The sequence below is a fragment of the Poecilia reticulata genome, chromosome 11, assembly GCF_904066995.2.
Source record: "Poecilia reticulata chromosome 11, P_reticulata-male-v2, whole genome shotgun sequence".
Classification (NCBI taxonomy): domain Eukaryota; kingdom Metazoa; phylum Chordata; class Actinopteri; order Cyprinodontiformes; family Poeciliidae; genus Poecilia; species Poecilia reticulata.
The window spans coordinates 26,365,030-26,509,208 of record NC_088840.1 but is presented as its reverse complement, the minus strand read 5'-3'; the positions used below and the strand labels follow the sequence as shown (position 1 = coordinate 26,509,208).

The 144,179-nt window shown below is 41.4% G+C and overlaps 4 protein-coding genes and 9 long non-coding RNA genes across 16 annotated transcripts; 8 read left to right on the top strand and 5 right to left on the bottom strand.

The window, feature by feature from the left end:
• The first annotated feature begins 15,259 nt into the window (after positions 1 to 15,259).
• On the top strand, positions 15,260 to 19,629 carry LOC145553864 (uncharacterized). The gene is made up of 4 exons (XR_014089906.1): positions 15,260 to 16,312; positions 18,724 to 18,986; positions 19,224 to 19,472; positions 19,559 to 19,629. It is a non-coding gene; the product is annotated as an uncharacterized LOC145553864 (long non-coding RNA).
• Positions 19,630 to 37,098: 17,469 nt separating this feature from the next.
• Positions 37,099 to 38,705, top strand: LOC145553825 (uncharacterized). Its single transcript, XM_081612829.1, has 2 exons — positions 37,099 to 37,475; positions 37,620 to 38,705. Exon 2 carries the CDS (start codon positions 37,827 to 37,829, stop codon positions 38,574 to 38,576), a length of 750 nt encoding a protein of 249 aa, XP_081468955.1. The 5' UTR covers positions 37,099 to 37,475; positions 37,620 to 37,826; the 3' UTR covers positions 38,577 to 38,705.
• Positions 38,706 to 44,408: 5,703 nt separating this feature from the next.
• On the top strand, positions 44,409 to 46,199 carry LOC145553826 (uncharacterized). Its single transcript, XM_081612832.1, has 4 exons — positions 44,409 to 44,926; positions 45,087 to 45,323; positions 45,398 to 45,502; positions 45,606 to 46,199. The coding sequence occupies exons 2-4, from the start codon at positions 45,315 to 45,317 to the stop codon at positions 45,906 to 45,908; spliced, it is 417 nt and encodes a 138-aa protein (XP_081468958.1). The 5' UTR covers positions 44,409 to 44,926; positions 45,087 to 45,314; the 3' UTR covers positions 45,909 to 46,199.
• A 1,035-nt stretch (positions 46,200 to 47,234) lies between these two features.
• Positions 47,235 to 53,199, bottom strand: LOC145553827 (uncharacterized). 2 transcript variants are annotated; one of them, XR_014089872.1, is made up of 4 exons: positions 53,163 to 53,199; positions 49,676 to 49,938; positions 49,186 to 49,434; positions 47,235 to 49,099 (listed from the first exon to the last, which is right to left on the bottom strand). It is a non-coding gene; the product is annotated as an uncharacterized LOC145553827 (long non-coding RNA). The 2 variants fall into 2 exon arrangements; XR_014089871.1 differs by having other exon boundaries at positions 47,235 to 49,434.
• A 4,896-nt stretch (positions 53,200 to 58,095) lies between these two features.
• Positions 58,096 to 61,203, top strand: LOC145553620 (uncharacterized). Its single transcript, XR_014089679.1, has 2 exons — positions 58,096 to 60,122; positions 60,267 to 61,203. It is a non-coding gene; the product is annotated as an uncharacterized LOC145553620 (long non-coding RNA).
• LOC145553621 (uncharacterized) lies at positions 61,127 to 119,133 on the bottom strand. Its single transcript, XR_014089680.1, has 2 exons — positions 117,661 to 119,133; positions 61,127 to 61,487 (listed from the first exon to the last, which is right to left on the bottom strand). It is a non-coding gene; the product is annotated as an uncharacterized LOC145553621 (long non-coding RNA).
• On the top strand, positions 77,449 to 79,882 carry LOC145553619 (uncharacterized). Its single transcript, XR_014089678.1, has 3 exons — positions 77,449 to 78,565; positions 78,640 to 78,744; positions 78,848 to 79,882. It is a non-coding gene; the product is annotated as an uncharacterized LOC145553619 (long non-coding RNA).
• Positions 82,125 to 82,662, top strand: LOC145553618 (uncharacterized). Its single transcript, XR_014089677.1, has 2 exons — positions 82,125 to 82,327; positions 82,450 to 82,662. It is a non-coding gene; the product is annotated as an uncharacterized LOC145553618 (long non-coding RNA).
• LOC145553617 (uncharacterized) lies at positions 82,460 to 85,727 on the bottom strand. Its single transcript, XR_014089676.1, has 4 exons — positions 85,349 to 85,727; positions 83,143 to 83,405; positions 82,655 to 82,903; positions 82,460 to 82,568 (listed from the first exon to the last, which is right to left on the bottom strand). It is a non-coding gene; the product is annotated as an uncharacterized LOC145553617 (long non-coding RNA).
• Positions 90,542 to 97,130, bottom strand: LOC103461452 (uncharacterized). Of its 2 annotated transcripts, XM_081612938.1 has the most exons (6): positions 96,879 to 97,130; positions 93,263 to 93,494; positions 92,192 to 93,078; positions 91,985 to 92,045; positions 91,317 to 91,470; positions 90,542 to 90,935 (listed from the first exon to the last, which is right to left on the bottom strand). In XM_081612938.1, exons 2-6 carry the CDS (start codon positions 93,453 to 93,455, stop codon positions 90,803 to 90,805), a joined length of 1,428 nt encoding a protein of 475 aa, XP_081469064.1. In that variant the 5' UTR covers positions 93,456 to 93,494; positions 96,879 to 97,130; the 3' UTR covers positions 90,542 to 90,802. The 2 variants fall into 2 exon arrangements, with proteins under 2 accessions (XP_081469064.1, XP_081469063.1); XM_081612937.1 differs by lacking the exon at positions 96,879 to 97,130 and having other exon boundaries at positions 93,263 to 93,708.
• On the top strand, positions 100,562 to 103,465 carry LOC145553785 (uncharacterized). The gene is made up of 4 exons (XM_081612769.1): positions 100,562 to 101,379; positions 101,540 to 101,776; positions 101,856 to 101,960; positions 102,064 to 103,465. Exons 2-4 carry the CDS (start codon positions 101,768 to 101,770, stop codon positions 102,364 to 102,366), a joined length of 417 nt encoding a protein of 138 aa, XP_081468895.1. The 5' UTR covers positions 100,562 to 101,379; positions 101,540 to 101,767; the 3' UTR covers positions 102,367 to 103,465.
• A 1,970-nt stretch (positions 119,134 to 121,103) lies between the features above and the next one.
• Positions 121,104 to 124,983, top strand: LOC145553865 (uncharacterized). 2 transcript variants are annotated; one of them, XR_014089908.1, is made up of 4 exons: positions 121,106 to 121,629; positions 124,037 to 124,299; positions 124,538 to 124,786; positions 124,873 to 124,983. It is a non-coding gene; the product is annotated as an uncharacterized LOC145553865 (long non-coding RNA). The 2 variants fall into 2 exon arrangements; XR_014089907.1 differs by having other exon boundaries at positions 121,104 to 121,629; positions 124,037 to 124,786.
• On the bottom strand, positions 124,781 to 125,598 carry LOC145553866 (uncharacterized). The gene is made up of 2 exons (XR_014089909.1): positions 125,113 to 125,598; positions 124,781 to 124,991 (listed from the first exon to the last, which is right to left on the bottom strand). It is a non-coding gene; the product is annotated as an uncharacterized LOC145553866 (long non-coding RNA).
• Positions 125,599 to 144,179: the final 18,581 nt, after the last annotated feature.

Below are 144,179 nucleotides of genomic sequence, written 5' to 3'. Positions count from 1 at the left end.
GGCCTGCCCTGGTAACTGGGTGATGGTCCTCCTTGGAAGCTGGGTGATGGTCTTCCTTGGGAGTTGGATGGTGGCCTTACATTGGTTTTGTTGGTCGGTTTCACTGGCTGACTCGCCTCCTTTTTCCTTTTTTCCTCGTAGTACTGCTGCTCCAGGTCGAATCCTTTCACGGCCACATCCATCTGGGCGATTGTGGTGCCTCTAATCGGCATCTTTACAAACACTATTTCTCCCCTTCGGCCTCTTGTCACGTCACGCAGCACTTTCACATACTTTGCTGGGGGGATGGTGTACTTGAGTGTGTGCCAGAGGGGTTCCAACCGACTCCCTTTGTCGAGCCGCCCCCTGGCTCTTTTCACTTGAGATTCTTCGTCATCCACATCCTCCAGCACCAACCGCTCGTAGTTACTCTGGGCGGATTCTGATCCAACCATCGGATCCACAGTCACACTAGTCAGCCATAGCTTCTTGGCCCCCTCATGGGTGGTGGTAGACAATACTGTTGGCCAGACGTCCTTCAAATATTCCTCATTACTTTCGTTCCCATTCTTTCTTCTGATCACCAGTCTGAGGTTCTTGAGCTCAGCATAGGCGTCCTGGCCGGCACCAGTAGCAACCGGTGGAGTCGGCTCCCTCCCAGGAGCCACAGGGCTCCGTGGCGACAGCCTTGCTGAGGCTTCTGGTGGCTCTTCCTCGTCGGCGGACACCTCATCCAGCCTTTGCTGAGTCTCTCGGGAATGCTTAAAGGCGGCCTTCTTTAGACGCCTCAGCATTACGTCGTGCATGATTCCAATGTAGTTCATCCTGAAGTTGGAAGTCAGGGAATTGTACACCGCCAGCGTGGAACGGGAGGGCGCCATCAGAATATTGGCCCACTCTCCCACGGTCGCCTCGACCCCGAGGGTAACTCGGTCTTCCAGGCGGCCGGACCATTCTGGTGGTACCTGATAGTCGGTTTGGCCGACCTCCGGTACATACGCCCGTCTCCCATCTTTGGCTTGAACCGGGCCCCAGGTTACGTCTCTCGCCAGTCTTTCGGAGGTTCTTTCGATGTCATACACCTCCACTTCATTCTTCTTTCCTCGATGTTGGCCCGTTCGGAGTGGTTTGTAATTAGCCAGGGGGAGTCTTGGGTCGGAAAAAGCGCTCTCATGCTCGCTTTCTCCCCCCTCCTCCGCACGGTCCTCGCCCTCCTGCTGCCCTTGCTCCTCTTCTGGGTCGCTGATGTCGCTAAACTGCGACTGTCGAAGGGGTGTATTCCAGGGGCCATTCAGCGGCTGAATCTTTGCTGGTCTCGTAACTCCGTCTTCAGCGTCCACCTGGGGTCCCTTCTTTAGCTTGTCCACATCATGGTTTTGTTGTCCTTCGTCTTCCGGTTCAATCGAGAGCTTCCGGATGTATTCTGCTGCCCTGTCTGCCGGTTCGACTGGATATGCTCTCAATCTTACTTTCGCCGTCTTGATGACTTTAGCTGGCCCAACCGGAGTATCATCCGGGAGGTCATTTCCCTGGACCCCCCAGGGGTGGTCGTTGGTTTCTGGAGGTTGGCGTTCGGCGCGGTACTGCCTCTCCGTCTCTGCAGCCCTCCGCACGCCTTGCTCGGTCTGAAGTTGGTGTAGGTAGGGGTCAACTACTACCACCACCTCACGCATAGTGAAGAGGTGGCCAGTAGTTGTGACTATGGACATTACCCCTCTCTCCGCGACCGACTGGGCAGTGTCTCCCTGCAGATCCGGTGACCTTAGTCCCTGCACGCTCACCACCACCCTTCTCATGTGTCGGTTATGGGCGGTTATAAGTCCCCGCTCCAAGCCGTGCCACATCTTCTTCCGGTAATCTTCGAGGTTATCTCCTTTCTTATAAGCGTCAATAGGGACCAGGATAATCTCCCCATAGGTCAGGTTGTAGCCATTTAATGTGACTACCTCCCTATCCGTCATCCTACTGTCCGCAGCTCTCAGTCGGTGCAGATCCTTCTGGTAATCGTCCCCAGCCTGGAGTTTAAGTTCTGACCTGAACTTTCGGTTGTGGACTTTGTATTTTTTATCCGTGAATACGATCAACCCGTCGCCTTCGATCCCCCAGGGTTCTCCGATGAGTTGATACACCTTGAGCCCAGTCTGCATTTTGATGTTGAGTGCTTTTTTTGGCAGTGGGGGCAGTTCTCGGGCCCTTCTCCGGGTGTTTGATTTCTGAGTCCTTTTCTTGGGGCTATAAGTTCCTCTTTTGCCCTTGTCCGCGTCGCTCTCCTCGTTGTCCGAGCTGTTTCCCGATGGCGGCGGCGGAGAAGCTGGTGCCTTTCTCTCCGTGCTGTGGGCCTGCGGCAGGGGCTTGTCTTTCGGTTCACTCCAGAGGGACCATTCCTTTATCACTTTATCCCACTGCTCCGCCTCGGGGTCCCGAGCCAGTGTTCCACTTGGGATTCCCTGGCCCGACGGCCCAGGGGATTTGTCCTGGATCTCCTCAGCGTCGTGGTTCCACGTCAGATCTATCAGGGGAGGCACCGGCTGAGGTGACGGGTTTCGGCTATCCTGCCGGGACGGAGGTTCGGCCACCTCCGAGTCCACAAGGTCCCGGGTTTGGTACTCTTCTCTCTTTTCTTGTATAATCCAATTTCCTCCAAGACTTCTGCGCACTCGGTGTAGCGGGGCGTTTGTCGGGCCAAATGGTCCACCAGGATCCCATCCACACCGGCAGTTAACGCCGCCAGCTTTACTATGCCGTCGTACTTCTTAGACGGGCTGTCCATTATCCGTAGTTGGCCGTCAGGCCACTCTTTCAGAAGGTCGGCGAACCACTCTAGCCATTCTTCAACCTCCGTCTTTTTGGCGATCTTCACTGGGCACCGGGCGATCACCAGCCGGTGATTTTCCCTGAGCTGGGGGCAGAAGTAGATCGGTCGGTACTCCAATGTCACTTCCATCAGGGTCCGCGACCCCTTTGGGTTTCCTGCAAGATGGGCCTGGTCGAGCATCTGCTGTTTTGGCATCGTCCAGGTCTCGTACCCGTCGCCCAGCAGTATCAGCCTCACTGGAAGTTGCCGTGACCAACTTTGGGAGAGGCGAAGTCGTTCTTCCCTCTCGGTTCTGTCGGGGCTGGTATCCAGCTCCATGTCCGATGTTGGTGGGAGCCCTGATGCTTCGGTTGCAGCATCCATGGTTGTCTTTGTCTCCGAGTCGCCTATCCCCCAAAGCCTCTCAGGGTACCTCAGAGCAGGGATGGGTCTAGGCTAGGTTGGCTACTGGCTTCCCTCCTGGATATAGCTATTCAGCCTCAGTGGAAGCTTCTCCCTCGCCTGCACGCTGTACAGTTACTGCAAGGGTCGCGACTGATAAGCCTCATCAGTCGCTCCCAACTCTATTTCCTAAGAGCTGGTCTCCCAAGTGAGCTATTCAGACCCTCTCGTCTGTTTTTACTGACTTGGTCAAAGTAGGGCCCTCCTACTCATTAGGGTGGGGCCCACCCAGGGACGCCATGTCTGTTACTACCCAATAGTAAGTCCCGCCCACTCCTCACAACTCTTCGGACTCACTACTGCCCAGTTCTCTGTCTAACAGGTCCGGAAAATCCCCAGAAACTCGGGTCTTACCCTAGCGATAGTTTGTGGAGAATAATCTGTTTAAACTGGGGTCGGAAAGGACTCGTCTAGCTCTGACTACCTTCGGTCCAGAAGTTATGACCTTTTACAGTTGAGGGGCAATCCGCTGAGTAGCCCTCACAGCGACATAACCCCTACAACCACTCCTGTTAACGGTAGCTCCTTTCCTAAAATAACGGCACTTGTTAACGGCTAGATTAAATTTAGTGACTTAGACTTAAGTCCCAAGGTCATTATTTTAACACTCACCAGAGGAAAACACAAAGCCACCCTGTCTCTAGCATCATGTATGTTAACTTTACTATATTTAGGAGAACCAACAATAATCAAGACTGACACAATTAAACTCACTGCTCACAATTCTCATTAGAATTTTTAGAATTATAATTTTATTAAGCAAGCTTTAGCAGGGGCATACAACAACAAATTAATTTCCAAGAGTTATAAAAGAAGCAAAAATATAATGAAATCAACCAGGATTAATCACCTCCTTTCCTTGTTCTCATTCCTAACCTGTTTTACTAAATTCACTGAGCGAGGCTTTGGGGGAAGCAGGTCAACTCATACCCGATGATTCTTGATCTCAGCAGCTGTAATCTTTCGGTGTCCTTGGTCAGAGTCTTTGTCCAGCCGGAGCAAAGTCCTCTTTACTGAAGAGAAGCGGAGAGAAGGCTCACGCTTTCCTTGAACGTGCAGATTCTTTGTCTTTAAAAGACCTCCGTCTCTTTTCCAAGTCAGCTGCACCGGGGTTGAGAGCGTTGAGTAGAGGCAGAGGATTCGGTCGGATCTGGAACCAGGGGTGTTGGCTGGTGGAACTCGTCCCTTTTAGGCAGCGTGAAGTCATGGAGTAGTTTCCCTTGGTCCCTCGGTGTAATCCTCCGCTGATCTTTAGGCAGCTTCCTCTGCTGACTCCCTTTCTGCGCTGCGAACGAAGAACCCTCGTTCTGTCCCGTACATTGGTATTTATGTGCTGTGTTTCCATGGAACCTGCCTATCGCAATATGTCATGCGAGGCAGGGCTGCCTGTGGAAAGTACCGGGCTCTTTCTTAAGTTTCCAATGACTCATCCCTGCCTACTCGCTTCATCGGGGCAGTTCCCTTTTTCCGTCGACCATCTGTTTCCAATTCTGCCGCACCCTTGCTTTCCTTCCCCATTTGGTGACTCACCCCTCGCCTTTTGCTCAGTGAGAAGTATTCTTTTCCCCTACCACAGTATCCATGGTTTTTAATAATGCCTACTGATTTTATATAATCATGTTATTTGTTAGTTGATTCAAAAGTATAACCTCCAGCCTTTCATAATGTAAACTATTATCATTCACTTGATTATAAGTACAGAACATCAACTGATTAGGAGTACAGAGTATACATTATTATAACATTTACTTAATCAGAAGTACAGAATACATGTTTTGATCATACATTACAGACACTTCTTTATTGGCCTGTGTATTGTCACTTTATAATCACTTATCACTTATAATCATCATTTAATCATTATTTGGTATACTGTTATTTCCCAGGCCTTTATTCCATTTTTCTGCGTATACCTGGACAGATCTCACACCCATACCAGATTCCTCGACAGTTTATTTGAATCCATTTCAAATCTTAGGAAAATTACTCTTCAGAAAATTACTGAACCAAATTGTGGGTTTACTGCACATATTGTCAACCAAATATTCAATTCTTTCACTGAGGTGTAAACACCCTGTTTAAATTAAATCCAACTGTTATAGTTAGCAATGAAAGAAATGTGGGCTGAATGATTTGAGTGGGTTTCTTGGGAGTTTCTGTACCGAAACACTTAAACAGTGTTTCAATACAGAAACGGGGAGATGCATGGAATTAATCTAATCTACAAATTGTGAGTTAATCTGATCTATTGAGAAATTTTTCAGTTTTGGGCTTCAGCAAAATATAAAAGAGGTTAAATCAAAATTCACAAATGTTTTAACTATTCGAATGAGTTTCCAAAGTAATACTGAATATTCTGAATTGTATACATTAAAATTAACAATGATGTCACGTGTCAAATAGATTTCTACAAAATAGAGTTGTTTAAAACAGGGAATAAATTGTTTGCTTCTCTCTGGCTATAACTCAAAATAATCTGTTTAACCAAGTCATGCAGAAAGGTCTAACCTGAAAATTATATAATTTAATAAATCTAGTTGTATCAAATTTCTCCCCAAAACTGCCAAAAACATTGATAAATATGATAAACACTACAAAAGAGGGTAATACAGATAAATAAATATATAATAGAAGGGTTACAAAAAAACCAATCATTTAGAATTTAAAAACATGAAGTCAGTTAAATATGGAGTGACGGGGTTAACTTTATGCTTGTAAAAAAAAAAAACAGGCTAATTACATGAGGTTTTAAAATGAGAAGAAAAATACAAAGATTCAAAGTAAATTGGTCTAAATTGGGATTTACAAATGAGCAATTATGGAACTGCTTAAAGCGGGTCAAACAGATTGACAGAATTAAGCTAAAGATCTAGTGCAATATGTAACTATTGATTCAAGGTCTGTCTAAAATGTCTAAACATTTCTCATAATCATAATTTACAGTTTTTGGTTTGAGACAAAACAGGGTTATCTTTTATGACATGAATGGAATATATTACAAAAGATCTTAAATTAACACGTATCATTACCTTTTCACACTATTGACAATATGTTACAAGCCTTTAGTATAGCGGGTTACTTCTTATTGTTAAATGAGGACTATATGACTGAATTTAATTAAAATAACAAAAGCAAAAGATTTATAGAGGGTTTAAATTTTCTGGTAAAGTTTCTATTAGGGATAATTCATATATACATTTCAAATGATATTCCTTTGCTAAAGCATGACTGTGGGCAGTTTTGCACATTCATTTCATAATCTGATCCTTTACATGATTTTTTGTTTGGTTTCTGATTTTGTCTGATCCTATGAATATGTCTACACTTAAAACAAGCAAAACTATTTTTGAAGGTTAAAATGTGTTACTTAATTTAAACATTTCTTTAACTATTATTAAGAGGAGAACTTAAATAACAGATGCTATTGATATATTGATCCTCTATTGGCTTAGTATCTTAAAAAAAACCTGATCTTCAGCTTCAAGGAGCAGCCTTTTAAAAAATAGAAAGAAAAACATTATGATGATGCACAATCTGAAAGAATCGTCCTCCTTGCTCTCCTCATCACCTGTGGATTCTGCTGCTCCCTGCCTGAGGTCCTTGGCTGTTCAGTGCATCACCTCCAACATAGAGAAGAGCAGCGGTACCAATAGAACCCCACCTGCCTATCAGATGGTTTCCCAGAACCAAAAGACGACCGTGGAACTTCAGCTTTCCAGAGCTTAAGGGCAGTACTAGTATCTAGTGACGAAAATATATGCTTTCCTTCACTTTAAATTTCTTTATATAATCCATTGATTTCCCTTTTTTTGTGTTTTTTGTGTTGCAGAATGAAGTCCAATCCTTTCTGGGTGTGCCGGGATGTGAGACTGTGGGCACCTTCCACGATTGGTGGACCAGTTTACAGCTGAAACGCCACTGAAGCCTCGCGGGCCTGTCAGGGTTTCCCATCGAGCTGCGCCGGCTCAACATCTGGACACACGCAGAAACTGATTTGACGTTGATAGGTCTCGCTATAGAGAGACTGATATGATTAAATTTTATTACTATTATTACATTTTACTTAGAAAGCATCTTTACTTGTTTCCTCATCATAGTTCATTCATACCAGTATATTTTGACTGTGCTGCCTTGATCCTGATTTATTGGTTTGCTGTTTAGAATTAGTTGTATGTTCTGTGCCTTTCCATATTCATTACTTCTAAGCTTTTCTTGCCATTTCATTTAACATTGCATCCTTTCTGTGGTTCATTAACTTTTAAATATTACCTTAAAATTTCAAACAAGTTTGGTTTAACGTACTAATAGATCGTTTTACGCATTATTCCTTATTGCTTCATTGACATTAAAGGATAGTATCTTAACATTTCTAATTTTACATTTTATTAACGTTTCAGTAATATCTACCTTTTATTCATTTTACCTTTTATTAAATTTGGTTCCTGTTTTAGTTCTCAACTTTTAAAACATATATTAATCTAACATTTTGTTGACTTTTTGCATGTTGCATAACACTTTGAGTTTGCATTTTAGTAACTCACTCATTTACATTTTATTCATTTGAAAATATTAACCCCAAAAAAATATTTTCGGATTTTGCTTTTTTACAGTTCTTTAACCTTCTATGGCATAGCATTGACCTGAGCTAATATAAAACAAAAAACAAATCTGGTTTAAAATTAAATGAAAAAATAATTTACGGTCCGAAATTAAGATGTGTAGCGTATGCCACGCGTCACGATCGAGGGCGGGGGGGTTAAAAATCCCCCCTCCCCCAAAGCCATAATGGCTCCTCCGCTCTTCAGAGGTCGACGTGCGCAGGGCCAAAACATCCCCCATGGTTGGCCTCTCACACACACACACCCACATCAGTTCACCCCACAAACACACCCTTTGGAAAATAACCAAAGGTTTCCATATGGCTAAACATGCTCCCTCACGGCCCCGGGACCCTCCCCTAACGACCCCGTAGAACCCCACGAGCCCAAATCCCCACTTGACGGGACCCGAGAAACACCATGACACCTCATGGCCGAAATAAACCCCAATGGCTGAACCCAAAACCTCCCAGCAGCCCCACGCCGAAATCCAGATCGTCAAAGACAAGAGCGCCACTCGGTGGATTTTGCATGTTACTACACATGCCACCGCATGGCTCAAAACGCTCCCTCATTCCCCGTTCAAATGCCACGAAATGGCTGTTGACTCCCCCGAACCCCAAGGAGCATTTGCCGCCATTGCGTGGCATTTTACATTGAGTCGCCAAACAATCTTGCACCGACCCCATCAGCAAAGTGGTCCAGTAGCCCGACTCCCTCCCACCCGGCAGGCAGTGGCGGAGCCAGAGGGGGGGCCAGTGCCCCCCCTGTCATCTGATTGGCCCCCCAGTGGCCCCCCCAGATGATTGACATGTAACAGCACCAGGTCATTCCTGCACATTATTTGGAATCATTCTAAGCCAACCTAATATCTAAAGAAGAAAAACAATAATAAATATATCAAAAGAAAATGTATAAAACTTTATATAAGTCCATGTGATGACATTAATAAATAGATTTTTATCAGGCGCGATACCAGCCTCCTTTATACTCATAACAACAAGCTGATATTCTTCTCCTGGATGTTTCAGTTGCTGCGCTGTGGTGCAACTCAAAGGCTAAAGCGCTTCATACCTGGTGGTTGTAAAACACCAATAAGTTATTTATTGATCCTCCGCAAAAAAGAGAAAAAACCGAAGAGGGGCCGACAATGTTCGTAGTTTGGAGCAGAGGTGGCGCTGGAGTTTTTTTCGTTGTCCGTCAAAGAAAAAAAAAATTTATTTGCAATTTGTAGTCATCAAACGAAACATTTATTATTTCTCTGCTAGAACGTTTTTGAAATCAGGTAACATTTCACTAAATGACGTGATTAGAAGACGACAGAACTCTGATCGTTTCCTGATCCCGCATCACTTCCCTCTGCGGGAGAAAAACTCAGCAGAAGCGGATCAGCTGCGCTAGGAGCTCCAAAGTCTCTGGTCCGTTAAATCGTCCAGATCAGAGATGATCCTCTGACTGATGTTGTTCTTAGTCTGATTAATAATGAGCTCCACGATGTTCTCTGTGCGTAAAGTTGAAACTGTCTGCGCACCAAGTGGTCAGCTGATCACAGTCTGGACAGAAACCAGCGAACTGCTCTCTGTTCTCATCAAGATGAGGTCAGGAGGGAATCTGACATATTAACTAGGCTAAGTTTTTACTGCTTTTGTTTTTAAAACATCATTAACGTAAGCAGTGTAACTGTATATTGTATATTTGGCGTTTGTCATCTCATGTGTGATTAATTGGAGCATTTACGTGCATTTATTGCCCAGCGCTCTGCGCTTGTTTCTGCCTAACGGATCTGCACTTTAATTTCTTTCCTCTCTCAACAGTCAGCTGTTATTCCTCTACATAAACTACAATAAGTAGATCACATTCTCTTTAGGTTTTCTCTGTGTGCTCCAAACTCATTAAATGTAAACTCATCAGAAGCCCGAACCACCATCAGGCAAATAATTCTGGTGCGACCCGAAATATTGTTACCCGTCAAATTACCTGTCCAATCAGAGCTTCCTAACCAAGGTGTCCATAACTCTTCAACACGCTGTCAGCTCCCGGTCAGAAAGACGCATTTAGTTCAGTGTCCATGAGATGATATTCAGAAAGGATCTTTAATTTGATTGATTTTAGTTTCCTCTGCGATCAACTCTGCGTATCATGTCTCCATGTGCGCCAGTCAAAGGTGTTAATTATAACATGTCAAATGAAAGAGGGGCTTAAAAACTAACCAAATATTCAGTTATTTTTTTAAATTATATACATGTGCACACACACATTTAAAATGTTGTCCCCCAGAGGTAGTCCTGGCCCCCCAACTTTAAAAGTCTAGCTCCGCCACTGCCGGCAGGGAGTCCCCGGTTCGAGGTACACATGCTCAGAGCAGAGAACCCTTCATGTACAAAAAAAAAAGTCTTGGAAAGGAAGGAAGGCACTTAGTTTACTTTGAGACTTTTGGCAGACAGCCGTACACGAGCACCGACGCCTGCTGGGACATTGCCGCGATTTCCACAGCACGAAACAAGGCCGATGTGTCCCCACCACAGACCTGCTGGGAGAGGAATGCCACTTACCCAACACGACACAATGCTACAGGTTTGTTGCCATTTTAAATGATAGAGTTTTGATTTTGACACATTTTTTTATTTATAAATAAAGTGCAAAAAAAGGACATGGTAAGTACATGTATTAACAAAAACACAAAAAGACTCAAAATAATAAAAGTGCAAAAAGGAAATGCAAGTACTTGTATGAAAAATAAAACGCACAAAGACTCGATGGACTATAATAACGTGCAAAATATTAAAGAAAATAACGTGCAAAACGTAAAAAAAAAAAAAAAAAAAAAAAAAGACTTCAAACCTAATAAGTGGAATAGAAAAAAAAGGGCAGAGGAAATTCACATGATAAAAAAAACAAAAACAAAAAACAAATGGTTACAAAAGCCACTCGTACAAAGTTCAAGGAAGTTCTACTTCCTTAAAGTAGAACTTCAAGTTGCTCGTCCGCCTCCTCTACCGTCTACCGTCGTCATCGACGCTGGACAAAAAAGTTCTAACGGACTGCAGTCATCGGACAGGAGGGGACATGAGTTTTGCGGCAGGTCCCTCCTGGACGGCGGGCTCTGAAGCAGAGGCAGGGCCCTCCTGGACGGCGGGCTCTGAAGCAGAGGCAGGTCCCTCCTGGACGGCGGGCTCTGAAGCAGAGGCAGGTCCCTCCTGGACGGCGGGCTCTGAAGCAGAGGAAGGTCCCTCCTGGACGGCGGGCTCTGAAGCAGAGGAAGGTCCCTCCTGGACCTATGGCTCTGTGGGTACCTCCCATGGCTCCAAGCTCTCAGTCCCTGGTGGTAGTTTCTGAACCACTTCTGGTATTGACTCGTTTCCTTCTGGTAGTCTGGCTGCCATTCTTCGCTGGGAGACGGCCGCCAACAGGGAGAGGCGAGTCCTGCGGGGACCATTCCCCAGCAGGACCCTTCGCTCCCTAATGGCTGCCGTCTCCCAGCGCTCACACCCGCTGGGATACCGCCTCCATCAGAGAGCGGCGGGTCCTGCCGGGACCATTCCCCAGCAGGACCCACCGCTCCCGGACGTCAGCCACTCAACCAGCGGGGAATGGCAGCCAGACTACCGGAACGGAAGGAGTCAATACCAGAAGCAGGTCAGTCCTGCAGGAAAGGAGAACACAGGTAGGTCATTGAATGTGGTCATCGATTTTTACATACCTGCTCCAAGATTCTGATCCACCGCTTGAAGTTGTGGTTCAAGTCCTTCAGCTGCATAGTGGGCCAACTTGAATCCACAAGTCTCACCTGGGAGTGGGCTTTGAGGGGAGGTGGATGTCAAGTCGGGATGCGGCATAGCCGCACCCCTCTACGGAACAAGGCTGTTCCCTGATGTTAACGCGCCCTGTCCCGTAGTTTACTGGAATCCTCTCCAAGTTCTTAACACGAATCTGTCAATGACAAAATAAAATTAATTCTTAATTAACAGACATACAAGTATTTGTTAAGCATAACAGTTATGCGTCACATCCAGGGTAGCTTGCTACCAAGTGAGCAGCAGGCGGGCTAGCTGGCGCTAGCCAGCACGGTAGCGCCCATCTTCCAGCAGGGGCCGCTGCTGGGAGATGGGCGCTACCGTGCTGGCTAGCGCCAGCTAGCGCTCGTTCTACCAAGCTACACTGAAGAAGACGGTTAAAATTTCCAAGACTTTCTGCTTACATTAACTGAGCAATTACATGGATAAGCATCTCACAATTAAATAAAATTCAAACTAATCGGCAAGTATCATATGTAACCGTGTAGAAACACCTGTTGGCTCCACCGTAGCTTGCTACCACGTGAGCAGCTAGCTAGCGTGCTAGCCAGCACACGTGGTTGCAAGCTATGTGGAGCAAACAGGTGTTTCCACACGGTTACGAATTCGAAGGTTTTCTGCTGTCAAAGTTACATTAACTCACCCATTGAATGGTAAAGTTGCACATTAAACCTGCTTCTATTCTAAACATCACATCACATTTTACATTAAATAAAAACTTACCCTTTTTGTGAGTATATTTGTGGTGCCGCGACTCTGTTCTGCTGTCTGTCTGCTCTGAGGAACTCCTGCTCCTCTCCCACCTGTTTTCAATTAACAGCTAATTTAATTGGACACAGGTGCGTGTGACGCAGGAAGTGGGAAGGACTTCACCTTCTCTCGGAGACTTCACAAGACTGATAAAGAAATACAGTAGGAAGTGATCATTATCCTATAATTATAAGGGTAGGAATAATTGGAAATTAGTATAAAAAGAGTGGGGAGAGATTAAACTTTAATAAGGCAGATTGGAGTAAGTTTAGATATTTGAGTGAAATGTATTTAGAAAAGGTAGATTTTAATATGCATATAAATAAAGTAAATGCAAGTATCTCAAAAATAATAATGGAAGTGTAACCAAAGAACAGAATTTACTCGGGTTCAGACAGCAGTTTACTATCAACCAGTTTATTTATTACAAATTACTGGACTGAAACACATCCAACTTTGTTTCAACACTTTGTCATAGTTTTCCTGGAAAACCCACAAAGAGAAAAGAAAAACAAAACATTTAGGTCACAAGGAATCCTTTCAGGGTCCTTGGTAATAAATTGAATTAAAAGAAGCTGGACAGCAAAACAAAAAACTTCATATAGAGCTCTATATTTGTGTGCAGAGACTGGCACGTCTCTGCTCCGCAGCAGCTCTGAAACTCTAAAGCCCGGGAGTTTCCCTAGTAACTAAGAGCAGTCAGCTCCATTTTAAAACAACACTTAAGATTTTTTATCAGGACTATAACTCCATAAAATAATAAGCACCTCATGAACATAGATGAAAATGAAATATTTCATTTAACACGACAAACTCGACAGTCATTTTAAGTCACAATACCCACGGAAAAACAGGAGTTTGGTTTCTAAAACATTACAGAATTAGCGACGACTTAGTACATAAAATTAGAACACATACGACATTACAAATCTCCTCGGAAAGCTCTGAAACTCTAAAGCCCGGGAGTTTCCCTAGTAACTGCAGTCGGAATGCTGCCGTAAAGTGATGTCGTACCTTGCTCTTAAAGGGACACTACCCATAAAGTAAAAACAATACAGAAAAGCAAATAACACAGAACAAACAAATAAAATACAGCTTGCTTCCCCCCCCCCCGGACATTCCCGCTCAATTCCTGAATATTCCTGACTCAATGGACAGCAATGGCGCATCATGTGTGACTTACGATAAATCACATAATGTCCAGTCCAGTAACATATACATCTATCAATGCTGCTGCCTCCCGCTCTGTCCTTCTCTCGCACTTCCCGCTACTTAGCAGTGGGTGTCAGGTTACATTGTGTTGCATTCAATGTTGTCGGGGAAAAAAGAGTTTCATGCGCTTAATGTCCGATTTATCATAACTATTTATTAAATTCATTGTCGCTAGCTGGGGTGGCAACAGGGGTGGCGAGGCTCTCGTTTGGGGTGGCAACTGCCACCCCTGTTGCCACCCGCTAGATCCGCCCCTGCAGGTAGCCAATCAGGAAGCGCGGTGACGTAAGAACAGAGGGGGATCCCTAACAGCGGACATATCGACATATCGCGCAACTGAGAGTCCGGTGGATATCGGAGATATGTGGAAATGTTTATTATTATATGTAAAGGTCCTTATTATATATGTTTATGTTTATTCAGTTAAAAATGTTAACTATGAAAAAACAGTCACCTCCAAATCATAGTGCAGCAAATAGAGCGGCTGCTCCCGTCGTCTTTTATCCACCGCCTTTTCTTTTTGTTACGTCTTTTATCTCTTAAAATGACTCCACAAACTGTCACTATTGCTTCTACATCGTCATCCGTGTTTGGTTATTCTAAATCCCCGTATGCTATGTTGGGAGTTTTGTGGATTTTCTTCTGGAATCGGGATGTTTGTGACTGGAATCGGTTCGTGTGGTGTGTTGCTCCTGCCATGTGGCTGGAGACAAGAACCGATCGAACCTATAGTATTTTTATCAGCTCTGTGGTCACAGAGGTTTGGAGAATCGGCCGACAATCATAGGCGTAGGAAGCGGGTGAGGGGGGGGACGGGGGGGACATGTCCCCCGAAATATTGGAGAGAGACAGAGACACATTCGTCCCCCCCAATAATTTCACCGCAGTTGCGAAGAATTTTAAAATCTTCCACTCGCATGCTTTTATTTTGAAGGCGCACAACAGGGCATTCAGCAGAGCGCTTGCTCCCCCTCCCCGCTCTGAACGGCTCAGAGTAAAGGCAGCAGCAGACGGAGTCAGAAACTCCGTTTGAATCAAGTAAACTGTCTGTCAGGAATGTTGCCATGAATATCGCTCGTTTATAACATCTTGTTGTCAGTTTACTTTTATATATAGAACTAAATCTTTTTGGTTAAGCGGTTTTAATTCTGGAATAGTCACATGTTCAAAATGTTACTGCTTAAAAGTTAGCTAGTTTAGTCACAATGATTTAGAATGAGACTGAAACAGCAGCAAAATTAGCCTTTTTATTATTTAAAGTGAGCAACACCTGATCATACTCGACCACTTAACATGTATTTATATTGTATTATATTATATTATTTAGATATTTAGGAGAACAGCAGAGCTAGAATGATGTTGAAGAAAGCTGATGAAGCTCTGGCGAGGTCTTCATCTAGTTTATTGAAATATGTATTAACTGTTTTTAATTTTTAAATAAACTAAACTATTTTATTATGAGAGGAGCAGGTCAGGGAAGACATAGGAGAGCCAGGTGGAGTTTCAGAGTGTGAAGATATAAAAATTATATTAATTACAATAAAACCAGAAAGGAGAACAGATGAAGGCTGATGTCAGGTTGATTTCTTTCAATGTTTCAATATTTTGTTTTCATTATTTCCACACTATAAGGGTAATGGTTAGGAGACGATAAGAAAAGTGCTGGAGGAGAGGTTTAAAAATTAATTTGTGAACATTTTTGCTACACAGTAAATAGAGTTGAGATGTATAATAATGTACATCTGAAAATGAAGTTGTTTAAATTCTCATTCTGTATGATCATACTTTTTATCTTTAGTTCACATTCTGACACTGTACATTACTGTAGTGTCTGTTGTAAATCCATGAATCCCTGCAGGAACATCAGGCTGCAGAGAGTCAGAGGGAGGCAGAGACAGAAACACGTATCCGTAGATATTTTAGTTAAATGTTTGCGGCTGAAAATGACAGGAAAAAAAACATTTTGGTTTTTTGAATCAGTGCTTTTATGGATCATGTTTGGTAAGTTACTGAATGCAGAGCTGGAAAGTGAGACTGAGTTAACAGTGAGGAGCTAAAGGTCTGTTAGACGTGAAAAGTATCATTTTAATTTATTTTGTAGATCAAACTGTTGCACTGATGTAGAGAGATGTTCAAGAAGAACAAAACTTGTTTTTTAGATTTTATTTTTGTTGGTCAAACTGATGTATTGAGTTTAAAACTGTCGAGTCCTATTTTAGCTGTTTTCTACTTTGGTTTTAGAAAGAGGTAGAACCAGTTCAGTTACCAGTCAATTTATATCAATGCATTTTGACCAATAATCAAATGTCTTTTGACCAATAAGATATATCAGAATCCGGTAGCCTGTCTGTGCTACCAGAGTATTTATCTTTCTAGTTGTGAGGAACATTCTAAAGCAGGGTGTCAAACTCCAGTCCTCGAGGGCCGGTGTGTCCTGCAACTTTTAGAAGTGCCTCTGCTGCACCACACCTGAATAGAATAATTAGGTCATTAGCAAGGCTCTGGAGAACTGAGGAGGTAATTAAGCCTACGACTACGGCGGGTAGACACAGCTGTGCTGTGAGTGGACCAGAGTGGGGAAATGGTGAAAGAGACGGGAGTTCTGAAACATCGAATAGTGAAAGGATGAGTTCAAAAAGAGGAAATTCTTCAGCAACGGCAGGTGGAGAAAAGAAGGGAAGAGTAGTGAAAAGCTGGGATGAGTCTGAAGAGGAAATGGAGAGGTAAGTGAGAGAGTTCAAAGTGATTGTTAGAGTTAATGAGGAGATCAGTCCAGTTAAACTTTCTATGAGAGGCTCCAAGGGACAAAACCTACAAACTCTCTTTCACTGTGCGGTTTATGTTTGATTCATGTTTCTCTCCTGCGGCTTTAAAAATGTAAAACTTTGTGTTGATTTGCTAAAGGAAATCATATATCTGAAAATAAATTAATATGTGGGTAAAAAAATTCTGTAAACCACAAATGTTCTACCTTTATCAAAATTGCTGACATTTGACATGCAAAAAATCTTTCGGATTACATAAGCAATAATTCTTTCACTTCAGGATGACGCAGGGACACCTATAAGACCAATTTTAACTGAGGTTGTACGTATGTGCTTTACAGGATTTTTTTGCCTACACAATATATAAAAAAATTTCAGATACATAATGTTGTTTTGCAAATTAATTAACACAAAGTTTTAGCCTCTTATAGCCGCCGGAGAGAAACTTGACGTGTGAATCAAATATTAACCGGAAATCCACTTTTATTTTGAAAAGAGAGCGCCATAACTTGTGCTGTCGCGCACATTAAAATCAAGTGCAGGCTGGCTTTACTGCCATTTCCGAAGTGGCGGCTAGCTTTTTCCCACTGATAGATGGGGTTTCTGATGCTGGCTGTCGGCTTCAAAACTCTTCTGATATTGCTGACATTACTGTAGGAGCGCTAACGATGTCATTCTGTGAGTCGCTGCCGCTCAGCTATTTTCCTGTCCGCGAAAACCCGCCTACTCTGCCTGGGGTCCAATCAGAAACTGAAATTTTAAGTTGACTTCCGTTGCAATCAAACGATAGTGAATGAAAGAGAGTTTGTAGGTTTTGTCCCTTGGGGCCTCTCATAACTCTCCACTATTCTGAAGAATCAAGTGGGGGATATCACTAATGCAAAAGTACTAAGAGATGGAAACTTAATGGTAAGTTGTAATACAGAGGAACAAAAAGACAGAGCATGTAGGATGAGAGAAATGGGAAAATATAGAGTGTGGTACAAGAAGGAAGTAAATGGAGGAAGGGAGTGATTTGGGGGATCCCAGTGGAGGTGTCAGATGAGGAAATCAAATCAAATCTCAAAGGAGGAAAAATAAAAAAATGTAAGAAGGCTTCAGACCTTTAAAAATGGAGAAAAAACCAACAGTGAAAGTATCCTGATAGAGTTTGATGAAGAAAAACTCCCAGAAAAAGTCTATTTAGGATATTTGTCCTACAATGTAAGAGAGTATGTCCCACGACCAATTAGATGTTTTAAATGTCAAATAGTTTTGGATGGATTATAAACGATGAGATAAGTAAGATGGGAATAAATCATTATTTAATTAGTCCTGTGGTGAGTATTCCCGATACTCCATCTTGGTTAAGTGGAAAACCTGAATTTGATTTAAGCTTATTGGAAAAAGGCAGACAAATAGAAAAAAAAGAGGTGGAAAGGTATATAAATAAAGAATATGCTGAGTATTTACAAGTATATACAGATGCTTATGAAAAATAAAAGAATAACAGACAGATTGACAGTTTATACAGGTGAGCTAATGGCTATATTAATGCCTCTAGAATAGAGTGAGGAAACGAGAAAAAGAGAAATATTGATTTGTTCAGATTCAAGTAGTGCATTAATAAGTATTTTAGAACAGAATTCAGAAACGAGACAAGATATCATATTGAATATTAATTAATTTTTAGAATTAAAAAATATGGGTCCAGGGTTAAGTTAATTTGGATTCCTGCTCATATTGGAATAGTAGGATGAGTTGGCGGATAAATTTGCTAAGAGTGCAACAAAAAGGGATAGTGTTGAGGTAAATATCAAAATAAGCAGAAATGAGGTCAAAAGTAAGTAGCATTTAGCTGTGCGTCACAGCTAAATGCTACCGGTCGATGAGGAAAACAGCAGATCCTCACACCCTCAGCATAAATATAGCTGTGGACAAGATCACTGACACCTATTGTTCTTGCAAGGCTGGATAAGTCGGACATTCATGGTTTTGAGGGTTCGAATGTGCCTAGGACTTTCACACTGTACTGTTTTTTTTTTTATTAATAAATCTGAAACGGTACTTGATTTTAAACTTTAATCTACTTTATTTAAACCAGTAGTTCCCTAGTCTGGTCCTCATGTACCCCTCCACTGCATGTTTTAAGTGTCCTGCTTGCAAACCGCTTACTTAAATGATTAAAAGGCTTCTGCAGCACTTGTTGGGAACCACTGGTTTAGACTGTTATTTCTCTCTTTTTCTTCTGTGGCATGTTGGCCTTTTCCTTTGGTACAAATATGGATTATCCAGTCCGATCAACCAGAAGTTCCAGGAAATTCTTTGAGATAACAAAGAAATGACTGTGTATATATCTGTACCAATTTTTTTATTTCTTATTTTTTAAGGAGACCCGGTGTGACTACAGAGGTTTTCCTGGATGGGAGGCAGTTGACAGCTTGGCAGAGAACCTTTTGAGCCCCAACAGAACAATAACTGCATTGTCAACAACAGAGGTAGAAAATGTCTTGCAGCTGTATTCTAACCTGCATGCTATGGACAAGCAGCCCCCCAAATACACCTTAAAAAACAAGAAGAGCACGTTACCAGGACCATGGAGGGCTTCCCGGAAACAAAGTGGCTCTGCACCTGGTCAGCAAGCAGCTGAAAGGTAACCTGTCTGATATTTGACACAATGGATAACTTGTTTGCATATTCACTCATGGAAGCCAAATAAATTTTTTTTCTCAGCGTTGTACAGTTTTAAGCTTAGGAGATTAATGTGGGTTTGCTGAGCTCATCAAAATGAGAAGTACTTTTCTACTGCACTTCATTGCTGCTCCAATCAAATCAGTGTTGATGAACTTTAGTGTTTTTCTACTCTTTCAATGACCCGTTTGTCACACAGACTCTTCATGGCCAGGCTGCCCAGAAACCTGTGACTCAGAGTGTCTGAGTGCATTTGCCTTAAGCTGTTGAAAGAATATCGGCAAGCAAGAAACCGGCCAAAAGACACCAAGGGGAAGGTTTTACCCATCCCGCAGTCTATTGTTCAAACATACTGCTACATTAAACAACTGCTTGAGGACTCCCAGCCCATACAGGACGAGACCAACTTGTTGTTAGTCACCATCAACAATACCACTGTGTGTGCTTGGTAAGAAGTCCTTTATTTTCAACAGATATTGCACTTTAAAGATGGCTCGACTTTGAAAGGAAACAATTTCTGTTTTTATCTTTCAGGCTACATGAGCGGCAGAAGAGAACAGAAAGGGACTCTCTTCTCCAAGGTGTGAAACTTCCTCCGAAGGTGTCCGTGGCTGACGCCTCCTTCCCAGAAGCGAGACGGCTCCCCTCCATTCCTGTGGAACACGGACATAAAAGCATGGAGTTTAAGGAACCTGAAAACAGTGAAGGCGAGGCACTGATCAGTCAACGGGTTGGTGGAAAAGCTGGCTTCACACAGCATTATCCTCCATCATACCAGGAAGGACACTTTTCACAGGCCCCAGTTCCTGCCAGCTTCTTGTATCCACAGACTGATCAGCCACCATCATCTGCTTGGTCCCACTGTGAGCAGAACCAGGTGCCACAAGCGCCATCCACTTCTTTGGGTTTCTGCTACGGTCCACCAGCTCCAGTTTTGACCTCATTTGGACAAGGACAATTCCTACCCAAACAACAGTCAAAAACATAACGTTAATTATGTAAATATTAAATATTTAGCACAGATAGGATTTAAATATAATTACTAGATCATGTCAAATCTTTTTTCACGTTCCTGTCGATCCAAACAAACATGCAGTCAGTTTCTAGAGTTTCTGACTCAGAACCTTTCATTCAGTGTAATGTAGCTCAAGTGCGTCGATGTCCCAGGTGGTCATCAAGGGCACAGCAGGAGTCGCGGCACGGAGGACCGCCAGGCGCATGATTGTGACGCGCCTCTTAACGCCTTGAATATAGTCACTAAGGAGCGACCTGGCCACCTCCGAGTGGAACTTGGAGGAGAGGTGGACACCTTTCAGTGTAATGTAGCTGAAGTGTGTCGATGTCCCAGGTGGTAATCAACGGCACAGCAGGAGTCGCGGCACTGAGGACAGCCAGGCGCATGATTGTGACGCGCCTTTTGACGCCTTGAATATAGTCACTAAGGAGCGACCTGGCCACCTCCGAGTGGAACTTGGAGGAGAGGTGGATGTCAAGTTGGGATGCGGCATAGCTGCACCCCTCTACAGGACAGGGCTGTCCCCTGATGTTAACGCGCCCTGACCCGTAGTTGACGAGGATCCGCCTCTCCAAGTTCTCAACACCATGGTCCGTTTTTAGATGCCCAGCCAGTTTTGGTGTAAGGCGATGGCATAAGGGGCATCTTGGAGACATTCTTGAAAAAGAATTTGATCAATCAATGACAAATGAAATTAATTTTTAATTGACAGAATTGTTTAATGTAGCCATTCTTGTACAGCAGCTGGATCAGGTTCTATTATCCCCTGTGCAGATATACTTCAAATATGTCACAGAAGTCTGAAAGAATTTGCATTTAGAAGGGGACAGTTTGAGACCAAAATTAGCAATGCGTTGGAGGACCCTCATTAACCCTTTTGGTGAGTATATTTGTGGTGCCGCGACTCTGTTCTGCTGTCTGTGTCTGAGGAACTCCTGTCTCCCACCCCTCTACGGGACAGGGCTGTCCCCTGATGTTAACGCGCCCTGACCCGTAGTTGACGAGGATCCGCCTCTCCTCCAAGTTCTCAACACCATGAGCCGTTTTTAGATGGCGAGCCAGTTTTGATGCAAGGTGTTTGCAGATGGGGCATCTTGGAGAATTAAGTTTTGAATGAAAAGTAGTTTGAACATGAATATTGTATAGTATCAAAAGAAAATCTACAAAACAATTACCACTTTGCATTAAAATCCAAACAGTCAAAAACATAACGTTAATTATGTAAATATTAAATATTTAGCACAGATAGGATTTAAATATAATTACTAGATCATGTCAAATCTTTTTTCACGTTCCTGTCGATCCAAACAAACATGCAGTCAGTTTCTAGAGTTTCACTCAGAACCTTTAAGTGTAATGTAGCTCAAGTCTGTCGATGTCCCAAGTCGTCATCAACGGCACAGCAGGAGTCGCGGCACGGAGGACCGCCAGGCGCATGATGGTTACCTCTTAATGCCTTGAATAACGTCACTGAGGAGCGCACTGGCCAACTCGGAGTGGAACTTGGAGGAGAGGTGGATGTCAAGCCGGGATGCGGCATAGCTGCACCCCTCTACAGGACAGGGCTGTCCCCTGATGTTAACTCGCCCTGACCCGTAGTTGACGAGGATCCTCCTGTCCAAGTTCTCCACACCATGAGTTGCCTTCAGGTGAAGAGCCAGTTTCGAGGTGCAGTTGAAGCAGATGGGGCAACTAAAAGACATTCTTGAAAAAGAATTTGAAAAAGAATTTCATTCAGTGTAATGTACCTGAAGTGTGTCGATGTCCCACGTGGTGATCAACGGGACAGCAGGAGTCGCGGCACGGAGGACCGCCAGGCGCATGATTGTGACGCGCCTTTTGACGCCTTGAATATAGTCACTAAGGAGCGACCTGGCCACCTCCGAGTGGAACTTGGAGGAGAGGTGGACGTCAAGTCGGGATGCGGCATAGCCGCACCCCTCTACGGGACAGGGCTGTCCCCTGATGTTAACTCGCCCTGTCCCGTAGTTGACGAGGATCCGCCTCTCCTCCAAGTTCCTGACACCATGAGCCGTTTTCAGATGCCCAGCCAGTTTGGGTGTAAGGTGATGACACAACGGGCATCTATAGGGAGACATTGTTGAAAAAAAATTTGACCAATCAATGACAAATGAAATCAATTTTTAATTGACAGAATTGTTTAATGTAGCCATTCTTTTACAGCAGCTGGATCAGGTTCTATTATCCCCTGTGCAGATATACTTCAAATACTTCACAGAAGTCTGAAAGAATTTGCATTTAGAAGGGGACAGTTTGAGACCAAAATTAGCAATGCGTTGGAGGACCCTCATTAACCTCACCTCATGTTCTTCAACCCAGCTTGAAAATATATCATCTAAGAAGGCAACAACCTCCAACAATTTTTAATTGTTATCAACAAACATACTGTAAGTATTTGTTAAGCATAACAGTTATGTGTCACATCCAGGGTAGCTTGCTACCAACCGAGCAGCTGGCGGGCTACCCTGGATGTGCTAGCCAGCCCACTTGGTAGCAAGCTATCGTGGAGCAAACAGGTGTTTCCACAGTTACAAATTCGAAGGTTTTCTGCTTTCAAAGTTACATTAACTCGCCCATTGAAAGGTTGAGGAAGGGGAAGAGTGAGGCCGATCCCAGAGTCGTGAGTTCGATCCTACCAGTCGCCATACTATGTTTTAGTGAAAAGATTTCGCACAATCAATGTTTAAGTGTTATGAAGTAATGACTGTTTGTTTGTTTTTTTGTATCTTGAACATTTTAAATGCTTTTTTGTACAGATGGTGTAGTACTGTAAAGTAAAACACAACACTTTGTAATAAAAGGCTTTCGTTTTAAAACTGATGAATTCCTTAATTTTTTTTATTCTACCAATATAGTCAAATTGATGTTAAATTATACTGTATGCTATATACAGTATATTTTAATGTCCGTAATCATACCCAGTGCTTATTTTCATTTTCACAGCTAAACAATGACTGAAACTAAAATATTCTTTCAAGTGTCTTTCCTTAAGTACTTTTTGAGTGAAGTGAATAATTTTTTTCTAGTGTATGCTTAAAATTATGACCAATAATTCAGAATTGGAAGCAGCTAACATTTACTCACAGTAAAAGACCATAGACCTTATCGATTTCAAAGAACCAAATATTTATTCATCAACAATTAAGACGGTGAATTAAACATTTTTAGTTAGTCCAAAAACATTGTAGCATTTGGATGCAACACATTTCCATTGAAGTCTCTCATTTCTTTCTTAAACCAAGAAATGTGTGGTTTGCTGAAGGACTTGAAACCTTTTACACTATGGTTTGTTGAATTACTTGGTGTACACAATGACATCAATCAACCTAAAACAAAATAAATATCACTCTGTGAACTAAATAAAAACTATATGAAACAGTTTGTGAAGTTATTTAAAGTAAAGAAAACATTTATTTTTTTCTTTTTAATTTGTTCCAGTCACTGCTGGAACAAATTCAGCTCACTGGGAGGTGAAAGTGAGACTTTCATTAGAGGGACAGTAAATTTGCCCCCTATATTGGCTGTGTCCTGTTTCAGCTATTCTAAACTGCCCACATTTTTTGCATGTGTTGTGCAAAATTTGCACGTCAGTTTTCAAGGTTCTCTACCAGGTTGAGCAGGGGCCACAGCAGAGTCCAGAGCAGGGGCCACAGCATAAGCATGTGGAGGAGGGGTGGAGAGGCTCCACAAACTCTGTTGCTGTTGGGTAGTGAGGATAACGGATCCCTGTGGTGCCACTGGAGTAATTGCCACTAGCTGAGGCCTTTTGGGTGGGGCAGGGAGAAGCTGCTGCTGTCCTGATGGATTTGTCCCATCAGTGAATTGTAGCTTTTTTTTTGACTGCCCCACAGTGTTGGATGGTAGCCTGTACGAATGCAGTGGCCCTGAATGTGGTACGCCGTAATGCGGACGTATATTTGCAGGCAGAAGTGGGTCAGCAGCAACAGAAAAGCGGCTGGGAAGGTTTAACCCTTGAAGTACCACAGCGGTTTCTTGCCTTTTGACCCTTCTGTTATGCCACTGAACCAGGGTGGTGTAGCTCACATCCACTAGCTGCAGGTTTGTCTGCCCCATCACAGCTCCATTTGCCAGAACGAGCTGCCTGATCTTCCTTTACTCTTGAAGGATTAAATCCCACCTGGAGACTGTGCCTGCCCCTCTTTTCTTTGGACTACGACGGATATTGCACAGCCGGACAAAGATGGTCTCCACCAGGCGGCAGCTGTCTGGCCATTGGGCAGATGGGGCTGGAGTGGTTAAAGCATGCCTCTTCACACTCTCAACCCCAGGAGTAAATTCCTGCCTCTTCTTGGGGGACCAAAACCTCCCAATGTTCAATTTCTCTTGATGCCTTGCAGCAAATACCACCCTCTGTTTATCAAACTCCAGCAGGTTCTGCCACAGAGCAACAATGCAGGAAACTCATCAGTCTGAAAATAAATAGATATTGATTGAAGCTATTCAATTTTATATAACCAATTGTTAATTTAGTAAGAGCTTCTATATGGAAATCCCGATCAATGAATCATAATTTGTATTGACACACGGAGCATAAAATCAGCCAAGAAAATCATTCAGACTTTACTTATTTTATTCACTTTCAGCGCTGAAAGGAGACGCTTTTACCATTACATCCGAGAAGAGTTTCTAAAAAAGTCTGTGCAGCGTCTGAGGAGGAAGAGGAGGGTAGCTGATAATATGGACTGAAGACACTCCCTGAAATCACACCATGTCTCTGTGGCCTGGGAAAACGTTTCTTTTTCGTGAGATATGGACTTTAGTGTCTAACAGAGTCAAACATGTAACTCTTTACTACGGGCCTTTGTCTAACAGCGTGTGACTCTTTCTCGACCTTGGTGAAGCGTCTCAACACGACTCAATGTAAAATGCCACGCCATGGCGGAAATGCTCCTTAGGGCAAATTTACTGTCCCTCTAATGAAAGTCTCACTGGGAGGTGAGACTTTCACCTCCCAGTGAGCTGAATGTGTTCCAGCTAATTAAAAGAAAAAAATAAATGTTTTCTTTAATTTAAATAACTTCACAAACTCCCTGCGACAGACTGGCGACCTGTCCAGGGTGTACCCCGCCTCTCGCCCGAAACGTTGGCTGGAGATGGGCACCAGCACCCCTCCCGACCCCACTGAGGGAAAAAGGGTGCAAGAAAATGGATGGATGGATGGACTTCACAAACTGTTTCATATAGTTTTTTATTTAGTTCACAGAGTGATATTTATTTTGTTTTGGGTTGATGTCATTGTGTACACCAAGTAATTCAAATAACCATAGTGTAAAAGGTTTTAAGTTCTTCAGCAAACCACACATTAGGGTTCGGGGGAGTCAACAGCCATTTCGTGGCATTTGAACGGGGAAAGAGGGAGCGTTTTGAGCCATGCGGTGGCATGTGTAGTAACATGCAAAATCCACCGAGTGGAGCTCTTGTCTTACTTTTTGACGATCTGGATTTCGGTGTGGGGCTGCTGGGAGGTTTTGGGTTCAGCCATTGGGGTTTATTTCGGCCATGAGGTGTCATGGTGTTTCCCGGGTCCCGTCAAGTGGGGATTTGGGCTCGGTGGGCTCGTGGGGTTCTACGGGGTCGTTAGGGGAGGGTCCTGGGGCCGTGAGGGAGCCATATGGAAACCTTTGGTTATTTCCCAGGGGGTGTTTTTGTGGGGTGATCTTGCGCGTGGGGGTGTGTGTGTGTGAGAGGCCAACCATGGGGGATGTTTTGGCTCTGCGCACGTCGACCTCCAAAGAGCGGAGGAACTGCACTACCGGAGCACAGTGGTGAAAAACGATAGCGCTTTTATTTTTATTTATTTATTTATTTATTTTTCCTGTTGCGGCTCAATTCCACACCCACACGCTGAAGAAGTACCCGTGGTGCTTTTTGCGGCACGCACATGCCAAGAGCAGTAGCAGTACCAACGCTGCTTTTTGCGGTACACGACCACACAGTGGATGCTGTGGTTTAGCGGAGGATGCGGGTAGCTTCGCCGACGCAACCCTGGTATTATTGGGAAGACCCCCCCACCGAACACCAAGAATGCGTGGCTGCTGCGATCCATTGCAATTGTGTCGGGTGGAGGGGCAACCCACCTCAAACCACATGGCTGCAACAAATCCGCTGCAAGCGGGGGCCACACATGGCTGCAATCCATTGCGATGCGGGGCACCTTAAAAGACAAGACTACTGGAGCCACAAGTGGGTCACCTTTGCTCATAGCGCCGCTAGCAGCTGATAGAAAGCGATTTGGAGCAGCGAGGAGCATCATCACCACCAGCAGCTTCCTCTCCACGTCAGAAAATCACCAAACTATAGAAGCCGTCCGTCCGTGCTGGGGGGATGGAGAAAAAAAATGACCCGTTGCTTGTGTAACCCACCTTCCCTTTAACCTCTGGGATCCTCATGTGTATTTCTGGGTTTCCACTATTCTGCTGCTCACTGTTGGTTGTGGCGTCGGTTGTTAATAAAACAATCTAAAATCTCCAACTCGACTATCACTGAACAAGACTATTCTCCCTTTGCTCTTGGACTCCTTTTGAACTACAATTGGTTTTGAAGTATCACTGATTATTATTTCTTTGATTGGTTTATTTGTTTTTTCCTTCTTTGTTTCTTTTGAACAATTTATGTTTGTTTAGTTGTTGCTGTTATTATTATTATTGTCACTATCATTATTTCCACTGCAATAAATGGCAATATAAATAAACCTCTTTGCATCAGCTGCATCAATTATCCACCCAATCATGACTCCATGCCGTACCTTCTTCTGATTCTACAAAGTGGTCAACACTAAATCTTGCAGTCAGACCTGCGCATTTAAATAGAGCGTTACACATGGATGGATGGATGGATGGATGGATGGATGGATGGATGGATGGATGGATGGATGGATGGATGGATGGATGGATGGATGGATGGATGGATGGATGGATGGATGGATGGAGAAGGCTCCATTTCGCAGTGGCAAAATGGATGGAGGCTAAAAAGCCACCAAGCTGCAGGAGACACGTGGAATAAATTGCTGCCGCCGAATGGGATGACGCTCTTAGCTGTTCCTGACCAATAAATGAGCCTGTAAGTGAGCCGCAAAGCTACATGAGCCACGTTGTGATTGACAATAAGCAGCCAGCTGGCGTCCTTCCTTCCTTCGACCTAATCGAGACCCTCTCTGCTGGACATACGGAATAATTCTGGGGTGCTTCCGAATGTCCGCCTTAACAGGGGCACCAGCGATGAGGAGGGGTCCGGCCGGTTAGCGGGAATGTCCGGGGGGGGAAGCAAGCTGTATTTTATTTGTTTGTTCTGTGTTATTTGCTTTCTGTATTGTTTTTACTTTATGGGTAGTGTCCCTTTAAGAGCAAGGTATGACATCCCTTTACGGCAGCGTTCCGACTGCAGTTACTAGGGAAACTCCCGGGCTTTAGAGTTCCAGAGCTTTCAGAGGAGATTTGTAGTGTCGTATGTGTTCTAATTTTATGTACGAAGTCGTCGCTAATTCTGTAATGTTTAGAAACCAAACTCCTGTTTTTCCGTGGGTATTGTGAGTTAAAATGACTGTCGAGTTTGTGGTGTTAAATGAAATATTTCATTTTCATCTATGTTCATGAGGTGCTTATTATTTTATGGAGTTATAGTCCTGATAAAAATCTTAAGTGTTGTTTTAAAATGGAGCTGACTGCTCTTAGTTACTAGGGAAACTCCCGGGCTTTAGAGTTTCAGAGCTGCTGCGGAGCAGAGACGTGCCAGTCTCTGCACACAAATATAGAGCTCTATATGAAGATTTTGTTTTTTTTTGCTGGCCAGCTTATTTAATTTAATTCAATTTTTACCAAGGACCCTGAAAGGATTCCTTATGACCTAAATGTTTTGTTTTTCTTTCTCTTTGTGGGTTTTCCAGGAAAACTATGACAAAGTGTTGAAACAAAGTTGGATGTGTTTCAGTCCAGTAATTTGTAATAAATAAGCTGGTTGATAGTAAACTGCTGTCTGAACCCGAGTAAATTCTGTTCTTGGTTACATCCAAAGTAATAGAGAAAATTTGGCGCCCGAACAGGGACTTGAAAGGCATTCATCTCGTCTCTAATATGGTTGAACAAACCATATTTTCCAGGATAACATCTGAGTAAAAAAAAAAAATGGAGCTTTGTGAAATATATGACTTTGACCCTGAGTGCATTGTCATTCTTAAGGGTGTCCCAGCTACAACTAAACTGGGTGATGTAAAAAGGGCCTTTTCAGCGCTTGATGTTATCAAAGTGCAATTCATTGACAGTCTCCCTGATTCCATTCTGTGCCAGTTTGCCGAAGGTATTACTCCTATGTTGTTGGACTGTGAGTACTCAGTTGTTGATTCAGTATGGGAGGTTGTACAGATCGATGATTACTGTTCCCCTAAATGTGAGTCATTCTGTCAGGAAGTAATACCTCTTGCACGTGCCATTGGTAACATGACAATGAGTTTTCAGGAACAAGTTCACGAGTTGGCCCTAACGTATAAAATGGACCCTGCTACAATAAGTCAGGTAGCTGCAAGTCGCATTTGTGGAAAACATGATGAAAAAAAACTTGTATCATCAACTCCAGTATCTGCACTCAAAACCCAGCCGGTCACCCATTCAAGACCAGCTGTCGCAGATGATGAGAATCATACATCAAATCATACACAGGCAGCAAACGAGACTATATTAATCAGCCCTCTGCCTGCTGAGGTCCAAAAAGTTATAGTAGAACATATTGTAAAACATGACTCACCAGTGCACCAGCCTCCTCCAAGAGAATTAAAGCTTTTCTCTGGCAACTCTCCAAAACCTCCAACAGAAGTAGATTTTAGCATATGGCGGCTTCGAGCTAAGCAAGTGATAAATGACATTAGCCTGTCAGAAGGGCAGCAACGTCGTATGATACTTGATAGCTTACTTACCCCTGCTTTAAATGTGGCTCTTTTCATTGGAGCTCAAGCCACACCAAGTGCTTATCTTCAAGAATTAGAGAAAGCATATGGTAATGTTACAGGAGGGGAGGAGCTGTATATTCAGTTTCTAGAGACACATCAGAACAGTGGGGAGAAGGCATCTGACTACCTCCGTCGACTTCAAACTCTGCTGCAGGAAGTTGTAGAAAGCAGTGGTGTGGCTAAGCAGAACTTTGACTCTCAGTTATTAAAGCAGTTCCTCCGAGGCTGTTGGGATGATTCCTTAATAACTGCACTGCATCTGAAAGAGTCAGATTATAGCCCAAATACCATTTTGACGTTTTCAAAACTACTGTTCAAAATAAGAACATATGAAAAAGAGAGCCATTTAAAGGAAATGAGAAGGAAGCGACATATGGGGGCAAGCTCAACCAAAGTCCATACCAGGACTCATTTCACTAGTGACGCTTCAGAGCCCTCTAGCAACACTTTTCCTCTAGGACCAGATGTCCATTCTAGAGAACAACTGGAAGAGAAGACCAGGCAGTTGGAAGCTGAACTTCAGAGAAACTTGCCTGTTAAGCACCCTCATCCTTCCAAAGAAGAGAAACATACGGAAGCTTCACCAAAGAACTAAAGGCAGTCCTGCAACTTCAGCAGCCCCAGCAACTTCAGCAGGAAATCTTACAAAAGTTGGAAAGTTTTGTTATAACTGTGGAGACGACGCTCATTTATTGCCACAATGCACCAATCCAACCAATGCTGTCCTGGTGCAACAGAGACTGTGTGTGAAACATCATACCAGGCAGAATCAACTCACACTAAACCCACAACACAAAACGTCTTTGTCAAACATGGCTTTAAACAAGTAAGGGCTCCTGCTATGGAACAGGCAGGGGCCCAAAGTCAAACTAGTTCCCTTGTTTTGAATCAGAGTATTACTGAGCCATCCCATGTAACAGAACTCTCTCAGATCCCCGTTGGACTGGTGAGGAAACCCTGCGACAGTGAAGCATGGTTGGATGGAGCTCAGTGCAAATGTATTATTGACACTGGGTCACAGGTGACCATAATATCTCAGTCATTTTACTCTCATTACCTTTCCCACCGACAGTTATTCTCTATTAAAGGGGCACTCGACATTGAAGGAGCAGTGGGGCAAAAGGTCCCTTATGTGGGATATGTAGAGGTGGAGGTTCAGTTCCCAAAAGATGCATGTGGGACAGGCCAAGGCTATCAAATCTTAGCTTTAGTCAGTCCAGACCAGGCCTACAACAACGAGTACCCTCTCCTTGTTGGTACAAATGTTTTGTGTCTAATGACACGAGATTGCAGGAAGAGAGGTGGGTCAAAATTTTAGAAACTTTGCCCATTCAGGCCAATTGGGTAATGGCTTATGCCAAGTGTCGTGAATTGACAGATTTTCAAACAAAGAGTGCAAAAGTTCTCCGTGTCACACTCAGCAGCAAAGTACCTGTACACCTAAAGAGTGGTGAGTTATACACTTTAAAGGGTATCTGCCATTCTAAGCAGGAAAAGGGTGAGTTGCAAGCTCTGGTGGGTGGTGCAGAGGAAGCCCCTATACCAGGAGGCTTAATAGTTTATGACCAGATTGTGGAAGTAAAGTCTGAATCCCACAATAAATTCCGCCTAGCGGTTAAAAACATTTCAGAACATGACATAACTTTGTATCCAAAAACTCTCATTGCTGATTGCTCTCCCATTGACTGGGTTGTGCCTATCACATCCAGCAAACCAAACATTTTATCAGATGCTGAAGTTCCCCAGGCACATTCCTTTTTGATAGCTAGTGATGTAAAAGTAGCACCAACAACTGAAACTCTCAATCTTGACTTTAGTGACAGCCCAATACCACCCCAATTAAAAGAACACATACAACGTAGAATCAACACTGAAGCTGCTAGTGCTTTTTCTAGGCATGATCTAGATGTTGGTATCATTGAAGGTGTCTCTCACCATATTGAGCTAGAACCACATGTGCCGTTCAAAGAGAGGACAAGACGTGTCTCACCTGCAGACTTCAATGACTTGAAACGGCATCTTCAAGATCTTCTGGCTGTGGGTGTGATAGAAGAATCTCATAGTCCTTATGCCTCTCCTGTTGTTCTAGTCCATAAAAAGAATGGAGAGTTGCGAATGGTGGTGGATTACCACAGACTGAACAATTTAACTAAGAAAGACGCTTACCCATTACCTCGGATAGAGGAGACATTTTCCCTGTTGTCAGGTTCAAAGTGGTTCACCGTGCTGGATCTTAAGAGTGGGTATTATCAGCTGGATGTTGAACCTGCAGATCGACCAAAGACAGCGTTTACTACGCCCTTTGGTACCTGGCAGTTCCGCAGAATGCCACAAGGTTTAACTAACTCCCCAGCCACATTTCAACGAACTATGGAGAAAGTGATGGAAGGAATTAACCTCCAGGAGGTTGTTGCCTTCTTAGATGATATCATATTTTCAAGCTCGGTTGAAGAACATGAGGTGAGGTCCAACGCATTGCTAATTTTGGTCTCAAACTGTCCCCTTCTAAATGCAAATTCTTTCAGACTTCTGTGAAGTATTTGGGGCATGTGATATCTGCACAGGGGATAGAACCTGATCCAGAAAAGGTAGCTGCTGTAAAAGAATGGCCTCGACCTCAAACAGTTAAGGAGCTGCGGTCTTTCTTAGGTTTCACTGGCTATTACCGACGCTTTGTTAGGGATTATGCCAAAGTGGTTAGACCTCTGAATGATTTGTTGAAAGGAGACTGGAGCCCTAGGCATAAAAATTCCAGCTATTGGCCCCGCAAACAGTCACATCCACTTGGGGACAGATGGGCCCCTATGTGTCAGACTGCATTTGAGCTCATCATTGAAAAGCTAACATCAGCTCCTGTGCTTGCTTTTTCCAACTGGCTTCTCCCTTATCTGCTTCATACAGATGCTAGCTTGACAGGTTTAGGCGCAGCTCTTTATCAGGTTCAGGATGGTCAGATCAGAGTGATAGCTTATGCGAGTCGTGGTCTCTCTAAGAGTGAAAGAAATTATCCTGTGCACAAGTTAAGAGTTTCTCGCACTTAAATGGGCGGTCAGTGAGAAGTTCCACGACTATTTGTATGGGGCTAGTTTCAAAGTACTGACAGATAATAATCCTCTAACGTACGTGTTGACCAGTGTTAAGCTTGATGCCACAAGCCATAAGTGGCTTGCAGCACTGTCACTGTACAACTTTGACATTCATTACAAGTCCGGTCAACACAATGCTGATGCTGACGGGCTCTCCAGGAGGCCCCACGAGCCACCTCAAGATGATGATGAGTCTCAAGAGATAGACAGGAGAATCACGACCCTATTGGATCGTGCCAGCCCATCCTCTGATGAGTTTAAGGTTTTGGATAGAGACGTAGTGAACAGCTTGTACATGTGCCTTGGTGTGACCGATGTTGCAGATGCAGGGGATAGGCAGGGAATGGATAGCGAGATACCTGCAGTTGAGCCACTTTTGTGCGATGAAGGTGTTGTCCCAGAGGACCTGGAAGACCCAGTCTTAGGGCCAGGTCTCTCTGCATTGCCTGAAATGTCTAGAAAGGACTGGTATCATTTGCAGAGAAGGGATCATTCTTTGGCTAGAGTTATCCATCTTCTAGAAAATGAACCTGATACTATGACACTAAACATGGTTGAGGAGTCAGAAGTATCTTTACTTCTGCGTGAGGTCAAAACTAGTTTTGGTAGAAGGAGTACTGTACCGTAAAGTTTGCAACCAAAGAGGTCAAGCTTTTAATCAGCTTGTGCTGCCTAGCAGCCACAGAGAAAGAGCTTTTGAAGGTGTCCATACAGAGACAGGGCACATGGGCATAGAAAGAACTCTCGAGCTTGCTAGAGCAAGATTTTTCTGGCCAAAAATGGCTAAGTATATCGAGGCAATGTGTAAAATCTGTGAAAGGTGTGTGAGAAGAAAGGCAAGGGTGCAGAGAGCATCTAAATTAGTAAACATCAAAGTCAGTGGTCCTCTTGAACTTGTTTGCATGGATTTTTTATCTTTAGAACCCGACTCCAAAGACACTCGAAATATTTTGGTGATAACAGATCACTAAACCAAAAATGCCCAGGCATATCCAACCAGAGATCAGACTGCAAAAACTGTTGCTACAGTGTTGTGGGGGAACTTCATCAGTCACTATGGTTTTCCCCGGAGGCTGCATAGTGATCAGGGAGCCTGCTTTGAGTCTGAAGTTGTGACACTACTCTGCAAACTTGCTGGAATTTCCAAATCTCGAACTACACCCTACCATCCAAGAGGCAATCGAGTAGAAAGATTTAACAGAACTCTGATCGATCTTTTGGGGACACTGGAGGACAAAAAGGAAAGAAGAATGGAGAAAATATGTCAGGCCCCTGGTGCACACCAGGAATGATGTGACTGGAGAAGCTCCTTTTCTTTTTATGTTTGGCAGAGAACCACGTCTCCCCATGGACATTTGTTTCGGCATCAGCCCTCAAGGTTACAACCACAAAACGCATTCACAGTATGTGAGAGACCTAAAGAAAAGACTTAAACATGCTTATGAGTTGGCCTCCAAAAATGCAGAGAAGAGAATGTTGCTGAACAAAACGCGCTGGGATGCCAAAGTGACTGCCATGCCTTTGGAAATAGGTGACATAGTTCTTATAAGGAATCTGAGTCTAAGAAAGAAACACAAGATTTCTGACAAGTGGGAAGCCATTGTTCATATTGTTGTCAAACAGCCTGACGAAAGTATCCCAGTCTATGTTGTCACGCCGGAGGATGGAGAGGGCAGAGAGAGGGTTCTGCATCGAGACATGCTTCTCCCCTGCGGATTCCTACCAGCAGCTTGGAGACCAGATGTTGGAGACGGAGTGGCCCCGAATCCCCTGCTTCACTCTTCAGCGACAAATTAGGAGGACGAATGTGTGATCAACATGTCTAATGTGGTAGAGAATACAGATCAGGAACCACAGGGGGAGGTCGCAGGAACTTCTTTGCAAAGTATGCCACAGTCACAAAATACCCTGAATCCTGATGCTTCTGAGTTCATTTCAGGACAAACAGATTTGGCAGGGTCAGTGGCTGAAGTTAGTCCACGTTCAAGATCCCAAAGACGGCGAGTTCAACCAGCCTACCTTAGTGACTATCAGGTCGGCTCTAAAGTTCATTATCAACCACACAGTTCATGTTCACCGACACAGCAGACACTGGTTTGTAGTTTTTTGGTGTCCTTGCAACAACAACTTGCAGGGTTAGTTCAGTCGCTGACTACTGGTAGTGACGAGGACGTCACATTTTAAGTGGGGGAGGATGTAACCCAGCTGTATTTTATTTGTTTGTTCTGTGTTATTTGATTTTCTGTATTGTTTTTACTTTATGGGTAGTGTCCCTTTAAGAGCAAGGTATGACATCACTTTACGGCAGCGTTCCGACTGCAGTTACTAGGGAAACTCCCGGGCTTTAGCGTTTCAGAGCTGCTGCGGAGCTGCCCTTCTGCATAGCCTTGACTTTTTTATGCCTGATATATGATGTTTTCCTGCTAGTGCATTATTGTGGCCGATATTGGGGAAGGGAACACTGGGAAGGTGCTCCTGTGCCTGCGGAGGAAGAGAGAGAGGCTGCGGGGTTTCTGTGTCTGTGGACGTCGGCTGCCATCGTCATTCTGGGTCGCCATCCCAGCCAGGACAACCTCTTTCATCGTTTCGTACGCATCAGACACGCACACAAATATAGAGCTCTATATGAAGTTTTTTTTTTTTTGCTGGCGAGCTTCTTTTAATTTAATTTATTACCAAGGACCCTGAAAGGATTCCTTATGACCTAAATGTTTTGTTTTTCTTTTCTCTTTGTGGGTTTTCCAGGAAAACTATGACAAAGTGTTGAAACAAAGTTGGATGTGTTTCAGTCCAGTAATTTGTAATAAATAAAGTGGTTGATAGTAAACTGCTGTCTGAACCCGAGTAAATTCTGTTCTTTGGTTACACTTCATTATTATTTTTGAGATACTTGCATTTACTTTATTTATATGCATATTAAAATCTACCTTTTCTAAATACATTTCACTCAAATATCTAAACTTACTCCAATCTGCCTTATTAAAGTTTAATCTCTCCCCACTCTTTTTATACTCATTTCCAATTATTCCTACCCTTATAATTATAGGATAATGATCACTTCCTACTGTATTTCTTTATCAGTCTTGTGAAGTCTCCGAGAGAAGGTGAAGTCCTTCCCACTTCCTGCGTCACACGCACCTGTGTCCAATTAAATTAGCTGTTAATTGAAAAGAGGTGGGAGAGGAGCAGGAGTTCCTCAGACACAGACAGACAGCAGAACAGAGTCGCGGCACCACAAATATACTCACCAAAAGAGTAAGTTTTTATTTAATGTAAAATGTGATGTTTGGAATAGAAGCAGGTTTAATGTGCAACTTTACCATTCAATGGGTGAGTTAATGTAACTTTGAAAGCAGAAAACTTTCGAATTCGTAACTGTGTGAAAACACCTGTTTGCTCCACGATAGCTTGCTACCAAGTGGGCTGGTTAGCACATCCAGGGTAGCCCGCCAGCTGCTCACTTGGTAGCAAGCTACCCTGGATGTGACACATAACTGTTATGCTTAACAAATACTTACAGTATGTTTGTTGATAACAATTAAAAATTGTTGGAGGTTGTTGCCTTCTTAGATGATATTTTCAAGCTCGGTTGAAGAACATGAGGTGAGGTTAATGAGGGTCCTCCAACGCATTGCTAATTTTGGTCTCAAACTGTCCCCTTCTAAATGCAAATTCTTTCAGACTTCTGTGAAGTATTTGAAGTATATCTGCACAGGGGATAATAGAACCTGATCCAGCTGCTGTAAAAGAATGGCTACATTAAACAATTCTGTCAATTAAAAATTGATTTCATTTGTCATTGATTGATCAAATTTTTTTTTCAAGAATGTCTCCCTATAGGTGCCCATTGTGCCATCATCGCACTCAAAAACTGGCTCAGCACCTGATGGCGGCTCATGGTGTTGGGAACTTGGAGGAGGAGGATCATCGTCAACTATGGGACAGGGCGAGTAAACGTAAGGGGACAGCCCTGTCCCGTAGAGGGGTGTGGCTATGCCGCATCTCGCCTTGACGTCCACCTCTCCTCCAAGTTCCACTCGGAGGTGGCCAGGTCGCTGAGTGACGTTATTCAAGGCGTCAAGAGGCAAGTCACAATCATGCGCCTGGCTGTCCTCCGTGCCGCGACTCCTGCTGTCCCGTTGCTGACGACCTGGGACATCGACGACACACTTGAGGTACATTACACTGAATGAAAGGTTCTGAGTGAAACTCTAGAAACTGACTGCATGTTTGTTTGGATTGACAGGAACGTGAAAAAAGATTTGACATGATCTAGTAATTATATTTAAATCCTATCTGTGCTAAATATTTAATATTTACATAATTAACGTTATGTTTTTGACTGTTTGGATTTTAATGCAAAGTGGTAATTGTTTTGTAGATTTTCTTTTGATACTATACAATATTCATGTTCTTCAAACTACTTTTCATTCAAAACTTAATTCCTGTCGACATGTGTCAAGTTTATTTTAAACTAGAAATGAAAAATAAACAAGTTAATATTGTAGTAGTTGGATTATCTGTGTGCTTAGATTTCTAACACTTAGATGTGTGGCTCTCCTTCATCTTCCACACCTTGACTCCTCTTGTTTTTTGTGTCTTTCTTGTAAGATTTTAGTCGCCTTTCTTCTGCCAGCTAACCAGCAGCTGACTCTTTCTTTTCTCTTTTGTGAGTTCTCTATTTTGACCGGTTTTTTGTCCTCTGTCTTCAGCAGAGTATGTCCCAGCTGGCAGTCATGTCATCGAGGAGCGTTCTCACCAGCAGCAGCTCTGAGAATTCCCTGGACATGTCTCCTCTTCAGGTTTGTGATAAAGACTCTTCCTACATCTCAGTTTGATTCTGTCAGAAGCTGTAGAGAAAATACACTGCTCAAAAAAATAAAGGGAACACTTAAACAACACAATGTAAATCAAACTTCTGTGAAATCAAACTGTCCACTTAGGAAGCAACACTGATTGACCCGACGAGGGTCTCTGTTAATCGGTGTTGCTTCCTAAGTGGACAGTTTGATTTCACAGAAGTATGACTTACTTGGAGTTGTATTGTGGTGGTCCCTTTATTTTTTTTGAGCAGTATACTTTTTCAGTTTTTTCATAAGTTTGTGTGCAGTTTGTTCATGAACCAGAATATGTTGAGAAAAGTCGAGCTCATACCACTTCCCCATGCTGGAGATTTTTAGTTTAATAGTAATAATAAATAAAATTACACAGGGGACATCAAGACCCAACAGTAGAGTCAGACGGTAATAAAATTAATCTGGTTGTGTGTTATTGTCCTGCAAACTTTGCTTTAATTCTACTTTTTTCTATTTAATCATTTAATCACATTTAATCACTTGACATCCACCTCCCCTCAAAGCCCACTCCCAGGTGAGACTTGTGGATTCAAGTTGGCCCACTATGCAGCTGAAGGACTTGAACCACAACTTCAAGCGGTGGATCAGAATCTTGGAGCAGGTATGTAAAAATCGATGACCACATTCAATGACCTACCTGTGTTCTCCTTTCCTGCAGGACTGACCTGCTTCTGGTATTGACTCCTTCCCTTCCGGTAGTCTGGCTGCCATTCCCCGCTGGTTGAGTGGCTGACGTCCGGGAGCGGTGGGTCCTGCTGGGGAATGGTCCCGGCAGGACCCGCCGCTCCCTGATGGAGGCGGTATCCCAGCGGGCGTGAGCGCTGGGAGACGGCAGCCATTGGGGAGCGAAGGGTCCTGCTGGGGAATGGTCCCCGCAGAACCCGCCTCTCCCTGTTGGCGGCCGTCTCCCAGCGAAGAATGGCAGCCAGACTACCAGAAGGGAACGAGTCAATACCAGAAGTGGTTCAGAAACTACCACCAGGGACTGAGAGCTTGGAGCCATGGGAGGTACCCACAGAGCCATCGGTCCAGGAGGGACCTGCCTCTGCTCCAGAGCCCGCCGTCCAGGAGGGACCTTCCTCTGCTCCAGAGCCCGCCGTCCAGGAGGGACCTGCCTCTGCTCCAGAGCCCGCCGTCCAGGAGGGACCTTCCTCTGCTCCAGAGCCCGCCGTCCAGGAGGGACCTTCCTCTGCTCCAGAGCCCGCCGTCCAGGAGGGACCTTCCTCTGCTCCAGAGCCCGCCGTCCAGGAGGGACCTTCCTCTGCTCCAGAGCCCGCCGTCCAGGAGGGACCTGCCTCTGCTTCAGAGCCCGCCGTCCAGGAGGGACCTTCCTCTGCTCCAGAGCCCGCCGTCTAGGAGGGACCTTCCTCTGCTCCAGAGCCCGCCGTCCAGGAGGGACCTTCCTCTGCTCCAGAGCCCGCCGTCCAGGAGGGACCTGCCTCTGCTTCAGAGCCCGCCGTCCAGGAGGGACCTGCCTCTGCTCCAGAGCCCGCCGTCCAGGAGGGACCTGCCGCAAAACTCATGTCCCCTCCTCCTGTCCGATGACTGCAGTCCGTTAGAACTTTTTTTGTCCAGCGTCGACGACGACGGTAGAGGAGGCGGACGAGCAACTTGAAGTTCTACTTTAAGGAAGTAGAACTTCCTTGAACTTTGTACGAGTGGCTTTTGTAACCATTTGTTTTTTTTTGTCATGTGAATTTCCCCTGCACTTTTTTTTTTCTATTCCACTTATTAGGTTTGAAGTCTTTTTTTTTACGTTTTTGCACCTTATTTTCTTTAATATTTTGCACTTTATTATAGTCCATCGAGTCTTTGTGTTTTATTTTTTCATACAAGTACTTGCATTTCCTTTTTTGCACTTGTATTTTGAGTCTTTGTGTTTTTTTTAATACATGTACTTACCATGTCCTTTTTTTTGCACTTTATTTATAAATAAAAAAATGTGTCAAAATCAAAACTCTATCATTTAAAATGGCAACAATCCGGGAGCATTGTGTCGTGTTGGGTAAGTGCCTTCCTTCCTTTCCAAGACTTTTTTTTTTGTACATGAAGGGTTCTCTGCTCTGAGCATGCCGACCTCGAACCGGGGACTCCCTGCCGGCAGTGGCGGAGCTAGACTTTTAAAGTTGGGGGGGGCCAGGACTACCTCTGGGGGGGCAACATTTTAAATGTGTGTGTGCACATATATATAATTTAAAAAAATAACAACTGAATATTTGGTTAGTTTTTAAGCCCCTCTGTCATTTGACATGTTATAATTAACACCTTTGACTGGCGCACATGGAGACATGATACGCAGAGTTGATCGCAGAGGAAACTAAAATCAATCAAATTAAAGATCCTTTCTGAATATCATCTCATGGACACTGAACTAAATGCGTCTTTCTGACCGGGAGCTGACAGCGTGTTGAAGAGTTATGGACACCTTGGTTAGGAAGCTCTGATTGGACAGGTAATTTGACGGGTAACAATATTTCGGGTCGCACCAGAATTATTTGCCTGATGGTGGTTCGGGCTTCTGATGAGTTTACATTTAATGAGTTTGGAGCACACAGAGAAAACCTAAAGAGAATGTGATCTACTTATTGTAGTTTATGTAGAGGAATAACAGCTGACTGTTGAGAGAGGAAAGAAATTAAAGTGCAGATCCGTTAGGCAGAAACAAGCGCAGAGCGCTGGGCAATAAATGCACGTAAATGCTCCAATTAATCCCACATGAGATGACAAACGCCAAATATACAATATATAGTTACACTGCTTACGTTAATGGTGTTTTAAAAACAAAAGCAGTAAAAACTTAACCTAGTTAATATGCCAGATTCCCTCCTCACCCTCATCTTGATGAGAACAGAGAGCAGTTCGCTGGTTTCTGTCCAGACTGTGATCAGCTGACCACTTGGTGCGCAGACAGTTTCAACTTTACGCACAGAGAACATCGTGGAGCTCATTATTAATCAGACTAAGAACAACATCAGTCAGAGGATCATCTCTGATCTGGACGATTTAACGGACCAGAGACTTTGGAGCTCCTAGCGCAGCTGATCCGCTTCTGCTGGTTTTTCTCCCGCAGAGGGAAGTGATGCGGGATCAGGAAACGATCAGAGTTCTGCCGTCTTCTAATCACGTCATTTTGTGAAATGTTACCTGATTTCAAAAACGTTCTAGCAGAGAAATAATAAATGTTTCGTTTGATGACTACAAATTGCAAATAAAATTTTTTTTTCTTTGACAGACAACAAAAAACTCCAGCGCCACCTCTGCTCCAAACTACGAACATTGTCGGCCCCTCTTCGGTTTTTTCTCTTTTTTGCGGAGGATCAATAAATAACTTATTGGTGTTTTACAACCACCAGGTATGAAGCGCTTTAGCCTTTGAGTTGCACCACAGCGCAGCATAACTGAAACACCCAGGAGAAGAATATCAGCTTGTTGTTATGAGTATAAAGGAGGCTGGTATCGCGCCTGATAAAAATCTATTTATTTATGTCATCACATGGACTTATATAAAGTTTTATACATTTCTTTTGATATATTTATTATTGTTTTTCTTCTTTATATAATAGGCTGGCTTAGAATGATTACAAATAACGTGCAGGAATAACCTGGTGCTGTTACATGTCAATCATCTGGGGGGGCCACTGGGGGGCCAATCAGATGACAGGGGGGCATTGGCCCCCCTCTGGCTACTGGACCACTTTGCTGATGGGGTCGGTGCAAGATTGTTTGGCGACTCAATGTAAAATGCCACGCAATGGCGGCAAATGCTCCTTGGGGTTCGGGGAGTCAACAGCCATTTCGTGGCATTTGAACGGGAATGAGGGAGCGTTTTGAGCCATGCGGTGGCATGTGTAGTAACATGCAAAATCCACCGAGTGGCGCTCTTGTCTTTGACGATCTGGATTTCGGCGTGGGCTGCGCGGAGGTTTTGGGTTCAGCCATTGGGGTTTATTTCGGCCATGAGGTGTCATGGTGTTTCCCGGGTCCCGTCAAGTGGGGATTTGGGCTCGTGGGGTTCTACGGGGTCGTTAGGGAGCATGTTTAGCCATATGGAAACCTTTGGTTATTTTCCAAAGGGTGTGTTTGTGGGGTGAACTGATGCGGGTGGGTGGGGGTGTGTGTGAGAGGCCAACCATGGGGGATGTTTTGGCCCTGCGCACGTCGACCTCCGAAGAGCGGAGGAGCCATTATGGCTTTGGGGGAGGGGGGGGATTTTAACCCCCGCCCTCGATCGTGACGCGTGGCATACGCTACACATCTTAATTTCGGACCGTAAATTATTTCATTTTGGATTTTTTAATTTAATTTTAAACCAGATTTGTTTTTTGTTTTATATTAGCTCAGGTCAATGCTATGCCATAGAAGGTTAAAGAACTGTAAAAAAGCAAAATCCGAAAATGTTTTTTTTTGGGTTAATATTTTCAAATGAATAAAATGTAAATGAGTGAGTTACTAAAATGCAAACTCAAAGTGTTATGCAACATGCAAAAAGTCAACAAAATGTTAGATTAATATATGTTTTAAAAGTTAAGAACTAAAACAGGAACCAAATTTAATAAAAGGTAAAATGAATAAAAGGTAGATATTACTGAAACGTTAATAAAATGTAAAATTAGAAATGTTAAGATACTATCCTTTAATGTCAATGAAGCAATAAGGAATAATGCGTAAAACGATCTATTAGTACGTTAAACCAAACTTGTTTGAAATTTTAAGGTAATATTTAAAAGTTAATGAACCACAGAAAGGATGCAATGTTAAATGAAATGGCAAGAAAAGCTTAGAAGTAATGAATATGGAAAGGCACAGAACATACAACTAATTCTAAACAGCAAACCAATAAATCAGGATCAAGGCAGCACAGTCAAAATATACTGGTATGAATGAACTATGATGAGGAAACAAGTAAAGATGCTTTCTAAGTAAAATGTAATAATAGTAATAAAATTTAATCATATCAGTCTCTCTATAGCGAGACCTATCAACGTCAAATCAGTTTCTGCGTGTGTCCAGATGTTGAGCCGGCGCAGCTCGATGGGAAACCCTGACAGGCCCGCGAGGCTTCAGTGGCGTTTCAGCTGTAAACTGGTCCACCAATCGTGGAAGGTGCCCACAGTCTCACATCCCGGCACACCCAGAAAGGATTGGACTTCATTCTGCAACACAAAAAACACAACAAAAGGGAAATCAATGGATTATATAAAGAAATTTAAAGTGAAGGAAAGCATCTATTTTCGTCACTAGATACTAGTACTGCCCTTAAACTCTGGAAAGCTGAAGTTCCACGGTCGTCTTTTGGTTCTGGGAAACCATCTGATAGGCAGGTGGGGTTCTATTGGTACCGCTGCTCTTCTCTATGTTGGAGGTGATGCACTGAACAGCCAAGGACCTCAGGCAGGGAGCAGCAGAATCCACAGGTGATGAGGAGAGCAAGGAGGACGATTCTTTCAGATTGTGCATCTTCATAATGTTTTTTCTTTTTTTTTAAAAAAAAGGCTGCTCCTTGTAGCTGAAGATCAGGGTTTTTTTTTAATATACTAAGCCAATAGAGCATCAATATATCAATAGCATCTGTTATTTAAGTTCTCCTCTTAATAATAGTTAAAGAAATGCTTAAATTAAGTAACACATTTTAACCTTCAAAAATAGCTTTGCTTGTTTTAAGTGTAGCCATATTCATAGGATCAGACAAACCAAACAAAAAATCATGTAAAGGATCAGATTATGAAATGAATGTGCAAAACTGCCCACAGTCATGCTTTAGCAAAGGAATATCATTTGAAATGTAAGCGAAGCTCTCGATTTACCGGTCGATCTACGTTCCCACCCTCATCTATGGTCATGAGCTTTGGGTCATGACCGAAAGAACGAGATCACGGGTACAAGCGGCCGAAATGGGTTTCCTCCGCAGGGTGGCTGGGCTCTCCCTTAGAGATAGGGTGAGAAGCTCGGTCATCCGGGAGGGACTCAGAGTAGAGCCGCTGCTCCTCCACGTCGAGAGGAGCCAGTTGAGGTGGCTCGGGCATCTGGTAAGGATGCCTCCTGGACGCCTCCCTGGTGAGGTGTTCCGGGCACGTCCCACCGGGAGGAGGCCTCGGGGAAGACCCAGGACACGCTGGAGGGATTACGTCTCTCGGCTGGCCTGGGAACGCCTTGGGATTCCCCCGGAGGAGCTGGAAGAAGTGGCTGGGGAGGGAAGTCTGGGCCTCCCTTCTGAAGCTGCTGCCCCCGCGACCCGACCCCGGATAAGCGGAAGAAAATGGATGGATGGATGGATGGATGGATGGATAAGTATATGAATTATCCCTAATAGAAACTTTACCAGAAAATTTAAACCCTCTATAAATCTTTTGCTTTTGTTATTTTAATTAAATTCAGTCATATAGTCCTCATTTAACAATAAGAAGTAACCCGCTATACTAAAGGCTTGTAACATATTGTCAATAGTGTGAAAAGGTAATGATACGTGTTAATTTAAGATCTTTTGTAATATATTCCATTCATGTCATAAAAGATAACCCTGTTTTGTCTCAAACCAAAAACTGTAAATTATGATTATGAGAAATGTTTAGACATTTTAGACAGACCTTGAATCAATAGTTACATATTGCACTAGATCTTTAGCTTAATTCTGTCAATCTGTTTGACCCGCTTTAAGCAGTTCCATAATTGCTCATTTGTAAATCCCAATTTAGACCAATTTACTTTGAATCTTTGTATTTTTCTTCTCATTTTAAAACCTCATGTAATTAGCCTGTTTTTTTTTTTTACAAGCATAAAGTTAACCCTGTCACTCCATATTTAACTGACTTCATGGTTTTAAATCCCAAAAGATTGGTTCTTTTGAAACCCTTCTATAAAATATTTATTTAACCGTATTACCCTCTTTTGTAGTGTTTATCATATTTATCAATGTTTTTGGCAGTTTTGGGGAGAAATTTGATACAACTAGATTTATTAAATTATATAATTTTCAGGTTAGACCTTTCTGCATGACTTGGTTAAACAGATTATTTTGAGTTATAGCCAGAGAGAAGCAAACAATTTATTCCCTGTTTTAAACAACTCTATTTTGTAGAAATCTATTTGACACATGACATCATTGTTAATTTTAATGTATACAATTCAGAATATTCAGTATTACTTTGGAAACTCATTCGAATAGTTAAAACATTTGTGAATTTTGATTTAACCTCTTTTATATTTTGCTGAAGCCCAAAACTGAAAAATTTCTCAATAGATCAGATTAACTCACAATTTGTAGATTAGATTAATTCCATGCATCTCCCCGTTTCTGTATTGAAACACTGTTTAAGTGTTTCAATACAGAAACTCCCAAGAAACCCACTCAAATCATTTAGCCCACATTTCTTTCATTGCTAACTATAACAGTTGGATTTAATTTGAACAGGGTGTTTACACCTCAGTGAAAGAATTGAATATTTGGTTGACAATATGTGCAGTAAACCCATCATTTGGTTCAGTAATTTTCTGAAGAGTAATTTTCCTAAGATTTGAAATGGATTCAAATAAACTTAAATCAAAACTTGAGATACTAGTCCTGCTGCATGATGTGGTAAATGACATCAAGAGGGAGGTGACCCTCAGGCGGTTGGCAGCGCTACGGGCATCGAACCCTCATGTTCCTTTGGTGACGACCTGGGACCGGGAAGCCCTGGATCAGGAGGTGACCGGCCCGGGACCCTCGAGCTTCTCCTCGAGACCTTTGTGTTCAATGGACCTTAAGCTTGGTAAGGTCCATTACACTGAATGAAAGGTTCTGAGTCAGAAACTCTAGAAACTGACTGCATGTTTGTTTGGACCCAGCCAGCTGCCTCCAGGCTGGAATAGATGGAATCAGGACCGGGGTTCTGCAGCTGTGACCAATAAACCATCGTCTCTTCTGACATATGCTGGAGACATGACTCGGTCCATAAATCAGAACAGCTTGAAGGTGCTGGGACGAGGGTAAGTCCCACAATTTAAGCCTCCTTCAAAGTACACAGGTATTACAAAATGAAATATGTGAAGGAAAAACAGTTTTAGATGAACTATAGTATTAAAAAAAATCACTAATATGTAACATGTTTTGGACTGTTTTACTATCAATGTGTTTGATTTTCCATAGGTGAGCTACTGGGCGTTGACTACCTTCTAAGTCAAACAGGAAAGCCACTGAAACTCAGAACAGACAGATGTTCTGCTGGAAGGTGTGGAGGCAAATGTAGCGGAGGAAGATGAAGGCTTTGTGGACGAGGAAGCTTGGGACTTTCTAGTATCGGAGCTAGACGATGAGACCCTTTTCTCTGCTACATCACAGCTCGAATCCTCCACCCAGCCTGGCATTGCTGTGCCTATGTCAGAGGTGGGCATTCTTAGTAAGCTGTAGAATTGAAGAAAAATAAAAAATAACTTCAACATTTTTTGTTGTTTTCTCAGGGTTTAGATGAGGTCGGTGTACCAGGCCTGGGCAAAGTTGACAGCTTGGCTGAGTATCTGGTGGAGCTAAGGAGCAAAACCTCACTGGTGCTGACCAACCAGGAGGTGAGTCACATGCGTTGTTGCTTGCTGCAGACATGCACACACCTTTCACCTCACTTGCATATTGCTGTGTCCTCATGTATAATTGTTTTATTTTCCTGTTTAGGTGAGCTGCATTGTTGCTCTGTGGCAGAACCTGCTGGAGTTTGATGAACAGAGGGTGGTATTTGCTGCAAGGCATCAAGAGAAATTGAACATTGGGAGGTTTTGGTCCCCCAAGAAGAGGCAGGAATTTACTCCTGGGGTTGAGAGTGTGAAGAGGCATGCTTTAACCACTCCATCTGCCCAATGGCCAGACTGCTGCCGCCTGGTGGAGACCATCTTTGTCCGGCTGTGCAATATCCGTCGTAGTCCAAAGAAAAGAGGGGCAGGCACAGTCTCCAGGTGGGATTTAATCCTTCAAGAGTAAAGGAAGATCAGGCAGCTCGTTCTGGCAAATGGAGCCGTGATGGGGCAGACAAACCTGCAGCTAGTGGATGTGAGCTACACCACCCTGGTTCAGTGGCATAACAGAAGGGTCAAAAGGCAAGAAACCGCTGTGGTACTTCAAGGGTTAAACCTTCCCAGCCGCTTTTCTGTTGCTGCTGACCCACTTCTGCCTGCAAATATACGTCCGCATTACGGCGTACCACATTCAGGGCCACTGCATTCGTACAGGCTACCATCCAACACTGTGGGGCAGTCAAAATAAAAAAAGAAAGCTACAATTCACTGATGGGACAAATCCATCAGGACAGCGGCAGCTTCTCCCTGCCCCACCCAAAAGGCCTCAGCTAGTGGCAATTACTCCAGTGGCACCACAGGGATCCGTTATCCTCACTACCCAACAGCAACAGAGTTTGTGGAGCCTCTCCACCCCTCCTCCACATGCTTATGCTGTGGCCCCTGCTCTGGACTCTGCTGTGGCCCCTGCTCTGGACTCTGCTGTGGCCCCTGCTCAACCTGGTAGAGAACCTCGAAAACTGACGCACAAAGTTTTGCACAACACATGCAAAAAATGTGGGCAGTTTAGAATAGCTGAAACAGGACACAGCCAATATAGGGGGCAAATTTACTGTCCCTCTAATGAAAGTCTCACTTTCACCTCCCAGTGAGCTGAATTTGTTCCAGCAGTGACTGGAACAAATTAAAAAGAAAAAAATAAATGTTTTCTTTACTTTAAATAACTTCACAAACTGTTTCATATAGTTTTTATTTAGTTCACAGAGTGATATTTATTTTGTTTTGGGTTGATTGATGTCATTGTGTACACCAAGTAATTCAACAAACCATAGTGTAAAAGGTTTCAAGTCCTTCAGCAAACCACACATTTCTTGGTTTAAGAAAGAAATGGGAGACTTCAATGGAAATGTGTTGCATCCAAATGCTACAATGTTTTTGGACTAACTAAAAATGTTTAATTCACCGTCTTAATTGTTGATGAATAAATATTTGGTTCTTTGAAATCGATGAGGTCTATGGTCTTTTACTGTGAGTAAATGTTAGCTGCTTCCAATTCTGAATTATTGGTAATAATTTTAAGCATACACTAGAAAAAAAATATTCACTTCACTCAAAAAGTACTTAAGGAAAGACACTTGAAAGAATATTTTAGTTTCAGTCATTGTTTAGCTGTGAAAAATGAAAATAAGCACTGGGTATGATTACGGACATTAAAATATACTGTATATAGCATACAGTATAATTTAACATCAATTTGACTATATTGGTAGAATAAAAAAAATTAAGGAATTCATCAGTTTTAAAACGAAAGCCTTTTATTACAAAGTGTTGTGTTTTACTTTACAGTACTACACCATCTGTACAAAAAAGCATTTAAAATGTTTTCAAGATACAAAAAAAACAAACAAACAGTCATTACTTCATAACACTTAAACATTGATTGTGCGAAATCTTTTCACTAAAACATAGTATGGCGACTGGTAGGATCGAACTCACGACTCTGGGATCGGCCTCACTCTTCCCCTTCCTCAACCATTCAATGGGTGAGTTAATGTAACTTTGAAAGCAGAAAACCTTCGAATTTGTAACTGTGGAAACACCTGTTTGCTCCACGATAGCTTGCTACCAAGTGGGCTGGTTAGCACATCCAGGGTAGCCCGCCAGCTGCTCGGTTGGTAGCAAGCTACCCTGGATGTGACACATAACTGTTATGCTTAACAAATACTTACAGTATGTTTGTTAACAATTAAAAATTGTTGGAGGTTGTTGCCTTCTTAGATGATATATTTTCAAGCTGGGTTGAAGAACATGAGGTGAGGTTAATGAGGGTCCTCCAACGCATTGCTAATTTTGGTCTCAAACTGTCCCCTTCTAAATGCAAATTCTTTCAGACTTCTGTGAAGTATATCTGCACAGGGGATAATAGAACCTGATCCAGCTGCTGTAAAAGAATGGCTACATTAAACAATTCTGTCAATTAAAAATTGATTTCATTTGTCATTGATTGATCAAATTCTTTTTCAAGAATGTCTCCAAGATGCCCCATCTGCCAACACCGAACATCAAAACTGGCGGGGCATCTAAGGATGGAGCATGGTGTCAGGAACTTGGAGGAGAGGCGGATCCTTGTCAACTACGGGTCAGGGCGAGTTAACATCAGGGGACAGCCCTGTCCCGTAGAGGGGTGCGGCTATGCCGCATCCCGACTTGACGTCCACCTCTCCTCCAAGTACCACTCGGAGGTGGCCAGGTCGCTCCTTAGTGACGTGCTTCAAAACGTTAAGAGGTAACCATCATGCGCCTGGCGGTCCTCCGTGCCGCGACTCCTGCTGTGCCGTTGATGACGACCTGGGACATCGACGACACACTTGAGCTACATTACACTGAAAGGTGTCCACCTCTCCTCCAAGTACCACTCGGAGGTGGCCAGGTCGCTCCTTAGTGACTATATTCAAGGCGTCCAAAGGCGCGTCACAATCATGCGCCTGGCGGTCCTCCGTGCCGCGACTCCTGCTGTGCCGTTGCTGACCACCTGGGACATCGAAGCACTTGAGCTACATTACACTGAATGAAAGGTTCCGAGTCAGAAACTCTAGAAACTGACTGCATGTTTGTTTGGATTGACAGGAACGTGAAAAAAGACTTGACATGATCTAGTAATTATATTTAAATCCTATCTGTGCTAAATATTTACATAATTAACGTTATGTTTTTGACTGTTGTTTGGGTAGGAATTGTCCTTGTCCAAATGAGGTCAAAACTGGAGCTGGTGGACCGTAGCAGAAACCCAAAGAAGTGGATGGCGCTTGTGGCACCTGGTTCTGCTCACAGTGGGACCAAGCAGATGATGGTGGCTGATCAGTCTGTGGATACAAGAAGCTGGCAGGAACTGGGGCCTGTGAAAAGTGTCCTTCCTGGTATGATGGAGGATAATGCTGTGTGAAGCCAGCTTTTCCACCAACCCGTTGACTGATCAGTGCCTCGCCTTCACCGTTTTCAGGTTCCTTAAACTCCATGCTTTTATGTCCGTGTTCCACAGGAATGGAGGGGAGCCGTCTCGCTTCTGGGAAGGAGGCGTCAGCCACGGACACCTTCGGAGGAAGTTTCACACCTTGGAGAAGAGAGTCCCTGTCTGTTCTCTTCTGCCGCTCATGTAGCCTGAAAGATAAAAACAGAAATTGTTTCCTTTCAAAGTCAAGCCATCTTTAAAGTGCAATATCTGTTGAAAATAAAGGACTTCTTACCAAGCACACACAGTGGTATTGTTGATGGTGACTAACAACAAGTTGGTCTCGTCCTGTATGGGCTGGGGGTCCTCAAGCAGTTGTTTAATGTGGCAGTATGTTTGAACAATAGACTGCGGGATGGGTAAAACCTTCCCCTTGGTGTCTTTTGGCCGGTTTCTTGCTTGCTGATATTCTTTCAACAGCTTAAGGCAAATGCACTCAGACACTCTGAGTCACAGGTCTCTGGGCAGCCTGGCCATGAAGAGTCTGTGTGACAAACGGGTCATTGAAATAGTAGAAAAACACTAAAGTTCATCAACACTGATTTGATTGGAGCAGCAATGAAGTGCAGTAGAAAAGTACTTCTCATTTTGATGAGCTCAGCAAACCCACATTAATCTCCTAAGCTTAAAACTTTACAACGCTGAGAAAAAAAAAAAATGTATTTGGCTTCCATGAGTGAATATGCAAACAAGTTATCCATTGTGTCAAAAATCAGACAGGTTACCTTTCAGCTGCTTGCTGACCAGGTGCAGAGCCACTTTGTTTCCGGGAAGCCCTCCATGGTCCTGGTAACGTGCTCTTCTTGTTTTTTAAGGTGTATTTGGGGGGCTGCTTGTCCATAGCATGCAGGTTAGAATACAGCTGCAAGACATTTTCTACCTCTGTTGTTGACAATGCAGTTATTGTTCTGTTGGGGCTCAAAAGGTTCTCTGCCAAGCTGTCAACTGCCTCCCATCCAGGAAAACCTCTGTAGTCACACCGGGTCTCCTTAAAAAATAAGAAATAAAAAAATTGGTACAGATATATACACAGTCATTTCTTTGTTATCTCCAAGAATTTCCTGGAACTTCTGGTTGATCGGACTGGATAATCCATATTTGTACCAAAGGAAAAGGCCAACATGCCACAGAAGAAAAAGAGAGAAATAACAGTCTAAACCAGTGGGTCCCAACAAGTGCTGCAGAAGCCTTTTAATCATTTAAGTAAGCTGTTTGCAAGCAGGACACTTAAAACATGCAGTGGAGGGGTACATGAGGACCAGACTAGGGAACTACTGGTTTAAATAAAGTAGATTAAAGTTTAAAATCAAGTACCGTTTCAGATTTATTAATTAAAAAAAACAGTACAGTGTGAAAGTCCTAGGCACATTCGAACCCTCAAAACCATGAAAGTCCGACTTATCCAGCCTTGCAAGAACAATAGGTGTCAGTGATCTTGTCCACAGCTATATTTATGCTGAGGGTGTGAGGATCTGCTATTTTCCTCATCGACCGGTAGCATTTAGCTGTGACGCACAATGTTGGAGGCATCGCGTGGCCAAAACTCCTTGATGTCGTTCAAAAAAGATGACATGAACTTGTTGGTTCCCCTGTCCATTGTCGTGGCTGATATTTTGCGAACATGTGGCAGAAATGCTACACTAATCGACTCAGAAATTCTCTGCAGAGAGTCAGTCGAAACGAAAAATGCCATAGAAGCTTCTTCTTCTTCTTCTTGTATTATGGCGGTTGGCAAACAACTTATAGGTGCATTACAGCCACCTTCCAGACTGGAGTATAGATTAGATGGCCTATCGCTATAATCTTCCCATAATATCAGACTTCCTAAGAAAACCAAAAATGCTGTCAAATGCTACATCCCCAGACGATCTTTGCAGCAAATTTTTAATATCTAAATCATTTTTATTTCTATTTAACTCTCCAACACCTCTCTTTCCAGACTATACTTATTACATTCTAGAAAAATATGCTGCTCCGTTTCCGACTCTCCACAATAACTACACAAACCAGTACTGTGTTTATTAATTATTTTCAGAGTACTATTGAGCCCCGTATGCCCAAACCTTAATCTGGATATAATATCCTCTTTTTATTCCTATTACTTTCCCTACATTCCCCTACTTTTTTTTTAATGCTATAATAAAATCTTGCCTTTTCTTCTCTATCCCATAGTTCCTGCCATTTCTTTTTAATATATATTTTACTTATACTTTTGACCTCATTTCTGTTTATTTTGATATTTACCTCAACACTATCCCTTTTTGTTGCACTCTTAGCAAATTTATCCGCCAACTCATCCTACTATTCCAATATGAGCAGGAATCCAAATTAACTTAACCCTGGACCCATATTTTTTAATTCTAAAAATTAATTAATATTCAATATGATATCTTGTCTCGTTTCTGAATTCTGTTCTAAAATACTTATTAATGCACTACTTGAATCTGAACAAATCAATATTTCTCTTTTTTTCTCGTTTCCTCACTCTATTCTAGAGGCATTAATATAGCCATTAGCTCACCTGTATAAACTGTCAATCTGTCTGTTATTCTTTTATTTTTCATAATATGCAAGTCCGGAATTATAAATGCTATTCCAATTTTTTCATTTATTATTTTAGAAGCATCTGTATATACTTGTAAATACTCAGCATATTCTTTATTTTTATACCTTTCCACCTCTTTTTTTTCTATTTGTCTGCCTTTTTCCAATAAGCTTAAATCAAATTCAGGTTTTCCACTTAACCAAGATGGAGTATCGGGAATACTCACCACAGGACTAATTAAATAATGATTTATTCCCATCTTACTTATCTCATCGTTTATAATCCATCCAAAACTATTTGACATTTAAAACATCTAATTGGTCGTGGGACATACTCTCTTACATTGTAGGACAAATATCCTAAATAGACTTTTTCTGGGAGTTTTTCTTCATCAAACTCTATCAGGATACTTTCACTGTTGGTTTTTTCTCCATTTTTAAAGGTCTGAAGCCTTCTTACATTTTTTATTTTTCCTCCTTTGAGATTTGATTTGATTTCCTCATCTGACACCTCCACTGGGATCCCCCAAATCACTCCCTTCCTCCATTTACTTCCTTCTTGTACCACACTCTATATTTTCCCATTTCTCTCATCCTACATGCTCTGTCTTTTTGTTCCTCTGTATTACAACTTACCATTAAGTTTCCATCTCTTAGTACTTTTGCATTAGTGATATCCCCCACTTGATTCTTCAGAATCGTGGAAAGTTATGAGAGGCCCCAAGGGACAAAACCTACAAACTCTCTTTCATTCACTATCAAACTCTCTTTCATTCACTATCAAACTCTCTTTCATTCACTATCAAACTCTCTTTCATTCACTATCAAACTCTCTTTCATTCACTATCGTTTGATTGCAACGGAAGTTAACTTAAAATTTCAGTTTCTGATTGGACCCCAGGCAGAGTAGGCGGGTTTTCGCGGACAGGAAAATAGCTGAGCGGCAGCGACTCACAGAATGACATCGTTAGCGCTCCTACAGTAATGTCAGCAATATCAGAAGAGTTTTGAAGCCGACAGCCAGCATCAGAAACCCCATCTATCAGTGGGAAAAAGCTAGCCGCCACTTCGGAAATGGCAGTAAAGCCAGCCTGCACTTGATTTTAATGTGCGCGACAGCACAAGTTATGGCGCTCTCTTTTCAAAATAAAAGTGGATTTCCGGTTAATATTTGATTCACACGTCAAGTTTCTCTCCGGCGGCTATAAGAGGCTAAAACTTTGTGTTAATTTGCAAAACGACATTATCAGAATTTTTTTATATATATTGTGTAGGCAAAAAAATCCTGTAAAGCACATACGTACAACCTCAGTTAAAATTGGTCTTATAGGTGTCCCTGCGTCATCCTGAAGTGAAAGAATTATTGCTTATGTAATCCGAAAGATTTTTTGCATGTCAAATGTCAGCAATTTTGATAAAGGTAGAACATTTGTGGTTTACAGAATTTTTTTACCCACATATTAATTTATTTTCAGATATATGATTTCCTTTAGCAAATCAACACAAAGTTTTACATTTTTAAAGCCGCAGGAGAGAAACATGAATCAAACATAAACCGCACAGTGAAAGAGAGTTTGTAGGTTTTGTCCCTTGGAGCCTCTCATAGAAAGTTTAACTGGACTGATCTCTTCATTAACTCCAACAATCACTTTGAACTCTCTCACTTACCTCTCCATTTCCTCTTCAGACTCATCCCAGCTTTCACTACTCTTCCCTTCTTTTCTCCACCTGCCGTCGCTGAAGAATTTCCTCTTTTTGAACTCATCCTTTCACTATTCGATGTTTCAGAACTCCCGTCTCTTTCACCATTTCCCCACTCTGGTCCACTCACAGCACAGCTGTGTCTACCCGCCGTAGTCTTCGTCCAAAGTTCGTTCACCAGTCCTCGGGATTTCCCGATAGAGTCTTGAACATTCCCCCGACGCCGACTTCCAGAAGTCCGAGGTATTCTTAACTCTTTATCTTCATCTTCTCCTTTTTCAGTTCTTGATTTCAACTTTTAACCATCAATCAGCTACTTAGATTCCACCTGCTCAGACGGAACCTCCCACCTTCCTCCATAGAAGCTATTAGCTCTGCGAGGCTGTTAATGTGAGACATGAAGTCACGTGGGACTTTCGAGGGGCGTTTCTGGGCGGAGCTTGGTAAGGTCCATTTCACTGAATGAAAGGTTCTGAGTCAGAAACTCTAGAACAGTGTTTCTCAACCCTGGTCCTCAATGCCCCTGCTCTGCATGTTTTAGATGTGCCTCTATTCCAGAACAGCTGATTCAAATGATTGCATGACCATCAAGTGGTGCAGAAGCCTGTTAATCACCCAGAGATACAATTCAGGTGTGTGGCAGAAGGGAAATACCTAAGACATGCAGGACAGGGGGGCGCTGAGGACCAGGGTTGAGAAACACTGCTCTAGAAACTGACTGCATGTTTGTTTGGATTGACAGGAACGTGAAAAAAGATTTGACATGATCTAGTAATTATATTTAAATCCTATCTGTGCTAAATATTTAATATTTACATAATTAACGTTATGTTGTTTTTGACTATTTTTTATTTAGTTCACAGAGTGATATTTATTTTGTTTTGGGTTGATTGATGTCATTGTGTACACCAAGTAATTCAACAAACCATAGTGTAAAAGGTTTCAAGTCCTTCAGCAAACCACACATTTCTTGGTTTAAGAAAGAAATGGGAGACTTCAATGGAAATGTGTTGCATCCAAATGCTACAATGTTTTTGGACTAACTAAAAATGTTTAATTCACCGTCTTAATTGTTGATGAATAAATATTTGGTTCTTTGAAATCGATGAGGTCTATGGTCTTTTACTGTGAGTAAATGTTAGCTGCTTCCAATTCTGAATTATTGGTAATAATTTTAAGCATACACTAGAAAAAACACTTCACTAAAAAAGTACTTAAGGAAAGACACTTTAAATAATATTTTGGTTTCAGTCATTGTTTAGCTGTGAAAAATGAAAATAAGCACTGGGTATGATTACGGACATTAAAATATACTGTATCAAGTATATAGCATACAGTATAATTTAACACATCAATTTGACTATATTGGTAGAATAAAGAAAAATTAAGGAATTCATCAATAAAGTTTTAAAAGGAAAGCCTTTTATGACAAAAAGTGTTGTTTTAGTTTACAGTACTACACTATCTGTACAAAAAAGCATTTAAAATGTTTTCAAGATACAAAAAAACCAAACAGTCATTACTTCATAACACTTAAACATTGATTGTGCGAAATCTTTTCACTAAAACATAGTATGGCGACTGGTAGGATCGAACTCACGACTCTGGGATCGGCCTCACTCTTCCCCTTTCTTCTTCCCCCACCCCCTTCTTTCCCCTTCCTTCCTTTCCTCCCCCCCAAGCAGACTATTGTTCCCCAGCTTTAGCTCAGACTAAATCACACTTTGCCACATCACCTACTGTTCGTACGTCTTGTGAAGTCTTCTTCTTCTTGGTTTTTATTGGCGGTAGGCAACAAACTCAGTAGCATTACCGCCACTTACTGGTATGGAGTGTGGTTCGTGATGATCCATATACACTCTCACACACACACCTACTTATATAACTTTACTTTTATATAGCTTATATACCTCTCTTCATTGTTCTTTGCACATTCACAACCATCTTACTCTACTCAGATTCTATGAAATATCTTTGTTTTTTTAAGAAACCGAATAATTATTTGAATATGTCTACTCCCCAAATCCCTCCTCAAAAATCTGATAAATTAAACCTTTCTTTAATACCTACACACTCTCTCAACATGCATCTTCTCTCATCTTCATATTTACAACGCTCTAAAATAACATGCTCTGTTGTTTCAAAATTCTCACAATAATCACACTTTCCAGTTTTATGCTTTCGTATTTTAAAAAGTGAATAATTAAGCCCTGTATGTCCAAACCTTAACCTTGTTATTATTCTTTCCTCCTTCCTGTTTCTTCTACACTTCCTTTTCCTTCCTACAAACGTTTGAATTTTATAAAAACCATCTTCCTGTTAAACCTTCATCCCACCTTCTCTGCCATATTTTCATCAGCTCCTCATGGATTTGACTTTTCCCTTCAGATTTACTTGTCCTAACAGTAAAACTAATAGAATTATGTATTGCCTTCTTTGCCGTTTTATCAGCCCTCTCGTTACCTACTACCCCTATATGTGCTGGAACCCATACAAAAACAACTAATAACCCCATATTTTGTATTCTAAATAGAGTATGATATATTTCTAATAAGATGTCCATCCTACAATCCGTATTGTTATATTTTATGCTTATCAAAGCCAAGCTTGAATCGGAGCAAATTATTGCTTGCAGTGGTTTTACATCCTCTATCCATTGTAATGCTAATAGTATAGCTAATATTTCTCCTGTATAAATTGATAACCCATCCGTAATTCGCTTCCCTATTTTCAAATTGAATTCTGGGATTGCAAATGCTATTCCTATTTTTCCGGCTATTTTTGATGCATCTGTGTAAATTTGGACGTGTCGATAATACTGATTTAAATGTGATTGTGCTGAATATCTATCTACAACATTTGATTGGTCTTGTTTCTTTACCATTAATGATATATCTACTATTGTTTCTGGTAGAATCCAGGGTGATATAATTGATATTGGATCTGTTTACTAATTTCTAAAACATTCATTTTAAATTCCTTTACGTCCTTTTCAATTTTCCATCCATAACTTCTTATGTCTTTCTTTTCCTTTTCCCAACATGACTTTAACATTTCCCGAGTTGGATGATCACATTTATTACCCAATGTGGAAGTCAGCAGAAAAAGACGAAAAAGATTTGAGTCTTGTTTAATTCTCAATGTCTTCCAACATAAAACCAAAAATGGAATGAACCACAACCGTTGGTCACTTCACACCTCACCTTCTCTCCTTCAAAATAAAAGCATACATTCTGGTGTGAAATATATACATTGTATCCGCCACACCATCAAATTTAACCAATAATTAATTCCTAGTTTAGTTCTCCTTAGATCAAATGGCATTTCTCCCGTTTCTATTTCTAAGGCTGCTATAGGTGTTGTTTTGAATGCTCCAGTACACAATCTTAATGTTTGATGTTGAATATTGTCTAATTTATCCAGATGAGTTTTATCTGCTGAACTGTAAACTAAACAACCAAAATCAAAGTCAGATCTTACCATTCCTGTATAAATATGTTTTGGCGATTGTCTGTCTGCCCCCCATTCACTACCAGCCAAACACCTTAATATATTCAACTTTCTCTTACATTTATCAACAATCTTTTGAATGTGAATATTCCATTTTAATTTTTCATCAAACCACAAACCTAAAAATTTTATACTCTTTACCTGCTCTATTTTTTGATTATATAATTTTAATTCTATTACTGTTTGTTTTTATTATGAGAAAATATAATTACTTTTGTTTTATCCACTGAGAATTTAAATCCCCATTTCAGAGCCCACACCTCTATATCAATAATGACCTTTTGTAATTTCTTTACTATAAACTCAACATTTTTTCCTCTTTTCCAAAGTGCTCCATCATCTGCAAAGAGTGAACAACCCATGTCCTTTCCAATGTTTTTGAATACGTCATTTATCATAACCGAAAACAATAATGGACTTATAATACTAACCTGTGGCGTTTCATTTTCCACTACATATTTATCTGAAACTACTTCTCCAATTCTTACCTGTAATTCCCTGTTTGTTAAAAAGTCTTTAATCCATTCATATATTTTTCCTTTAATCCCCAATTTGTGTAACTTAATTAATAACCCCTTTACCCACATCATATTATATGCTTTTTCAATATCGAAAAATACTGCCTCTACACTTTCTTTGTTTACTTGAGCTCTTCTAACTTCATGCTCAAGACATAATGTTGAGTCATTAGTGCTCCTCCCTTTACAAAAACCACTTTGATAATTAGAAATATATCCATTTTTATTTAAATAATACACTAATTTATTATTAATCATTTTTTCCATTATTTTACATAAGTTTGAAGTTAATGCTATTGGCCTATAACTTTCTGGTTTTGAATTATCTTTTTCTGGTTTAGCTATTGGTACAATAATAGATTCCTTCAATAACTCTTGTAATTTTCCCTCCTCCCATATTTTATTGAATAATTGTAATATAGCTTTTGACTTATCACTTAGTTGACTTATCTTTCTATACCAAATTTTATCTTTACCTGGCGCTGTATTTTTGGTCTTTTTAAGCACACAATTTAATTCCACTATGGTAAAATCAACATTCAAAAAATGATTTATTTCTTCGTCACTCTGTATTAAATTTTTATACTTAAGAACAGTATTTTCTCTTCCTTTTCTTCCCTCTTCGCTAATGTTATTTGTGCTATGTATCTTACTAAATAATTTTGCCAATACCTCAGCTTTATCCTGATCTCTAATTATATCAACATTCTCTACTTTTAATACAGGATAATCAAACTCTTTTTTAATACCATTCATTTTTTTAATTACTTTCCAAATCTTCGCAACTTTTGTATCTCTCCCTATTGTACTACAAAATTTCCTCCATTAATCTCTCTTAGCTTTCTTTATAGTCCTCCTAACTACTGCTTGCTTCCTTTTATAATCAATTAAGTTCATATAAACTGGGTTATGTTTTAATACATTCAATGCTTTATTTCTTAATTTAATTGCTTCCTTACACTCACTTGTCCACCATGGCACCTTTTTCTTACCATTATTACTCCCTGACTTTTTAATAGAATTTTCTGCTGCTTCTGTAACCCAGCTGTATTTTATTTGTTTGTTCTGTGTTATTTGCTTTTCTGTATTGTTTTTACTTTATGGGTAGTGTCCCTTTAAGAGCAAGGTACGACATCACTTTACGGCAGCGTTCCGACTGCAGTTACTAGGGAAACTCCCGGGCTTTAGAGTTTCAGAGCTGCTGCGGAGCTGCTGCCCTTCTGCATAGCCTTGACTTTTTTATGCCTGATATGTTTTCCTGCTAGTGCATTATTGTGGCCGATATTGGGGAAGGGAACACTGGGAAGGTGCTCCTGTGCCTGCGGAGGAAGAGAGAGAGGCTGCGGGGTTTCTGTGTCTGTGGACGTCGGCTGCCATCGTCATTCTGGGTCGCCATCCCAGCCAGAACAACCTCTTTCATCGTTTCGTACGCATCAGACACGCACACAAATATAGAGCTCTATATGAAGTTTTTTTTTTTTTTTTTTGCTGGCGAGCTTCTTTTAATTTAATTTAATTTTTTACCAAGGACCCTGAAAGGATTCCTTATGACCTAAATGTTTTGTTTTTCTTTTCTCTTTGTGGGTTTTCCAGGAAAACTATGACAAAGTGTTGAAACGAAGTTGGATGTGTTTCAGTCCAGTAATTTGTAATAAATAAACTGGTTGATAGTAAACTGCTGTCTGAACCCGAGTAAATTCTGTTCTTTGGTTACACTTCCATTATTATTTTTGAGATACTTGCATTTACTTTATTTATATGCATATTAAAATCTACCTTTTCTAAATACATTTCACTCAAATATCTAAACTTACTCCAATCTGCCTTATTAAAGTTTAATCTCTCCCCACTCTTTTTATTCTCATTTCCAATTATTCCTACCCTTATAATTATAGGATAATGATCACTTCCTACTGTATTTCTTTATCAGTCTTGTGAAGTCTCCGAGAGAAGGTGAAGTCCTTCCCACTTCCTGCGTCACACGCACCTGTGTCCAATTAAATTAGCTGTTAATTGAAAAGAGGTGAGAGAGGAGCAGGAGTTCCTCAGACACAGACAGACAGCAGAACAGACAGTCGCGGCACCACAAACAGTCTCACAAAAAGGGTAAGTTTTTATTTAATGTAAAATGTGATGTTTGGAATAGAAGCGGGTTTAATGTGCAACTTTACCATTCAATGGGTGAGTTAATGTAACTTTGAAAGCAGAAAACCTTCGAATTCGTAACTGTGTGAAAACACCTGTTTGCTCCACGATACCTTGCTACCAAGTGGGCTGGTTAGCACATCCAGGGTAGCCCGCCAGCTGCTCACTTGGTAGCAAGCTACCCTGGATGTGACACATAACTGTTATGCTTAACAAATACTTACAGTATGTTTGTTGATAACAATTAAAAATTGTTGGAGGTTGTTGCCTTCTTAGATGATATCATATTTTCAAGCTCGGTTGAAGAACATGAGGTGAGGTTAATGAGGGTCCTCCAACGCATTGCTAATTTTGGTCTCAAAATTTTGGTCCCTTCTAAATGCAAATTCTTTCAGACTTCTGTGAAGTATTTGAAGTATATCTGCACAGGGGATAATAGAACCTGATCCAGCTGCTGTACAAGAATGGCTACATTAAACAATTCTGTCAATTAAAAATTGATTTAATTTGTCATTGATTGATCAAATTCTTTTTCAAGAATGTCTCCCTATAGATGCCCCATCTGCCATCGGCTAACCGTCAAACTGGCTCGGCATCTGAAAACGGCTCATGGTGTTGAGAACTTGGAGAGGAGAATCCTAGTCAACTATGGGACAGGGCGCGTTAACATCAGGGAACAGCCTTGTCCCGTAGAGGGGTGCGGCTATGCCGCATCCCGACTTGACATCCACCTCCCCTCAAAGCCCACTCCCAGGTGAGACTTGTGGATGCAAGTTGGCCCACTATGCAGCTGAAGGACTTGAACCACAACTTCAAGCGGTGGATCAGGCTCTTGGAGCAGGTATGTAAAAATCGATGACCACATTCAATGACCTACCTGTGTTCTCCTTTCCTGCAGGACTGACCTGCTTCTGGTATTGACTCCTTCCGTTCCGGTAGTCTGGCTGCCATTCCCCGCTGGTTGAGTGGCTGACATCCGGGAGCGGTGGGTCCTGCTGGGGAATGGTCCCGGCAGGACCCGCCGCTCCCTGATGGAGGCGGTATCCCAGCGGGCGTGAGCGCTGGGAGACGGCAGCCATTAGGGAGCGGAGGGTCCTGCTGGGGAATTGTCTCAGCAGGACCCGCCTCTCCCTGTTGGCGGCCGTCTCCCAGCGAAGAATGGCAGCCAGACTACCAGAAGGGAACGAGTCAATACCAGAAGTGGTTCAGAAACTACCACCAGGGTGACTGAGAGCTCGCAGCCATGGGAGGTACCCACAGAGCCCGCCGTCCAGGAGGGACCTTCCTCTGCTCCAGAGCCCGCCGTCCAGGAGGGACCTTCCTCTGCTCCAGAGCCCGCCGTCCAGGAGGGACCTGCCTCTGCTCCAGAGCCCGCCGTCCAGGAGGGACCTGCCTCTGCTCCAGAGCCCGCCGTCCAGGAGGGACCTGCCGCAAAACTCATGTCCCCTCCTCCTGTCCGATGACTGCAGTCCGTTAGAACTTTTTTGTCCAGCGTCGATGACGACGGTAGACGGTAGAGGAGGCGGACGAGCAACTTGAAGTTCTACTTTAAGGAAGTAGAACTTCCTTGAACTTTGTACGAGTGGCTTTTGTAACCATTTGTTTTTTGTTTTTGTTTTTTTTATCATGTGAATTTCCTCTGCCCTTTTTTTTCTATTCCACTTATTAGGTTTGAAGTCTTTTTTTTTTTTTTTTTTTTTTACGTTTTTGCACGTTATTTTCTTTAATATTTTGCACTTTATTATAGTCCATCGAGTCTTTGTGCGTTTTATTTTTTCATACAAGTACTTGCATTTCCTTTTTTGCACTTGTATTATTTTGAGTCTTTTTGTGTTTTTGTTAATACATGTACTTACCATGTCCTTTTTTTGCACTTTATTTATAAATAAAAAAATGTGTCAAAATCAAAACTCTATCATTTAAAATGGCAACAAACCTGTAGCATTGTGTCGTGTTGGGTAAGTGGCATTCCTCTCCCAGCAGGTCTGTGGTGGGGACACATCCGCGTCGTTTCGTGCTGTGGAAATCGCGGCAATGTCCCAGCAGGCGTCAGTGCTCGTGTACGGCTGTCTGCCAAAGAGTCTCAAAGTAAACTAAGTGCCTTCCTTCCTTTCCAAGACTTTTTTTTTCTTTTTTGTACATGAAGGGTTCTCTACTCTGAGCATGCCGACCTCGAACCGGGGACTCCCTGCCGGCAGTGGCGGAGCTAGACTTTTAAAGTTGGGGGGGCCAGGACTACCTCTGGGGGGGCAAAATTTTAAATGTGTGTGTGCACATATATATAATTTTAAAAAATAACTGAATATTTGGTTAGTTTTTAAGCCCCTCTTTCATTTGACATGTTATAATTAACACCTTTGACTGGCGCACATGGAGACATGATACGCAGAGTTGATCACAGAGGAAACTAAAATCAATCAAATTAAAGATCCTTTCTGAATATCATCTCATGGACACTGAACTAAATGCGTCTTTCTGACCGGGAGCTGACAGCGTGTTGAAGAGTTATGGACACCTTGGTTAGGAAGCTCTGATTGGACAGGTAATTTGACGGGTAACAATATTTCGGGTCGCACCAGAATTATTTGCCTGATGGTGGTTCGGGCTTCTAATGAGTTTACATTTAATGAGTTTGGAGCACACAGAGAAAACCTAAAGAGAATGTGATCTACTTATTGTAGTTTATGTAGAGGAATAACAGCTGACTGTTGAGAGAGGAAAGAAATTAAAGTGCAGATCCGTTAGGCAGAAACAAGCGCAGAGCGCTGGGCAATAAATGCACGTAAATGCTCCAATTAATCCCACATGAGATGACAAACGCCAAATATACAATATATAGTTACACTGCTTACGTTAATGATGTTTTAAAAACAAAACCAGTAAAAACTTAACCTAGTTAATATGTCAGATTCCCTCCTCACCCTCATCTTGATGAGAACAGAGAGCAGTTCGCTGGTTTCTGTCCAGACTGTGATCAGCTGACCACTTGGTGCGCAGACAGTTTCAACTTTACGCACAGAGAACATCGTGGAGCTCATTATTAATCAGACTAAGAACAACATCAGTCAGAGGATCATCTCTGATCTGGACGATTTAACGGACCAGAGACTTTGGAGCTCCTAGCGCAGCTGATCCGCTTCTGCTGGTTTTTCTCCCGCAGAGGGAAGTGATGCGGGATCAGGAAACGATCAGAGTTCTGCCGTCTTCTAATCACGTCATTTAGTGAAATGTTACCTGATTTCAAAAACGTTCTAGCAGAGAAATAATAAATGTTTCGTTTGATGACTACAAATTGCAAATAAAATTTTTTTTTTCTTTGACGGACAACGAAAAAAAACTCCAGCGCCACCTCTGCTCCAAACTACGAACATTGTCGGCCCCTCTTCGGTTTTTTCTCTTTTTTGCGGAGGATCAATAAATAACTTATTGGTGTTTTACAACCACCAGGTATGAAGCGCTTTAGCCTTTGAGTTGCACCACAGCGCAGCATAACTGAAACACCCAGGAGAAGAATATCAGCTTGTTGTTATGAGTATAAAGGAGGCTGGTGTCGCGCCTGATAAAAATCTATTTATTTATGTCATCACATGGACTTATATAAAGTTTTATACATTTTCTTTTGATATATTTATTATTGTTTTTCTTCTTTAGATATTAGGTTGGCTTAGAATGATTCTAAATAATGTGCAGGAATAACCTGGTGCCGTTACATGTCAATCATCTGGGGGGGCCACTAGGGGGGCCAATCAGATGACAGGGGGGGCACTGGCCCCCCCTCTGGCTCCGCCACTGCCTGCCGGGTGGGAGGGAGTCGGGCTACTGGACCACTTTGCTGATGGGGTCGATGCAAGATTGTTTGGCGACTCAATGTAAAATGCCACGCAATGGCGGCAAATGCTCCTTGGGGTTCGGGGGAGTCAACAGCCATTTCGTGGCATTTGAACGGGGAAAGAGGGAGCGTTTTGAGCCATGCGGTGGCATGTGTAGTAACATGCAAAATCCACCGAGTGGAGCTCTTGTCTTACTTTTTGACGATCTGGATTTCGGCGTGGGGCTGCTGGGAGGTTTTGGGTTCAGCCATTGGGGTTTATTTCGGCCATGAGGTGTCATGGTGTTTCTCGGGTCCCGTCAAGTGGGGATTTGGGCTCGTGGGGTTCTACGGGGTCGTTAGGGGAGGGTCCCGGGGCCGTGAGGGAGCATGTTTAGCCATATGGAAACCTTTGGTTATTTTCCAAAGGGTGTGTTTGTGGGGTGAACTGATGTGGGTGTGTGTGTGTGAGAGGCCAACCATGGGGGATGTTTTGGCCCTGCGCACGTCGACCTCTGAAGAGCGGAGGAGCCATTATGGCTTTGGGGGAGGGGGGGGATTTTTAACCCCCGCCCTCGATCGTGACGCGTGGCATACGCTACACATCTTAATTTCGGACCGTAAATTATTTCATTTTGGATTTTTTAATTTAATTTTAAACCAGATTTGTTTTTTGTTTTATATTAGCTCAGGTCAATGCTATGCCATAGAAGGTTAAAGAACTGTAAAAAAGCAAAATCCGAAAATGTTTTTTTTTGGGTTAATATTTTCAAATGAATAAAATGTAAATGAGTGAGTTACTAAAATGCAAACTCAAAGTGTTATGCAACATGCAAAAAGTCAACAAAATGTTAGATTAATATATGTTTTAAAAGTTGAGAACTAAAACAGGAACCAAATTTAATAAAAGGTAAAATGAATAAAAGGTAGATATTACTGAAACGTTAATGAAATGTAAAATTAGAAATGTTAAGATACTATCCTTTAATGTCAATGAAGCAATAAGGAATAATGCGTAAAATGATCTATTAGTACGTTAAACCAAACTTGTTTGAAATTTTAAGGTGATATTTAAAAGTTAATGAACCACAGAAAGGATGCAATGTTAAATGAAATGGCAAGAAAAGCTTAGAAGTAATGAATATGGAAAGGCACAGAACATACAACTAATTCTAAACAGCAAACCAATAAATCAGGATCAAGGCAGCACAGTCAAAATATACTGGTATGAATGAACTATGATGAGGAAACAAGTAAAGATGCTTTCTAAGTAAAATGTAATAATAGTAATAAAATTTAATCATATCAGTCTCTCTATAGCGAGACCTATCAACGTCAAATCAGTTTCTGCGTGTGTCCAGATGTTGAGCCGGCGCAGCTCGATGGGAAACCCTGACAGGCCCGCGAGGCTTCAGTGGCGTTTCAGCTGTAAACTGGTCCACCAATCGTGGAAGGTGCCCACAGTCTCACATCCCGGCACACCCAGAAAGGATTGGACTTCATTCTGCAACACAAAAAACACAAAAAAAGGGAAATCAATGGATTATATAAAGAAATTTAAAGTGAAGGAAAGCATATATTTTCGTCACTAGATACTAGTACTGCCCTTAAGCTCTGGAAAGCTGAAGTTCCACGGTCGTCTTTTGGTTCTGGGAAACCATCTGATAGGCAGGTGGGGTTCTATTGGTACCGCTGCTCTTCTCTATGTTGGAGGTGATGCACTGAACAGCCAAGGACCTCAGGCAGGGAGCAGCAGAATCCACAGGTGATGAGGAGAGCAAGGAGGACGATTCTTTCAGATTGTGCATCATCATAATGTTTTTCTTTCTATTTTTTAAAAGGCTGCTCCTTGAAGCTGAAGATCAGGTTTTTTTTAAGATACTAAGCCAATAGAGGATCAATATATCAATAGCATCTGTTATTTAAGTTCTCCTCTTAATAATAGTTAAAGAAATGTTTAAATTAAGTAACACATTTTAACCTTCAAAAATAGTTTTGCTTGTTTTAAGTGTAGACATATTCATAGGATCAGACAAAATCAGAAACCAAACAAAAAATCATGTAAAGGATCAGATTATGAAATGAATGTGCAAAACTGCCCACAGTCATGCTTTAGCAAAGGAATATCATTTGAAATGTAAGCGAAGCTCTCGATTTACCGGTCGATCTACGTTCCCACCCTCATCTATGGTCATGACCGAAAGAACGAGATCACGGGTACAAGCGGCCGAAATGGGTTTCCTCCGCAGGGTGGCTTAGAGATAGGGTGAGAAGCTCGGTCATCCGGGAGGGACTCAGAGTAGAGCCGCTGCTCCTCCACGTCGAGAGGAGCCAGTTGAGGCTCGGGCATCTGGTAAGGATGCCTCCTGGACGCCTCCCTGGTGAGGTGTTCCGGGCACGTCCCACCGGGAGGAGGCCTCGGGGAAGACCCAGGACACGCTGGAGGGATTACGTCTCTCGGCTGGCCTGGGAACGCCTTGGGATTCCCCCGGAGGAGCTGGAAGAAGTGGCTGGGGAGGGAAGTCTGGGCCTCCCTTCTGAAGCTGCTGCCCCCGCGACCCGACCCCGGATAAGCGGAAGAAAATGGATGGATGGATGGATAAGTATATGAATTATCCCTAATAGAAACTTTACCAGAAAACTTAAACTCTCTATAAATCTTTTGCTTTTGTTATTTTAATTAAATTCAGTCATATAGTCCTCATTTAACAATAAGAAGTAACCCGCTATACTAAAGGCTTGTAACATATTGTCAATAGTGTGAAAAGGTAATGATACGTGTTAATTTAAGATCTTTTGTAATATATTCCATTCATGTCATAAAAGATAACCCTGTTTTGTCTCAAACCAAAAACTGTAAATTATGATTATGAGAAATGTTTAGACATTTTAGACAGACCTTGAATCAATAGTTACATATTGCACTAGATCTTTAGCTTAATTCTGTCAATCTGTTTGACCCGCTTTAAGCAGTTCCATAATTGCTCATTTGTAAATCCCAATTTAGACCAATTTACTTTGAATCTTTGTATTTTTCTTCTCATTTTAAAACCTCATGTAATTAGCCTGTTTTTTGTTTTTTTTTTACAAGCATAAAGTTAACCCTGTCACTCCATATTTAACTGACTTCATGGTTTTAAATCCCAAAAGATTGGTTCTTTTGAAACCCTTCTATAAAATATTTATTTAACCGTATTACCCTCTTTTGTAGTGTTTATCATATTTATCAATGTTTTTGGCAGTTTTGGGGAGAAATTTGATACAACTAGATTTATTAAATTATATAATTTTCAGGTTAGACCTTTCTGCATGACTTGGTTAAACAGATTATTTTGAGTTATAGCCAGAGAGAAGCAAACAATTTATTCCCTGTTTTAAACAACTCTATTTTGTAGAAATCTATTTGACACATGACATCATTGTTAATTTTAATGTATACAATTCAGAATATTCAGTATTACTTTGGAAACTCATTCGAATAGTTAAAACATTTGTGAATTTTGATTTAACCTCTTTTATATTTTGCTGAAGCCCAAAACTGAAAACTTTCTCAATAGATCAGATTAACTCACAATTTGTAGATTAGATTAATTCCATGCATCTCCCCGTTTCTGTATTGAAACACTGTTTAAGTGTTTCAATACAGAAACTCCCAAGAAACCCACTCAAATCATTTAGCCCACATTTCTTTCATTGCTAACTATAACAGTTGGGTTTAATTTGAACAGGGTGTTTACACCTCAGTGAAAGAATTGAATATTTGGTTGACAATATGTGCAGTAAACCCATCATTTGGTTCAGTAATTTTCTGAAGAGTATTTTTCCTAAGATTTGAAATGGATTCAAATAAACTTAAATCAAAACTTGAGATACTAGTCCTCATATTTGTAGCCACTGTAATTTGAGCCAAGTAGATTTTAGACGATCCTTTTTTGTATTTGAAGTGTGGCTGGTTGTGCTTTTGTAAATCAGGAAATTAACAATTTTTACCGTACTTTTATCCTTTTTCAATCGTTGTCATGCTGGAGGAGAAAAACACATTAGCCAGATGTTGGACAATCAGTTATAATCATTCAGGCAAACAAAATATTTCTGTAACCTGCAGAGGGTTCTAACACCCTGCTGCATCGAGCCTTCACTTGTACCGTTAAACTTATCCTGGGGGTCAAACAGCAGAGGTCAGAATGCAAAGACAGGAGACCATGAATGTGCTGTAAATGTTGAGGAATATAATTATGTTAATAGTTAAAGGTTGTGTTAATTCACATTAAGATATGTTTTACTGAAAAGGAATGTGTTATGTTGTGCTGGTTCAACACCAAATAAGGAGTTGTACGAGACATTCCAGGCAGGCAAGGGACTCAGCCAGAGTCTCTGTTTGGACAGATAAGAACTAACAATCTGACTAATGGTCCTCCTGAGGGAGCAGATTTAACTTCCACGAGGTCGGCCCAGAATTCTCGGAACTTCCAACACACACTCAATGTAAAACAGAGCCAGAAGCAAGATTCAGAATGCCATTGGTCAGATGGTTTCCAATACACAACAGCAGACTGAAAGCGGTATAAATGCTCGAAGCCAGAAGCAGAAGACAAGACATTTTGGATTCTGAGACGATGAAATGAGATGATGAAAATGTAATATGTGATTCCGCAGATGTGCATTAAATGTCTTCCTGGTTGTCAGTGAGCCGGAGAGAATGGAGTTTTGTGTATCGTCTCTTAATTCATGAGTTTAGCACCTTTGAATTCCTCCATAAAGTGGTGACCCCGACGTGCCGATTGAACTGATTCAAGTTAAGGAGGATGGAAGGTGACTCTTCGGACTGGCTGCAGAACAGAACCGCGGGCCCAGACACAAAAAGAGGTGAGAATTTATCTCTTATCTCTTACTTATTAAATTGTAGAGCGGTTTCCTGTCTGCTGCCGGTTTGAAGAGCTAAAAAGAAATGAAGTTCTTTCCTGCTCATTGACAAACAGAACCTTGCGCAAGGTGGGGTTGTCACAAAACGTTAGACTCATAGGTATCTAGTACATTTTGGAAACACAGACAACCTAAAAAATAAGCACCTTAGTCAGTCTGGCACCGCCCGTTTGGCGATGGTAACATTTAGGAATTTTATTCCGCGTTATAAGTTACCACATATCAGTAAGCCTGGTGTAGCTCTTCTGAGCAGGCACTTTCGCGAGCTGACTAATTAATAATATATCACGATTTGTTAGATACGGCAGGAGGCCATGAGTTCAAAAGTACGGCAAGAGGCCGTGAGTTAATACTAAGCCAGCTGAATCTGCGAAGAGAGATTGGGATCTCTGTGAAAAGCGCTATAGAAATAATAAGAGGCCAGGAGGGACGTTTATTCTGCTGTGTGAAAGCCATCGTGTCTCTCGGGAGAGAGAGACGGTGAGTTTTCCGTAGCGGAGGAGCGTGTGTTTTTTCCCTCCATGGAGTGACCAAAAAGCCTATTTTCCATTCATGACAGAGCAAAAGCCGTTTGGTGGAAGAGAAGCTGTAAAATCCTGCATGTAAGAATGAGTAGGCCTGAAGTTGAAAAATGAAAAATGAGAAGTTCAAGTGAATAAAATACAGTTTTTACAGATTATTTTGTGAGTTAAACTGCAGTGATTGTTCTTTAATTTTTGTTTGAGATTTAGGTGAGGAGTTAAGGTATTTCGGTTAGCTAACTTAAGTTCGAATCTAATTAAATGTGTGCACACAAAACTTGGACAGTGACTGGATCACAAGCAAACTACATTTATATACCTTATAAACGAGCATGCTAACAAATTGAGCTCATATTAACTAGTTCCCCGGGGAAGAATGGAAGGAAGGGAGAAATAAAAATAATAAATGAATAAATGGCCTAAGCTGCAGTGAAATCTGAGATCTCTGAGTTAACTCAAATAAACAAAACTTGAAGTAATGATTTAATAAATTGTTCAAAAAGGAAAAATTTTCAATAATGTACACATACAAATTAGGGAATGAATTAAACTTCCATGAGACTAAATTATGTGGATGTGTGTGAGATTAGGCCTATGTGAATGATGTGGATATGTGTGCGATGGGTGTATATTGAATATATGTATGAAAATATGTATGTCTGGATGAGTGTTGGATGAAATGTGGCTGCATATGAAGTTTGCATGTTTTGACTCTAAGCACTAAGAGCTTCGCTTGACATATATCAGCAGAACAGGTTTGAGTGTGTGATCGCCTGCAGTTAGTGTGTGATGCATGAATATGGTAGACATGTGCATGCTTTGGCTTGGCTGCATGAATAGCGGGTTGTGAGACTCAACTATCTCCATGAAGGGTTAAACTTAAGCAGAGCATAATTAGGACAGGCAACGCATATACAAACTAAGACAGAAATGCACTGCCTCGCTCTGTCTCCATCTCAGGAATAAAAATAAGGCAGCCTGAGATCAGCCGACGATTGGAATTTTTGCTCGCTCTCTTGCTGGCGCGTGGCCATAACCTTACACACACACACACACACACACCCTGCCACGACCATGATTATATGTGCGAAGCAGTGGGATGAGTGTGAGCGAGATTTTTTATGATATTGTTTCCATGTCGTCTGTCTAAGTGTTGATTTGTTGTCATATGTACACACTTACACTTACAAATACAAATACCCTTACAATATCTGTACAAACCTGTATAGTTGGTTATATTGCTGAGGTACAATTTCAATTTCACTTTGACGGATCCACATGAAACTACAATTTTAAATATGTTCAAGGCCTTTAGTCATCCACACAGGCCTGATTTCGCAGTACTCGAAAGTCCGGACTGTAGAGCAGGTTGGCAGGACACCTTTAAGATTCTGCAATTGATCATTTCAAACCTGTATGAGTACTGGGTCGACAGAGTCAAATGTGTGGATCTAAATTGTTTCCTATTTCAATAATTATTATCAAGGTTTTGGGGAAAAATGGGCATAAAGCGTACGAAATGTGAAAGAATGTGTTGTATATTGAGCTGTGAAAAATGCTGAATATTGAGCAAAGAGAATTATTTTATTTTTAAGATTTATGATCATGAGACCCAAATGTGTACATTTATATTTTCGCATTTTGGATGAGTCGAAAGTGTTTGTTATGTTGAGTTAATTGTCATGTGAAAGTGTAATGTGTCTTATGAATTGTGTTTCAGTCTCTGCGCCTCTACGTCACACGAGGCAACAGGCCAGCAGCTGCACACAGGACGCAGCTCAGGCAGAGAGAGAAAAGCAGAGAAAGCAAGAAGGGGGGCTTAGCTCCAGCTGCAACATGGGCGATCCAAAGAAAAACAGGGCCCTCACCTACCCATTCAGTTTGAGTGAATCGAAATACAGATTCTTAATTATAAGAAATACAATCAACAATTTAAAACAACTAACTGGCAAATGACTGTTGATTACGTAGAAATTAGTTAATGGAACAGCATACACTATTAGGAATTTGTTGCTCATGATTACCATTACTCATTAATATACACAGGAAACACAGTGAATTATTGAGGAATTGAAGGGTGGCTACTCTCAAATATATAAGTAAGGAAAATAATACAGAGAGACGTAGTTCTTGCTGCTAGGCCATAGACTGCCAAGAGATTTATTACCCCCACGGAATCAGTTTTGTCAGTTCAACACATAAATGTTACATACCAAAAAATCTCTCCTAAGTCTCAAATTCAGCAGTCTTTTTCAACCAATAGGGAAAGGGTGCTGTTTCTGCCAACAAACTCTCAGCTTGTTTTTCTACAGTGTTTGTTGGCCGACCTTTAATACGAGTCCAAATAGGGACTTGGGACCTCATGATTTCAACAGACCTAGTCATCTACTCCTTCTCAGAAGTACCAAATAGACCAATTTGTTGATGCTATCCGTCGAGACCGCATTCCTTCCGAGTCCGTCTGTGCACTTTGTACACAATTGGAAGGAAGGGAGTTAGGTCAGTTTGAACTAGAGAATCCTTTCGCAAAAACAACTCCTTAGATGGTATTTCAGCTCCAACATAATCAGTGCAATAATAGCTAATAATAGGTTATGGGAAACATATTCTGGATAGAAAAATAAGACTTTCTGTAATAAACTACTTACTGCTTTTTAAATTATAGTTAATATGGGGGTGAATTGTTTTGTTATGGGAGACCTCTGCAGTTTGGAACATTAAGACATGGACAAAGCAACAATTATAATTGATCAAAATTAAGTGTGGCAGTGAATAAAATTTAATAAAACAATTAATTGATCACAGGTGGAATACAACAACTCAAATAGTTACAATATTATTCACTCATTAAGAGATGGAACTGTTGGCCATGATAGAGTTGCATATGGCAACTTTGACAACTTTGGCACTGGAGGAGAAGTGCCTATAAAGCTGCTGACTGGTGACATTGGCTCCTCACAGCATGTCAACACGGAGAACCAAAACTCCTCTCCACAGCAGAAACCTGCGTGGACCATGGAGCACTGGCACAACGCCTGCTCAAGGAGTGATGCTCAGGCCAGCAACAACAACGGCTGAGCACAGGAAACAGTCTCCACCTGTTGGCGACAGCCTTGGACGAAGGAGCAGCAGCACAGGAACCATCATGCAACCAAGGCCAACAGACTGTCCATCAGGAATATCATAAAATTACCAATTAATTACATAAGTCTTCATTAATACCCTCTGAACCTTCCTTAACCTTAATTTGGCAATCTTGAAGTTAATTTAATAGATTATCACTTTGAGCATTCCAACAATAGAAATGAATCAAAAATAATTGGGAGGAAATTGAATCAATTTCACAAGTGGGCGTAAATGCTATTTTTATTCTAATAATTTTTCTCCCAATTCTAGTTCCAAGGTTGCTGATTAACACATTGTCTAAATTGTTCTAAACTAACAATTCTGTCAAAACTGACATATTCTGTCAAAATTGAAGGTCATGAGTTCTCCCATGACAAAATAATTTATAACACTATACTCTGCTAAATAGGAGACAGATAGTGTTCCTTTAGGAGTGAAAGAAAAAGAATGAAGAAACAACTGGATAGTAAAGGAGTCAGATAATTAAAAAAAACCCGAGCGAACCTGACAAAGTTGAAGTTCCTATCTTAGAGCCAGGATTACTTTCAAGGGGGGTCAGCAGGTTAAAGGTTAGACCAAAATATATTTAATTCTAGGAACTGCGTCTCAATAGGGTTTTACATTAAACAGTTGATGTTAGAGACAAAACAATTGGTAGAAACCCAGCTATATTCAGTCTTCAATATGGCAATACTACATAAACATCATACTCAAAACAATGCTAAGAGACACATAAATCAGAAATTGTTTTGGAAATTCATAATTTTATTTGAACTCTGCAGTAGGTGTTTCATTTGTACCCTTTCATCAACAGACAGAATGTACACTTCAGTTCATTTTTCTCTCTGTATTTTTATTTGAACTCATGTAGAGAACTTGAAATTTTACTCTAAGGTTAAAATATCAAGGGTTTCTGTTTGATTGGTCATAAATTTGTTTCTTTCACTATGAATAAGTTGTATCTGGCATCAATCTGATTTTGCTATATTTGTCAATTACAAACATTTTGTCAGCATTACATTATGGGAGAAGAAATGTTTCATATTCCGACCAGGACAACAGGTTCAGCCTTAGTATAGCAAAGTAAAGACAGGACCAGGGTTTGATTGCATGCTTTGTCTAATCTAAAGCACTAATTGTTTCTGCTTTTAGATCTGTGTTTCAGAAGCTGTAAATCTGTCCTATTCTAGCTGCCTTCTCCTGATGGAAGACACCTAAATATCTCCAGAACAGGAGGAGTGAAATCTGGAGAGACGGTATGATGAAACACAAAGTGAAATATGGATAATGTTAATTCTTGATTTAGGTCATCAGAACCGCAGGGACCTAGAACAGATCTCTCCTGATGTTTGGTCATTAAAACTCAATATAACAGCTTTCTATTGAACCTATGCTATTGGACCGAACAAACATTGGAGTCACTTCTGACACACAGTGTACATTTAATATTATGACAGTTCTTCTTCAGATAGAAGAATTTTTAATAAATGGGTTGGCAATTAGGTAAGATTACTCTAGTGGAATGAAACTAAAGTACTCAAGGTAATGTAATTTTAATTCACAAGCACCTTTTCAGCACAAAAGCAAATCCAGAGAGTTTAAGAAGGGTTAACAATTTCTAAGCTGGGGAGGCAAAACATTTCACAGAGGAACGAAATTCAACAAGCTTGCTGAAAGACTTGGTTAACATTTAAGAAGTAAACTTCAGTTGAGGCTTCTTTTACCTATGGCATAAAATCTACCCATGACAACTGAAAGTTAGAGACTATGTAAAAGAGTTAAATGTCGAATAAAACTGCAACACTCTTATTTAATTCCAAATCACGAACCAGTTAAAATTAAATCAATGGGCTTGACATAAGAAATGTATGCAATCTAATAGGAAACAAACTGCTGACAGGTTGAAGTACAACCTTGAAGACAAATTCCTTATATGGCCTTTAATAAATAAATGGACATATTATATTCTAAATGAGTAGCATAGTGTTGAATTGAAGGTGGAATCAGGAGAAGAGATTTTATGACAGTTATGTTATAAGATGTACAGGGAAAAGTTTCATCACATTTGTAAAACTAAATTGAGAACTATCAATAATTGACAGTTGTGGCACTAAAAATAAACTAAATAGTTGATGGATATTGATTTGGACACTTCAATTGATAATTTTCTTTTCCATAGTTGGGTAGTTATGGTCATGGGGGGTATTTTCACAATTTATACCTAGCCATTACATAAGCACTGTGTGGTAGAGATGGCTCATGTGATAATGTGAATAGTTAAGCTTCACAGCGCTGGATTGAACTAAAGGTACCCAGCATATCTGACCAAACTATACTTCTACATACATACAAACAACTTAAATGTTTCTATATCCTTTGAGAGAAGATGGAGGTCTTCCAGAGGAGAAGGGGGTTTCTGATTCTATCGCTGTTTATCTTTGCTTCTTTCCTTGTTCTTTCTCTTGCATGAAAACCCTGATCAATAAATTTAAATAATCCCATACATAATTCAATCCCATTTGATGTTATGTTTCCATCAGAACTATGTTTCAGGAACTGCAATCAGAGTAGGGCTGTTTGCCCAGGAAAATGGCTGAATCTGGGTACTGGCTGAGTGAGTTGAAGCAACAATATCCTTTGAGTTGAGAATTGATAATTCATAATTGTTACATCCTTCATGAATGTTCCTTAAGGTTGTGATTGTTACTGTGACGTTGTTTTGAAAGTTTTTTTATTGATGTGTTTATATTTTTCTTTTGTTATTTTACGTCTCGATGGAGTCGTGGTTCCTGGACAACCATGGGACAGAGGACAAGCGGATTGTGATAACTGGGGGAACTGACACCGTTAGGTTGCAAAGGTGATGTCATTATTATGCATCTAGATGGATAATTTGATTCTGTAGTGACATGATTCGGTTCAACCACATTGGATATTCTGTGAACTGTTTTCTTTTTATCAAATTCCCTTATTGTATTGTCACAGGTTGTACAATTCTGATTTATGATGAACTTTCGCTGAGTGATGGTGGGGAGGAATGTTGAGGTGGTAATAATATGACTTGGACAATATGTTAAATGAAATGTATATGGAAGGTCATCATGCGCAGGTCACATGTGAGTTATTAATAGGACTTTAGAATCCAATAAGGAGCATCAAGGATTTCTCCATGCAAGCAATGAAGACCTTTAATTGGAACATGTTGTACTATAAGATACTGCTCAGTTTTCCTGTCTTCTCAGGGCAACCAGAGTGACTGGCGGTTCAGGGACCCTATGTGTGTTGGACTCAGAGACTCATGGACATGGGAATGTGTTGGAGCCCTGAACCGGAACAGTTAGAAGGCAGAGTAATAAAATCAAGGAAACATCAAACCGGAACAACAATTTGCATCTGCGACCGAGGACAGGAACTATACTACACAACGCTGCACCACATCCGCTGCTGAGAAGTCAAGCCTTACTACTACTTGGTTCAAACCAAGCCGATTGTCCTATGATGGTGTTTGAGCAGAAATTATTGTGGGTACCATGGTCATTGATTTCATTGGTGCCTGAGGGTGGTTGCCTAGAGGGCCATAGGATAATTTTTCCCTTGGATGAAAGGATTGTCATGAAGGGTTTTTTCGATCCTATATCAATGAAACCTATGACCATGGGAGAGCAATGCCATACGAATTAACTAGAAAATAAGTGTACTTATTTTAGGGGGGAATGTTGAGGAATATAATTATGTTAATAGTTAAAAGTTGTGTTAATTCACATTTAGATATGTTTTACTGAAAAGGAATGTGTTATGTTGTGCTGGTTCAACACCAAATAAGGTGTTGTACGAGACATCCAGGCAGGCAAGGGACTCAGCCAGAGTCTCTGTTTGGACAGATAAGAACTAACAATCTGACTAATGGTCCTCTGAGGGAGCAGATTTAACTTCCACGAGGTCAGCCCAGAATTCTCGGAACTTCCAACACACACTCAATGTAAAACAGAGCCAGAAGCAAGATTCAGAATGCCATTGGTCAGATGTTTCCAATACACAACAGCAGACTGAAAGCGGTATAAATGCTCGAAGCCAGAAGCAGAAGACAAGACATTTTGGATTCTGAGACGATGAAATGAGATGATGAAAATGTAATATGTGATTCCGCAGATGTGCATTAAATGTCTTCCTGGTTGTCAGTGAGCCGGAGAGAATGGAGTTTTGTGTATTGTCTCTTAATTCATGAGTTTAGCACCTTTGAATTCCTCAATAGATGCAGGAAACTCATCAGTCTGAAAATAAACATTGCATAGATATTGATTGAAGCTATTCAATTTTATATAACCAATTGTTAATTTAGTAAGAGCTTCTCTATAACTCTGTATTTCAGTCATGCAGGAAGGCCCAGTGTAAGAGCTCATTAAATGAACTCACAATATAACAATATTAAATGAATACATTCATAATTAACCATATCTTTAAACCGACTAGTAATTAGAGTCTATTTCTTCTCCACCCCCTGTTGACATAATTTAAATATTTGAAAGCGATTTTGCATTTACTTTTCTCCAGAACTAAAATTTTACAGGATTTCACAAGTTTTCCAAATCATCTATCTGGAATTGAAAGTAGACTATCAGATGTTTTAAATGTAAAGTTTTATCAGAAATGTTTTATGTTTATCTTTTACCATTTCCCCCTTTTTATTTTCTTATGTAAATAGAAAACAAACATTTCTGACAACATTTCTATTGTCCTCAGAAATATTTTTCAGAGATTCTTTTTCTGTACATATTTCTAAAATGTCCAACTGAAACTGTACTGCAAAGGCCAAAAGTTTTATTATTTTAAAGAGTTCAGATCAGAATTTGGATTGCTTTCCTAAAAGGCCGTGTCAATGTTTATTCTGAACTGACAAAAGAAAAATTGATCAGATTTTTCTTTTGTGGCAGAGGATAAAAAAAAATGTAGACAAATATTGTGCAGTACTGTAAGATGTCATTACGTTTCAAATCAAATGTTCTGTTGGACTTGAATTTATGCATCAATTCAATCAAAATTTAAGGCACAAAGTGCTGTGAGCCAGTTGTTGTCCAATCAGTTGTAGGAACAACAATCAGTTGTTCCAATGGTTTGTTTTTACATAATCAATCATATCCACTTTAAACGTTTCATCATGTACAATTTGTGCCTTTCTACCAAGACACGCATGTGTTTCGAAAGCAGCAGTTAGTTAGTTAGTTAGTTAGTTAGTTAGTTAGTTAGTTTTGTTATTAGAAAATAAAAACAACAATATTAATAAAAATCAAAAGAAAATAAAACATGTCAAACTAAATGAAAAGTCTCGTAATAAATGCTGTCTGGATTTAAACCAAAGCTGAAATGTGATTACTCCTTTTCGAACATATTATTTCCCACTTTGAAGTAAGGTAACTGAATTATCTAGATCTATAATCATTAATTGTCTTTCAGACAAGAATATGTTGTAACCAATGTAATGAGCCATAATTGAATCTAGAGCTGTTTCATAATCACCCTTTGAATCAAACACATACTCATATTTATATACCAATTCTGTTCCTTCTTTAGATATTTTAAGGTGATCAAGTTTCAAATGAAAAGAAATCTTGTTTTTGATAATAAGAGATAAAAATACTGATTAATCCATGATAAAGTTCAAGTCTGCTATAAATCTCAATTTTTAAGTTTCATTAAGTCTAAATTTAAACCCCTCTACAGCTAAGCTGAGTTTCAAAAACTTCAACACATTAGAAGTCACTTTATTTTGTTTATAATAAAAATTATTATATGTAACTTCATTCATCTTTCATACAGTTAATTTTACCACATGTGAAAATAGTGAATTGTGCAGGATTATTTTAGTTTCAACCAGTTTTCCCTTAGCGTCATTTATTCCTTCCAGCCGGTATTTTCCCAAAGGACGTCTGTTTAACAAGTCGCCTCCTTTCTTCTGCACCAGGTATTCTATCCTTTTTTGTTTTTCTCTTATTTTGATATTCATCATGCTCTGCCAAATAAGTTATTAGTGCTTCTATTTGCTCACTGAGCGTAATCCATGTCCTGGTGTCCCACTTTGGATCATATCTGTTTAGGCTCAAAATTTAGACTCAGAAATCACCTCTTCTCTCTTTTCTCTTTTTCTTTTTATTGCAGTTTCGCTCGCACGGCGGCAAAGAAACCAAACACAGGAGACAAAATCAAAAACCTCCCACAGATTATAATCTCCCAATGTTGACCATGGTTTTAAAACACATTGCAATAAACAGAAAAGAGTACATTTAAACACATAAGGTCTGCTCAGCGGCAGAAGCTTACACACACAGCTGACAGACACACACACAGCTGACAGACACACACACAGCTGACAGACACACACACAGCTGACAGACACACACACAGCTGACAGACACACACACACCTGACAGACACACACACAGCTGACAGACACACACACAGCTGACAGACACACACACAGCTGACAGACACACACACAGCTGACAGACACACACACAGCTGACAGACACACACACAGCTGACAGACACACACACAGCTGACAGACACACACACACCTGACAGACACACAGAAATGGATCCACGCTTTCCAGCTCCTATGTTCTCTTTTTTCTCTTATTTCACTTATTACTCTTTAGAGGAACAGATCGCGATCAACCTTATCTCATTTTTCATCTCTTTTTTTCCTATGGTGGACCCTCTCAACCCTTTTGTGTTTCTCGAGTAAGTCACAGATTGGCTAACGCGTTATTTTCCGAGGGCAGCACTCCCCGAGGATAAAACCGACAGAACCTAGCCTGTCAGAGGTGGGCATTCTTAGTAAGCTGTAGAATTGAAGAAAAATAAAAAATAACTTCAACATTTTTTGTTGTTTTCTCAGGGTTTAGATGAGGTCGGTGTACCAGGCCTGGGCAAAGTTGACAGCTTGGCTGAGTATCTGGTGGAGCTAAGGAGCAAAACCTCACTGGTGCTGACCAACCAGGAGGTGAGTCACATGAGTTGTTGCTTGCTGCAGACATGCACACACCTTTCACCTCACTTGCATATTGCTGTGTCCTCATGTATAACTGTTTTATTTTCCTGTTTAGGTGAGCTGCATTGTTGCTCTGTGGCAGAACCTGCTGGAGTTTGATGAACAGAGGGTGGTATTTGCTGCAAGGCATCAAGAGAAATTGAACATTGGGAGGTTTTGGTCCCCCAAGAAGAGGCAGGAATTTACTCCTGGGGTTGAGAGTGTGAAGAGGCATGCTTTAACCACTCCAGCCCCATCTGCCCAATGGCCAGACTGCTGCCGCCTGGTGGAGACCATCTTTGTCCAGCTGTGCAATATCCGTCGTAGCCCAAAGAAAAGAGGGGCAGGCACAGTCTCCAGGTGGGATTTAATCCTTCAAGAGTAAAGGAAGATCAGGCAGCTCGTTCTGGCAAATGGAGCTGTGATGGGGCAGACAAACCTGCAGCTAGTGGATGTGAGCTACACCACCCTGGTTCAGTGGCATAACAGAAGGGTCAAAAGGCAAGAAACCGCTGTGGTACTTCAAGGGTTAAACCTTCCCAGCCGCTTTTCTGTTGCTGCTGACCCACTTCTGCCTGCAAATATACGTCTGCATTACGGCGTACCACATTCAGGGCCACTGCATTCGTACAGGCTACCATCCAACACTGTGGGGCAGTCAAAATAAAAAAAAGCTACAATTCACTGATGGGACAAATCCATCAGGACAGCGGCAGCTTCTCCCTGCCCCACCCAAAAGGCCTCAGCTAGTGGCAATTACTCCAGTGGCACCACAGGGATCCGTTATCCTCACTACCCAACAGCAACAGAGTTTGTGGAGCCTCTCCACCCCTCCTCCACATGCTTATGCTGTGGCCCCTGCTCTGGACTCTGCTGTGGCCCCTGCTCTGGACTCTGCTGTGGCCCCTGCTCTGGACTCTGCTGTGGCCCCTGCTCAACCTGGTAGAGAACCTCAAAAACTGACACGCAAAGTTTTGCACAACACATGCAAAAAATGCGGGCAGTTTAGAATAGCTGAAACAGGACACAGCCAATATAGGGGGCAAATTTACTGTCCCTCTAATGAAAGTCTCACTTTCACCTCCCAGTGAGCTGAATTTGTTCCAGCAGTGGCTGGAACAAATTAAAAAAATAAATGTTTTCTTTAAATAACTTCACAAACTGTTTCATATAGTTTTTATTTAGTTCACAGAGTGATATTTATTTTGTTTTAGGTTGATTGATGTCATTGTGTACACCAAGTAATTCAACAAACCATAGTGTAAAAGGTTTCAAGTCCTTCAGCAAACCACACATTTCTTGGTTTAAGAAAGAAATGGGAGACTTCAATGGAAATGTGTTGCATCCAAATGCTACAATGTTTTTGGACCAACTAAAAATGTTTAATTCACCGTCTTAATTGTTGATGAATAAATATTTGGTTCTTTGAAATCGATGAGGTCTATGGTCTTTTACTGTGAGTAAATGTTAGCTGCTTCCAATTCTGAATTATTGGTAATAATTTTAAGCATACACTAGAAAAAAATATCATTCACTTCACTCAAAAAGTACTTAAGGAAAGACACTTGAAAGAATATTTTAGTTTCAGTCATTGTTTAGCTGTGAAAAATGAAAATAAGCACTGGGTATGATTACGGACATTAAAATATACTGTATATAGCATACAGTATAATTTAACATCAATTTGACTATATTGGTAGAATAAAAAAAATTAAGGAATTCATCAGTTTTAAAACGAAAGCCTTTTATTACAAAGTGTTGTGTTTTACTTTACAGTACTACACCATCTGTACAAAAAAGCATTTAAAATGTTTTCAAGATACAAAAAAACAAACAAACAGTCATTACTTCATAACACTTAAACATTGATTGTGCGAAATCTTTTCACTAAAACATAGTATGGCGACTGGTAGGATCGAACTCACGACTCTGGGATCGGCCTCACTCTTCCCCTTCCTCACCCTTTCAATGGGCGAGTTAATGTAACTTTGAAAGCAGAAAACCTTCGAATTTGTAACTGTGAAAACACCTGTTTGCTCCACGATAGCTTGCTACCAAGTGGACTAGTTAGCACATCCAGGGTAGCCTGCCAGCTGCTCGGTTGGTAGCAAGCTACCCTGGATGTGACACATAACTGTTATGCTTAACAAATACTTACCGTATGTTTGTTGATAACAATTAAAAATTGTTGGAGGTTGTTGCCTTCTTAGATGATATCATATTTTCAAGCTGGGTTGAAGAACATGAGGTGAGGTTAATGAGGGTCCTCCAACGCATTGCTAATTTTGGTCTCAAACTGTCCCCTTCTAAATGCAAATTCTTTCAGACTTCTGTGAAGTATTTGAAGTATATCTGCACAGGGGATAATAGAACCTGATCCAGCTGCTGTACAAGAATGGCTCCAAGATGCCCCATCTGCCAACGCCTAACCTGCAAACTGGCTCGCCATCTGAAAACGGCTCATGGTGTTGGGAACTTGGAGGAGGAGGATCATCGTCAACTATGGGACAGGGCGAGTAAACGTAAGGGGACAGCCCTGTCCCGTAGAGGGGTGGGAGACAGGAGTTCCTCAGACACAGACAGCAGAACAGAGTCGCAGCACCACAAATATACTCACAAAAAGGGTTAATGAGGGTCCTCCAACGCATTGCTAATTTTGGTCTCAAACTGTCCCCTTCTAAATGCAAATTCTTTCAGACTTCTGTGACATATTTGAAGTATATCTGCACAGGGGATAATAGAACCTGATCCAGCTGCTGTACAAGAATGGCTACATTAAACAATTCTGTCAATTAAAAATTAATTTCATTTGTCATTGATTGATCAAATTCTTTTTCAAGAATGTCTCCAAGATGCCCCTTATGCCATCGCCTTACACCAAAACTGGCTGGGCATCTAAAAACGGACCATGGTGTTGAGAACTTGGAGAGGCGGATCCTCGTCAACTACGGGTCAGGGCGCGTTAACATCAGGGGACAGCCCTGTCCTGTAGAGGGGTGCAGCTATGCCGCATCCCGACTTGACATCCACCTCTCCTCCAAGTTCCACTCCGAGTTGCCCAGTGTGCTGCTTAGCGATGTTCGTGAAGAAATTAAGAGGCATTTTATTCAATGTAATGGACCTCAAGTGTGTCGATGTCCTAGGTGATCAGCAATGGCACAGTAGGCCTGGCGGCACGGAGGACCGCCAGGCGCATGATGGTTACGTGTTCTGAGTCAGAAACTCTAGAAACTGACTGCATGTTTGTTTGGATCGACAGGAACGTGAAAAAAGATTTGACATGATCTAGTAATTATATTTAAATCCTATCTGTGCTAAATATTTAATATTTACATAATTAACGTTATGTTTTTGACTGTTATTTGGGTAGGAATTGTCCTTGTCCAAATGAGGTCAAAACTGGAGCTGGTGGACCGTAGCAGAAACCCAAAGAAGTGGATGGCGCTTGTGGCACCTGGTTCTGCTCACAGTGGGACCAAGCAGATGATGGTGGCTGATCAGTCTGTGGATACAAGAAGCTGGCAGGAACTGGGGCCTGTGAAAAGTGTCCTTCCTGGTATGATGGAGGATAATGCTGTGTGAAGCCAGCTTTTCCACCAACCCGTTGACTGATCAGTGCCTCGCCTTCACTGTTTTCAGGTTCCTTAAACTCCATGCTTTTATGTCCGTGTTCCACAGGAATGGAGGGGAGCCGTCTCGCTTCTGGGAAGGAGGCGTCAGCCACGGACACCTTCGGAGGAAGTTTCACACCTTGGAGAAGAGAGTCCCTGTCTGTTCTCTTCTGCCGCTCATGTAGCCTGAAAGATAAAAACAGAAATTGTTTCCTTTCAAAGTCAAGCCATCTTTAAAGTGCAATATCTGTTGAAAATAAAGGACTTCTTACCAAGCACACACAGTGGTATTGTTGATGGTGACCAACAACAAGTTGGTCTCGTCCTGTATGGGCTGGGGGTCCTCAAGCAGTTGTTTAATGTGGCAGTATGTTTGAACAATAGACTGCGGGATGGGTAAAACCTTCCCCTTGGTGTCTTTTGGCCGGTTTCTTGCTTGCTGATATTCTTTCAACAGCTTAAGGCAAATGCACTCAGACACTCTGAGTCACAGGTCTCTGGGCAGCCTGGCCATGAAGAGTCTGTGTGACAAACGGGTCATTGAAATAGTAGAAAAACACTAAAGTTCATCAACACTGATTTGATTGGAGCAGCAATGAAGTGCAGTAGAAAAGTACTTCTCATTTTGATGAGCTCAGCAAACCCACATTAATCTCCTAAGCTTAAAACTTTACAACGCTGAGAAAAAAAAAATGTATTTGGCTTCCATGAGTGAATATGCAAACAAGTTATCCATTGTGTCAAATATCAGACAGGTTACCTTTCAGCTGCTTGCTGACCAGGTGCAGAGCCACTTTGTTTCCGGGAAGCCCTCCATGGTCCTGGTAACGTGCTCTTCTTGTTTTTTAAGGTGTATTTGGGGGGCTGCTTGTCCATAGCATGCAGGTTAGAATACAGCTGCAAGACATTTTCTACCTCTGTTGTTGACAATGCAGTTATTGTTCTGTTGGGGCTCAAAAGGTTCTCTGCCAAGCTGTCAACTGCCTCCCATCCAGGAAAACCTCTGTAGTCACACCGGGTCTCCTTAAAAAATAAGAAATAAAAAAATTGGTACAGATATATACACAGTCATTTCTTTGTTATCTCAAAGAATTTCCTGGAACTTCTGGTTGATCGGACTGGATAATCCATATTTGTACCAAAGGAAAAGGCCAACATGCCACAGAAGAAAAAGAGAGAAATAACAGTCTAAACCAGTGGTTCCCAACAAGTGCTGCAGAAGCCTTTTAATCATTTAAGTAAGCTGTTTGCAAGCAGGACACTTAAAACATGCAGTGGAGGGGTACATGAGGACCAGACTAGGGAACTACTGGTTTAAATAAAGTAGATTAAAGTATAAAATCAAGTACCGTTTCAGATTTATTAATTAAAAAAACCAAGGACCATGTGAAAGTCCTAGGCACATTCGAACCCTCAAAACCATGAAAGTCCGACTTATCCAGCCTTGCAAGAACAATAGGCGTCATGTTCTTTATTTTTATACCTTTCCACCTCTTTTTTTCTATTTCTCTGCCTTTTTCCAATAAGCTTAAATCAAATTCAGGTTTTCCACTTAACCAAGATGGAGTATCGGGAATACTCACCACAGGACTAATTAAATAATGATTTATTCCCATCTTACTTATCTCATCGTTTATAATCCATCCAAAACTATTTGACATTTAAAACATCTAATTGGTCGTGGGACATACTCTCTTACATTGTAGGACAAATATCCTAAATAGACTTTTTCTGGGAGTTTTTCTTCATCAAACTCTATCAGGATACTTTCACTGTTGGTTTTTTCTCCATTTTTAAAGGTCTGAAGCCTTCTTACATTTTTTATTTTTCCTCCTTTGAGATTTGATTTGCTCTCCTCATCTGACACCTCCACTGGGATCCCCCAAATCACTCCCTTCCTCCATTTACTTCCTTCTTGTACCACACTCTATATTTTCCCATTTCTCTCATCCTACATGCTCTGTCTTTTTGTTCCTCTGTATTACAACTTACCATTAAGTTTCCATCTCTTAGTACTTTTGCATTAGTGATATCCCCCACTTGATTCTTCAGAATCGTGGAAAGTTATGAGAGGCCCCAAGGGACAAAACCTACAAACTCTCTTTCATTCACTATCAAACTCTCTTTCATTCACTATCGTTTGATTGCAACGGAAGTTAACTTAAAATTTCAGTTTCTGATTGGACCCCAGGCAGAGTAGGCGGGTTTTCGCGGACAGGAAAATAGCTGAGCGGCAGCGACTCACAGAATGACATCGTTAGCGCTCCTACAGTAATGTCAGCAATATCAGAAGTGTTTTGAAGCCGACAGCCAGCATCAGAAACCCCATCTATCAGTGGGAAAAAGCTAGCCGCCACTTCGGAAATGGCAGTAAAGCCAGCCTGCACTTGATTTTAATGTGCGCGACAGCACAAGTTATGGCGCTCTCTTTTCAAAATAAAAGTGGATTTCCGGTTAATATTTGATTCACACGTCAAGTTTCTCTCCGGCGGCTATAAGAGGCTAAAACTTTGTGTTAATTAATTTGCAAAACGACATTATGTATCTGAAATTTTTTTTATATATTGTGTAGGCAAAAAAATCCTGTAAAGCACATACGTACAACCTCAGTTAAAATTGGTCTTATAGGTGTCCCTGCGTCATCCTGAAGTGAAAGAATTATTGCTTATGTAATCCGAAAGATTTTTTGCATGTCAAATGTCAGCAATTTTGATAAAGGTAGAACATTTGTGGTTTACAGAATTTTTTTACCCACATATTAATTTATTTTCAGATATATGATTTCCTTTAGCAAATCAACACAAAGTTTTACATTTTTAAAGCCGCAGGAGAGAAACATGAATCAAACATAAACCGCACAGTGAAAGAGAGTTTGTAGGTTTTGTCCCTTGGAGCCTCTCATAGAAAGTTTAACTGGACTGATCTCCTCATTAACTCTAACAATCACTTTGAACTCTCTCACTTACCTCTCCATTTCCTCTTCAGACTCATCCCAGCTTTTCACTACTCTTCCCTTCTTTTCTCCACCTGCCGTTGCTGAAGAATTTCCTCTTTTTGAACTCATCCTTTCACTATTCGATGTTTCAGAACTCCCGTCTCTTTCACCATTTCCCCACTCTGGTCCACTCACAGCACAGCTGTGTCTACCCGCCGTAGTCTTCGTCCAAAGTTCGTTCACCAGTCCTCGGGATTTCCCGATAGAGTCTTGAACATTCCCCCGACGCCGACTTCCAGAAGTCCGAGGTATTCTTAACTCTTTATCTTCATCTTCTCCTTTTTCAGTTCTTGATTTCAACTTTTTAACCATCAATCAGCTACTTAGATTCCACCTGCTCAGACGGAACCTCCCACCTTCATCCATAGAAGCTATTAGCTCTGCGAGGCTGTTAATGTGAGACATGAAGTCACGTGGGACTTTCGAGGGGCGTTTCTGGGCGGAGCTTGGTAAGGTCCATTTCACTGGATGAAAGGTTCTGAGTCAGAAACTCTAGAACAGTGTTTCTCAACCCTGGTCCTCAATGCCCCTGCTCTGCATGTTTTAGATGTGCCTCTATTCCAGAACAGCTGATTCAAATGATTGCATGACCATCAAGTGGTGCAGAAGCCTGTTAATCACCCAGAGATACAATTCAGGTGTGTGGCAGAAGGGAAATACCTAAGACATGCAGGACAGGGGGGCGCTGAGGACCAGGGTTGAGAAACACTGCTCTAGAAACTGACTGCATGTTTGTTTGGATTGACAGGAACGTGAAAAAAGATTTGAAATTTCAAACAATTATTCCATCATCACATCAGTAATGCGTTACTCTAATTTGACCCCTTGTTTCAGTAACAAATATTCTACAATCCAATAATTGGATTAAAGTTATGCATAGTTTAATGACCATCATTCCAGGATGAACACTCACTTTAGAACAGGGGTGTCAAACTCCAGTCCTGAAGGGCCGCTGTCCTGCAGTTTTTAGATGTGCCACAGGTACAAAACACCTGAATCAAATGGCTTAATTACCTCCTCAGTTCTCCAGAGCCTTGCTAATGACCTAATTATTCTATTCAGGTGTGGTGCAGCAGAGGCACTTCTAAAAGTTGCAGGACACCGGCCCTCGAGGACTGGAGTTTGACACCCTGCTTTAGAATGTTCCTCACAACTAGAAAGATAAATACTCTGGTAGCACAGACAGGCTACCGGATTCTGATATATCTTATTGGTCAAAAGACATTTGATTATTGGTCAAAATGCATTGATAAAAATTGACTGGTAACTGAACTGGTTCTACCTCTTTCTAAAACCAAAGCAGAAAACAGCTAAAATAGGACTCGACAGTTTTAAACTCAATACATCAGTTTGACCAACAAAAATAAATCTAAAAAACAAGTTTTGTTCTTCTTGAACATCTCTCTACATCAGTGCAACAGTTTGATCTACAAAATAAATTAAAATGATACTTTTCACGTCTAACAGACCTTTAGCTCCTCACTGTTAACTCAGTCTCACTTTCCAGCTCTGCATTCAGTAACTTACCAAACATGATCCATAAAAGCACTGATTCAAAAAACCAAAATGTTTTTTTGCCTGTCATTTTCAGCCGCAAACATTTAACTAAAATATCTACGGATACGTGTTTCTGTCTCTGCCTCCCTCTGACTCTGTTCCTGCAGGGATTCATGGATTTACAACAGACACTACAGTAATGTACAGTGTCAGAATGTGAACTAAATATAAAAAGTATGTTTTTATCATACAGAATGAGAATTTAAACAACTTCATTTTCAGATGTACATTATTATACATCTCAACTCTATTTAATGTGTAGCAAAAATTTTCACAAATTAATTTTTAAACCTCTCCTCCAGCACTTTTCTTATCGTCTCCTAACCATTACCCTTATAGTGTGGAAATAATGAAAACAAAAATTGAAACATTGAAAGAAATCAACCTGACATCAGTCTTCATCTGTTCTCCTTTCTGGTTTTATTGTAATTAATATAATGTTTATATCTTCACACTCTGAAACTCCACCTGGCTCTCCTATGTCTTCCCTGACCTGCTCCTCTCAAAATAAAAGTTTAGTTTATTTAAAAATTAAAAACAGTTAATACATATTTCAATAAACTAAATGAAGACCTCACCAGAGCTTCTTCACCTTTCAACATCATTCTAGCTCTGCTGTTCTCCTAAATATCTAAATAATATAATATAATTCAATATAAATACATGTTAAGTGGTCGAGTATGATCAGGTGTTGCTCACTTTAAATAATAAAAAGGCTAATTTTGCTGCTGTTTCAGTCTCATTCTAAATCATTGTGACTAGACTAGCTAACTTTTAAGCAGCAGTAACATTTTGAACATGTGACTATTCCAGAATTAAAACCGCTTAAAACCAAAAAGATTTAGTTCTATATATAAAAGTAAACTGACAACAAGATGTTATAAACGAGCGATATTCATGGCAACATTCCTGACAGACAGTTTACTTCATTCAAACGGAGTTTCTGACTCCGTCTGCTGCTGCCTTTACTCTGAGCCGTTCAGAGGGGGGAGGGGGAGGAAGCGCTCTGCTGAATGCGCTGTTGTGCGCCTTCAAAATAAAAGCATGCGAGTGGAAGATTTTAAAATTCTTCGCAACTGCGGTGAAATTATTGGGGGGGACGAATGTGTCTCTGTCTCTCTCCAATATTTCGGGGGACATGTCCCCCCCGTCCCCCCCTCACCCGCTTCCTACGCCTATGATTGTCGGCCGATTCTCCAAACCTCTGTGACCACAGAGCTGATAAAAATACTATAGGTTCGATCGGTTCTTGTCTCCAGCGACATGGCAGGAGCAACACACCACACGAACCGATTCCAGTCACAAACATCCCGATTCCAGAAGAAAATCCACAAAACTCCCAACATAGCATCAGTGGCGGAGCTAGACTTTTAAAGTTGGGGGGGCCAAGGGGGGGCCAGGACTACCTCTGGGGGGGCAACATTTTAAATGTGTGTGTGCACATATATATAATTTTAAAAAATAACCAAACTGAATATTTGGTTAGTTTTTAAGCCCCTCTGTCATTTGACATGTTATAATTAACACCTTTGACTGGCGCACATGGAGACATGATAGACTTTATGCAGAGTTCATCACAGAGGAAACTAAAATCAATCAAATTAAAGATCCTTTCTGAATATCATCTCATGGACACTGAACTAAATGCGTCTTTCTGACCGGGAGCTGACAGCGTGTTGAAGAGTTATGGACACCTTGGTTAGGAAGCTCTGATTGGACAGGTAATTTGACGGGTAACAATATTTCGGGTCGCACCAGAATTATTTGCCTGATGGTGGTTCGGGCTTCTGATGAGTTTACATTTAATGAGTTTGGAGCACACAGAGAAAACCTAAAGAGAATGTGATCTACTTATTGTAGTTTATGTAGAGGAATAACAGCTGACTGTTGAGAGAGGAAAGAAATTAAAGTGCAGATCCGTTAGGCAGAAACAAGCGCAGAGCGCTGGGCAATAAATGCACGTAAATGCTCCAATTAATCCCACATGAGATGACAAACGCCAAATATACAATATATAGTTACACTGCTTATGTTAATGGTGTTTTACAAACAAAAGCAGTAAAAACTTAGCCTAGTTAATATGTCAGATTCCCTCCTGACCTCATCTTGATGAGAACAGAGAGCAGTTCGCTGGTTTCTGTCCAGACTGTGATCAGCTGACCACTTGGTGCGCAGACAGTTTCAACTTTACGCACAGAGAACATCGTGGAGCTCATTATTAATCAGACTAAGAACAACATCAGTCAGAGGATCATCTCTGATCTGGACGATTTAACGGACCAGAGACTTTGGAGCTCCTAGCGCAGCTGATCCGCTTCTGCTGGTTTTTCTCCCGCAGAGGGAAGTGATGCGGGATCAGGAAACGATCAGAGTTCTGCCGTCTTCTAATCACGTCATTTTGTGAAATGTTACCTGATTTCAAAAACGTTCTAGCAGAGAAATAATAAATGTTTCGTTTGATGACTACAAATTGCAAATAATTTTTTTTTTCTTTGACAGACAACAAAAAAACTCCAGCGCCACCTCTGCTCCAAACTAGGAACATTGTCTGCCCCTCTTCGGTTTTTTCTCTTTTTTGCGGAGGATCAATAAATAACTTATTGGTGTTTTACAACCACCAGGTATGAAGGGCTTTAGCCTTTGAGTTGCACCACAGCGCAGCATAACTGAAACATCCAGGAGAAGAATATCAGCTTGTTGTTATGAGTATAAAGGAGGCTGGTATCGCGCCTGATAAAAATCTATTTATTTATGTCATCACATGGACTTATATAAAGTTTTATACATTTTCTTTTGATATATTTATTATTGTTTTTCTTCTTTAGATATTAGGTTGGCTTAGAATGATTCCAAATAATGTGCAGGAATAACCTGGTGCTGTTACATGTCAATCATCTGCACAGTAAAAAAAAATTCCGTAAAAAAACAGTAAAATGTACTGGTAATTTTCTGCCAGTACATTTTACTGTTTTTTTACGGAAATTCTGGGCACAAGCTTTCCGTAATTTAACAGCATTTTTATGTTAAATTTACCAGCACTTCTGTTAATCCATAATGGAAATTTTTTGTATTTTTACAGTAAATGTCCTGTATATTCACAAACACTTCTGTAAATAATAAATTGAAATTTTCCGTTTTTTTACAATGTGTATTAAAAAATTCCATAAAAAAACAGGAAAATGTACTGGTAATTTTCTGCCAGTTCTCCATAATTTAACAGCATTTTTTATGTTAAATTTACCAGCACTTCTGTTAATCCATAATGGAAATTTTCTGTATTTTTACAGTAAATCTGCAGTATATGCACAAGCATTTCTGTTACTTAAAACTTTTAATTTTGACATCCAGACCATTCGAGTCTCTTAGCCATCGACTAAGTAGTAAATATAAAGCATTACATTTTAAATAAGCATACATTTAAGCAAAACTAAACTTATTCAAAAGGACATTAGACCATAAAATTAGTGTTAAAATAGCTCATGCAGATGGGTTAAAAATAAAACCATAAACAATCAATTTGCAAATTTTATTTTGCAGTTCAAGGTTTTTCAATACCATATCAACACATCATTACAATATAATTAAATAGCATTTTCGATTGTATATTCAGTCAAACATATTTTTAAAGTTCTTAAGGTCAATGTAAAGTTCATTCTTGAGTCCAGAGTTTCAAGTTAATTTAATAATTTTGTTAAGTTTAATTTAATTAACACAATCCAACACTAACATAAAAATACAATTTAAATCTTGCAATTTGCATTACAAGATTAAAATCACAGGTGTAAACAAGGACCAACATCCAACTACTATTTTCTGAACTGCTGTCAACAGAACAGAGAACATTATGAAGCATCACCTTTTACAAGAATCAAATTTTCCATGGACTGTCAAAGTCATACAGTTCATTTACAAACTTGAGCAGTCGGGGTGGAATGTGATGATGCTTCTTCCCCTTCATCTCAGCCTTCGACCCTCGTTTGGGGTTTAAGCCCAGAAAGACTCTGAAAAGAAAAGGGGATACTTGAGATTAACATACAGACAGATGCGTCCAAATTACATTATTGCAGCTGATCACCTGTGTCATGCAGCTGGACTGTCTCAACAGTTGCAAATAACTCCTTGACAATCCTCAACTATGAATAATTTAAATGAACAATCACTGAAACAACAACAAAATTGTTGGCACACTTCTTTTAATGGAGGCAAACCCATAACAATCACTGAAGTTACTTGATAAAAGTGTAAGAAAAGGGAAAAAAGATTGACTGAAAAACAATGAAAATAAGACAATGCTTCTGAACTGTGGTTCAAAAGCACAGAATGAATTAGAATTATTATTGCTCAGGCCAAATAATTCAAAATATCCACAAAAATATACTAACCTTTGTATATATTCCAGTGTCAGGGACATGTCTTTTGGATATTTTATGTTCAAGACATAAAACATGGAGAAGGTGTAGCTTAGGGCAGCGATGGGTGACTTGATGTGGTCATTCACAATCATTTGGTCAACAGCAACTTTAAAAAGCTGTTCACCTAAAGAAACAAATGATTAATACAAGAGTTTAAGATCCATAACATGTCCATAATATGTACAGTAAATATATAGAAAATGTTTTATTATTATTTTTTGTATGACTTTTTTTCACATATCTGTCAACATCTTGTCCTTATATTTATTCAAATACTGTATAATCCAGTGGTGCTCAAAGTCGGTCCTCGAGGGCCGGCATCCTGTATGGTTTAGTTCTCTCCCTGGTTTAACACACGTGGATCAGATGATGGCTCATTAGAAGGCCTAAGAGGAACATCGTCTTGTTGAAAAGGTTGTTACAACCACCAGGGAGAGAATAAAACATGCAGGATGCCGGCCCTCGAGGACCGACTTTGGGAACCCCTGGTATTCAGTTCCGACAATGTGTATGATATTGCATCCAAATGTATATTAACAAATTTTAAACATTATTTGAAGGTTATTCTAGAAAACATAATATTTAGAATTTTCAATCAAAAGTGTTAACAGACTGAGGAAAGCAAAAATAATACACACCCATTACAAAGATGCATGGGGTGCTTGGCAGGTCATGATCAGGACTGTCTGGGTGCAGCAGCTAAGGAGAGAAAGAAAATATACACAAAATAGAGAAATGTAAGCACCAAAGCATGTAAATCTTCTAATGCACGGAACTAAACAACAAATTTTTACAAAAATAATTAATATTTTTTGACAAATTAAATGTTTACATTGTAAATTTACCTCATTTTGACAAAATAGTTGGGCTGGTTTCTCATTGAAGAATTTTGCAATTCCACTAATCAGCTGGACAACATCGCTTCCTGGAATATCCACCCCTCTGGACCCAAGGAAGTCTTTTATTGTATTTTCTTTTTTTGACAATTCCTCTGCCAGTCTGGTTTGAACTGGGAAGCCAAGAAGGGTGGTTGTGTGATCAAACAGGTGGATTGCTTCAAAGAGAAAAGGCCAGTCTTCTAGTAACTTGATGATGGAGTTTCCTTTGTTGATTGCTGCTCGCTGAATGCTGTAGGTTTCAGCCATCATTCTTCGAACATCAGACTCTGGAAAATTATTTGTTTGGAAGGCAGTTTTCAGTTGTTTCTGTGTGAATTCTAGATTTCTCACATTCTCAGCAGTTGGCTGCCACTGCACACAACCATAGCGATTTGAAGACAAACACTTTTTCTGTGATGCCATCACATCATCTTCGCCTGGTCTCTTTGTTGAAACAAAGCTCAATGGTCTCATAACATTTTCAACTCTGTTTTCAAGCTGTATAAACAGAGCATCATATCCTGTTCCAATAACTTTAATTCCATTGACCTCTCTGTCTTGGAAAGAGCAGGGATATTGCTCTACAATCTGCTGTGCAATGTTCCTCAACTTAGTTCTTCCAGGCCTTATTTGGTCCTTACCGAGAACATCATCAATGATAATGCGAACAAGTTCCCTTCTGTCTTTAGGTTTTGGTCTTTTCTTTTCTTCAACAGCAACCATAAGTTGGGGTGGCATTTTGTGCCATGGCACAGAATATTCCTCACAGGAACCAGGAGTCACAGGTGATAGTTGCAGCTGGTGGCTATTCAGCTGCAAAGGTTCAGTAGTTGGGGCAGAGTCAGCTTGCAATTCTAAATACAATCAATAGAACAAAAACAAACAAAAAACATGTTAATTATATCAATATGAACACAAGATTAAACCTAAATGATATATATATCTGTGTGTGTAAAGATTATACAGACATGAAAAACAATACTCATTATGAGAAAATTATACAGAGTTTTCATTTGAAAGTAGAGTAGACTAACTTACCAGTGCTGAACGCTTGGATCAGTCTTCTACACTGGATAGGTTTTAGAATTCCTTCAAGATCCTCTGTCCTGACGAAACCAAGGTCTTCAGCACAGTTTACACCAATCATCTCAAGTGTAGAGATAACTGACTCAACCAGATCACTCCTGGGTGATGGCAAAGCTTTCTGAATACTCTCCTTCACATGCTCCATTTTGGCATATGCTTAAGTGGGTGGAGTAATCTGACACCTCTGTTGTAAAAACAAATAGGAAAAGAATCACTGAGTGTCTTAAGGTTTATGCAGGCCAGATTGCCCTTTTTTTCCCTTCCATTTCATAGACTCCAAGCTCAGGCACCCATTTCGCAGATTTTTCTCTGAGCAAAAGTAAAACATCTGTTTCACTTTTAACAACAATAGATGCAATTTGTCCCAACTGTAGTTGATTTTTTGCATAAGCTTGTAAGACAAACATGCCCTTCCCATAGGTTGTTCCACAGACTTCTACTTTTTCTGTGACAACTGAGTTCAACGCATTTAGTCCAAAGGTCTTCATCTTTGCTCTGATGTGACCATCATACAGTTCTGGACAAAAAGTGACTGACTCAGAAAATTGCACCTGGGGAGTAAAAAAGCTGCCATGACACTGATAAGCCTGAAGTAACTGATGCCTTTCAGCTAGAGACTTCGTCACATTTTTGAAATTTTTACTTGACCTAATACAACGTTTGAAGTAGCTATGCTTGCTTTCAAAGTGCATGGTCCATGTGTGTATCAGTGGACCAAACTGCAAACTCAAATCTGCATAGTGAAGCAAATAGTGATGTTTTGGTCGAAGAGGTACATGTGGAAATAACTCTTGCCTCTTTTCTACATATTCCTCGATCAGTATTTTAATATAGGCAATCTGAGGTTTAGAAAGGCTAGGCGCACAGACTAATTCCACTAGCTCCCTCAGGAGTAGTACCATTTGCCACACAGCATTGTCAGAATCTTTAATTCTGTCATGGAGTACAACTGGCAGGAACCTCAAAAGCCACCTGTTTTGAGCTGCATGGCCTCCAAGCTTTTTCCCATGGATAGGAATAGCGTTTGGCTTGTTAGCGCTTTCACCAGGGAATGTTTTTATTCTGTCATTTATAGACTTATAACTGAACCATTTTTTGAACTTTATCAAAACTGCAAACATAGCGCCAAGTCATAATCAACCACACCCTCAAACAAATCATGTGCCAAACAAGGGGGTAGTCCAGGATGGCACACATGGAAAAAGGACAGCTTGTTGAAGACACTGTTGCTTTTAACTCCCTGGTGCATGCTCAGTCCAGGCTGGCTCTCCAGAAACTCCACACACTCATTGTAATTAGTAGGATTTCTAAGAGACTCGACAGTGAGTGGATCATCTCTAAATGCATCTTTAGTAATGAGACAGTATCTACAGAAATACTCAGAGACACTGAAATTTTCTGTAAACCCACCAATCATGTGTGAGCCCAAGTTATCTCCCATTATGCACGCAACAGTGCCTCTGTAAAAATTACCCTCAAACTGAATTCCATTTTCCTCTAGCTCACACAAGTCTGATACAAGCTTACTAAAAACTTTATTGACTCCAAAATATTTACAGTCTTTCTCCTGACAGAGAAGTACCAGCTGGATCTGAGGTACTTTTGAACGTTGATATGGAAGGAAATTTCCCAAAGTGAAGTAGACACCCAAAACCTTGTGTTTTTGCTTGGCAGATCCAAGAGGGTTAGCCACCTCAAATGCATCTTGGAATAACATAATCTTTAAAGAATTTGGGGCTGAGGCAAACAGAGGATTAGACTTAGGGACATACCCATCAGTGAAATCACAAAGTACATCAGACTCAACATGTTCAGGGTTTAAAATTTGTTGAGCTGCACCTGCATCTTTTAGCATTGCTTCAAGACTTTCCTTTATCGGAATGTAATGATAGTGCCTCTTCTGTCCAACATCATTGTGCCCAAGTGTGACTTCAACAGGCTTAACATAGTTGAAGTGTGTCTTGTAAAACTGAAGCCTTCGATGATGTGTGGCTAAAGAACCACTTGCTTTTAAAGCAGCATATACAGGTCCCTGTTCATAAGCTTTCTTACTAACACTTAATAATGTCTCTGTTGTCACAGAATACTGTTCCAGTTCTCTAGACAGTGTAGACATTGTACATTCATGCTGAATATCTTGAAGAGTTTTCATTTCAGTTGCTATCTCTGTCACAGTGGAGGCTGGAACTAAATACTTTGCTTGCAAGCCCAAGTAAAATATGGCCAGATTTTTTGTGTAGGTACATTGTGCATCATTACTTTCATTTACTTTCAAAGCCTGGTCAACATTAGCAACTCCTACATTTTCTGAACTACATGGTGCCTCACCTGAGCTTGACTGTTCTGAAACCGTTTCCTCAAGAAGATGCTGTTCTGCAACTTCACATAAATGCACAGCTGATATTTGACTTTCATTCCATCCCCTATGATACCTAGAGATGTGAGATGAAAAGGATGGTTTCACATGAAACATTTTGGAGCACCCATTAAAAGGACAAGTTATTGCTAAACCTTCTTCTATGTGGCCACTTAGATGAGAAATTAGCCCTTTGACATCTGCATATTCTGTTGTACAAAAATTGAATGCGCATTTTAACTGTACAGATATAGTTCAATTTTGGGTTTGACTGGTCTTTAAGTCTGAATGTGTTCTTGACATGTGAACAGCAAAGCAACGATATGAAGAAAACCTTCTTCCACATGTTTTATGACCACAGGGGAAAAATACATTCTGGACATGTCTGTGAGATCTGCAATGCTTCAAGTATGTGGATGATGAGATGCATGTAAATGTGCAAATATCACACACATACATAATGTATTGGCTTTGTTGCAGTAAAGTATGACTGCAAGAAAGTAATTAGTAAGGTAACCAAAAAGTATGAGATTACAAAAAGGCTTATCAGTCAAAATTTCTAATTAAATGAAAACCAACCATACAACCCTGTTCAAACGAAAAACGAACCGGAAGAAAGCAAGGCTAGAGTCTTGACGTAAAAACTATCCTGTCAAAGTACAAAAAAAAACCCCACCAGCGCCTCACACCCAGGTTATCAAATTGTGCTTAACAATTAAAATAACGACAGCCCGACATTTAAGAATAAGCACAAGCAGCATGACGCCATGAACTGCTAACTTTCACGCGCCCTTTATCAGCAGTTTGGATTTATTAAAAAGAAGAAAAAGACGCATAACACCAAAGGCCAAATCAAGAAAACTCACAGGAGATGATAACAGTCATATATATATCAATATTTTGGGGGTCTTATTAAGATGGTCGAAAAAAATCAAGCTAGCAAGTTCCTCAAGAAATAAATGCAAAAATGGGCGCCGTTGGAGTGTGGAAAAAAAAAGAGAAAAGCTGTCACCGTTATTTAGCAAATAACTTCGTCTTAGTACCAAAAACGGCATTTAAAAATTGAGTAAAAACATTTTTAGCAAAACTAATGCTAAATTATATCGTTCAAAAGAAGTTAGAAGAAGTTCGCTAGTCTGAAATATTATCTACACTAATAATGCTGTGTATTATTTTTTTATTTAAAAAATTTATTGATTTACTTTACATTACCCCAGAGGTGCCAAAAAAACGATTACTCCAACTTCTAAGTCGAACTTGGGTCCAGGATACACATTCAGCGTCGGAGGAGAAAGAGCTTTGAATGGCGACAGAACAAGATTTTGCGCTTCGTGCAGGTTCTTGTTCCCATGATGCAATGCGCCAAATTGAAAATACGGAAAAGTTCCTGTAAAATGTAAAAACGGAGAAATTCCTTCAAATTCTACAGTACATTTACCCGTTTTTTTACAGTTTTTTTTTACAGTGTGGGGGGCCACTGGGGGGGCCAATCAGATGACAAGGGGGGGCACTGGCCCCCCCTCTGGCTCCGCCACTGCCTGCCGGGTGGGAGGGAGTCGGGCTACTGAACCACTTTGCTGATGGGGTCGGTGCAAGATTGTTTGGCGACTCAATGTAAAATGCCACGCAATGGCGGCAAATGCTCCTTGGGGTTCGGGGGAGTCAACAGCCATTTCGTGGCATTTGAACGGGGAAAGAGGGAGCGTTTTGAGCCATGCGGTGGCATGTGTAGTAACATGCAAAATCCACCGAGTGGCGCTCTTGTCTTTGACGATCTGGATTTCGGCGTGGGGCTGCTGGGAGGTTTTGGGTTCAGCCATTGGGGTTTATTTCGGCCATGAGGTGTCATGGTGTTTCTCGGGTCCCGTCAAGTGGGGATTTGGGCTCGTGGGGTTCTACGGGGTCGTTAGGGGAGGGTCCCGGGGCCGTGAGGGAGCATGTTTAGCCATATGGAAACCTTTGGTTATTTTCCAAAGGGTGTGTTTGTGGGGTGAACTGATGTGGGTGTGTGTGTGTGTGTGTGTGAGAGGCCAACCATGGGGGATGTTTTGGCCCTGCGCACGTCGACCTCTGAAGAGCGGAGGAGCCATTATGGCTTTGGGGGAGGGGGGATTTTTAACCCCCCCGCCCTCGATCGTGACGCGTGGCATACGCTACACATCTTAATTTCGGACCGTAAATTATTTCATTTTGGATTTTTTAATTTAATTTTAAACCAGATTTGTTTTTTGTTTTATATTAGCTCAGGTCAATGCTATGCCATAGAAGGTTAAAGAACTGTAAAAAAGCAAAATCCGAAAATGTTTTTTTGGGGTTAATATTTTCAAATGAATAAAAGGTAGATATTACTGAAACGTTAATAAAATGTAAAATTAGAAATGTTAAGATACTATCCTTTAATGTCAATGAAGCAATAAGGAATAATGCGTAAAACGATCTATTAGTACGTTAAACCAAACTTGTTTGAAATTTTAAGGTGATATTTAAAAGTTAATGAACCACAGAAAGGATGCAATGTTAAATGAAATGGCAAGAAAAGCTTAGAAGTGATGAATATGGAAAGGCACAGAACATACAACTAATTCTAAACAGCAAACCAATAAATCAGGATCAAGGCAGCACAGTCAAAATATACTGGTATGAATGAACTATGATGAGGAAACAAGTAAAGATGCTTTCTAAGTAAAATGTAATAATAGTAATAAAATTTAATCATATCAGTCTCTCTATAGCGAGACCTATCAACGTCAAATCAGTTTCTGCGTGTGTCCAGATGTTGAGCCGGCGCAGCTCGATAGGAAACCCTGACAGGCCCGCGAGGCTTCAGTGGCGTTTCAGCTGTAAACTGGTCCACCAATCGTGGAAGGTGCCCACAGTCTCACATCCCGGCACACCCAGAAAGGATTGGACTTCATTCTGCAACACAAAAAACACAACAAAAAGGGAAATCAATGGATTATATAAAGAAAATTAAAGTGAAGGAAAGCATATATTTTCGTCACTAGATACTAGTACTGCCCTTAAACTCTGGAAAGCTGAAGTTCCACGGTCGTCTTTTGGTTCTGGGAAACCATCTGATAGGCAGGTGGGGTTCTATTGGTACCGCTGCTCTTCTCTATGTTGGAGGTGATGCACTGAACAGCCAAGGACCTCAGGCAGGGAGCAGCAGAATCCACAGGTGATGAGGAGAGCAAGGAGGACGATTCTTTCAGATTGTGCATCATCATAATGTTTTTCTTTCTTTTTTTTAAAAGGCTGCTCCTTGAAGCTGAAGATCAGGGGTTTTTTAATATACTAAGCCAATAGAGGATCAATATATCAATAGCATCTGTTATTTAAGTTCTCCTCTTAATAATAGTTAAAGAAATGCTTAAATTAAGTAACACATTTTAACCTTCAAAAATAGCTTTGCTTGTTTTAAGTGTAGACATATTCATAGGATCAGACAAACCAAACAAAAAATCATGTAAAGGATCAGATTATGAAATGAATGTGCAAAACTGCCCACAGTCATGCTTTAGCAAAGGAATATCATTTGAAATGTAAGCGAAGCTCTCGATTTACCGGTCGATCTACGTTCCCACCCTCATCTATGGTCATGAGCTTTGGGTCATGACCGAAAGAACGAGATCACGGGTACAAGCGGCCGAAATGGGTTTCCTCCGCAGGGTGGCTGGGCTCTCCCTTAGAGATAGGGTGAGAAGCTCGGTCATCCGGGAGGGACTCAGAGTAGAGCCGCTGCTCCTCCACGTCGAGAGGAGCCAGTTGAGGCTCGGGCATCTGGTAAGGATGCCTCCTGGACGCCTCCCTGGTGAGGTGTTCCGGGCACGTCCCACCGGGAGGAGGCCTCGGGGAAGACCCAGGACACGCTGGAGGGACTATGTCTCTCGGCTGGCCTGGGAACGCCTTGGGATTCCCCCGGAGGAGCTGGAAGAAGTGGCTGGGGAGGGAAGTCTGGGCCTCCCTTCTGAAGCTGCTGCCCCCGCGACCCGACCCCGGATAAGCGGAAGAAAATGGATGGATGGATGGATAAGTATATGAATTATCCCTAATAGAAACTTTACCAGAAAATTTAAACCCTCTATAAATCTTTTGCTTTTGTTATTTTAATTAAATTCAGTCATATAGTCCTCATTTAACAATAAGAAGTAACCCGCTATACTAAAGGCTTGTAACATATTGTCAATAGTGTGAAAAGGTAATGATACGTGTTAATTTAAGATCTTTTGTAATATATTCCATTCATGTCATAAAAGATAACCCTGTTTTGTCTCAAACCAAAAACTGTAAATTATGATTATGAGAAATGTTTAGACATTTTAGACAGACCTTGAATCAATAGTTACATATTGCACTAGATCTTTAGCTTAATTCTGTCAATCTGTTTGACCCGCTTTAAGCAGTTCCATAATTGCTCATTTGTAAATCCCAATTTAGACCAATTTACTTTGAATCTTTGTATTTTTCTTCTCATTTTAAAACCTCATGTAATTAGCCTGTTTTTTGTTTTTTTTTTACAAGCATAAAGTTAACCCTGTCACTCCATATTTAACTGACTTCATGGTTTTAAATCCCAAAAGATTGGTTCTTTTGAAACCCTTCTATAAAATATTTATTTAACCGTATTACCCTCTTTTGTAGTGTTTATCATATTTATCAGTTTTTGGCAGTTTTGGGGAGAAATTTGATACAACTAGATTTATTAAATTATATAATTTTCAGGTTAGACCTTTCTGCATGACTTGGTTAAACAGATTATTTTGAATTATAGCCAGAGAGAAGCAAACAATTTATTCCCTGTTTTAAACAACTCTATTTTGTAGAAATCTATTTGACACATGACATCATTGTTAATTTTAATGTATACAATTCAGAATATTCAGTATTACTTTGGAAACTCATTCGAATAGTTAAAACATTTGTGAATTTTGATTTAACCTCTTTTATATTTTGCTGAAGCCCAAAACTGAAAAATTTCTCAATAGATCAGATTAACTCACAATTTGTAGATTAGATTAATTCCATGCATCTCCCCGTTTCTGTATTGAAACACTGTTTAAGTGTTTCAATACAGAAACTCCCAAGAAACCCACTCAAATCATTCAGCCCACATTTCTTTCATTGCTAACTATAACAGTTGGATTTAATTTAAACAGGGTGTTTACACCTCAGTGAAAGAATTGAATATTTGGTTGACAATATGTGCAGTAAACCCACAATTTGGTTCAGTAATTTTCTGAAGAGTAATTTTCCTAAGATTTGAAATGGATTCAAATAAACTTAAATCAAAACTTGAGATACTAGTCCTGCTGCATGATGTGGTAAATGACATCAAGAGGGAGGTGACCCTCAGGCGGTTGGCAGCGCTACGGGCATCGAACCCTCATGTTCCTTTGGTGACGACCTGGGACCGGGAAGCCCTGGATCAGGAGGTGACCGGCCCGGGACCCTCGAGCTTCTCCTCAAGACCTTTGTGTTCAATGGACCTTAAGCTTGGTAAGGTCCATTACACTGAATGACAGGTTCTGAGTCAGAAACTCTAGAAACTGACTGCATGTTTGTTTGGACCCAGCCAGCTGCCTCCAGGCCGGAATAGATGGAATCAGGACCCGGGTTCTGCAGCTGTGACCAATAAACCATCGTCTCTTCTGACATATGCTGGAGACATGACTCGGTCCATAAATCAGAACAGCTTGAAGGTGCTGGGACGAGGGTAAGTCCCACAATTTAAGCCTCCTTCAAAGTACACAGGTATTACAAAATGAAATATGTGAAGGAAAAACAGTTTTAGATAAACTATAGTATTAAAAAAAATCACTAATATGTAACATGTTTTGGACTGTTTTACTATCAATGTGTTTGATTTTCCATAGGTGAGCTACTGGGCGTTGACTACCTTCTAAGTCAAACAGGAAAGCCACTGAAACTCAGAACAGACAGATGTTCTGCTGGAAGGTGTGGAGGCAAATGTAGCGGAGGAAGATGAAGGCTTTGTGGACGAGGAAGCTTGGGACTTTCTAGTATCGGAGCTAGACGATGAGACCCTTTTCTCTGCTACATCACAGCTCGAATCCTCCACCCAGCCTGGCATTGCTGTGCCTATGTCAGAGGTGGGCATTCTTAGTAAGCTGTAGAATTGAAGAAAAATAAAAAATAACTTCAACATTTTTTTGTTGTTTGTTTTCTCAGGGTTTAGATGAGGTCGGTGTACCAGGCCTGGGCAAAGTTGACAGCTTGGCTGAGTATCTGGTGGAGCTAAGGAGCAAAACCTCACTGGTGCTGACCAACCAGGAGGTGAGTCACATGCGTTGTTGCTTGCTGCAGACATGCACACACCTTTCACCTCACTTGCATATTGCTGTGTCCTCATGTATAATTGTTTTATTTTCCTGTTTAGGTGAGCTGCATTGTTGCTCTGTGGCAGAACCTGCTGGAGTTTGATGAACAGAGGGTGGTATTTGCTGCAAGGCATCAAGAGAAATTGAACACTGGGAGGTTTTGGTCCCCCAAGAAGAGGCAGGAATTTACTCCTGGGGTTGAGAGTGTGAAGAGGCATGCTTTAACCACTCCATCTGCCCAATGGCCAGACTGCTGCCGCCTGGTGGAGACCATCTTTGTCCGGCTGTGCAATATCCGTCGTAGTCCAAAGAAAAGAGGGGCAGGCACAGTCTCCAGGTGGGATTTAATCCTTCAAGAGTAAAGGAAGATCAGGCAGCTCGTTCTGGCAAATGGAGCTGTGATGGGGCAGACAAACCTGCAGCTAGTGGATGTGAGCTACACCACCCTGGTTCAGTGGCATAACAGAAGGGTCAAAAGGCAAGAAACCGCTGTGGTACTTCAAGGGTTAAACCTTCCCAGCCGCTTTTCTGTTGCTGCTGACCCACTTCTGCCTGCAAATATACGTCTGCATTACGGCGTACCACATTCAGGGCCACTGCATTCGTACAGGCTACCATCCAACACTGTGGGGCAGTCAAAATAAAAAAAAGCTACAATTCACTGATGGGACAAATCCATCAGGACAGCGGCAGCTTCTCCCTGCCCCACCCAAAAGGCCTCAGCTAGTGGCAATTACTCCAGTGGCACCACAGGGATCCGTTATCCTCACTACCCAACAGCAACAGAGTTTGTGGAGCCTCTCCACCCCTCCTCCACATGCTTATGCTGTGGCCCCTGCTCTGGACTCTGCTGTGGCCCCTGCTCTGGACTCTGCTGTGGCCCCTGCTCTGGACTCTGCTGTGGCCCCTGCTCAACCTGGTAGAGAACCTCGAAAACTGACGCGCAAATTTTGCACAACACATGCAAAAAATGTGGGCAGTTTAGAATAGCTGAAACAGGACACAGCCAATATAGGGGGCAAATTTACTGTCCCTCTAATGAAAGTCTCACTTTCACCTCCCAGTGAGCTGAATTTGTTCCAGCAGTGACTGGAACAAATTAAAAAGAAAAAAATAAATGTTTTCTTTACTTTAAATAACTTCACAAACTGTTTCATATAGTTTTTATTTAGTTCACAGAGTGATATTTATTTTGTTTTGGGTTGATTGATGTCATTGTGTACACCAAGTAATTCAACAAACCATAGTGTAAAAGGTTTCAAGTCCTTCAGCAAACCACACATTTCTTGGTTTAAGAAAGAAATGGGAGACTTCAATGGAAATGTGTTGCATCCAAATGCTACAATGTTTTTGGACTAACTAAAAATGTTTAATTCACCGTCTTAATTGTTGATGAATAAATATTTGGTTCTTTGAAATCGATGAGGTCTATGGTCTTTTACTGTGAGTAAATGTTAGCTGCTTCCAATTCTGAATTATTGGTAATTTTTAGCATACACTAGAAAAAAATATTATTCACTTCACTCAAAAAGTACTTAAGGAAAGACACTTGAAAGAATATTTTAGTTTCAGTCATTGTTTAGCTGTGAAAAATGAAAATAAGCACTGGGTATGATTACGGACATTAAAATATACTGTATATAGCATACAGTATAATTTAACATCAATTTGACTATATTGGTAGAATAAAAAAAATTAAGGAATTCATCAGTTTTAAAACGAAAGCCTTTTATTACAAAGTGTTGTGTTTTACTTTACAGTACTACACCATCTGTACAAAAAAGCATTTAAAATGTTCAAGATACAAAAAAACAAACAAACAGTCATTACTTCATAACACTTAAACATTGATTGTGCGAAATCTTTTCACTAAAACATAGTATGGCGACTGGTAGGATCGAACTCACGACTCTGGGATCGGCCTCACTCTTCCCCTTCCTCAACCATTCAATGGGTGAGTTAATGTAACTTTGAAAGCAGAAAACCTTCGAATTTGTAACTGTGGAAACACCTGTTTGCTCCACGATAGCTTGCTACCAAGTGGGCTGGTTAGCACATCCAGGGTAGCCCGCCAGCTGCTCGGTTGGTAGCAAGATACCCTGGATGTGACACATAACTTATGCTTAAATACTTACAGTATGTTTGTTGATAACAATTATAAATTGTTGGAGGTTGTTGCCTTCTTAGATGATATCATATTTTCAAGCTCGGTTGAAGAACATGAGGTGAGGTTAATGAGGGTCCTCCAACGCATTGCTAATTTTGGTCTCAAACTGTCCCCTTCTAAATGCAAATTCTTTCAGACTTCTGTGAAATATTTTAAGTATATCTGCACAGGGGATAATAGAACCTGATCCAGCTGCTGTACAAGAATGGCTACATTAAACAATTCTGTCAATTAAAAATTGATTTCATTTGTCATTGATTGATCAAATTCTTTTTCAAGAATGTCTCCATATAGATGCCCCATCTGCCAACACCGAACATCAAAACTGGCGGGGCATCTAAGGATGGAGCATGGTGTCAGGAACTTGGAGGAGAGGCGGATCCTTGTCAACTACGGGAAAGGGCGAGTTAACATCAGGGGACAGCCCTGTCCCGTAGAGGGGTGCGGCTATGCCGCATCCCGACTTGACGTCCACCTCTCCTCCAAGTACCACTCGGAGGTGGCCAGGTCGCTCCTTAGTGACGTGCTTCAAAACGTTAAGAGGTAACCATCATGCGCCTGGCGGTCCTCCGTGCCGCGACTCCTGCTGTGCCCTTGATGACAACCTGGGACATCGACGACACACTTGAGCTACATTACACTGAAAGGTGTCCACCTCTCCTCCAATTTCCACTCGGAGGTGGCCAGGTCGCTGAGTGACGTTATTCAAGGCGTCAAGAGGCAAGTCACAATCATGCGCCTGGCTGTCCTCCGTGCCGCGACTCCTGCTGTCCCGTTGCTGACGACCTGGGACATCGACGACACACTTGAGGTACATTACACTGAATGAAAGGTTCTGAGTCAGAAACTCTAGAAACTGACTGCATGTTTGTTTGGATCAACAGGAACGTGAAAAATGATTTGACATGATCTAGTAATTATATTTAAATCCTATCTGTGCTAAATATTTAATATTTACATAATTAACGTTATGTTTTTGACTGTTTGGATTTTAATGCAAAGTGGTAATTGTTTTGTAGATTTTCTTTTGATACTATACAATATTCATGTTCAAACTACTTTTCATTCAAAACTTAATTCTCCAAGATGCCCCATCTGCAAACACCTTGCATCAAAACTGGCTCGCCATCTGAAAACGGCTCATGGTGTTGAGAACTTGGAGGAGAGGCGGATCCTCGTCAACTACGGGTCAGGGCGCGTTAACATCAGGGGACAGCCCTGTCCTGTAGAGGGGTGCGGCTATGCCGCATCCCGGCTTGACATCCACCTCTCCTCCAAGTTCCACTCCGAGTTGCCCAGTGCGCTCCTCAGTGACGTGCTTCAAAACGTTAAGAGGTAACCATCATGCGCCTGGTGGTCCTCCGTGCCGCGACTCCTGCTGTCCCGTTGATCACCACGTGGGACATCGACAGACTTCAGCTACATTACACTTTAAGGTTCTGAGTGAAACTCTAGAAACTGACTGCATGTTTGTTTGGATCGACAGGAACGTGAAAAAAGATTTGACATGATCTAGTAATTATATTTAAATCCTATCTGTGCTAAATATTTACATAATTAACGTTATGTTTTTGACTGTTGTTTGGGTAGGAATTGTCCTTGTCCAAATGAGGTCAAAACTGGAGCTGGTGGACCGTAGCAGAAACCCAAAGAAGTGGATGGCGCTTGTGGCACCTGGTTCTGCTCACAGTGGGACCAAGCAGATGATGGTGGCTGATCAGTCTGTGGATACAAGAAGCTGGCAGGAACTGGGGCCTGTGAAAAGTGTCCTTCCTGGTATGATGGAGGATAATGCTGTGTGAAGCCAGCTTTTCCACCAACCCGTTGACTGATCAGTGCCTCGCCTTCACCGTTTTCAGGTTCCTTAAACTCCATGCTTTTATGTCCGTGTTCCACAGGAATGGAGGGGAGCCGTCTCGCTTCTGGGAAGGAGGCGTCAGCCACGGACACCTTCGGAGGAAGTTTCACACCTTGGAGAAGAGAGTCCCTGTCTGTTCTCTTCTGCCGCTCATGTAGCCTGAAAGATAAAAACAGAAATTGTTTCCTTTCAAAGTCGAGCCATCTTTAAAGTGCAATATCTGTTGAAAATAAAAAAACTTCTTACCAAACACACACAGTGGTATTGTTGATGGTGACTAACAACAAGTTGGTCTCGTCCTGTATGGGCTGGGGGTCCTCAAGCAGTTGTTTAATGTGGCAGTATGTTTGAACAATAGACTGCGGGATGGGTAAAACCTTCCCCTTGGTGTCTTTTGGCCGGTTTCTTGCTTGCTGATATTCTTTCAACAGCTTAAGGCAAATGCACTCAGACACTCTGAGTCACAGGTTTCTGGGCAGCCTGGTTATGAAGAGTCTGTGTGACAAACAGGTCATTGAAATAGTAGAAAAACACTAAAGTTCATTAACACTGATTTGATTGGAGCAGCAATGAAGTGCAGTAGAAAAGTACTTCTCATTTTGATGAGCTCAGCAAACCCACATTAATCTCCTAAGCTTAAAACTTTACAACGCTGAGAAAAAAAAATGTATTTGGCTTCCATGAGTGAATATGCAAACAAGTTATCCATTGTGTCAAATATCAGACAGGTTACCTTTCAGCTGCTTGCTGACCAGGTGCAGAGTCACTTTGTTTCCGGGAAGCCCTCCATGGTCCTGGTAACGTGCTCTTCTTGTTTTTAAGGTGTATTTGGGGGCTGCTTGTCCATAGTTTGCAGGTTAGAATACAGATGCAAGACATTTTCTACCTCTGTTGTTGACAATGCAGTTATTGTTCTGTTGAGGCTCAAAAGGTAATCTGCCAAGCTGTCAACTGCCTCCCATCCAGGAAAACCTCTGTAGTCACACCGGGTCTCCTTAAAAAATAAAAATAAAAAATTGGTACAGATATAGACACAGTCATTCCTTTGTTATCTCAAAGAATTTCCTGGAACTTCTGGTTGATCGGACTGGATAATCCATATTTGTACCAAAGGAAAAGGCCAACATGCCACAGAAGAAAAAGAGAGAAATAACAGTCTAAACCAGTGGTTCCCAACAAGTGCTGCAGAAGCCTTTTAATCATTTAAGTAAGCTGTTTGCAAGCAGGACACTTAAAACATGCAGTGGAGGGGTACATGAGGACCAGACTAGGGAACTACTGGTTTAAATAAAGTAGATTAAAGTATAAAATCAAGTAACGTTTCAGATTTATTAATTAAAAAAACCAAGGACCATGTGAAAGTCCTAGGCACATTCGAACCCTCAAAACCATGAATGTCCGACTTATCCAGCCTTGCAAGAACAATAGGTGTCAGTGATCTTGTCCACAGCTATATTTATGCTGAGGGTGTGAGGATCTGCTGTTTTCCTCATCGACCGGTAGCATTTAGCTGTGACGCACAGCTAAATGCTACTTACTTTTGACCTCATTTCTGCTTATTTTGATATTTACCTCAACACTATCCCTTTTTGTTGCACTCTTAGCAAATTTATCCGCCAACTCATCCTACTATTCCAATATGAGCAGGAATCCAAATTAACTTAACCCTGGACCCATATTTTTTAATTCTAAAAATTAATTAATATTCAATATGATATCTTGTCTCGTTTCTGAATTCTGTTCTAAAATACTTATTAATGCACTACTTGAATCTGAACAAATCAATATTTCTCTTTTTTTCTCGTTTCCTCACTCTATTCTAGAGGCATTAATATAGCCATTAGCTCACCTGTATAAACTGTCAATCTGTCTGTTATTCTTTTATTTTTCATAAGCATCTGTATATACTTGTAAATACTCAGCATATTCTTTATTTTTATACCTTTCCACCTCTTTTTTTTCTATTTGTCTGCCTTTTTCCAATAAGCTTAAATCAAATTCAGGTTTTCCACTTAACCAAGATGGAGTATCGGGAATACTCACCACAGGACTAATTAAATAATGATTTATTCCCATCTTACTTATCTCATCGTTTATAATCCATCCAAAACTATTTGACATTTAAAACATCTAATTGGTCGTGGGACATACTCTCTTACATTGTAGGACAAATATCCTAAATAGACTTTTTCTGGGAGTTTTTCTTCATCAAACTCTATCAGGATACTTTCACTGTTGGTTTTTTCTCCATTTTAAAGGTTTGAAGCCTTCTTACATTTTTTTATTTTTCCTCCTTTGAGATTTGATTTGATTTCCTCATCTGACACCTCCACTGGGATCCCCCAAATCACTCCCTTCCTCCATTTACTTCCTTCTTGTACCACACTCTATATTTTCCCATTTCTCTCATCCTACATGCTCTGTCTTTTTGTTCCTCTGTATTACAACTTACCATTAAGTTTCCATCTCTTAGTACTTTTGCATTAGTGATATCCCCCACTTGATTCTTCAGAATCGTGGAAAGTTATGAGAGGCCCCAAGGGACAAAACCTACAAACTCTCTTTCATTCACTATCGTTTGATTGCAACGGAAGTTAACTTAAAATTTCAGTTTCTGATTGGACCCCAGGCAGAGTAGGCGGGTTTTCGCGGACAGGAAAATAGCTGAGCGGCAGCGACTCACAGAATGACATCGTTAGCGCTCCTACAGTAATGTCAGCAATATCAGAAGTGTTTTGAAGCCGACAGCCAGCATCAGAAACCCCATCTATCAGTGGGACAAAGCTAGCCGCCACTTCGGAAATGGCAGTAAAGCCAGCCTGCACTTGATTTTAATGTGCGCGACAGCACAAGTTATGGCGCTCTCTTTTCAAAATAAAAGTGGATTTCCGGTTAATATTTGATTCACACGTCAAGTTTCTCTCCGGCGGCTATAAGAGGCTAAAACTTTGTGTTAATTAATTTGCAAAACGACATTATGTATCTGAAATTTTTTTGATATATTGTGTAGGCAAAAAAAATCCTGTAAAGCACATACGTACAACCTCAGTTAAAATTGGTCTTATAGGTGTCCCTGCGTCATCCTGAAGTGAAAGAATTATTGCTTATGTAATCCGAAAGATTTTTTGCATGTCAAATGTCAGCAATTTTGATAAAGGTAGAACATTTGTGGTTTACAGAATTTTTTTACCCACATATTAATTTATTTTCAGATATATGATTTCCTTTAGCAAATCAACACAAAGTTTTACATTTTTAAAGCCGCAGGAGAGAAACATGAATCAAACATAAACCGCACAGTGAAAGAGAGTTTGTAGGTTTTGTCCCTTGGAGCCTCTCATAGAAAGTTTAACTGGACTGATCTCCTCATTAACTCTAACAATCACTTTGAACTCTCTCACTTACCTCTCCATTTCCTCTTCAGACTCATCCCAGCTTTTCACTACTCTTCCCTTCTTTTCTCCACCTGCCGTTGCTGAAGAATTTCCTCTTTTTGAACTCATCCTTTCACTATTCGATGTTTCAGAACTCCCGTCTCTTTCACCATTTCCCCACTCTGGTCCACTCACAGCACAGCTGTGTCTACCCGCCGTAGTCTTCGTCCAAAGTTCGTTCACCAGTCCTCGGGATTTCCCGATAGAGTCTTGAACATTCCCCGACGCCGACTTCCAGAAGTCCGAGGTATTCTTAACTCTTTATCTTCATCTTCTCCTTTTTCAGTTCTTGATTTCAACTTTTTAACCATCAATCAGCTACTTAGATTCCACCTGCTCAGACGGAACCTCCCACCTTCCTCCATAGAAGCTATTAGCTCTGCGAGGCTGTTAATGTGAGACATGAAGTCACGTGGGACTTTCGAGGGGCGTTTCTGGGCGGAGCTTGGTAAGGTCCATTTCACTGAATGAAAGGTTCTGAGTCAGAAACTCTAGAACAGTGTTTCTCAACCCTGGTCCTCAATGCCCCTGCTCTGCATGTTTTAGATGTGCCTCTATTCCAGAACAGCTGATTCAAATGATTGCATGACCATCAAGTGGTGCAGAAGCCTGTTAATCACCCAGAGATACAATTCAGGTGTGTGGCAGAAGGGAAATACCTAAGACATGCAGGACAGGGGGGCGCTGAGGACCAGGGTTGAGAAACACTGCTCTAGAAACTGACTGCATGTTTGTTTGGATTGACAGGAACGTGAAAAAAGATTTGACATGATCTAGTAATTATATTTAAATCCTATCTGTGCTAAATATTTAATATTTACATAATTAACGTTACGTTGTTTTTGACTATTTTTTATTTAGTTCACAGAGTGATATTTATTTTGTTTTGGGTTGATTGATGTCATTGTGTACACCAAGTAATTCAACAAACCATAGTGTAAAAGGTTTCAAGTCCTTCAGCAAACCACACATTTCTTGGTTGAAGAAAGAAATGGGAGACTTCAATGGAAATGTGTTGCATCCAAATGCTACAATGTTTTTGGACTAACTAAAAATGTTTAATTCACCGTCTTAATTGTTGATGAATAAATATTTGGTTCTTTGAAATCGATGAGGTCTATGGTCTTTTACTGTGAGTAAATGTTAGCTGCTTCCAATTCTGAATTATTGGTAATAATTTTAAGCATACACTAGAAAAAAAATATTCACTTCACTCAAAAAGTACTTAAGGAAAGACACTTGAAAGAATATTTTAGTTTCAGTCATTGTTTAGCTGTGAAAAATGAAAATAAGCACTGGGTATGATTACGGACATTAAAATATACTGTATCAAGTATATAGCATACAGTATAATTTAACACATCAATTTGACTATATTGGTAGAATAAAGAAAAATTAAGGAATTCATCAATAAAGTTTTAAAAGGAAAGCCTTTTATGACAAAGTGTTGTGTTTTAGTTTACAGTACTACACTATCTGTACAAAAAAGCATTTAAAATGTTTTCAAGATACAAAAAAAACAAACAGTCATTACTTCATAACACTTAAACATTGATTGTGCGAAATCTTTTCACTAAAACATAGTATGGCGACTGGTAGGATCGAACTCACGACTCTGGGATCGGCCTCACTCTTCCCCTTTCTTCTTCCCCCACCCCCTTCTTTCCCCTTCCTTCCTTTCCTCCCCCCCCAAGCAGACTATTGTTCCCCAGCTTTAGCTCAGACTAAATCACATTTTGCCACATCACCTACTGTTCGTAGTCTTGTGAAGTCTTCTTCTTCTTGGTTTTTATTGGCGGTAGGCAACAAACTCAGTAGCATTACCGCCACTTACTGGTATGGAGTGTGGTTCGTGATGATCCATATACACTCTCACACACACACCTACTTATATAACTTTACTTTTATATAGCTTATATACCTCTCTTCATTGTTCTTTGCACATTCACAACCATCTTACTCTACTCAGATTCTATGAAATATCTTTGTTTTTTTAAGAAACCGAATAATTATTTGAATATGTCTACTCCCCAAATCCCTCCTCAAAATCTGATAAATTAAACCTTTCTTTAATACCTACACACTCTCTCAACATGCATCTTCTCTCATCTTCATATTTACAACGCTCTAAAATAACATGCTCTGTTGTTTCAAACTTCTCACAATAATCACACTTTCCAGTTTTATGCTTTCGTATTTTAAAAAGTGAATAATTAAGCCCCGTATGTCCAAACCTTAACCTTGTTATTATTCTTTCCTACTTCCTGTTTCTTCTACCCTTCCTTTTCCTTCCTACAAACTTTCGAATTTTATAAAAACCATCTTCCTGTTAAACCTTCATCCCACCTTCTCTGCCATATTTTCATCAGCTCCTCATGGATTTGACTTTTCCCTTCAGATTTACTTGTCCTAACAGTAAAACTAATAGAATTATGTATTGCCTTCTTTGCCGTTTTATCAGCCCTCTCGTTACCTACTACCCTTATATGTGCTGGAACCCATACAAAAACAACTAATAACCCCATATTTTGTATTCTAAATAGAGTATGATATATTTCTAATAAGATGTCCATCCTACAATCCGTATTGTTATATTTTATGCTTATCAAAGCCAAGCTTGAATCGGAGCAAATTATTGCTTGCAGTGGTTTTACATCCTCTATCCATTGTAATGCTAATAGTATAGCTAATATTTCTCCTGTATAAATTGATAACCCATCCGTAATTCACTTCCCTATTTTCAAATTGAATTCTGGGATTGCAAATGCTATTCCTATTTTTCCGGCTATTTTTGATGCATCTGTGTAAATTTGGACGTGTCGATAATACTGATTTAAATGTGATTGTGCTGAATATCTATCTACAACATTTGATTGGTCTTGTTTCTTTACCATTAATGATATATCTACTATTGTTTCTGGTAGAATCCAGGGTGATATAATTGATATTGGATCTGTTTACTAATTTCTAAAACATTCATTTTAAATTCCTTTACGTCCTTTTCAATTTTCCATCCATAACTTCTTATGTCTTTCTTTTCCTTTTCCCAACATGACTTTAACATTTCCCGAGTTGGATGATCACATTTATTACCCAATGTGGAAGTCAGCAGAAAAAGACGAAAAAGATTTGAGTCTTGTTTAATTCTCAATGTCTTCCAACATAAAACCAAAAATGGAATGAACCACAACCGTTGGTCACTTCACACCTCACCTTCTCTCCTTCAAAATAAAAGCATACATTCTGGTGTGAAATATATACATTGTATCCGCCACACCATCAAATTTAACCAATAATTAATTCCTAGTTTAGTTCTCCTTAGATCTAATGGCATTTCTCCCGTTTCTATTTCTAAGGCTGCTATAGGTGTTGTTTTGAATGCTCCAGTACACAATCTTAATGTTTGATGTTGAATATTGTCTAATTTATCCAGATGAGTTTTATCTGCTGAACTGTAAACTAAACAACCAAAATCAAAGTCAGATCTTACCATTCCTGTATAAATATGTTTTGGCGACTGTCTGTCTGCCCCCCATTCACTACCAGCCAAACACCTTAATATATTCAACTTTCTCTTACATTTATCAACAATTTTTTGAATGTGAATATTCCATTTTAATTTTTCATCAAACCACAAACCTAAAAATTTTATACTCTTTACCTGCTCTATTTTTTGATTATATAATTTTAATTCTATTACTGTTTGTTTTTATTATGAGAAAATATAATTACTTTTGTTTTATCCACTGAGAATTTAAATCCCCATTTCAGAGCCCACACCTCTATATCAATAATGACCTTTTGTAATTTCTTTACTATAAACTCAACATTTTTTCCTCTTTTCCAAAGTGCTCCATCATCTGCAAAGAGTGAACAACCCATGTCCTTTCCAATGTTTTTGAATACGTCATTTATCATAACCGAAAACAATAATGGACTTATAATACTAACCTGTGGCGTTTCATTTTCCACTACATATTTATCTGAAACTACTTCTCCAATTCTTACCTGTAATTCCCTGTTTGTTAAAAAGTCTTTAATCCATTCATATATTTTTCCTTTAATCCCCAATTTGTGTAACTTAATTAATAACCCCTCTACCCACATCATATTATATGCTTTTTCAATATCGAAAAATACTGCCACTGCACTTTCTTTGTTTACTTGAGCTCTTCTAACTTCATGCTCAAGACATAATTTTGAGTCATTAGTGCTACTCCCTTTACGAAAACCACTTTGATAATTAGAAATATATCCATTTTTATTTAAATAATAAACTAATCTATTATTAATCATTTTTCCATTATTTTACATAAGTTTGAAGTTAATGCTATTGGCCTATAACTTTCTGGTTTTGAATGATCTTTTCCTGGTTTAGCTATCGGTACAATAATAGATTCCTTCCATAACTCTGGTAATTTTCCCTCCTCCCATATTTTATTGAATAATTGTAATATTATAGCTTTTGACTTATCACTTAGTTGACTTATCATTCTATACCAAATTTTATCTTTACCTGGCGCTGTATTTTTGGTCTTTTTAAGCACACAATTTAATTCCACTATGGTAAAATCAACATTCAAAAAATGATTTATTTCTTCGTCACTCTGTATTAAATTTTTATACTTAAGAACAGTATATTCTCTTCCTTTTCTTCCCTCTTCACTAATGTTATTTGTGCTACGTATCTTACTAAATAATTTTGCCAATACCTCAGCTTTATCCTGATCTCTAATTATATCAACCTTCTCTACTTTTAATACAGGATAATCAAACTCTTTTTTAATACCATTCATTTTTTTAATTACTTTCCATATCTTCTCAATTTTTGTATCTCTCCCTATTGTACTACAAAAATTTCCCCAACAGTCTCTCTTAGCTTTCTTTATAATCCTCCTTACTACTGCTTGCTTCCTTTTATAATCAATTAAGTTCATATAAACTGGGTTATGTTTTAATACATTCAATGCTTTATTTCTTAATTTAATTGCTTCCTTACACTCACTTGTCCACCATGGCACCTTTTTCTTACCATTATTACTCCCTGACTTTTTAATAGAATTTTCTGCTGCTTCTGTAACCCAGCTGTATTTTATTTGTTTGTTCTGTGTTATTTGCTTTTCTGTATTGTTTTTACTTTATGGGTAGTGTCCCTTTAAGAGCAAGGTACGACATCACTTTACGGCAGCGTTCCGACTGCAGTTACTAGGGAAACTCCCGGGCTTTAGAGTTTCAGAGCTGCTGCGGAGCTGCCCTTCTGCATAGCCTTGACTTTTTTATGCCTGATATGTTTTCCTGCTAGTGCATTATTGTGGCCGATATTGGGGAAGGGAACCCTGGGAAGGTGCTCCTGTGCCTGCGGAGGAAGAGAGAGAGGCTGCGGGGTTTCTGTGTCTGTGGACGTCGGCTGCCATCGTCATTCTGGGTCGCCATCCCAGCCAGGACAACCTCTTTCATCGTTTCGTACCCATCAGACACGCACACAAATATAGAGCTCTATATGAAGTTTTTTTTTTTTTTTTGCTGGCGAGCTTCTTTTAATTTAATTTTATTTTTTACCAAGGACCCTGAAAGGATTCCTTATGACCTAAATGTTTTGTTTTTCTTTTCTCTTTGTGGGTTTTCCAGGAAAACTATGACAAAGTGTTGAAACGAAGTTGGATGTGTTTCAGTCCAGTAATTTGTAATAAATAAACTGGTTGATAGTAAACTGCTGTCTGAACCCGAGTAAATTCTGTTCTTTGGTTACACTTCCATTATTATTTTTGAGATACTTGCATTTACTTTATTTATATGCATATTAAAATCTACCTTTTCTAAATACATTTCACTCAAATGTCTAAACTTACTCCAATCTGCCTTATTAAAGTTTAATCTCTCCCCACTCTTTTTATACTAATTTCCAATTATTCCTACCCTTATAATTATAGGATAATGATCACTTCCTACTGTATTTCTTTATCAGTCTTGTGAAGTCTCCGAGAGAAGGTGAAGTCCTTCCCACTTCCTGCGTCACACGCACCTGTGTCCAATTAAATTAGCTGTTAATTGAAAAGAGGTGGGAGAGGAGCAGGAGTTCCTCAGACACAGACAGCAGAACAGACAGTCGCAGTACCACAAACATTCTCACAAAAAGTGTAAGTTTTTATTTAATGTAAAATGTGATGTGATGTTTAGAATAGAAGCAGGTTTAATGTGCAACTTTACCTTCAATGGGTGAGTTAATATAACTTTGACAGCAGAAAACACGCTAGCTAGCTGCGCAGGTGGTAGCAAGCTACGGTGGAGCCAACAGGTGTTTCTACACGGTTCCATATGATACTTGCCGATTAGTTTTGAATTTTATTTAATTGTGAGATGCTTATCCATGTAATTGCTCAGTTAATGTAAGCAGAAAGTCTTGGAAATTTTAACCGTCTTCTTCAGGGTAGCTTGGTAGAACGAGCGCTAGCTGGCGCTAGCCAGCACGGTAGCGCCCATCTCCCAGCAGCGGCCCCTGCTGGAAGATGGGCGCTACCGTGCTGGCTAGCGCCAGCTAGCCCGCCTGCCGCTCACTTGGGAGCAAGCTACCCTGGATGTGACGCATAACTTTTATGCTTAACAAATACTTGTATGTCTGTTAATTAAGAATTAATTTTATTTTGTCATTGACAGATTCGTGTTAAGAACTTGGAGAGGATTCCAGTAAACTACGGGACAGGGCACGTTAACATCAGGGAACAGCCTTGTCCCGTAGAGGGGTGCGGCTATGCCGCATCCCGACTTGACATCCACCTCCCCTCAAAGCCCACTCCCAGGTGAGACTTGTGGATGCAAGTTGGCCCACTATGCAGCTGAAGGACTTGAACCACAACTTCAAGCGGTGGATCAGAATCTTGGAGCAGGTATGTAAAAATCGATGACCACATTCAATGACCTACCTGTGTTCTCCTTTCCTGCAGGACTGACCTGCTTCTGGTATTGACTCCTTCCGTTCCGGTAGTCTGGCTGCCATTCCCCGCTGGTTGAGTGGCTGACATCCGGGAGCGGTGGGTCCTGCTGGGGAATGGTCCCGGCAGGACCCGCCGCTCCCTGATGGAGGCGGTATCCCAGCGGGCGTGAGCGCTGGGAGACGGTAGCCATTAGGGAGCCGAGGGTCCTGCTGGGGAATGGTCCCCGCAGGACCCGCCTCTCCCTGTTGGCGGCCGTCTCCCAGCGAAGAATGGCAGCCAGACTACCAGAAGGGAACGAGTCAATACCAGAAGTGGTTCAGAAACTACCACCAGGGTGACTGAGAGCTCGCAGCCATGGGAGGTACCCACAGAGCCATGGGTCCAGGAGGGACCTGCCTCTGCTTCAGAGCCCGCCGTCCAGGAGGGACCTGCCTCTGCTTCAGAGCCCGCCGTCCAGGAGGGACCTGCCTCTGCTTCAGAGCCCGCCGTCCAGGAGGGACCTGCCTCTGCTCCAGAGCCCGCCGTCCAGGAGGGACCTGCCTCTGCTCCAGAGCCCGCCGTCCAGGAGGGACCTGCCGCAAAACTCATGTCCCCTCCTCCTGTCCGATGACTGCAGTCCGTTAGAACTTTTTTTGTCCAGCGTCGATGACGACGGTAGACAGGGAGGCGGACGAGCAACTTGAAGTTCTACTTTAAGGAAGTAGAACTTCCTTGAACTTTGTACGAGTGGCTTTTGTAACCATTTGTTTTTTGTTTTTGTTTTTTATCATGTGAATTTCCTCTGCCCTTTTTTTTCTATTCCACTTATTAGGTTTGAAGTCTTTTTTTTTTTTTTTTTTTTTTTTTTTACGTTTTTGCACCTTATTTTCTTTAATATTTTGCACTTTATTATAGTCCATCGAGTCTTTGTGTGCGTTTTATTTTTTCATACAAGTACTTGCATTTCCTTTTTTGCACTTGTATTTTGAGTCTTTTTGTGTTTTTGTTAATACATGTACTTACCATGTCCTTTTTTTGCACTTTATTTATAAATAAAAAAATGTGTCAAAATCAAAACTCTATCATTTAAAATGGCAACAAACCTGTAGCATTGTGTCGTGTTGGGTAAGTGGCATTCCTCTCCCAGCAGGTCTGTGGTGGGGACACATCCGCGTCGTTTCGTGCTGTGGAAATCGCGGCAATGTCCCAGCAGGCGTCAGTGCTCGTGTACAGCTGTCTGCCAAAAGTCTCAAAGTAAACTAAGTGCCTTCCTTCCTTTCCAAGACTTTTTTTTTTTTTGTACATGAAGGGTTCTCTGCTCTGAGCATGTGTACCTCGAACCGGGGACTCCCTGCCAGCAGTGGCGGAGCTAGACTTTTAAAGTTGGGGGGGCCAGGACTACCTCTGGGGGGGCAAAATTTTAAATGTGTGTGTTCACATATATATAATTTTAAAAAATAACTGAATATTTGGTTAGTTTTTAAGCCCCTCTGTCATTTGACATGTTATAATTAACACCTTTGACTGGCGCACATGGAGACATGATACGCAGAGTTGATCGCAGAGGAAACTAAAATCAATCAAATTAAAGATCCTTTCTGAATATCATCTCATGGACACTGAACTAAATGCGTCTTTCTGACCGGGAGCTGACAGCGTGTTGAAGAGTTATGGACACCTTGGTTAGGAAGCTCTGATTGGACAGGTAATTTGACGGGTAACAATATTTCGGGTCGCACCAGAATTATTTGCCTGATGGTGGTTCGGGCTTCTGATGAGTTTACATTTAATGAGTTTGGAGCACACAGAGAAAACCTAAAGAGAATGTGATCTACTTATTGTAGTTTGAGTAGAGGAATAACAGCTGACTGTTGAGAGAGGAAAGAAATTAAAGTGCAGATCCGTTAGGCAGAAACAAGCGCAGAGCGCTGGGCAATAAATGCACGTAAATGCTCCAATTAATCACACATGAGATGACAAACGCCAAATATACAATATATAGTTACACTGCTTACGTTAATGGTGTTTTAAAAACAAAAGCAGTAAAAACTTAACCTAGTTAATATGCCAGATTCCCTCCTCACCCTCATCTTGATGAGAACAGAGAGCAGTTCGCTGGTTTCTGTCCAGACTGTGATCAGCTGACCACTTGGTGCGCAGACAGTTTCAACTTTACGCACAGAGAACATCGTGGAGCTCATTATTAATCAGACTAAGAACAACATCAGTCAGAGGATCATCTCTGATCTGGACGATTTAACGGACCAGAGACTTTGGAGCTCCTAGCGCAGCTGATCCGCTTCTGCTGGTTTTTCTCCCGCAGAGGGAAGTGATGCGGGATCAGGAACCGATCAGAGTTCTGCCGTCTTCTAATCACGTCATTTCGTGAAATGTTACCTGATTTCAAAAACGTTCTAGCAGAGAAATAATAAATGGGGGGGCCAATCAGAAGACAGGGGGGGCACTGGCCCCCCTGGCCCCGCCTCTGGCTACGCCACTGGGGGGGGGGGGACATGTCCCCCCAAATATTGGAGAGAGACAGAGACACATTCGTCCCCCCCAATAATTTCACCGCAGTTGCGAAGAATTTTAAAATCTTCCACTCGCATGCTTTTATTTTGAAGGCGCACAACAGCGCATTCAGCAGAGCGCTTCCTCCCCCTCCCCCCTCTGAACGGCTCAGAGTAAAGGCAGCAGCAGACGGAGTCAGAAACTCCGTTTGAATGAAGTAAACTGTCTGTCAGGAATGTTGCCATGAATATCGCTTGTTTATAACATCTTGTTGTCAGTTTATTTTCATATATAGAACTAAATCTTTTTTGGATAAGCTGTTTTAATTCTGGAATAGTCACAAGTTCAAAATGTTACTGCTTAAAAGTTAGCTAGTCTAGTCACAATGATTTAGAATGAGACTGAAACAGCAGCAAAATTAGCCTTTTTATTATTTAAAGTGAGCAACACCTGATCATACTCGACCACTTAACATGTATTTATATTGTATTATATTATATTATTTAGATATTTAGGAGAACAGCAGAGCTAGAATGATGTTGAAGAAAGCTGATGAAGCTCTGGCGAGGTCTTCATTTAGTTTATTGAAATATGTATTAACTGTTTTTAATTTTTAAATAAACTAAACTATTTTATTATGAGAGGAGCAGGTCAGGGAAGACATAGGAGAGCCAGGTGGAGTTTCAGAGTGTGAAGATATAAAAATTATATTAATTACAATAAAACCAGAAAGGAGAACAGATGAAGGCTGATGTCAGGTTGATTTCTTTCAATGTTTCAATTTTTGTTTTCATTATTTCCACACTATAAGGGTAATGGTTAGGAGACGATAAGAAAAGTGCTGGAGGAGAGGTTTAAAAATAAAGTTGTGAACATTTTTGCTACACTGTAAATAGAGTTGAGATGTATAATAATGTACATCTGAAAAGGAAGTTGTTTAAATTCTCATTCTGTATGATAAAAACATACTTTTTATCTTTAGTTCACATTCTGACACTGTACATTACTGTAGTGTCTGTTGTAAATCCATGAATCCCTGCAGGAACATCAGGCTGCAGAGAGTCAGAGGGAGGCAGAGACAGAAACACGTATCCGTAGATATTTTAGTTAAATGTTTGCGGCTGAAAATGACAGGAAAAAAAACATTTTGGTTTTTTGAATCAGTGCTTTTATGGATCATGTTTGGTAAGTTACTGAATGCAGAGCTGGAAAGTGAGACTGAGTTAACAGTGAGGAGCTAAAGGTCTGTTAGACGTGAAAAGTATCATTTTAATTTATTTTGTAGATCAAACTGTTGCACTGATGTAGAGAGATGTTCAAGAAGAACAAAACTTGTTTTTTAGATTTTATTTTTGTTGGTCAAACTGATGTATTGAGTTTAAAACTGTCGAGTCCTATTTTAGCTGTTTTCTACTTTGGTTTTAGAAAGAGGTAGAACCAGTTCAATTACCAGTCAATTTATATCAATGCATTTTGACCAATAATCAAATGTCTTTTGACCAATAAGATATATCAGAATCCGGTAGCCTGTCTGTGCTACCAGAGTATTTATCTTTCTAGTTGTGAGGAACATTCTAAAGCAGGGTGTCAAACTCCAGTCCTCGAGGGCCGGTGTGTCCTGCAACTTTTAGAAGTGCCTCTGCTGCACCACACCTGAATAGAATAATTAGGTCATTAGCAAGGCTCTGGAGAACTGAGGAGGTAATTAAGCCATTTGATTCAGGTGTTTTGTACCTGTGGCACATCTAAAAACTGCAGGACAGCGGCCCTTCAGGACTGGAGTTTGACACCCCTGTTCTAAAGTGAGTGTTCATCCTGGAATGATGGTCATTAAACTATGCATAACTTTAATCCAATTATTGGATTGTAGAATATTTGTTACTGAAACAAGGGGTCAAATTAGAGTAACGCATTACTGATGTGATGATGGAATAATTGTTTGACATTTCAAATCTTTTTTCACGTTCCTGTCAATCCAAACAAACATGCAGTCAGTTTCTAGAGCAGTGTTTCTCAACCCTGGTCCTCAGCGCCCCCCTGTCCTGCATGTCTTAGGTATTTCCCTTCTGCCACACACCTGAATTGTATCTCTGGGTGATTAACAGGCTTCTGCACCACTTGATGGTCATGCAATCATTTGAATCAGCTGTTCTGGAATAGAGGCACATCTAAAACATGCAGAGCAGGGGCATTGAGGACCAGGATTGAGAAACACTGTTCTAGAGTTTCTGACTCAGAACCTTTCATCCAGTGAAATGGACCTTACCAAGCTCCGCCCAGAAACGCCCCTCGAAAGTCCCACGTGACTTCATGTCTCACATTAACAGCCTCGCAGAGCTAATAGCTTCTATGGAGGAAGGTGGGAGGTTCCGTCTGAGCAGGTGGAATCTAAGTAGCTGATTGATGGTTAAAAAGTTGAAATCAAGAACTGAAAAAGGAGAAGATGAAGATAAAGAGTTAAGAATACCTCGGACTTCTGGAAGTCGGCGTCGGGGGAATGTTCAAGACTCTATCGGGAAATCCCGAGGACTGGTGAACGAACTTTGGACGAAGACTACGGCGGGTAGACACAGCTGTGCTGTGAGTGGACCAGAGTGGGGAAATGGTGAAAGAGACGGGAGTTCTGAAACATCGAATAGTGAAAGGATGAGTTCAAAAAGAGGAAATTCTTCAGCAACGGCAGGTGGAGAAAAGAAGGGAAGAGTAGTGAAAAGCTGGGATGAGTCTGAAGAGGAAATGGAGAGGTAAGTGAGAGAGTTCAAAGTGATTGTTGGAGTTAATGAGGAGATCAGTCCAGTTAAACTTTCTATGAGAGGCTCCAAGGGACAAAACCTACAAACTCTCTTTCACTGTGCGGTTTATGTTTGATTCATGTTTCTCTCCTGCGGCTTTAAAAATGTAAAACTTTGTGTTGATTTGCTAAGGAAATCAGATATCTGAAAATAAATTAATATGTGGGTAAAAAAATTCTGTAAACCACAAATGTTCTACCTTTATCAAAATTGCTGACATTTGACATGCAAAAAATCTTTCGGATTACATAAGCAATAATTCTTTCACTTCAGGATGACGCAGGACACCTATAAGACCAATTTTAACTGAGGTTGTACGTATGTGCTTTACAGGATTTTTTTGCCTACACAATATATCAAAAAAATTTCAGATACATAATGTCGTTTTGCAAATAAATTAACACAAAGTTTTAGCCTCTTATAGCCGCCGGAGAGAAACTTGACGTGTGAATCAAATATTAACCGGAAATCCACTTTTATTTTGAAAAGAGAGCGCCATAACTTGTGCTGTCGCGCACATTAAAATCAAGTGCAGGCTGGCTTTACTGCCATTTCCGAAGTGGCGGCTAGCTTTTTCCCACTGATAGATGGGGTTTCTGATGCTGGCTGTCGGCTTCAAAACTCTTCTGATATTGCTGACATTACTGTAGGAGCGCTAACGATGTCATTCTGTGAGTCGCTGCCGCTCAGCTATTTTCCTGTCCGCGAAAACCCGCCTACTCTGCCTGGGGTCCAATCAGAAACTGAAATTTTAAGTTAACTTCCGTTGCAATCAAACGATAGTGAATGAAAGAGAGTTTGTAGGTTTTGTCCCTTGGGGCCTCTCATAACTTTCCACGATTCTGAAGAATCAAGTGGGGGATATCACTAATGCAAAAGTACTAAGAGATGGAAACTTAATGGTAAGTTGTAATACAGAGGAACAAAAAGACAGAGCATGTAGGATGAGAGAAATGGGAAAATATAGAGTGTGGTACCAGAAGGAAGTAAATGGAGGAAGGGAGTGATTTGGGGGATCCCAGTGGAGGTGTCAGATGAGGAGAGCAAATCAAATCTCAAAGGAGGAAAAATAAAAAATGTAAGAAGGCTTCAGACCTTTAAAAATGGAGGAAAAAACCAACAGTGAAAGTATCCTGATAGAGTTTGATGAAGAAAAACTCCCAGAAAAAGTCTATTTAGGATATTTGTCCTACAATGTAAGAGAGTATGTCCCACGACCAATTAGATGTTTTAAATGTCAAATAGTTTTGGATGGATTATAAACGATGAGATAAGTAAGATGGGAATAAATCATTATTTAATTAGTCCTGTGGTGAGTATTCCCGATACTCCATCTTGGTTAAGTGGAAAACCTGAATTTGATTTAAGCTTATTGGAAAAAGGCAGACAAATAGAAAAAAAAGAGGTGGAAAGGTATAAAAATAAAGAATATGCTGAGTATTTACAAGTATATACAGATGCTTATGAAAAATAAAAGAATAACAGACTGACAGTTTATACAGGTGAGCTAATGGCTATATTAATGCCTCTAGAATAGAGTGAGGAAACGAGAAAAAAAGAGAAATATTGATTTGTTCAGATTCAAGTAGTGCATTAATAAGTATTTTGGAACAGAATTCAGAAACGAGACAAGATATCATATTTAATATTAATTAATTTTTAGAATTAAAAAATATGGGTCCAGGGTTAAGTTAATTTGGATTCCTGCTCATATTGGAATAGTAGGATGAGTTGGCGGATAAATTTGCTAAGAGTGCAACAAAAGGGATAGTGTTGAGGTAAATATCAAAATAAGCAGAAATGAGGTCAAAAGTAAGTAGCATTTAGCTGTGCGTCACAGCTAAATGCTACCGGTCGATGAGGAAAACAGCAGATCCTCACACCCTCAGCATAAATATAGCTGTGGACAAGATCACTGACACCTATTGTTCTTGCAAGGCTGGATAAGTCGGACATTCATGGTTTTGAGGGTTCGAATGTGCCTAGGACTTTCACACTGTACTGTTTTTTTTTTTATTAATAAATCTGAAACGGTACTTGATTTTAAACTTTAATCTACTTTATTTAAACCAGTAGTTCCCTAGTCTGGTCCTCATGTACCCCTCCACTGCATGTTTTAAGTGTCCTGCTTGCAAACCGCTTACTTAAATGATTAAAAGGCTTCTGCAGCACTTGTTGGGAACCACTGGTTTAGACTGTTATTTCTCTCTTTTTCTTCTGTGGCATGTTGGCCTTTTCCTTTGGTACAAATATGGATTATCCAGTCCGATCAACCAGAAGTTCCAGGAAATTCTTTGAGATAACAAAGAAATGACTGTGTATATATCTGTACCAATTTTTTTATTTCTTATTTTTTAAGGAGACCCGGTGTGACTACAGAGGTTTTCCTGGATGGGAGGCAGTTGACAGCTTGGCAGAGAACCTTTTGAGCCCCAACAGAACAATAACTGCATTGTCAACAACAGAGGTAGAAAATGTCTTGCAGCTGTATTCTAACCTGCATGCTATGGACAAGCAGCCCCCCAAATACACCTTAAAAAACAAGAAGAGCACGTTACCAGGACCATGGAGGGCTTCCCGGAAACAAAGTGGCTCTGCACCTGGTCAGCAAGCAGCTGAAAGGTAACCTGTCTGATATTTGACACAATGGATAACTTGTTTGCATATTCACTCATGGAAGCCAAATACATTTTTTTTTCTCAGCGTTGTAAAGTTTTAAGCTTAGGAGATTAATGTGGGTTTGCTGAGCTCATCAAAATGAGAAGTACTTTTCTACTGCACTTCATTGCTGCTCCAATCAAATCAGTGTTGATGAACTTTAGTGTTTTTCTACTATTTCAATGACCCGTTTGTCACACAGACTCTTCATGGCCAGGCTGCCCAGAGACCTGTGACTCAGAGTGTCTGAGTGCATTTGCCTTAAGCTGTTGAAAGAATATCGGCAAGCAAGAAACCGGCCAAAAGACACCAAGGGGAAGGTTTTACCCATCCCGCAGTCTATTGTTCAAACATACTGCTACATTAAACAACTGCTTGAGGACTCCCAGCCCATACAGGACGAGACCAACTTGTTGTTAGTCACCATCAACAATACCACTGTGTGTGCTTGGTAAGAAGTCCTTTATTTTCAACAGATATTGCACTTTAAAGATGGCTCGACTTTGAAAGGAAACAATTTCTGTTTTTATCTTTCAGGCTACATGAGCGGCAGAAGAGAACAGACAGGGACTCTCTTCTCCAAGGTGTGAAACTTCCTCCGAAGGTGTCCGTGGCTGACGCCTCCTTCCCAGAAGCGAGACGGCTCCCCTCCATTCCTGTGGAACAGGACATAAAAGCATGGAGTTTAAGGAACCTGAAAACAGTGAAGGCGAGGCACTGATCAGTCAACGGGTTGGTGGAAAAGCTGGCTTCACACAGCATTATCCTCCATCATACCAGGAAGGACACTTTTCACAGGCCCCAGTTCCTGCCAGCTTCTTGTATCCACAGACTGATCAGCCACCATCATCTGCTTGGTCCCACTGTGAGCAGAACCAGGTGCCACAAGCGCCATCCACTTCTTTGGGTTTCTGCTACGGTCCACCAGCTCCAGTTTTGACCTCATTTGGACAAGGACAATTCCTACCCAAACAACAGTCAAAAACATAACGTTAATTATGTAAATATTTAGCACAGATAGGATTTAAATATAATTACTAGATCATGTCAAATCTTTTTTCACGTTCCTGTCAATCCAAACAAACATGCAGTCAGTTTCTAGAGTTTCTGACTCGGAACCTTTCATTCAGTGTAATGTAGCTCAAGTGCTTCGATGTCCCAGGTGGTCATCAAGGGCACAGCAGGAGTCGCGGCACGGAGGACCGCCAGGCGCATGATTGTGACGCGCCTTTTGACGCCTTGAATATAGTCACTAAGGAGCGACCTGGCCACCTCCGAGTGGAACTTGGAGGAGAGGTGGACACCTTTCAGTGTAATGTAGCTGAAGTGTGTCGATGTCCCAGGTGGTAATCAACGGCACAGCAGGAGTCGCGGCACTGAGGACAGCCAGGCGCATGATTGTGACGCGCCTTTTGACGCCTTGAATATAGTCACTAAGGAGCGACCTGGCCACCTCCGAGTGGAACTTGGAGGAGAGGTGGATGTCAAGTTGGGATGCGGCATAGCTGCACCCCTCTACAGGACAGGGCTGTCCCCTGATGTTAACGCGCCCTGACCCGTAGTTGACGAGGATCCGCCTCTCCAAGTTCTCAACACCATGGTCCGTTTTTAGATGCCCAGCCAGTTTTGGTGTAAGGCGATGGCATAAGGGGCATCTTGGAGACATTCTTGAAAAAGAATTTGATCAATCAATGACAAATGAAATTAATTTTTAATTGACAGAATTGTTTAATGTAGCCATTCTTGTACAGCAGCTGGATCAGGTTCTATTATCCCCTGTGCAGATATACTTCAAATATGTCACAGAAGTCTGAAAGAATTTGCATTTAGAAGGGGACAGTTTGAGACCAAAATTAGCAATGCGTTGGAGGACCCTCATTAACCCTTTTGGTGAGTATATTTGTGGTGCTGCGACTCTGTTCTGCTGTCTGTGTCTGAGGAACTCCTGTCTCCCACCCCTCTACGGGACAGGGCTGTCCCCTGATGTTAACGCGCCCTGACCCGTAGTTGACGAGGATCCGCCTCTCCTCCAAGTTCTCAACACCATGAGCCGTTTTCAGATGGCGAGCCAGTTTTGATGCAAGGTGTTTGCAGATGGGGCATCTTGGAGAATTAAGTTTTGAATGAAAAGTAGTTTGAACATGAATATTGTATAGTATCAAAAGAAAATCTACAAAACAATTACCACTTTGCATTAAAATCCAAACAGTCAAAAACATAACGTTAATTATGTAAATATTAAATATTTAGCACAGATAGGATTTAAATATAATTACTAGATCATGTCCAATCTTTTTTCACGTTCCTGTCGATCCAAACAAACATGCAGTCAGTTTCTAGAGTTTCACTCAGAACCTTTAAGTGTAATGTAGCTCAAGTCTGTCGATGTCCCAAGTCGTCATCAACGGCACAGCAGGAGTCGCGGCACGGAGGACAGCCAGGCGCATGATGGTTACCTCTTAATGCCTTGAATAACGTCACTGAGGAGCGCACTGGCCAACTCGGAGTGGAACTTGGAGGAGAGGTGGATGTCAAGCCGGGATGCGGCATAGCTGCACCCCTCTACAGGACAGGGCTGTCCCCTGATGTTAACTCGCCCTGACCCGTAGTTGACGAGGATCCTCCTGTCCAAGTTCTCCACACCATGAGTTGCCTTCAGGTGAAGAGCCAGTTTCGAGGTGCAGTTGAAGCAGATGGGGCAACTAAAAGACATTCTTGAAAAAGAATTTGAAAAAGAATTTCATTCAGTGTAATGTAGCTCAAGTGTGTCGATGTCCCACGTGGTAATCAACGGCACAGCAGGAGTCGCGGCACGGAGGACCGCCAGGCGCATGATTGTGACGCGCCTTTGGACGCCTTGAATATAGTCACTAAGGAGCGACCTGGCCACCTCCGAGTGGAACTTGGAGGAGAGGTGGACGTCAAGTCGGGATGCGGCATAGCCGCACCCCTCTACGGGACAGGGCTGACCCCTGATGTTAACTCGCCCTGTCCCGTAGCTGACGAGGATCCGCCTCTCCTCCAAGTTCCTGACACCATGCGTTCCCTTAGGTGCCCAGCCAGTTTTTGGGTGCGGTGTTGGCACAATGGGCACCTATAGGGAGACATTCTTGAAAAAAAAATTTGATCAATCAATGACAAATGAAATCAATTTTTAATTGACAGAATTGTTTAATGTAGCCATTCTTTTACAGCAGCTGGATCAGGTTCTATTATCCCCTGTGCAGATATACTTCAAATACTTCACAGAAGTCTGAAAGAATTTGCATTTAGAAGGGGACAGTTTGAGACCAAAATTAGCAATGCGTTGGAGGACCCTCATTAACCTCACCTCATGTTCTTCAACCCAGCTTGAAAATATGATATCATCTAAGAAGGCAACAACCTCCAACAATTTTTAATTGTTATCAACAAACATACTGTAAGTATTTGTTAAGCATAACAGTTATGTGTCACATCCAGGGTAGCTTGCTACCAAGTGAGCAGCTGGCGGGCTACCCTGGATGTGCTACAGCCCACTTGGTAGCAAGCTATCGTGGAGCAAACAGGTGTTTCCACAGTTACAAATTCGAAGGTTTTCTGCTTTCAAAGTTACATTAACTCGCCCATTTAAAGGTTGAGGAAGGGGAAGAGTGAGGCCGATCCCAGAGTCGTGAGTTCGATCCTACCAGTCGCCATACTATGTTTTAGTGAAAAGATTTCGCACAATCAATGTTTAAGTGTTATGAAGTAATGACTGTTTGTTTGTTTTTTTGTATCTTGAACATTTTAAATGCTTTTTTGTACAGATGGTGTAGTACTGTAAAGTAAAACACAACACTTTGTAATAAAAGGCTTTCGTTTTAAAACTGATGAATTCCTTAATTTTTTTTATTCTACCAATATAGTCAAATTGATGTTAAATTATACTGTATGCTATATACAGTATATTTTAATGTCCGTAATCATACCCAGTGCTTATTTTCATTTTTCACAGCTAAACAATGACTGAAACTAAAATATTCTTTCAAGTGTCTTTCCTTAAGTACTTTTTGAGTGAAGTGAATAATTTTTTCTAGTGTATGCTTAAAATTATTACCAATAATTCAGAATTGGAAGCAGCTAACATTTACTCACAGTAAAAGACCATAGACCTCATCGATTTCAAAGAACCAAATATTTATTCATCAACAATTAAGACGGTGAATTAAACATTTTTAGTTAGTCCAAAAACATTGTAGCATTTGGATGCAACACATTTCCATTGAAGTCTCCCATTTCTTTCTTAAACCAAGAAATGTGTGGTTTGCTGAAGGACTTGAAACCTTTTACACTATGGTTTGTTGAATTACTTGGTGTACACAATGACATCAATCAACCTAAAACAAAATAAATATCACTCTGTGAACTAAATAAAAACTATATGAAACAGTTTGTGAAGTTATTTAAAGTAAAGAAAACATTTATTTTTTTTCTTTTTAATTTGTTCCAGTCACTGCTGGAACAAATTCAGCTCACTGGGAGGTGAAAGTGAGACTTTCATTAGAGGGACAGTAAATTTGCCCCCTATATTGGCTGTGTCCTGTTTCAGCTATTCTAAACTGCCCACATTTTTTGCATGTGTTGTGCAAAATTTGCACGTCAGTTTTCAAGGTTCTCTACCAGGTTGAGCAGGGGCCACAGCAGAGTCCAGAGCAGGGGCCACAGCATAAGCATGTGGAGGAGGGGTGGAGAGGCTCCACAAACTCTGTTGCTGTTGGGTAGTGAGGATAACGGATCCCTGTGGTGCCACTGGAGTAATTGCCACTAGCTGAGGCCTTTTGGGTGGGGCAGGGAGAAGCTGCCGCTGTCCTGATGGATTTGTCCCATCAGTGAATTGTAGCTTTTTTTTTGACTGCCCCACAGTGTTGGATGGTAGCCTGTACGAATGCAGTGGCCCTGAATGTGGTACGCCGTAATGCGGACGTATATTTGCAGGCAGAAGTGGGTCAGCAGGAACAGAAAAGCGGCTGGGAAGGTTTAACCCTTGAAGTACCACAGCGGTTTCTTGCCTTTTGACCCTTCTGTTATGCCACTGAACCAGGGTGGTGTAGCTCACATCCACTAGCTGCAGGTTTGTCTGCCCCATCACAGCTCCATTTGCCAGAACGAGCTGCCTGATCTTCCTTTACTCTTGAAGGATTAAATCCCACCTGGAGACTGTGCCTGCCCCTCTTTTCTTTGGACTACGACGGATATTGCACAGCCGGACAAAGATGGTCTCCACCAGGCGGCAGCTGTCTGGCCATTGGGCAGATGGGGCTGGAGTGGTTAAAGCATGCCTCTTCACACTCTCAACCCCAGGAGTAAATTCCTGCCTCTTCTTGGGGGACCAAAACCTCCCAATGTTCAATTTCTCTTGATGCCTTGCAGCAAATACCACCCTCTGTTTATCAAACTCCAGCAGGTTCTGCCACAGAGCAACAATGCAGGAAACTCATCAGTCTGAAAATAAATAGATATTGATTGAAGCTATTCAATTTTATATAACCAATTGTTAATTTAGTAAGAGCTTCTATATGGAAATCCCGATCAATGAATCATAATTTGTATTGACACACGGAGCATAAAATCAGCCAAGAAAATCATTGAGACTTTACTTATTTTATTCACTTTCAGCGCTGAAAGGAGACGCTTTTACCATTACATCCGAGAAGAGTTTCTAAAAAAGTCTGTGCAGCGTCTGAGGAGGAAGAGGAGGGTAGCTGATAATATGGACTGAAGACACTCCCTGAAATCACACCATGTCTCTGTGGCCTGGGAAAACGTTTCTTTTTCGTGAGAAATGGACTTTAGTGTCTAACAGAGTCAAACATGTAACTCTTTACTACGGGCCTTTGTCTAACAGCGTGTGACTCTTTCTCGACCTTGGTGAAGCGTCTCAACACGACTCAATGTAAAATGCCACGCCATGGCGGAAAATGCTCCTTAGGGCAAATTTACTGTCCCTCTAATGAAAGTCTCACTGGGAGGTGAGACTTTCACCTCCCAGTGAGCTGAATGTGTTCCAGCTAATTAAAAAGAAAAAAATAAATGTTTTCTTTAATTTAAATAACTTCACAAACTCCCTGCGACAGACTGGCGACCTGTCCAGGGTGTACCCCGCCTCTCGCCCGAAACGTTGGCTGGAGATGGGCACCAGCACCCCTCCCGACCCCACTGAGGGAAAAAGGGTGCAAGAAAATGGATGGATGGATGGACTTCACAAACTGCTTCATATAGTTTTTTATTTAGTTCACAGAGTGATATTTATTTTGTTTTGGGTTGATGTCATTGTGTACACCAAGTAATTCAAATAACCATAGTGTAAAAGGTTTTAAGTTCTTCAGCAAACCACACATTAGGGTTCGGGGGAGTCAACAGCCATTTCGTGGCATTTGAACGGGGAAAGAGGGAGCGTTTTGAGCCATGCGGTGGCATGTGTAGTAACATGCAAAATCCACCGAGTGGAGCTCTTGTCTTACTTTTTGACGATCTGGATTTCGGTGTGGGGCTGCTGGGAGGTTTTGGGTTCAGCCATTGGGGTTTATTTCGGCCATGAGGTGTCATGGTGTTTCCCGGGTCCCGTCAAGTGGGGATTTGGGCTCGGTGGGCTCGTGGGGTTCTACGGGGTCGTTAGGGGAGGGTCCTGGGGCCGTGAGGGAGCATGTTTAGCCATATGGAAACCTTTGGTTATTTTCCAAAGGGTGTATTTGTGGGGTGAACTGATGCGGGTGGGTGTGTGTGTGTGTGAGAGGCCAACCATGGGGGATGTTTTGGCTCTGCGCACGTCGACCTCCAAAGAGCGGAGGAACTGCACTACCGGAGCACAGTGGTGAAAAACGATAGCGCTTTTATTTTTATTTATTTATTTATTTTTCCTGTTGCGGCTCAATTCCACACCCACACGCTGAAGAAGTACCCGTGGTGCTTTTTGTGGCACGCACATGCCAAGAGCAGTAGCAGTACCAACGCTGCTTTTTGCGGTACACGACCACACAGTGGATGCTGTGGTTTAGCGGAGGATGCGGGTAGCTTCGCCGACGCAACCCTGGTATTATTGGGAAGACCCCCCCACCGAACACCAAGAATGCGTGGCTGCTGCGATCCACTGCAATTGTGTCGGGTGGAGGGGCAACCCACCTCAAACCACATGGCTGCAACAAATCCGCTGCAAGCGGGGGCCACACATGGCTGCAATCCATTGCGATGCGGGGCAGCTTAAAAGACAAGACTACTGGAGCCACAAGTGGGTCACCTTTGCTCATAGCGCTGCTAGCAGCTGATAGAAAGCGATTTGGAGCAGCGAGGAGCATCATCACCACCAGCAGCTTCCTCTCCACGTCAGAAAATCACCAAACTATAGAAGCCGTCCGTCCGTGCTGGGGGGATGGAGAAAAAAAATGACCCGTTGCTTGTGTAACCCACCTTCCCTTTAACCTCTGGGATCCTCATGTGTATTTCTGGGTTTCCACTATTCTGCAGCTCACTGTTGGTTGTGGCGTCGGTTGTTAATAAAACAATCTAAAATCTCCAACTCGACTATCACTGAACAAGACTATTCTCCCTTTGCTCTTGGACTCCTTTTGAACTACAATTGGTTTTGAAGTATCACTGATTATTATTTCTTTGATTCGTTTATTTGTTTTTTCCTTCTTTGTTTCTTTTGAACAATTTATGTTTGTTTAGTTGTTGCTGTTATTATTATTATTGTCACTATCATTATTTCCACTGCAATAAATGGCAATATAAACAAACCTCTTTGCATCAGCTGCATCAATTATCCACCCAATCATGACTCCATGCCGTACCTTCTTCTGATTCTACAAAGTGGTCAACACTAAATCTTGCAGTCAGACCTGCGCATTTAAATAGAGCGTTACACATGGATGGATGGATGGATGGATGGATGGATGGATGGATGGATGGATGGATGGATGGATGGATGGATGGATGGATGGATGGATGGAGAAGGCTCCATTTCGCCACTGCGAAATGGATGGAGGTTTAAAAAGCCACCAAGCTGCAGGAGACACGTGGAATAAATTGCTGCCGCCGAATGGGATGACGCTCTTAGCTGTTCCTGACCAATAAATGAGCCTGTAAGTGAGCCGCAAAGCTACATGAGCCACGTTGTGATTGACAATAAGCAGCCAGCTGGCGTCCTTCCTTCCTTCGACCTAATCGAGACCCTCTCTGCTGGACATACGGAATAATTCTGGGGTGCTTCCGAATGTCCGCCTTAACAGGGGCACCAGCGATGAGGAGGGGTCCGGCCGGTTAGAGGGAATGTCCAGGGGGGGAAGCAAGCTGTATTTTATTTGTTTGTTCTGTGTTATTTGCTTTTCTGTATTGTTTTTACTTTATGGGTAGTGTCCCTTTAAGAGCAAGGTACGACATCACTTTACGGCAGCGTTCCGACTGCAGTTACTAGGGAAACTCCCGGGCTTTAGAGTTTCAGAGCTTTCAGAGGAGATTTGTAATGTCGTATGTGTTCTAATTTTATGTACTAAGTCGTCGCTAATTCTGTAATGTTTTAGAAACCAAACTCCTGTTTTTCCGTGGCTATTGTGACTTAAAATGACTGTCGAGTTTGTCGTGTTAAATGAAATATTTCATTTTCATCTATGTTCATGAGGTGCTTATTATTTTATGGAGTTATAGTCCTGATAAAAAATCTTAAGTGTTGTTTTAAAATGGAGCTGACTGCTCTTAGTTACTAGGGAAACTCCCGGGCTTTAGAGTTTCAGAGCTGCTGCGGAGCAGAGACGTGCCAGTCTCTGCACACAAATATAGAGCTCTATATGAAGATTTTTGTTTTTTTTTGCTGGCCAGCTTATTTTAATTTAATTAAATTTTTTACCAAGGACCCTGAAAGGATTCCTTATGACCTAAATGTTTTGTTTTTCTTTTCTCTTTGTGGGTTTTCCAGGAAAACTATGACAAAGTGTTGAAACAAAGTTGGATGTGTTTCAGTCCAGTAATTTGTAATAAATAAGCTGGTTGATAGTAAACTGCTATCTGAACCCGAGTAAATTCTGTTCTTTGGTTACATCCAAAGTAATAGAGAAAATTTGGCGCCCGAACAGGGACTTGAAAGGCATTCATCTCGTCTCTAATATGGTTGAACAAACCATATTTTCCCAGGATAACATCTGAGTAAAAAAAAAAAAATGGAGCTTTGTGAAATATATGACTTTGACCCTGAGTGCATTGTCATTCTTAAGGGTGTCCCAGCTACAATTTAACTGGATGATGTAAAAAGGGCCTTTTCAGCGCTTGATGTTATCAAAGTGCAATTCATTGACAGTCTCCCTGATTCCATTCTGTGCCAGTTTGCCGAAGGTATTACTCCTATGTGTTGGACTGTGAGTACTCAGTTGTTGATTCAGTATGGGAGGTTGTACAGATCGATGATTACTGTTCCCCTAAATGTGAGTCATTCTGTCAGGAAGTAATACCTCTTGCACGTGCCATTGGTAACATGACAATGAGTTTTCAGGAACAAGTTCACGAGTTGGCCCTAACGTATAAAATGGACCCTGCTACAATAAGTCAGGTAGCTGCAAGTCGCATTTGTGGAAAACATGATGAAAATAACTTGTATCATCAACTCCAGTATCTGCACTCAAAACCCAGCCGGTCACCCATTCAAGACCAGCTGTCGCAGATGATGAGAATCATACATCAAATCATACACAGGCAGCAAACGAGACTATATTAATCAGCCCTCTGCCTGCTGAGGTCCAAAAAGTTATAGTAGAACATATTGTAAAACATGACTCACCAGTGCACCAGCCTCCTCCAAGAGAATTAAAGCTTTTCTCTGGCAACTCTCCAAAACCTCCAACAGAAGTAGATTTTAGCATATGGCGGCTTCGAGCTAAGCAAGTGATAAATGACATTAGCCTGTCAGAAGGGCAGCAACGTCGTATGATACTTGATAGCTTACTTACCCCTGCTTTAAATGTGGCTCTTTTCATTGGAGCTCAAGCCACACCAAGTGCTTATCTTCAAGAATTAGAGAAAGCATATGGTAATGTTACAGGAGGGGAGGAGCTGTATATTCAGTTTCTAGAGACACATCAGAACAGTGGGGAGAAGGCATCTGACTACCTCCGTCGACTTCAAACTCTGCTGCAGGAAGTTGTAGAAAGCAGTGGTGTGGCTAAGCAGAACTTTGACTCTCAGTTGTTAAAGCAGTTCCTCCGAGGCTGTTGGGATGATTCCTTAATAACTGCACTGCATCTGAAAGAGTCAGATTATAGCCCAAATACCATTTTGACGTTTTCAGAACTACTGTTCAAAATAAGAACATATGAAAAAGAGAGCCATTTAAAGGAAATGAGAAGGAAGCGACATATGGGGGCAAGCTCAACCAAAGTCCATACCAGGACTCATTTCACTAGTGACGCTTCAGAGCCCTGTAGCAACACTTTTCCTCTAGGACCAGATGTCCATTCTAGAGAACAACTGGAAGAGAAGACCAGGCAGTTGGAAGCTGAACTTCAGAGAAACTTGCCTGTTAAGCACCCTCATCCTTCCAAAGAAGAGAAACATACGGAAGCTTCACCAAAGAACTAAAGGCAGTCCTGCAACTTCAGCAGCCCCAGCAACTTCAGCAGGAAATCTTACAAAAGTTGGAAAGTTTTGTTATAACTGTGGAGACGACGCTCATTTATTGCCACAATGCACCAATCCAACCAATGCTGTCCTGGTGCAACAGAGACTGTGTGTGAAACATCATACCAGGCAGAATCAACTCACACTAAACCCACAACACAAAACGTCTTTGCCAAACATGGCTTTAAACAAGTAAGGGCTCCTGCTATGGAACAGGCAGGGGCCCAAAGTCAAACTAGTTCCCTTGTTTTGAATCAGAGTATTACTGAGCCATCCCATGTAACAGAACTCTCTCAGATCCCCGTTGGACTGGTGGGGAAACCCTGCGACAGTGAAGCATGGTTGGATGGAGCTCAGTGCAAATGTATTATTGACACTGGGTCACAGGTGACCATAATATCTCAGTCATTTTACTCTCATTACCTTTCCCACCGACAGTTATTCTCTATTAAAGGGGCACTCGACATTGAAGGAGCAGCGGGGCAAAAGGTCCCTTATGTGGGATATGTAGAGGTGGAGGTTCCATTCCCAAAAGATGCATGTGGGACAGGCCAAGGCTATCACATCTTAGCTTTAGTCAGTCCAGACCAGGCCTACAACAACGAGTACCCTCTTCTTGTTGGTACAAATGTTTTGCGTCTAATGACACGAGATTGCAGGAAGAGAGGTGGGTCAAAATTTTAGAAACTTTGCCCATTCAGGCCAATTGGGTAATGGCTTATGCCAAGTGTCGTGAATTGACAGATTTTCAAACAAAGAGTGCAAAAGTTCTCCGTGTCACACTCAGCAGCAAAGTACCTGTACACCTAAAGAGTGGTGAGTTATACACTTTAAAGGGTATCTGCCATTCTAAGCAGGAAAAGGGTGAGTTGCAAGCTCTGGTGGGTGGTGCAGAGGAAGCCCCTATACCAGGAGGCTTAATAGTTTATGACCAGATTGTGGAAGTAAAGTCTGAATCCCACAATAAATTCCGCCTAGCGGTTAAAAACATTTCAGAACATGACATAACTTTGTATCCAAAAACTCTCATTGCTGATTGCTCTCCCATTGACTGGGTTGTGCCTATCACATCCAGCAAACCAAACATTTTATCAGATGCTGAAGTTCCCCAGGCACATTCCTTTTTGATAGCTAGTGATGTAAAAGTAGCACCAACAACTGAAACTCTCAATCTTGACTTTAGTGACAGCCCAATACCAGCCCAATTAAAAGAACACATACAACGTAGAATCAACACTGAAGCTGCTAGTGCTTTTTCTAGGCATGATCTAGATGTCGGTATCATTGAAGGTGTCTCTCACCATATTGAGCTAGAACCACATGTGCCGTTCAAAGAGAGGACAAGACGTGTCTCACCTGCAGACTTCAATGACTTGAAACGGCATCTTCAAGATCTTCTGGCTGTGGGTGTGATAGAAGAATCTCATAGTCCTTATGCCTCTCCTGTTGTTCTAGTCCATAAAAAGAATGGAGAGTTGCGAATGGTGGTGGATTACCACAGACTGAACAATTTAACTAAGAAAGACGCCATTACCTCGGATAGAGGAGACATTTTCCCTGTTGTCAGGTTCAAAGTGGTTCACCGTGCTGGATCTTAAGAGTGGGTATTATCAGCTGGATGTTGAACCTGCAGATCGACCAAAGACAGCGTTTACTACGCCCTTTGGTACCTGGCAGTTCCGCAGAATGCCACAAGGTTTAACTAACTCCCCAGCCACATTTCAACGAACTATGGAGAAAGTGATGGAAGGAATTAACCTCCAGGAGGTTGTTGCCTTCTTAGATGATATCATATTTTCAAGCTCGGTTGAAGAACATGAGGTGAGGTTAATGAGGGTCCTCCAACGCATTGCTAATTTTGGTCTCAAACTGTCCCCTTCTAAATGCAAATTCTTTCAGACTTCTGTGAAGTATTTGGGGCATGTGATATCTGCACAGGGGATAGAACCTGATCCAGAAAAGGTAGCTGCTGTAAAAGAATGGCCTCGACCTCAAACAGTTAAGGAGCTGCGGTCTTTCTTAGGTTTCACTGGCTATTACCGACGCTTTGTTAGGGATTATGCCAAAGTGGTTAGACCTCTGAATGATTTGTTGAAAGGAGACTGGAGCCCTAGGCATAAAAATTCCAGCTATTGGCCCCGCAAACAGTCACATCCACTTGGGGACAGATGGGCCCCTATGTGTCAGACTGCATTTGAGCTCATCATTGAAAAGCTAACATCAGCTCCTGTGCTTGCTTTTTCCAACTGGCTTCTCCCTTATCTGCTTCATACAGATGCTAGCTTGACAGGTTTAGGCGCAGCTCTTTATCAGGTTCAGGATGGTCAGATCAGAGTGATAGCTTATGCGAGTCGTGGTCTCTCTAAGAGTGAAAGAAATTATCCTGTGCACAAGTTAGAGTTTCTCGCACTTAAATGGGCGGTCAGTGAGAAGTTCCACGACTATTTGTATGGGGCTAGTTTCAAAGTACTGACAGATAATAATCCTCTAACGTACGTGTTGACCAGTGCTAAGCTTGATGCCACAAGCCATAGGTGGCTTGCAGCACTGTCACTGTACAACTTTGACATTCATTACAAGTCCGGTCAACACAATGCTGATGCTGACGGGCTCTCCAGGAGGCCCCACGAGCCACCTCAAGATGATGATGAGTCTCAAGAGATAGACAGGAGAATCACGACCCTATTGGATCGTGCCAGCCCATCCTCTGATGAGTTTAAGGTTTTGGATAGAGACGTAGTGAACAGCTTGTACATGTGCCTTGGTGTGACCGATGTTGCAGATGCAGGGGATAGGCAGGGAATGGATAGCGAGATACCTGCAGTTGAGCCACTTTTGTGCGATGAAGGTGTTGTCCCAGAGGACCTGGAAGACCCAGTCTTAGGGCCAGGTCTCTCTGCATTGCCTGAAATGTCTAGAGAGGACTGGTATCATTTGCAGAGAAGGGATCATTCTTTGGCTAGAGTTATCCATCTTCTAGAAAATGAACCTGATACTATGACACTAAACATGGTTGAGGAGTCAGAAGTATCTTTACTTCTGCGTGAGGTCAAAACTAGTTTTGGTAGAAGGAGTACTGTACCGTAAAGTTTGCAACCAAAGAGGTCAAGCTTTTAATCAGCTTGTGCTGCCTAGCAGCCACAGAGAAAGAGCTTTTGAAGGTGTCCATACAGAGACAGGGCACATGGGCATAGAAAGAACTCTCGAGCTTGCTAGAGCAAGATTTTTCTGGCCAAAAATGGCTAAGTATATCGAGGCAAAGTGTAAAATCTGTGAAAGGTGTGTGAGAAGAAAGGCAAGGGTGCAGAGAGCATCTAAATTAGTAAACATCAAAGTCAGTGGTCCTCTTGAACTTGTTTGCATGGATTTTTTTATCTTTAGAACCCGACTCCAAAAGACACTCGAAATATTTTGGTGATAACAGATCACTAAACCAAATATGCCCAGGCATATCCAACCAGAGATCAGACTGCAAAAACTGTTGCTGCAGTGTTGTGGGGGAACTTCATCAGTCACTATGGTTTTCCCCGGAGGCTGCATAGTGATCAGGGAGCCTGCTTTGAGTCTGAAGTTGTGACTGTACTCTGCAAACTTGCTGGAATTTCCAAATCTCGAACTACACCCTACCATCCAAGAGGCAATCCAGTAGAAAGATTTAACAGAACTCTGATCGATCTTTTGGGGACACTGGAGGACAAAAAGGAAAGAAGAATGGAGAAAATATGTCAGGCCCCTGGTGCACACCAGGAATGATGTGACTGGAGAAGCTCCTTTTCTTTTCATGCTTGGCAGAGAACCACGTCTCCCCATGGACATTTGTTTCGGCATCAACCCTCAAGGTTACAACCACAAAACGCATTCACAGTATGTGAGAGACCTAAAGAAAAGACTTAAACATGCTTATGAGTTGGCCTCCAAAAATGCAGAGAAGAGAATGTTGCTGAACAAAACGCGCTGGGATGCCAAAGTGACTGCCATGCCCTTGGAAATAGGTGACATAGTTCTTATAAGGAATCTGAGTCTAAGAAAGAAACACAAGATTTCTGACAAGTGGGAAGCCATTGTTCATATTGTTGTCAAACAGCCTGACGAAAGTATCCCAGTCACGCCGGAGGATGGAGAGGGCAGAGAGAGGGTTCTGCATCGAGACATGCTTCTCCCCTGCGGATTCCTACCAGCAGCTTGGAGACCAGATGTTGGAGACGGAGTGGCCCCGAATCCCCTGCTTCACTCTTCAGCGACAAATTAGGAGGACGAATGTGTGATCAACATGTCTAATGTGGTAGAGAATACAGATCAGGAACCACAGGGGGAGGTCGCAGGAACTTCTTTGCAAAGTATGCCACAGTCACAAAATACCCTGAATCCCGATGCTTCTGAGTTCATTTCAGGACAAACAGATTTGGCAGGGTCAGTGGCTGAAGTTAGTCCAGTTTTACCACGTTCAAGATCCCAAAGACGGCGAGTTCAACCAGCCTACCTTAGTGACTGTCAGGTCGGCTCTAAAGTTCATTATCAACCACACAGTTCATGTTCACCGACACAGCAGACACTGGTTTGTAGTTTTTTGGTGTCCTTGCAACAACAACTTGCAGGGTTAGTTCAGTCGCTGACTACTGGTAGTGACGAGGACGTCACATTTTAAGTGGGGGAGGATGTAACCCAGCTGTATTTTATTTGTTTGTTCTGTGTTATTTGCTTTTCTGTATTGTTTTTACTTTATGGGTAGTGTCCCTTTAAGAGCAAGGTACGACATCACTTTACGGCAGCGTTCCGACTGCAGTTACTAGGGAAACTCCCGGGCTTTAGAGTTTCAGAGCTGCTGCGGAGCAGAGACGTGCTAGTCTCTGCTGCCCTTCTGCATAGCCTTGACTTTTTTATGCCTGATATATGATGTTTTCCTGCTAGTGCATTATTGTGGCCGATATTGGGGAAGGGAATGTTACGGAGTGAAGCTTCTTCAAACAAAACGGAGGCTCGTATGTCTTTTACTGAACCTTTCTGTTCAGTTCTTTATTGAAGAGAGAAAACGGCGACAGCTGATAACGGCAACAGCTGTTCGCAACCAAGACAACCAAAATATCAGCAAAGCAAGATAGTGACAAAACAAAACCAGATACTTAAGCATTCTTCAAATAAAAGACTTCTTCTATTCAAATAAATCATGTCTTGCACTTAAATATATTTCACTTCATCCTTGTAATTATATACAATCATGTTCAATTCAATTAATAATAATCATGTAATCTATGCTTAACATATAATTGTAAATCAGTCACTTATCATACTAAACAACATATAAGTGTAAAAAAGTCACAACAGGGAACACTGGGAAGGTGCTCCTGTGCCTGCGGAGGAAGAGAGAGAGGCTGCGGGGTTTCTGTGTCTGTGGACGTCGGCTGCCATCGTCATTCTGGGTCGCCATCCCAGCCAGGACAACCTCTTTCATCGTTTCGTACCCATCAGACACGCACACAAATATAGAGCTCTATATGAAGTTTTTTTTTTGTTTTTTTTGCTGGCGAGCTTCTTTTAATTTAATTTTATTTTTTACCAAGGACCCTGAAAGGATTCCTTATGACCTAAATGTTTTGTTTTTCTTTTCTCTTTGTGGGTTTTCCAGGAAAACTATGACAAAGTGTTGAAACAAAGTTGGATGTGTTTCAGTCCAGTAATTTGTAATAAATAAACTGGTTGATAGTAAACTGCTGTCTGAACCCGAGTAAATTCTGTTCTTTGGTTACACTTCCATTATTATTTTTGAGATACTTGCATTTACTTTATTTATATGCATATTAAAATCTACCTTTTCTAAATACATTTCACTCAAATGTCTAAACTTACTCCAATCTGCCTTATTAAAGTTTAATCTCTCCCCACTCTTTTTATACTCATTTCCAATTATTCCTACCCTTATAATTATAGGATAATGATCACTTCCTACTGTATTTCTTTATCAGTCTTGTGAAGTCTCCGAGAGAAGGTGAAGTCCTTCCCACTTCCTGCGTCACACGCACCTGTGTCCAATTAAATTAGCTGTTAATTGAAAAGAGGTGAGAGAGGAGCAGGAGTTCCTCAGACACGGACAGCAGAACAGAGTCGCGGCACCACAAATGTACTCACCAGAAGAGTAAGTTTTTATTTAATGTAAAATGTGATGTTTGGAATAGAATCGGGTTTAATGTGCAACTTTACCATTCAATGGGTGAGTTAATGTAACTTTGAAAGCAGAAAACCTTCGAATTCGTAACCGTGTGAAAACACCTGTTTGATCCAGGGTAGCCTGCTACCAAGTGTGCTGGCTAGCACATCCAGGGTAGCCCGCCAGCTGCTCACTTGGTAGCAAGCTACCCTGGATGTGACACATAACTGTTATGCTTAACAAATACTTACCGTATGTTTGTTGTTAACAATTAAAAATTGTTGGAGGTTGTTGCCTTCTTAGATGATATATTTTCAAGCTGGGTTGAAGAACATGAGGTGAGGTTAATGAGGGTCCTCCAACGCATTGCTAATTTTGGTCTCAAACTGTCCCCTTCTAAATGCAAATTCTTTCAGACTTCTGTGAAGTATTTGAAGTATATCTGCACAGGGGATAATAGAACCTGATCCAGCTGCTGTAAAAGAATGGCTACATTAAACAATTCTGTCAATTAAAAATTGATTTCATTTGTCATTGATTGATCAAATTTTTTTTTCAAGAATGTCTCCCTATAGGTGCCCATTGTGCCATCATCGCACTCAAAAACTGGCTGGGCACCTGAAGGCAACTCATGGTGTCAGGAACTTGGAGGAGAGGCGGATCCTCGTCAGCTACGGGACAGGGCGAGTTAACATCAGGGGTCAGCCCTGTCCCGTAGAGGGGTGCGGCTATGCCGCATCCCGACTTGACATCCACCTCTCCTCCAAGTTCCACTCGGAGGTGGCCAGGTCGCTCCTTAGTGACTATATTCAAGGCGTCAAAAGGCGCGTCACAATCATGCGCCTGGCTGTCCTCCGTGCCGCGACTCCTGCTGTCCCGTTGATCACCACGTGGGACATCGACACACTTCAGGTACATTACACTGAATGAAAGGTTCTGAGTGAAACTCTAGAAACTGACTGCATGTTTGTTTGGATTGACAGGAACGTGAAAAAAGATTTGACATGATCTAGTAATTATATTTAAATCCTATCTGTGCTAAATATTTAATATTTACATAATTAACGTTATGTTTTTGACTGTTTGGATTTTAATGCAAAGTGGTAATTGTTTTGTAGATTTTCTTTTGATACTATACAATATTTATGTTCTTCAAACTACTTTTCATTCAAAACTTAATTCCTGTCGACATGTGTCAAGTTTATTTTAAACTAGAAATGAAAAATAAACAAGTTAATATTGTAGTAGTTGGATTATCTGTGTGCTTAGATTTTCTAACACTTAGATGTGTGGCTCTCCTTCAGCTTCCACACCTTGACTACTCTTGTTTTTTGTGTCTTTCTTGTAAGATTTTAGTCTCCTTTCTTCTGCCAGCTAACCAGCAGCTGACTCTTTCTTTTCTCTTTTGTGAGTTCTCTATTTTGACCGGTTTTTTGTCCTCTGTCTTCAGCCGAGTATGTCCCAGCGGCAGTCATGTCATCGAGGAGCGTTCTCACCAGCAGCAGCTCTGAGAATTCCCTGGACATGTCTCCTCTTCAGGTTTGTGATAAAGACTCTTCCTACATCTCAGTTTGATTCTGTCAGAAGCTGTAGAGAAAATACACTGCTCAAAAAAATAAAGGGAACACTTAAACAACACAATGTAAATCAAACTTCTGTGAAATCAAACTGTCCACTTAGGAAGCAACACTGATTGACCCGACGAGGGTCTCTGTTAATCGGTGTTGCTTCCTAAGTGGACAGTTTGATTTCACAGAAGTATGACTTACTTGGAGTTGTATTGTGGTGGTCCCTTTATTTTTTTTTGAGCAGTATACTTTTTCAGTTTTTTCATAAGTTTGTGTGCAGTTTGTTCATGAACCAGAATATGTTGAGAAAAGTCGAGCTCATACCACTTCCCCATGCTGGAGATTTTTAGTTTAATAGTAATAATAAATAAAATTACACAGGGGACATCAAGACCCAACAGTAGAGTCAGACGGTAATAAAATTAATCTGGTTGTGTGTTATTGTCCTGCAAACTTTGCTTTAATTCTACTTTTTTCTATTTAATCATTTAATCACATTTAATCACTTGACATCCACCTCCCCTCAAAGCCCACTCCCAGGTGAGACTTGTGGATTCAAGTTGGCCCACTATGCAGCTGAAGGACTTGAACCACAACTTCAAGCGGTGGATCAGAATCTTGGAGCAGGTATGTAAAAATCGATGACCACATTCAATGACCTACCTGTGTTCTCCTTTCCTGCAGGACTGACCTGCTTCTGGTATTGACTCCTTCCCTTCCGGTAGTCTGGCTGCCATTCCCCGCTGGTTGAGTGGCTGACGTCCGGGAGCGGTGGGTCCTGCTGGGGAATGGTCCCGGCAGGACCCGCCGCTCCCTGATGGAGGCGGTATCCCAGCGGGCGTGAGCGCTGGGAGACGGCAGCCATTGGGGAGCGAAGGGTCCTGCTGGGGAATGGTCCCCGCAGGACCCGCCTCTCCCTGTTGGCGGCCGTCTCCCAGCGAAGAATGGCAGCCAGACTACCAGAAGGGAACGAGTCAATACCAGAAGTGGTTCAGAAACTACCACCAGGGTGACTGAGAGCTCGCAGCCATGGGAGGTACCCACAGAGCCATAGGTCCAGGAGGGACCTGCCTCTGCTCCAGAGCCCGCCGTCCAGGAGGGACCTTCCTCTGCTCCAGAGCCCGCCGTCCAGGAGGGACCTTCCTCTGCTCCAGAGCCCGCCGTCCAGGAGGGACCTGCCTCTGCTCCAGAGCCCGCCGTCCAGGAGGGACCTGCCTCTGCTCCAGAGCCCGCCGTCCAGGAGGGACCTGCCTCTGCTCCAGAGCCCGCCGTCCAGGAGGGACCTGCCTCTGCTCCAGAGCCCGCCGTCCAGGAGGGACCTGCCGCAAAACTCATGTCCCCTCCTCCTGTCCGATGACTGCAGTCCGTTAGAACTTTTTTTGTCCAGCGTCGACGACGACGGTAGACGGTAGAGGAGGCGGACGAGCAACTTGAAGTTCTACTTTAAGGAAGTAGAACTTCCTTGAACTTTGTACGAGTGGCTTTTGTAACCATTTGTTTTTTGTTTTTTTTGT

Bases quoted from the DNA above. Each gene is read 5' to 3' on its own strand.
- LOC103461452 (XM_081612938.1), bottom strand. From the start codon at position 93,455: ATGGAGCATGTGAAGGAGAGTATTCAGAAAGCTTTGCCATCACCCAGG. The intron at 93,079-93,262 runs GTAAGTTAGTCT...GATTGTATTTAG, and splicing joins GATCCAAGCGTTCAGCACTG to AATTGCAAGCTGACTCTGCC. The intron at 91,471-91,984 runs GTGTGTATTATT...TTGTTTCTTTAG, and splicing joins CCCATGCATCTTTGTAATGG to GTGAACAGCTTTTTAAAGTT.
- LOC145553826 (XM_081612832.1), top strand. The intron at 45,503-45,605 runs GTGAGTCACATG...TTTCCTGTTTAG, and splicing joins TGGTGCTGACCAACCAGGAG to GTGAGCTGCATTGTTGCTCT.
- LOC145553785 (XM_081612769.1), top strand. The intron at 101,961-102,063 runs GTGAGTCACATG...TTTCCTGTTTAG, and splicing joins TGGTGCTGACCAACCAGGAG to GTGAGCTGCATTGTTGCTCT.
- LOC145553825 (XM_081612829.1), top strand. From the start codon at position 37,827: ATGGTCCCCGCAGAACCCGCCTCTCCCTGTTGGCGGCCGTCTCCCAGC.